At 38.9% G+C, this 144,179-nt stretch overlaps 5 protein-coding genes, 1 long non-coding RNA gene and 4 pseudogenes across 8 annotated transcripts; 1 reads left to right on the plus strand and 9 right to left on the minus strand.

The window, feature by feature from the left end:
• Positions 1 to 1,408: 1,408 nt before the first annotated feature.
• On the minus strand, positions 1,409 to 13,331 carry LOC144630196 (cartilage intermediate layer protein 1-like). The gene is made up of 11 exons (XM_078488519.1): positions 13,189 to 13,331; positions 12,731 to 12,767; positions 11,414 to 11,565; positions 10,206 to 10,389; positions 8,910 to 9,221; positions 8,339 to 8,444; positions 7,908 to 8,062; positions 6,993 to 7,301; positions 5,752 to 6,117; positions 4,282 to 4,487; positions 1,409 to 3,457 (listed from the first exon to the last, which is right to left on the minus strand). Exons 1-11 carry the CDS (start codon positions 13,240 to 13,242, stop codon positions 2,159 to 2,161), a joined length of 3,180 nt encoding a protein of 1,059 aa, XP_078344645.1. The 5' UTR covers positions 13,243 to 13,331; the 3' UTR covers positions 1,409 to 2,158.
• Positions 13,332 to 45,048: 31,717 nt separating this feature from the next.
• On the minus strand, positions 45,049 to 46,932 carry LOC144630135 (uncharacterized). Its single transcript, XR_013566458.1, has 2 exons — positions 46,889 to 46,932; positions 45,049 to 45,433 (listed from the first exon to the last, which is right to left on the minus strand). It is a non-coding gene; the product is annotated as an uncharacterized LOC144630135 (long non-coding RNA).
• Positions 46,933 to 51,746: 4,814 nt separating this feature from the next.
• On the minus strand, positions 51,747 to 61,624 carry LOC144630213 (sialin-like). Its single transcript, XM_078488542.1, has 10 exons — positions 61,190 to 61,624; positions 60,669 to 60,702; positions 60,087 to 60,286; positions 59,505 to 59,592; positions 58,800 to 58,895; positions 57,964 to 58,100; positions 57,019 to 57,168; positions 54,570 to 54,702; positions 53,011 to 53,255; positions 51,747 to 52,147 (listed from the first exon to the last, which is right to left on the minus strand). Exons 1-10 carry the CDS (start codon positions 61,439 to 61,441, stop codon positions 51,905 to 51,907), a joined length of 1,578 nt encoding a protein of 525 aa, XP_078344668.1. The 5' UTR covers positions 61,442 to 61,624; the 3' UTR covers positions 51,747 to 51,904.
• A 27-nt stretch (positions 61,625 to 61,651) lies between these two features.
• LOC144630216 (arylsulfatase B-like) lies at positions 61,652 to 68,212 on the plus strand. Of its 2 annotated transcripts, none has more exons than XM_078488546.1 (7): positions 61,652 to 62,269; positions 63,774 to 63,860; positions 64,463 to 64,674; positions 65,564 to 65,775; positions 66,649 to 66,869; positions 67,150 to 67,412; positions 67,857 to 68,212. In XM_078488546.1, the coding sequence occupies exons 1-7, from the start codon at positions 62,005 to 62,007 to the stop codon at positions 68,079 to 68,081; spliced, it is 1,485 nt and encodes a 494-aa protein (XP_078344672.1). In that variant the 5' UTR covers positions 61,652 to 62,004; the 3' UTR covers positions 68,082 to 68,212. The 2 variants fall into 2 exon arrangements, with proteins under 2 accessions (XP_078344672.1, XP_078344673.1); XM_078488547.1 differs by having other exon boundaries at positions 67,150 to 67,400.
• Positions 68,213 to 71,025: 2,813 nt separating this feature from the next.
• Positions 71,026 to 110,431, minus strand: LOC144630221 (arylsulfatase B-like). 2 transcript variants are annotated; one of them, XM_078488553.1, is made up of 7 exons: positions 109,225 to 110,431; positions 108,736 to 108,822; positions 107,782 to 107,996; positions 106,396 to 106,607; positions 74,106 to 74,326; positions 73,084 to 73,331; positions 71,026 to 71,626 (listed from the first exon to the last, which is right to left on the minus strand). In XM_078488553.1, exons 1-7 carry the CDS (start codon positions 109,331 to 109,333, stop codon positions 71,402 to 71,404), a joined length of 1,317 nt encoding a protein of 438 aa, XP_078344679.1. In that variant the 5' UTR covers positions 109,334 to 110,431; the 3' UTR covers positions 71,026 to 71,401. The 2 variants fall into 2 exon arrangements, with proteins under 2 accessions (XP_078344679.1, XP_078344678.1); XM_078488552.1 differs by lacking the exons at positions 106,396 to 106,607; positions 107,782 to 107,996; positions 108,736 to 108,822; positions 109,225 to 110,431 and adding exons at positions 76,319 to 76,530; positions 79,068 to 79,282; positions 80,219 to 80,305; positions 80,828 to 81,221.
• On the minus strand, positions 83,394 to 84,782 carry LOC144630227 (uncharacterized; annotated as a pseudogene).
• On the minus strand, positions 88,609 to 95,310 carry LOC144630827 (uncharacterized). Its single transcript, XM_078489189.1, has 8 exons — positions 95,275 to 95,310; positions 94,113 to 94,190; positions 92,951 to 93,028; positions 91,789 to 91,866; positions 90,634 to 90,711; positions 90,047 to 90,241; positions 89,282 to 89,352; positions 88,609 to 88,711 (listed from the first exon to the last, which is right to left on the minus strand). Exons 1-8 carry the CDS (start codon positions 95,308 to 95,310, stop codon positions 88,609 to 88,611), a joined length of 717 nt encoding a protein of 238 aa, XP_078345315.1.
• On the minus strand, positions 98,526 to 102,405 carry LOC144630271 (uncharacterized; annotated as a pseudogene).
• A 1,140-nt stretch (positions 110,432 to 111,571) lies between the features above and the next one.
• LOC144630229 (uncharacterized) lies at positions 111,572 to 113,060 on the minus strand (annotated as a pseudogene).
• A 27,682-nt stretch (positions 113,061 to 140,742) lies between these two features.
• On the minus strand, positions 140,743 to 142,585 carry LOC144630228 (uncharacterized; annotated as a pseudogene).
• Positions 142,586 to 144,179: the final 1,594 nt, after the last annotated feature.

Below are 144,179 nucleotides of genomic sequence, written 5' to 3' on the forward strand. Positions count from 1 at the left end.
TTTTTCTGCACTATATTAAGTCATTTCTGCATCGAATTTACTAATAACTGCATTTTTCTAAGCCAATCAGATTTGAGAAATTTTTTCATGTATATTATTAGACGTGTAATGGTTGCCACTATTGTTAGAAAGCAAAGGATCTGTTATGTAAAACAATTGGGCAATCACTACACGTCATACAATCCAAAACGGTAATCTTTTCTACTTTTTGTAACTTTTAAATGATATTTCTCTCAGTCCCATCGTGGTACAAGGAGGGGGGGGGGGGGGTTGGGGTGTGGACGGACATCCCAATGAACGTTTTTTTTTGGGGGGGGGGGGTGGGGTGTGGACGGACATCGCAATGAAGGTGTTTGTTCTATTAAGTAGATGACACAAAATGACATAAATTTTGTTGGTTATGACGTCATATAACGTCATTAAATCCGCCATCCTGGATCCGCTTCCTTTGGTCTCACTCTTATCTTTAAAACTCAGAAAATAACGAAAATTAATACAAAATCAGGAAGACCTGGAAAAACATGGAGAAGGACAGACAGGCCGGATTGGAGGAGTACAATTGGAGGAGTACAATTTCCGTTCCTATTCTTCATTCGGAGAAAAGGGATCGATGAATACAAAATCAAGCCTTCTTCCACCGAGCCGCGCATTCTCTTCTGACGGTTCAAGAATGATCTTAAAACTCAAAGTAAATTGCTTGTATGTTCTTTCATTTGAGGGAGGACGTCCAAATCAGGGATACTACTCGAGCACTTCATAAGTGCATCCGGACGCCATTTTTACCTCGCCAGAGCCCAAGTTGTTTCCGCACGTCTTCAAAAAATCGATATTTATAGCCCTAGCTTGAGTTCTATCCGCAAATTAAGGTTATAGAAAACGCAACTGTAAATGTGTTTATAATATAGATAGGAGTCTTCGCGCGCTCTGATTGGCTGAAAACCTATGTTTTATCAGAGTATAAAACATAGAAAAATCATGTTTTATTGTTTTTCGTCAGCTTTCCTCGAGTGCTTCGCGCGTCGTTGACTGTTCGTTGGCTTTAACCACTCGTAAGCAACAAGGTCGAATGGAATAATTGTTTTATTAAATTCCTTTTTAAGCATAAATCCACTGGACATTTCATTTTGTTGTAAACGAAGTGAAATTATGAGGACTGAGGCGGGAAAAATTGTGGCGCGGTGTTCACTGCTTGAGTTGAATGAAACTCGCAAGGAAAGCGAGCGAGAGAGTTTTTCTTTCGAAGATTTTTTCGACAATCTCCTCCTAAATCGTCTATTCATGCTGGAACTTGATTGTGACAACAATTAAGGTTTACGGGAAGATCCGAAGCAATAGCTTTTCTGGAAAATTGGAAATTACTCGCCTTGTTCAAGTCGAACGAAGTAAGCTTAAGGGATGGATGTCAAAATTGCCCTCAGAGTCGGTGAAGTTTATTGAAGTTCAAAAAGAACTTACCTGAAATGCTTAGCCTTATTTTACGTTGAACACTGAATGAAATTGTGTCAGTTTTCTGGTCTTTCCGTAAACTATTTTCTGCTTTTCATCTTCGCTTACACGCTCTTGTTGTACATATTTTTAATTAAACTTTTCACTCGCGGTGTCTAAAATCTATGTCATAAAGCAAAGAAAGAAACCTAAGCTATGTTTTATTCTGTCATAAAACACTCCGGGCATTTGAGAACACTCGAGAAATGTAGAAACATTCGCCTGCGGCTCATTTTTTTACATTTCCCTCGTGTTCTCAAATGCCCGTCGTGTTTTATGACAGTATAAAACATGGCTTAGGCTTCTTTATTTGTTAAAAATATACTTAACATTTTTATATTTTATTGTATTTTATTTTATCTTTATTTTATTGATTTTTAAGGGTAACTTTGTAGAATAGACATTGTAGATGAAGAAAATCCCTTTGTCTGTTTGGTGGAAATTCTACAATAAACCATTATTATTATTTTATTTTATTATTATATTATTATATAATATCGTCCTTTAAATGTTCAAAGATAATGTTTTTCATGGGTTAAGTAGCCTACATCTAATTTCAGAACAGTTTAGACCAAAATTCGGCGAAATCCTCGTGACGTAGCTCCTTTAAAATATTTCAAAATATTGATCTCGCAGCTCGCCTTTTGCGCTGTCCGTGACCTTACAGACAATCTCAGTTCGGGCCACTGTTACGTTCTTCTATCCAATCAGGCCAAGCGCATTCAACTGCATCAATGGCTAGCACTCCATGGCCATCGCTATTTATTTTCTTGACACCTTCTGCTACATCATGTACTGTCCCGGCCTTGCAACGCTCTTCTGCGATCTTTCCAGGGCCTGAATAGAATCCCAGTTTGCCGTCAGATATCTCAACTGGGGCATAGAAGCTTGCACTTCTGGGAGACATTGCAATGGTAAAATTTCCATACTTTTCCGGCTGAAACTCAGGAATTGCTGGAATTGGCTCTGCATACAAACAATATGCGGTAGTGAGCATAGTGACCACAAGGAATGTCTCTTTGTCTTTTTCGCTGCATCTGTATTCAACACAAGCACCAGCCACCAGATCCACATCCCATCCAACTGTGGGTCGTTCTCCTGTCAGTGTTTGTTCTTTTAAAGAAAATCCGTACCTGGTTTGACGGTCGGGGGTAAAACTTTGCACTGATACCCAAGGGACCGCATCTTGTTGGAGATATTCCGTTTTAATTTTAATGAAACACTTCTTAGGTTCCTGGTTTGGTTTTCTGGCATCAGTTGTGTACCATGACAGTGGGTGTCCGGGTGGCCTGGAACCAAAGTCGTCGAGCTCGTTCAGTTTGACTTCTGCCTCGTCCAAGCGAAACCTAAACGCCAGCAAACTGTCACTGAGATCAAGACATTTGTTCATCTCATCACCACCGAATACGGGCCCTGCCTGCGAAGTTACTTTCGTCGTGAACTGAAAAGACCGCGATTCATTCCCTTCTATAACAGATGCTTCTAATTCAGGAGCAAGCTTCTCCAAAATTGTATCATCGGGATTTAACTGACTGACACTTTCACTCCCATCTGCATTATAGGACAACTTGGTTGACTGCAAAACAACATTAGAGTCGCACCATGCAGGAATACAAGCTATTCCGTTTTTATTAGTAATTTCCTTGGTATATCCATAATACTGTTCCTGATTGGTATTCTCTTTGCCAATCAATGTCACTACAGCCCCCATGACAGGTTGCGTGCCTTTATTAGTCATGGTGTAGGCCTGTGCTCGAACATAACAGCGCTTCCATAGGATGTCGATGTTGATGTATGATATTTTATCAGTTTGAATGTAACCGATGTAAAACCTCCGGCCACCCAATGAGCGTTTGGTTCTTGAGTTATTGACTGGTTTCATTTCTCCCATTTGGCGCCATCTTCCGGTATTTTCATCCAGCCACCACAGCCATGGAGCCATTTCTCCAGTTGCATTACTTGGCAACGCAATCTTTACAGGGTAAAAAAACGTGTAATATAGTTTAAAATCTTCTCTTTGTAAAGTCATCGTCGCTGCTGCAGTCGTTGCAGATATGTTACATTATGTTAGTGCATAATCCTAGGACAACTAGCTAAGGCCTTAATTCATTTTCTTATTTTCTCAGCTAAGCAATGGAATGCCCCGCCAGTCTCTATCCGAACAAGTGATTTTACAGATTTCAAGAGAAACCTGTTTTAATATATTTTCATCTATTTTATTGTATTCTCTTAGTTTTTCTTATGTTATGTTTAAAACGTAGCTGCATCTTGGACGAGGCTACTTGAGCCAAACAAGAGTCGCGCCCTTTTTGTGAATGTCGTGACTTACAAGCGCGTAAAAAAACCTTTCTTTGCCCTCTCTCCCTGCTCAGTTTTGTTTCATGTGGTTTGCAATTCATCCGGTTTTGTTCCCAGAACACAACAAGATTAACAGCATTGAAATGGCGGTGAAGGGCTGAAAAGATGAGCTGTAGTACCCAAATCAGTGAAAATTTGTATCTCAACGGTTTACGCAAGGACTGTAAAATACAATGTACATCAATATGACTAGATAGCATTTCGTAATGTTGAAAATGATGCATAAAATTTTGATTGCAGATATTCCTATAGCCCTTATGTAAGAGCCACCTTTTTCAGTCAAGTATACAATGTGCTTATACTTCACAACATCTATCGGAACTAACAAGTGGATTATTTAAGCATCTAAATGTTTCCCTTCTTTGAACGTTGCAAGTACATTTTTTTCTCTAATTGTTACCACTAAGTTGCTTATTGTAAAAGGTTCTAAGTTTGTACCTTATCAGGTTCAAGATAAATCTTCATATTTCCTGCAAGGTCAAGTTGCTCATTATCCTGGTCCTGAACTTTGATTCTAAGTATCCCGTATGTTTTCAGTGGCTGAACGTCTCCTGATTGGTCAACTGTGGTGAAGTCTCCTGGTGTAGTCAATAAGTCACTGACGTTTCTTGCATCTTTCCAGCTCACCCTTAGCTTTGCTTTACCTTGGAAAGTAAAATGAATACATCTTTAAATCAGCACGCACTCTCTAGCTTTCTTCTTATATCTTTCCCTGAAGTTTGTTTCATTCAGGTGGGGTGGGGGTTAAATTTTGGGCGCGTGGGGTGAATTACAACAGTGCTCATTCTCATCCCCAGAGGCGCACACTTGTCCCTCTTCGGCCGGCTGATTTGGCAAATCAAAACAACCGTTTTAAAATTTCTTCGTTGTAAGGGATTTTACTACGGTTGATTTGATTTGCTAGATTTTAATTCTCTTTGTTAAACATCTAACTAATCAAAACATGTGTCCCCAGAGCCACTTGTTCTTCGTGACCCAGGCTCAGCCAGCTAAGAGGGACAAGCGGATCTGGGTTCTCGCCGAATCGAGAACCTTCGACCTTTACTTTGCAAGACCAAATATCGCTGGGAACTGCGACTGCAAGGGCTGCGACTTTGCATTAAAATTGGAGCTAGAGCCAAGTGTTGATGCTGAAGTTGGCAAACTTCATTCCTTTTTATGCATGAAGTTCTTTGTTCTTGCTATTTTCAGTGAAATGCGAACTCTGAAATTCAATCCTCAATCAACGGTTTACGCTTTTTGCTGCCGTCAATCATCTTAGCGGACCTCTCGGGAAACAGAAGTTCACTTCAACCGGGTCAAAAGGTCACGTCCGTCAGTTGTGATTGGTAGATTTTGATCCATTTTGTTTGTTGCCGTTTTTTATGGTTCGTTAGCTGTCGCCATAATTATGATTTACGGCAGCGAAAAACACAATCGTCGATCGATCGTCAGTTGGATCTTGAATTTCAGAGTTCGCATTTCATTGAAAACCGCAACAAGAATTTGTTTTCTCCTGCAAGGAGGGGACGAGGGGTTTTGGCTGTTTTTTTTTTCGACAACCTAAAATACAATTTTTTAAGTTAAAATCTCCAAAAAAAGGTTTAAACTGATAAGCTCATAACTTTCTAGACTTTCCGAACTTTCCGAAGGTTAGCTGAGCAATGTGTTTAAGTCCACTGTATGTATGCATTATGAAACAGGATTGTAATAGAAAATCTTTTAGGCTTTCAACAACACAACCCAACAACACAGACAATTTCCTCTTATATGACGAGTAACATTCCATAATCCACTGCGACGCCAATAGTTGTACTTAGTGACCTCTTTAAAAAAAGTCAGTATACAATGTTCGTCATGTACCTTCGAGGTTTTTACAAATATGTAACAAAAGGCCTTTGAATTGGCAACCGCCGTCTTGAAACTCACCTTTAAACGGCTTCCCATCTTTATGCAGGAGATTGTCCGCTGGCAATTCTAATTCCGCCATACTGTCCCCAGTGTGCCCCAGTGGCACTCTCAGGTTTTGGCTGCTGTCGAACGTCACTGGCGGGTCCTCCTCAGGTAGGGCTATGCTGATGTGGGACACAGTCTGGCCCTTCAGAATTGGCACGGTTTGAGTAGTGTTAAAGAACTGATCTGTCGGGTCATGGAATGTGACAACCACACGGTCCACATCATCAGAAATAGTGAACGAAAATTTGCCCTCTTCGTTCGTTCTATCAACTACTTTCTTTCTGAATATAACTTTCACGTTCTTGACTGGGACTCGGTCAGGGCCACCAACGACTTCTCCTATAACGCAATGACAGTAGTAATCAGTCCTTTGAACAACGAAAATGATACCATAATGATGAAACTCTATCAACTTCTTTCCTCTGTTTAGAACCCTCTTCTTTTTCAATGACTTTTTTTATAATTAATGCACTTCCTTTCCACAAAGACAAATCTAATGTGCTAAGATAATTTTCGAACAAGAAGACGAAGTAAATTAGAAGTATTCCAGTAACCTGGAATATTTATTATTCAGGATTTAAAATGTTTGGCTGTCAAAATGGGTTACAAGGAAGTTCGTCAACCCTATGACATAAATAAAAAGGTATGGGTAGACAGGCATTAATATCAGTAATGCCAGTAGTTGTCATTAAAATCAGTAATGGGGGTGTCGCAGTGGCCAGGGCCCAGTTGTTCCAAGGGTGGATAACGTTAACCACCAGATAAATCGCTATCCAGTGGATAAGTGTTAACAAAACATACTGCACTATCCACCGGATAGTGATTTATCCTGTGGTTAGCATTATCCACCTTTTTAACAACTGGGGCTAGATGGTTAGTGTACTGGACTCCGGATCGAGCGGTCCGGGTTTGAGCCCTGGCCGGGGTCATTGTGTTGTGTTTATGGACAAGACACTTTACTCACATAGTGCTTTTTCCACCCATTGGCAAGTGTATAAATGGGTGCCGGCGAATTTACTGCTGGGGATAACCCTGCGATGAACTCGCATCCCATCAAGAAGAGAATAGAAATACTCCTTGTCGATCGCTTCATGCTACGGAAACTGGCATAAGTTCCGGCCTGATGGCCCACTATGGTCGACCGCAAACTTTTTTGGGTGAACAATCATAAAAAATCAATAATAACATAATTATTTTTATTTAGAACAGCTCACCTTTTATGACGGTTTCTCTTTTGGCGCATGTGCCGCACCCGCATCCTTTGAGCCGATAAAACACCATGTCATTGTAACTTACACCGCAGTTTACGACGATCCTTTCTTGATGATCCTCGCTCACTGGACCGCAACAGCAATCTTCTTTCGCTCCACAACTGTCTGATAATGATGGACTCTGGGAGCATGGTTCCTCAGAACATTGTCCAATATCCAGGGTGTCCTCGCCTGTGCTTGCTACCTTACATCCTGGTGGTAGTTTTATGACGTGACTTCTTGGTGTTCGGTTGCAGGTATCTAATATTTCCTCTGTGTAAAGAGTACGAGAAGAGTTTTTTCATTGTATTGGAACTAGTCTGGATTCCTTAGTTTATTCCAACTTTTACCTTACCATAGTGAAACCTTGGGTCCACCAAAAAAATGGGTGCTTGCTTTTGCTCTTATTTGTGTGTTTATTTGTTTATTTGTTTTTTGTTTGTTTGTTTGTGCAAAATGCACTTTGTGATGGTTTGTTAGTGAGCTGTCGTTCACTAACCCACTAAACCGATAAATCGCTAAACTCCTTAAGTGCTCTGGTGTAAACTTTAATTGATGGTTAAAAAAATTAATATTAATAAATTGATTATTCTTCTAAAGGCGGTAGGAGTTGAGGAGCACCTGACTGTGTGTAGTAAGGAAAACGTGTAGCACATCTACTTAACTTTTATTCTAAAGGCGGTAGGAGCACCTGACTGTGTGCACTAAGTAAAACGAGTAGCACATGTACTGCACAAGGGTATATGTATGTTTTTGTAAACCCTATGCCCTCTTTGTATATACCCCCTTTTTGGTACTATTCTTTTGAGAATAAAGAATTTTGCAATAAACGCATGTGCAAAAGACGAGTCTACGTTACATAATAGAAAGATATCGTACCTTGGACCTTTAACTCGGCAGGACTTGAAATCTCTGATCCGTAATCGTTTGTGGACTTGCAAGTATAGAAGCCTTGAGCTCCATTTACGTTCGGGATAAACAAGTTAGATTTCGTTCCCATGGTAACCTTCTGTAAACGCCTTCCATTTTGATACCTTTAACAAGAACAAAATTAAATTTATTTAGCGATCTTTAAACACTGGCATCGAAGAGCATTTACGTTCGAGTAATGTCTCGGATAACAAAATTAAGAAGAAGCGCTCACTATCTTGGTACAATGACCTTCCACAGAAAGGTTTTTAGACCTTGCAATTGTAACCTTGGTTAAAAGACTCGCTTTGACTTATTAAAAATATATAATATTACATATTTCGAATTCTGCCTTTCACGTCAAATGTCCATGTGGGAGCAACAACGATTAATTGCTTTACCAGCTTATTTTAATTGGTAGGGTCCCTTCTGCTTCACAGGTGAAATTCGCACTTTGTCCAGCAATGCGCATCTTGCTCTTAGGATTAACGGCGATGTAAGCTGGCTCTAAAAAGGAAAGACATGAAAATGTGTTGGTACGCAAAACAACTTGGAGCCGCGATGGCCTAGTGGCTAGTAAACTTGACTGCGGATGGAGAGGTCTGTCCGTGGTCACTGCGTTGCGTTCTTGGGCAAGACACTTTACTCTCACAGTGCCTCTCTCCACCCAGGTGTATATCCGCGATTTTACTGCTGGGGGAGAGGGGAACCCTGCTATGAACTAGCATCCCATCCATTGGAGGGGAGGGTAGAAATACTCCTAGTCGCTTCTTCTACTGAAACCGAGATAAGCTTCGGCCGGATGTGCCACTTGGCTTGAACGCAGACTATTGCCTTTACCTACTCAAAACAACACAACTGGTTGATTAACTGACAAAATATACAGCTATGTGCATACTTTGCTCTGAAATTGTAAAAAGAAACTGGGAAAAAATGGCAATTGCTTTGCTAGCAAGTGTTATCTCAGTATACCTGCATCTTCAAGACGGATCAAAAGCGGATGGTCATCTCTTTGAATGCCGCCCTGAAGTCGAAGAGGAATGTAGTCGTTCTTCCTCACCGTATAAGACGAATTTTCACACCTGTCAATCATTGAAAAGTGACCACTCTTATTGGTCCTTGCCATTTCTGTAGGAGGGGAGATTCCGAACAAAATGCTGACGTCTTGAAGTGGGGCTCCAGATGACGTCACTACCCGTCCTTGAATTTGAATAACACTTTCAGGACACTGGCACTGACAAAGAGCTTTGTCAAGTTTACCACGGATACAGGTTTTATTGCATTCTAAACAGAACAGATAAACTTGTTATTGTTAGTAAAACTGTCGAGAAACTGTATTTTTTTGTTACTTATCAAGATCAAAATTCATCTGATTTGAGGTTTTTCTGTTACTGACAGGGGCGGACCTAGGGGGGAGGGTGCAGGGGTGCAAACCCCATCCCTGAGATGACCTGCGTCTTTCTAATACAGCTGTTATTCTTTGCAAAAAGTTTTTTTTTGGTTCGTAAGCAATGAATTAAAAAATTAAAAAAAAAAAAAAAGATGGGTAGTGAATGCATCTCACCAATGATTTGGTGCAACTCCTCAGAAAAGGCCTGAACTTCGCCTTAATTAACACCTTACCATGTACCACAAAAGAATATATTTCAGTGACAGATAAACCTCAGACAAAGTGTTTTTGGATCTTGAGCCTTTTCGGATCACCTTAAAACGTATTTTCTCCTGCAAGGAGGGGAAGAGGAGTTTTGGCTGTTTTATCTTACATCAAGGCCATGATTAGTGAAATGTTTTGGATAGATTGTAACAGCCCTTTAGCGATAAAAATCAATTTTCCATCAATATCTAAAGCACTACTCCAAAACACCCTGAACTGTACAAGAAGAGTATCGATCTTAGTGACAATTTGGTTGCATGTTGTTGACTAAGTACTTCTAATAGACTTTTCCGAAGACCGAGTTTTCTTAGTGTTTTACAGAAACTTTCAATGAACCGGTTAAAATTCCTCTTTAGTACATCTTCACGTTCGTTTAGTATTTAATGTTTCGTTGCAAAATAAACTTACTACTTGCTGAAATGGTGAAGATTTAATAGGCGCCCAGCCACAAGAAAGCGCCCACCTCGAATAAGGACCAATAAGCGCCCACTCTAAAGGTCCAAAAATTTAATAAGCGCCCTGAATAGATATGGTAATACCAGTTTACTGCCTGAAAGTGAATCGATTTTGCTAGGAACAATTCAATTTTGGCTTTCCCCTCTGTACATTGTCACCTGAATTGACTTTAAAGCAATTCTGCCATTCCTTCAGCGAGAGACTCCTGCTCTGATCCTCATCACACTCTTGAAGGAAAGCCAACTGGCACACTCTTGGACCGCGCAGGCTCCACCTCCCTCTTGCAGCTTCGTTGTAGTCAACCAGGCCATTTTTGTTTCTGTCCATTCGTTGGAATCCCCACTACAAATAAAGAACAGCTATTTGGCACGATCGAGTTAATGCTTGTGGCGCTTTACAGGACCCCCATGCAGAGGGTCCTGAAGCAGGGTATAAAAATCCTATTTCTCGGCCCAAATTTTGCCCAAATACCATTTCTCAGCATTTTGTTTTCCCAAATTTTCCCAAATTCCATTCCCAGTTCCAATGTTTTTAATTTTTTATCTGTTATTGCCAGTCCCAGTAAGCCAAATCCCACTTTCCCAGTCAAAATTTGCCCAAATCCCATTTTACATTTTAACCCTTCAGACCCCTCCTTACAGCACTTAATTTGACAAAAGTTATTAGTAGTAAAGTGTCACCACTTCGCTACAACCTTGGACAAAACCTGTTGAAACATACTCATTTCGCGCACTGTTTCTCCACAACTTTCCTCTCAAGCGGAGAAAACAAGAAAACAATTGCGGGTCTTTAATTTCGTGATTTTTAAAAAATCGCGAAAATTGCGAAAATTAAGTCCCGCGAAAATAAGTAACAATAAGGTACACTATAATTCAAAGTAAAGAGGATTAGAACGACCACTTTTAAAAAAACTTGGGAAACATTTCTCATAAAAAAATCCCCTTATTGTAAAAACAAGCGAATTATTCAATTTACTCAAAAACAGCCTTTTTAACCGTTAAATTGTTTTTTTTTTTTTGGTGGTACAAATTAATTAGTAGAAAAGCAATTTTTTCACACTGCAGTAGAATTTAGATAAAGATTCCATTTCATTCCACAAGATTGTAAAAAGGTACAAAATTTGGCTTATGCGTATTCGCAAAAGCCAAATTTGGACTTTTTGCTGACCTGTACCGATTTTTTTTATTTGCTCATTTTCTTTTCATTTTCGTTCTAATTCTCTCTACCTTCTACTCTGTACATCCTTTCTACTGTGATTTATCCGAGGTTAAATGTCTAAAGTGGCTCTATCAAGAGTGCGTAAGAGAGGGAGCCTCTTCCATTTTTGCCCTTAATTCCCCGGTCACCGGCGCTAAATCTCACTTACCATAAGAAGCCTTTTTTTAAAGTGTCGTTGATTGGTTAACCAAGATCTGTCGTCGGGCCTTGCGAAGTGAATCATATTTAGAACACGCTTTTGAAGATCTTTTGCATATTTGGTGGGGAATTTGGACAACTGGTCACTTGGGCATCCAGATGCTGTTTTTATACAAAAGAAAGCACGAGCTATAAAAATATCCAATCATCCGAAAAATTAAACAGCGAGCAGTCATTCTTACAATGGAAGGGTTTATGGACAATGGATCAGTTTATGGACTGTAAACTTAACATAGAAATATTTTATGCCAGCGTAATGTGAACCATAATACTAAAGTTAGAACATCCAGCAGTATGTTCCCAGTATGCTATTTTGAGGCATAATAGTACAATTTTACAAAAAAGTGATGTTTTTGCTTTAAATTCATGGTGACCTTTGTCATCTTGTAAGCACTATGTCTATCTTTAAAGCTGGAGACTTTCCAGAGTTTTAAGTGGTTAAGCGGCCATTGGATACCAGCCATTATATCATGCCTGTCAAACATGGTCGACAAGAAATCGCCTTCCGATTTCTTTAGTAAAGAAAGATTTAGCGATAGTTCGTGGTTGTTGTTCACAAAAAAGCTATTTCATGCGGTAACATTGATGAAAGGCAGAATCAGTGATTCAGCGTTTCCGATTATTTCCGATTTTTTAATCATCATTTCGACTGAAACTAAACTGATGAACGTTTTGGTTATATCATAAATTTCCACTCACAGTATTGTTCGAAGATTTTGTGTTAACGTTAAAGCTTTGAATTTAATTTTAAGAGGTTAAAGAAGGGTAGAAGAAGGCAAAATATTTTTTTGGAACACCACCAGATGGTTGACCCCAACGCAAGAGCACCCCAGGTTGTCTGTTCTAACTTTAAAACTACATTAAATCTTCAATATTTCTTATCCCTCTTAATTTTACAAAGCCTTTGTAAAAAAATCTCCTCCAAAACATCCCCAAGAATTTACAAACCATCCCCCGAAACATAGATTTATGAGATGAAGAGATTTTTATAGATTGCTTGAAATGTGAAAAGATATTTCCGATAAAACCATGTAAAGGGACTCAACAATGGCATTCATATTCACTCCCTCTTTAAGCCTCTCTGTCTAATATACCACTTCTGGAAGATAAAATTTTCTAATATCTAGTTTTTCGTTTGCGCTTTTCATAGTTTCAAGCAGCTATTAGGAAGTTACATCTATGCGACTTGAAAGTCCATATTGTATTTCGTGACATAGCTTGACGGCGACTAAAACCCCCATGTATTTTTTTCTCTAGTTTTATATACCTTTATCTCGTCTTTTCTCCGCGGGAGATGAAACAACCTAGGAGAAAAGGATTTCGGTTATTACGTTTACAGGTATACACATTCAGTATATCGGAAAACATCAGTAATTTTTTTTAAGATATTTGTTACGTGGAAGCAGAAAAAGCAAAGGATATCAAGCATGCATAGTTTTGTCTGAGTGAAAATGACACCAGGGTCATGTTAGTGACGAATAGACGTCTTTTTAGCATCGCTCGTGAAATAAATGAACAGTGAAAAGGACAGAGAATACTTCAGAGCCTATTCAATGCAGTATGATTGAAGATTGTATTTTGGCAGCACGATATATCTTTGGTAGATGCGCTTAAGTGGTGCGATGGAGCAAAGTTGTTGTCAAAGGCCTTGAAATGCCGAAGATTAAGAAAAATCAATCTGAAAGATGAAACTGAATGGGTATAAAAACAATAAAATCAACTTACAATCACTGCTAGCAACCAGGCAAGGAACAAAGCCTGAAGTACGAACTTTTCCATTGACGAGGAGCACTTCTGCCGAAACAGCGTCAGCGTAACGAAGCTAAGAGAATGCACGTCTCTCGGTTAGAAAAGCAAACTCTGCAATACAACTCCAGGCTACGACCTTTATAACGAACTATATTTGAAATTGAGCCAAATTGATAAGAAATCTAAGCTTTTAGAGCAGAATCTTCTTGTCAAACAGGGTGTCGACTGCTGATAGCATAATCGTTTATCAACTCTGAAGGGTAATTTAACTCGTCTATGATGATGACCCCCGATGAAGGTAATATACGCCCGTCGTATTTCTAGTCTTTAAGGGGCCGATTACATGGCGAATTTTAGCCCGAAACTGAAACATCATCCAGTTAGTGAATTTTGAACAAAAAACCAAATGGCAAGAACACTTAAGATCGTGAAGTATTTTGCAAAACAATCATTCCGTTCGCGCCAGTTCTTGAATAAATGGATAACAGTTGAACGTACTGTAATAAACTGGATTTCAAAATTGCCTCGATGACAGATCAATAACCTTGGTCGATAAGCAAATTCTGCTCGCTGTCGTGCATGTCTCGACACAAATTATCGATATATAAAGTACACGTCAGTTTGGCACATTCTTTAGTTAATTAAAGGAGCTGTGTCACGGACAAGTTCACGCCTTGAAAAAATTAGCAAGTTTTTTCAAGTTTGTCGTTCGTAATCCGTGTTAATCTTCGTCAGTCGAAACCATCCTTGGTTATTTTCGCGTTTTTGTCTCGTGACGTCATGACGTTGTCATGACGACACGAGAATATACTCCAGGGGGAGAAGGTGCATTCCATGCGTGTTTGCTTTCTGAGGCCGCAGAATTTTCCCGCCATGTCAATATTTTTCGTGCCATGTCAACATTTTGCTTTGTGAGGCCGCCGGATTTTTGGGGTTGTGAGGCCGCCGGATGTTTTGGGTGTTGTCAAAGAACAAATAATTTTTGTTTATAAGTAGAAATTGAAAAGTATTTCTGCATTGAAGATTTTTTGCTTTTGCCCTGTTTCATTGCAATCGTTTGTCGGTTGGGAGTGTTAACTGCAAATGGCTTTTTAGTTGAAGAGAATTGAACTTTAACTTAAAGCAAAATCACGGCGTAGAATGCAAAGCAGTGAAAGAGATTTTTTTTTTAATTTGAGGAGTTTTATTAGATTGAATTTTTGTACATTTTTTAAATGAAACGGTTGGGACAATTAGAAGAGAGGTTTTAGTTTGCTCGGGTAGAATATTTTGCGTAGATGGTATATCCGATTTCACACAACAAGATAAAGCATTAGTAAGAGTTAATTGTTGGCTTAAACGACACTGCTGTGGAGAGGAATAAGAAAGTACATCAGGTTAGTTAAAGCTATGTAATATAATGATTGATAGAGAGAAAAGATTAAATCAGAATATTTTAGTAAGGATGATTTACTTCTAAAATACAGATTAGTTAATGGTTTTGTTTATGTGATTGTCACGTTATTGTATAACGCAGCTTCGATTGAACAAAGGAACTAGAATGCGGTTCTATATTTTTTAGTAGAGGAATGAAGTTTTTAAATTTGTTTTCAGTTTATTTTCTTGTATAGTTAATGTTTCAGCATACAGGGATTGTGCAAAGTATGAGAATAAATAGCTTCGCGATGGCTGTGTACGAAGTTATATTTAGTATCTTTTTTGAATTTGATGTTTGTACTTTGGGAATTAGTTAAAATGAATTATGATTTCTGTTTACAACGCTAACAATAGTTTTAACGGGATATTTTTTTGTTAGACTATGTGAGTGATTTCAGTGCTGGTAATGTAACATATTTATTGTTTACATCTTTGTAAAAATCAAGCAATTTTTCAGTGTCACGAAAGTACTGTTTTTGGAGAAATTCCGAGTTTGAAATAATGCATGGTTCGTTTAAACAAGGAATATAGTTTGGGAAGTTATAAGTTCATCAGGCAAGTTAGAATTGAGTAGTGTAGTTTATAATTGATGGAGAAAAAAAGGGCAAACTAGAACATTTCACCAAGCATGATTGTGTTTTGAAATAAGAAAAGGGTAAAGGTCGGTAAAGGGTTTTGTTTTTGTGATTGTTACGTTACAGACGCAGGTTTGATTGCGAAAAGAAAGCGGTTTTAATTTTGTTTTTTAGGAGATGAATGGGGTTTTGAAATTTGTTTACAGTTTATTTTCTGGTATGTTTTAATAACAGCTATTGTGGAAAGTGTGAAGATCATGAACAGTTGTACTTTATCTATTCTATTGAAACAATAGCTTAGGGTTGGCTGTGTACCAGGTTTATATTAAGTGTCGATTTTGAATTTGGTGTTTTTCCTTTGGAAATAAGTTGAAATGAATTATCACTGTTTACAACTCTTACAATAATGGTTAAGGTTTCAACAGGGTATTTATTGTTGAATTATGCGCGTGATTTAAGTGCTTCGAACGTAACAGATTTTTAACAGATTTTGTAAAAATCAAACAATGTTTTAGTGTCACAAAAGTATGGTTTTTTGGCAGGAGCCATAATCGGGGACGGAAACCGTAAGCGCGTGCCATTTCAGTATTGGGGGGTGTCCCCATGATATGGAACAACTGTGCTATTTTTAGCACAAATTGCGCCATCGCGTGTGGTACGCGCGCGTACTGCTGCAAGGATTTTTGCGTGGACGTCGCGCGGAGAAAAACAAACAAAATGGCGTCCAAAATTACCTCTTCAAGTGAAGCAGATATTGGATTTTTTTCACCTGTTTCTACTCCTCAGTTACATCAAGCCTCCCTTGAGCACTTCCTTGAAAGTGATCGTGAAAGTGAGGGTGATTCTAGTGGTTCGGATGTCTGCAGTAGCATTGTTTCCCGACAAATTCAGTCGTGAACAGCGAGAAAACGCGTCGGAGATGTCGTATATAGGTGCAAGACAATTTACTTACTCGTTTTAGAGCGCAGCGACAAGGAGACGCAAAGCATTAAGATCGACAGGGACAAACAGAGATCATATTTTTACCGAAATACGACTGTATACATCATGCCGTTCTTTCTTCGATGCTTTTACATTGATACCGAGTAATGGAGTAGTTTAGGAATATCTTTACATGTTTCTTAAATATTTTACCCCTGATTCAAGTTCCTTATCTGACTGATGTTGCTCCGAAATACTTCTTTAAGTCTCCTGCATTTTAATTTTCAATGCAGCAATAACTTTTCATCTGGACATATTAATATATGTACTTACTTTGTTAGTTAACATGGAATAATAAAAAACAATTTCTTAAAAGCTGCAGTATATTTTGGCCATGTTTTTGAAAGCAGGGAGCATTCAACTATTTCTATTAATGTTAATTTTTTTTTTTACTCAGGGATGACAAATTTTAAAGGTTAAATTGCAATCAGTGAGCCAAAAAGATAATAATGAAGTCAAAGGAGAAAATGATTAAAAAAAACTCTCCTCTCTTTCACGAAAAACTGTGTATTGAAAATTCAAAATTGCACATTACAGTATCAAATTTCTTGGACTACAGAAATTGAGTGCAGTCTGGTTATGCAACTATTACAGCTATTATGGTTGTTAAACTGGAATTCAACTTCCCATACCATTTAATTAGCCTTGTGTTTTATCTTGGGTATGTAAAATGGCCTCTTTAATTGTTAAATGTCCTGCTTGTAGGGAAAGGACTGATAATAATAACAAAACAGAAGTAGAACAAAGAAACAAAAAAAAAAACACTAAGGGTCAGGTCAAACTAACCTGCGGTTTGAAGCACTAAAAGATGAGCATCTGTTTTATTATTGACATTATTACTAAATATACATATAAAAATGCATCATTATATTTATAGCACCATGAAATAAAAGACTAACTGTATTTCATACGTTAAATGAAATGAAGGCAAAGTGCTTATATTCCGTTCAAAAGAGGAATATATATATATTCAAAGTGAAGCTCAGATTCGTCACACTTAACTGACTCAGTTCCTAATGCCACTCAAACAGTGTTGTTATAGCTATTCTACTTGAAAGAATATACAAGCTAAAAGGTTTGAAGTTTTATAACCTTTTCACTTTTCGCTTTTACTTATGTTATAAACAACAAAAACTGGATGAATTCTTCCTTCTTTATTAGGAGCAGATTCAGAATTCTCCTAGTTGGAAGGGGGGGAAACTGAAGGAAATTGTAAACCAAAAATAAAGAAATCAGTATAGCCATATATACAATAAGGGGGAAGTGACAAAAAACTTACAATCACTCCTAAGATCTAATTTGTGACAAAACTGGACATAGTTCAAAAGATTCAGTACATATCACAGAGCTTTGACAAAGGTTACCAATGAGAAAGATGTCAGAAGAACCATATAGCAAACAATATTGTTTGGTGATGCAAGACATGCAAGACACCTATCAAAAATCATAGATTTATTTTTGGCAAAAATCATGGATTTGCTATCCATAACATCATTTTTAGTGAATTAAACTTAGACCTGCTGCAGTTTGGTGTTCAAGAGTTTAAGTAACACATATTAAATATTTCCTTTTATAGAAATAGCATGTGTCTTTCTCTCCAAATTAAGTTCAGGAAAGGGTGCTTGCCTTCACCTTTTTTACTATCCAATTAAAATTATGATTTTTTTTATTTCTGCAGAACACTTTTTGCATAAATGGCAACCTATAGCATAACTTTGAATGTCCCATCAATGAAAACATAACTACAGAAGATATTCAAATATGCTCCCATCAATGAGTACAGTAAAGTGTTATATCAGACTCCAGAGTAATGAAATTAATTTAAATATTTAAATTATTTAAATATTTTTGGAATCATAAAATACCAAAATTAGTCAGTTCTAAAATAAAAAGGTTTGTGACTTAAATGCAAAACAACTCTTTAATCGTAGATGAAAAAAATATCTTTTGACAAAAAGGTTGAGGTATATACTTCTCTAAATATGATCACATACTCGATCAAATCAAATATTAAGATGTCTGACTTTCAAGACAAACCGAAACCCTGGCCGATAGCAGAGATAAGCACAAAGACACTGTTTTGAGGCCATTTCTTGCAAATCAATTGCCTGTGATACTTCGACACGTAAACAACTAGGGCATATTAATATAAAAAAGTTTTATTAAAACCTAGACTTATAACCGGAATTTATAATTAAGCTCAAGTACATCAATAAGTAAGCTTATTTACAGTCATACCAGGATTGTATTTTGCTCGTTCGTCTCGATCCGCGCTTCAAGCTCTCCCGGCAACCGGCAAATACGAAATTATTTCCACAGAATACACATTTACGCCCTAAGCCGGAAGTAACATGAAAGCGAGGCCTAAGGGCCACCAAAATAAAGATGGCGGACGTTCTGCCAACTACTGTGGGTGGTTTTAAATGCTGTGCGGCAGCACTGTGTAATAATCGGTCGGATAACAGAAAAGGCCTCACGTTTCATACATTTCCGAAAGATGATCACCGTAGAATGCAAATGGGCAGTGAAAATGAAACGATCTGACGGCAAGTTCAAGTGAATACTTCTACTACTTCTTTGTTTTGCTGCTCAGAACATTTTGTTGCTACAGACTAGAAGCGCAGTTTAACTGAGAAAAGGAAAGATCTTTTGCCATCTGCTATTCCATCACGGTTTCAGTGGACCAAGACATGAAGTCTCGAGATCGAGAGGGCAACGCGATGCGAAACAAGAGAGGAGAAATCACAGGTAAACAAAGCGTACTATGAGAGTTTGTATGGATGTACTATGAGCAGTATAAGAGCTTGAATGGATTTGAAATAAAGTTGAGAAAAAAATCTCTTATTATCATTGAAAAGCTTTAATAAAACTTCAAACCTTACCTGGTGTCACTTTTTGTTTTAATTGTGCTTTAGAATGCCATATTTGATCAAGTAATACCACTGACAATGCATGGCTGCATTAATCAGCTATGGACTGTTACATCATTAGTCGTGAATCAGTTTCAAAATCCAATTCTTACAGTGTAATATGGATCGACATTGAATTATATTTATCATCAAGGTGGCCTGATATTTGTTACTTTATATATTTAACAAATAGATTTCATTTTGCCGTGCGTCTGTTCAGTAATAGATCACAGATGACGTCAAAATGTGGTATGAACAGAGAAGTGGCTCACGAGGCGCTAGCCGAGTGGGTCACTGATGTTCATACCACATTTTGACGTCTTCTGTGATCTATTACTGAACAGACCCACGGCAAAATGAAATTTATTTGTTTTATATAATAACACAAGACTTCAGCACACTTCTGTGTGAGCAATGCTGCCGTACCGATGAGCTAAGTTGTTTTGATTTCACTATTAAGTTTTCGTTAACACGAAGCATTGTTAATCCGATTAAATAAACAGAAAAATGGTCAATTGAAAGTCAATGAAAAAACTAACCTTTATTCCGATTTGGAAAGTTGTTCAAATCTGTAAGCATTAACCGAAGCGTTCAACCGCAATTCGTTTGTTTTCCGTGGCGTCGTCCAACTGTACAACACCGGTCAAACTTTCATATAGATTTCGAATAATTTCTCGAATAATTCACTGTCTTCTTCAAGCTTGTTAAATGCTTCGAAAGGTGAACGATGCTTGGCGTATTGTTTCTCACTAAAGATTTGTAATTAAGCTGAACTTTTTTGCTTTGTTGTGGCCCCGCAAGTTTGAAAAACTTTGCCGACAACTCTGATTTGGACTATGAACTCTGATCACGCGCGCGAGTCACACCACCGCGTGACGTCAACTATGTGTCTGTACTCTGATAGATCATAAGTAAGAACCAATCAAAATGCGCGTAGAATTCAGGTTATTATATAAACATATATATGAAAAAATTTCATGTGACTGAAATGTGCAAGGGTATGGCACAGGCATGCATTGTGAATGCACAGAACAAGTGAAGTATAGTATAAGTGAATACTGTACTGTCTGCTCACTGATTTCATTGCAAGTTTCTTGCTGTTGTTTCATTCTTAAATTGTGTTCTGGACTCATTTAACAAGAAAAAAATTCAGAACATGATTGAAAAAGAATGAGTTCAGTTTGGGCATCATAGTTTTGGAGGACCACAAGTCCTTGTCAGGAAAAACCTGTTGCTTGAATATGTCTCCTATACCTGAATGTGCCGCAAAATCAATCCACGAGAGAACAGATAGGCTCAACTGACCCTGAAGTTGATGATAATATGCATGCTTAGTGTTGAGTATAATTTGCCCATCTTTTGAAGCCAAAAAAAATGGTTTGCTCCAAAAGAAGGGTGGCCAAAAACTATTGTGAGACCCCATACAGCCTGCCTTCGGGTTAGTCTTTATCTCTAGTCCTCCAAACTTGTCATTTGACATGGGATCAAAACCAACACGGTCTAGAGATGCCCCTAAATGAGGTAGGGATGGGTTGACACACAGGCCAACTTCTGCCACTCTCAGTCCAGTGTTCCCTTCTTTATGCTTTTTTTTAACATACATATCTGCAACTTTGCCCTCATTTTCTCTGTCATATTTAACAAAGGACAAGTTGCTGATATCAATTGGGTCACAGATTGCTTTGATAAATTCAGGTGTTGGTTCACTCTTTCTTTTCATAATTTTACCAAAACTCGAGGCTGTGATGCAATATTTTCTCTCCTTGTGCCATAGTTTGTTACTTACTTGACCAGTTGTCTTAGCATGAAGCTCCTGTGCTGCTTGAAGAGATACTTGAATCTTGTTCAAGATAGCAGGATTGTTGTGAAATAGTTTTAAGTCTACAGTTTCCTCAGAACATTTGGTCGGTAGTGGGGGAAATGTAGTTAAAGGTAAGCCAGGGGAACTGTTGTTGAGGCGCTGTGGCTCAACAAGTGTATTATTTTCATTCAACTGCCTTGGTTGATTGTCAGTAGATTCTGAATGGTTGACTAACTGACCTTTAGCCACATTTGAAATTGTTTGGATAAGACCATGTTCACCGGGTTTACATCACTCGTGGTCATTACCGGGAAAAAGTTGACATCTCTTTTCCCTCCCTTGCCCCATTGTTGCGGTTTTGAGGTACATATTTTAGTGTCAGACTCTTTTAATTCTCCTTTCCTTGTCATATATGCATGTCTTAGAGATTCCAAATAACTGCCATAACGTGACAACAACATTCGCTTTTATATGCCGGGCACTCACGATCACAAGATGCCGATTTAATTTTATCCGCACTGCCTCCGTGGACAATTAGTTTAATTTTATATTTGCAATCTCTCTTGTATGAACTCGACATTTTAACTCTGTCATAAAAAATATATAAAAATGTAATTTTAAAAGTGAGTACATTCAAAAGCAACAATAAAAATTTTTCGCAGTTGCTTATACATCGCCGAGTACTTACTTTTATTCCTCGCGAAGCGAGGCCGAAGGCCGAGCGTAGCGGGGTGTATAATTTTGTTCCTCAAAGGGCTCAGGCGGGATGAAATCTCGTGTGGAGTTTACGGTCATATATATATATTTATTTGTGAGCTTGGTGTTTGGCGGAAATGACGTCACACGGCCGCCGCGCGCTGGTGGCCTAATGGTAAGGCGTCGGACTTGAAATCAGATCTTCGGTGGTTCGAATCCGGCTAGGTTTTTTTTTTTTTTTTTTTTTTTTTTTCTTTTGTGGGTTCGAATCCTGAGCTTTTCATTTTTATCGTTTTTCTTTTCGGATTAAAATAACACTGATTTCCACATGATACTCCCTCGACGCCTATAATAATTCAGGCTATAAACCTTCGGGCAGGCGGAGGGTTCGAATCCTCCTGCCGTTCGTTCTTCTTCTTTTTTTAATGCCCTCAAATAAATGTCCAAAATGCGACTATCCAATAATTTGTCGATGATTTTGAAAATAGCCTGCGCTTCCCAACGCTTTATACCTCTTTACGAACCAGAAAGAGCCGCCATCTTCAAAGCGGAGTAGACCCTGGGAACGAGGGTGTCGCGGGCATGCCCGTTACTAGGCAACAATAACAAATCACCGGTTAAAACCGGTTATCACTCATTATTTACAACACCCCCACCCCCCCCCCCCCAAACCCAGAGCTTCGCGAGTCCCTGCGAGTCACGTATTACTAGTACTAGCTGTTTTTTTTATTTCCTTGCTTGTTTAGGCTGCATTCATTATGTATCCTACAGGGGGGGGGGGCAGAGGATTTTAGGGGGGGTTCTCAAATTTTTAGAGCAAAAAAAGGGGGGATATGAAAATTGTTAAATATCTACTGGGGGGATGCTTATTTTTTGTAAGATTCTGTCTAGCTTTTGTAATAGTTTTAAAAAAGTGAAAAAAAAGATAAATACAGCAGCTTCTTTCAAGGATTGTAAGCAACAAGGGTACCTCTATTATTCTGAGAGACTATTGTAGCTATTTGAAGTTTTCAAGTAGTGTGCCTGGCCTGTAGATGTAATGTTTCGAGAAAGTAAAACATCAAAAATGGAAACATTTAATGCAACCTCAGTCTAAGCAGTGCAACTTTATTGAATCAATGAATGCAAAAGAAAACAATGTAATTCAGTGCACAGTTTTATGAAATTGAACAACAAATGTGCACTTAAATGTTCAATGAAAGGATATGAACAATATGACTGGAAAACTATCACGTCCACGTTTGAAAATATGAACAAGCTATACGTCGAAGAACTTAACAAATATTTAGACCGTCATAAACTTTCTCTCCTTGGGAAGAAAAATTATAAGATAAGGAGAATAATGGCACATGTCGCACTTGAGAGCTGAACGCCGGAAAATTAGGGTGAAAAGGATGGCAACAGCGGAGATGAATCCGTGGATGAGTGTAATAGTGAGAGTGATGATGATGATGAGGTTGTTGCTTTTGTCAATACTCCTGGTAGTACTCGTACAGGAGCTGGCAGGCTATCTATACCTAATTTGCGCTACTTAGACTGGCTGGCATAGGTATGACATAAACTGTCAAAACTCTCTCGATGTTGTTATTAAACATGTCTCTTGAAATCTCAAACATATATACCTTATTATAGGAAATTAACGATACATGTTATTAACGCGAATTTCAAAAATTCGCATTAATTTTATTGATGTTAACTTTTTTACTATAAGGATTTAACCAGAACCTTTCTTGAATTTGCGTTAATTTTATTACGCGTAAATTTTGTTCGCGTTGTTAAAATGCTTCGTTATATTCCTATAATAAGGTAGTGTACTATTATACAGATATTTATTTGATATTTCTTGTGAGGGAGGAGGGGGAGGGGGGTATTAATTTTTTTGGCTGATTGCATGGGGGGATTATGAAAATTTGTATGGACCTTGGGGGGGATATAAAAAAACGAGCCGCTGAAAAAAAAAAATCTTCTGCCCCCCCCCCCCCCCCCCTGTAGCATACATAATGAATGCAGCCTTAGCCGTCTGCATTTTAACCAAAACTTAAGTTTATCGACAGTCCATTTTCCAATCTCACTTTAACATTCTATAAGAGCGCCAGAAATATCTTGTGGCTTTAATTTTCCAACTCTAAATTGCTATTCGAAACGTTTTCGGCCTCCATGTTTACTCTTTCGAAGTTCGCGGGAAATTTGGTGGCCCTTAGGCCTCGCTTTCATGTTACTTCCGGCTTACGGCGTAAAGGTGTATAAGACACAGCCAAGTTGCCTCTGTTGTCAGTGTATAATTACGATTTTCATTTTTGGCGATGTTTGGAGTGTCGATCAGACCGCGATGGCTTCGAGTAATCCAAATAATAAGCTTATGTTTACATCGCGAATTTCATCTCAGAAAACTTCTTCAGCAGTTGCAACGGTAATTTATCTTGTGCTTTACATCAAGGAGATGAATTAAGATCGGCATGGCAGTTTCACAGCTTGGTATACGATATTGTCCATACAAAATTTGAGGTTTTCACTGAACTTGACTGCCTTCTTTTTTGTTCTCAACTTTTCGTGCAGACTCGAATGGTTTCGCGACTCACGTGACACTGAACACGCAACTCCGGTTACACCGGTTACATCCGAGCGGTTCCACGCGAGAATCCGCGCAATTTTGCGTGTATTCGCGCGGTTTATGACGTTGAAGATGGCGCAATTTGTGCTAAAAATAGCACAATTGTTCCATATCATGGGGACAACCTCAATCGCGCGCTTACGGTCTTCGTCCCCGATTATGGCTCCTGTTTTTTGGAAAATTCTGCGTTTGAAATTATTGTTTTGTTTAAACGAGGAATATAGTTTTGGAAGTTATAAAGTTTGGTTTGTTGAAGTGATAGGTTTATTTTTGAATTTAAATTTATGGTAAGTCGGAAGAAAAGCAGGTACATGCATTTGTGAGTTAATATATGGATATTGTTTGTGGTGCGCGGAATGGATGGTGCTGGGTTTCTTTGATTATTTCGATACAATACATAATAGAGAGAATCTTGATAGCTGGTTAGCATTCTAAACGTTTTTTACGTGTTTTGAAGAGATGCTGCAGTTATATCCTAATACGGAGTGTTGTGAAGGCGAGTGTTGTTCGCAAATGTTATAAGTACTATTTTCAAGGTGAGATCTATTTTTATTAAGTGCTTTTAATTCACGGAAATATGTTAAAATCAATGGATGAGAAAGCTATTTGTCGAATTTGTCAGAACTGTCACAAATGTGTTAATGGAAGTGTTTATGAAAGAAAATTTGCGAGTGTGAGTTTCTGTTGTTGAAAGAATTATTTTGGCTTTGAATTTGGTGAGCTCGATGAGAGTAAATTACTGTTTGCTCTTATAAATGTTGTTTTCATCGGCGAGAAGTCTGTAAGAGAATTCGTAAGAAATGGGACAGAGCTCCATCTCGGTTTTCTTTTAAGAAAGTTAATAGCTTACATCATAAGAGGAGTGGAATTAAATGTGGCATAAGGAATTATATTAAGTATAAAGTTCCTCGTTCTTCAGGTTTGAGGAATTTTCTTTGTGGTAGTTTTCGTACTGAGACATTGAATCGTTACGTATGTTTCGTGTTTGTATTTAAAGTTAAGGTTTAAAATGGTTAATGTATGCCTTTTTTCTTTTGCTCAGTCACACTATGATTTTGGTAGGGTGTGGAAATATAAGAAATTGAAAAAAAAAATACTTTTTGTTTATTTGTTGAGAATGTTTTTGAGCTTTCGAAATTTAGATTTGTTAAGAACTTTTTTGTATTCCATAAAATGTTACTGCTTTGTGGTGACATTGAAACAAATCCTGGTCCTGTTTTCGATTTTGATAAAAATGGTAGGGTAGAAGTTGTAATTCTGCTTTGTTAATGAGAAATAAATTACGGGAACTTGATCTTGCTCCTTTTGATTGTGGGGGAAATGGAGACTGTTTTTTTCGAAGTGTTAGTCATCAGATATTTGGTTCGGCGGCAAATCATTTGGCAGTGCGTTTGGCTGGTGTTGAGTATCTTAGAAATCATCCCGGAGAATTCATTCAGTTTTTGGAAGGAAAGTCTTGGTCAGACTATTTGAATAATATGTGCAGAGAAGGTACTTGGTGTGACGCTCTTATTGTTCAAGCTGTTGCAAATGCTTATAATTTGAGAATAAATGTTGTAGAATCCGCTCTTGGTTTTTCTGAAGAGACTGTTGTAGAATCGCGGTATACATGGGATGAAATGCGTTTTTCTATTGTTATAACTCATATCGATGAACATCATTATGTAACTACTATTCCTTTTCGTTATTCTGTTGGTAATCAGTGCTGCAATAATGAAGTTGAGGATCATGTTAGTTGTTCGATGGAAATAGTTCTGACAAATGGGTTAGTAATGAAGTTGAAGCTATCGCTTGTTTTAAGGAGAATAATAGTGATTCATTGCTTGGTTACAAAAATTGTACAACTTTGTACTGTAATGAAACAATAGAAAATTATAATGAAGGTTGTAATAGTAATAAAGATGAACATAGGAGTTGCTTTAACGGTAGATTGGTTAGTACTAGCAATGATACAAATTTGCAGTGTCATGAAACAATAGAGAATGATAATGAATGTTACCACAGTAATGAAGATGAAAATATGAGTTGTTCTGACGATAGATTGGTTAGTTCTAGAAATTATACAAGTTTGCAATGTGATGAAACAATGGACAATGATAATGAATGTTGTCATAGTAATGAAGATGAAAATATCAGTTGCTCTAACGAAGAGAATAGTGATAGATTGGTTAGTTCTTGTTCCAGAAATGATACAACTTTGCAATGTGATGAAAAAATAGACAATGATAATGAATGTTGTTACAGTTTTGATGTTGAAAGTATGAAACGAGGAGAATACTGAAGAATTGATTAATAACAGAGATAAAAGAACATACAGTAGTAATGGTTTTTATTCCTTTGAAGGTGAATACGGAAATGATTTATTTTGTATGGGAGACTATACAAAAAGAAAACGAAGTGTAAGCAATCTTTATGAAATTAATGAAAAGTGCAGAAAAAGAAATAGAATACAGAACGAGTTGTGTAGTGGCAAAACTGTAACAGGAGAGGAAGAAAGAATAAAAGATGCCGAGAAGCTGATAAAGTGTTTTCATTCAAGCATAGAACGTGGTGCAGAATATATTTGTACATGTTGTGATCAGTTGTGGTACAAGTCATCGGTTAATAAAAAGTGTATTCGGGACGTATACACTCATAATAAAGTTGTTCAGATATCATTGATTTATGCATTACTAACGTACTGAGTGTGCATGGACAGTACTAAATGGATTTGTTTAACATGTCACTCAAGTTTGCTGTTTGGAAGATTACCTTCATGCGCGAAAGCAAATGGAATGAGTTTTCCTGTCAGACCAGAGGTTCTTAATTTAACTTCAATGGAAGAGAGACTAGTGGCGCCTCTATTTGTTTTATGCAATTGCGTGAATTGCCAAGGGGTAGACAACTGAAAATTTGTCGGTGGAGCAGTAGTCAATGTTCCTGCTAATGTGAACTCTAGTGTGAGTTCTCTTCCAAGACTATTTGACGATTCTTTTACAGTGGCTGTAAAACAAGAGACGTCTTGCCTATAAACATTATTGGGTCAAACTAAATGGCGTGGGTGGGTGGGTCGTGGGTCGTGGGTCGTGGGTCGGTCGTGGGTTTTGGGTCGTGGCAAGTTCGCCCCCGATGCAAAGGAGCATTCTCACCGATTTGTTATTTTTGGATACCGTTTTTCTTATAAACAAAAACATGTTTTTCTTTTACGTCTGGCGCACCGTTTCGCTTTTTTCCCTTCATGTCTGCCGGACAGTTTTACGGAAGTGGGTCGAAAATTGCAAGTATTTGCTTGACGTTGGCGTGCAGGCTGTTTACCGAATGAGAATTTTCTGATCGGCAACGTTTTGGTAACAACCAATTTATTAAACGATTTCATGTAGGTAGCTTGGTGGTTCTTCATTCCATATCGATTAAATGATCATTTATTTGTTTTTCCAATTTTATCAATTTTATCAGGGAAGTCGCGCTAGCCAATATATTTTATAATTTTTAAAGATTCGTGGCGTTTCTTGGTCATTTCAAGTGAAAAAGTTACAACTTCTCGAGTCTTTTTTTAACTTTAAGGGATTTCTACAGAACACCTAATGGATTTTTTTTCCTGTGCATGGCCAACTTTTTATTCCTCTGATGAAAAAGAGAGTTTCTTTTCAGTTGATGGCTACCAGTGATCCAATTAGTGGCGTGGGAACGCTCAAGTATGATTGGTTAAAAATAGGTGAAATGTACATGTTTGCTGAAAGCATTTACGGAAGCATTATCAAAACTTGCAACGGTCTGGGACTATAGAGATTTGTTTCACAAGGCCAAATCGATGTTGCTGTTTCAGAATCCGAACTTGCAGGTTCGTCGTCGACCGCGGTCAAACGACAGAAATATGCCAAAAACAAGACAAGTACTTCAAAGATACGGTTTTAATTTTCATAATGTAAAGTTTCATACATTACCGGTATCGTGACAATTTAGAAGCTTTTTGGGGCTTTATTAAAAAATGTTTGAAAATGGTAATATGTGGAATTTTCTGCGCCGTTTTTTCAAAGCACTTTGGTTCAGATGTAAAACATTTAAAAAATAAAAACACTCTTATACCTGGGAAAACGGGAATGTTCAAGAAAGCGTGACTCTCGCGTGACTAGTTATCGTGACGTTGTGTTTTAGGCGTAAATTTAAAATCCAGAGATAGCTGGTAACTCGGCTTATACACGCACGACCCACGTCAAGAACAGACTTCTGCACCCATACTAACAAAAATATGGGATTTTCATGCAATACCATTCTATGGCCAATGTGAATAGCTGCTGGACAGGCTAGGTAAGGGCTCTTTTCACCAAAGGTTTTAATGTTATTAGTGGGTTGTTTTTCTAAAGATGCCTACCGCCATTTTTAATTCTTTTCTTTTTGTCTGTTGTTCTTTCGTCAGTCCTTGAAAAACAATTTACTTGAAAGTTTGCCGAAAAACGCCCACGACCCACGACCCACGCCAATTAGACAATCTCTTTCACTACTGGCTTAATTATTTCCTGGTGATTAAAAATACCGTCTGAATGTTTACTACCCAGTTTGCTTAAGGGAGGTCTGTAAAGGGTACGAATATTGCCTTGCTTATGTTACAGCAAGGCGCCCAAAAGTGTGACCACTTTTAATCCCGGGGTATCCAATCGAACAAAATCGAACCAAAAATCAATCGAACCCAATCGAACACCAATCGTTCGATTGGGTTCGGTAATCGAACAAAATCGAACATCTTTTTTGCTGTGAGTTCGATTTTCGAACCAATCGAACCAATCGAACATAATCGAACATAATCGAACTCAATCGGGTTCGATTTTGTTCGGAATCTTACTCTTGATAAGTAAATCACGCAGGACTAATCAAAATCAACTTTTATTGAATGGAATAAATATAAAAACGTCCATATATCGAACTGAATGTCAATGTTTAGTAAAATATATTTGGTAGAAGAGAACAAAACGACGGTAAAATAACTGGAATGCACTATTGTTTACATTTCTATATTAGAAGGAAGGATATGGTTTCTGCCCTGCTTTTCACCGTTACACTCAGACAGAAGTTGCACCATTTTATTCACTGCAACACAGGCAGTTGTGTTCAATATGTGCAGAATCATTAATTATTAGTGGCCAAAACGCTGCCGCCATCAGTCTGTCCAAGCCATCGAGGGCGGCCAAAAGCGACGTTGACAGGAGAAAAGCAATTTCCAGCATGACAACAATTACATTGGAGGAAATGCTTACTATTAACATGGATGACAAAAATAACAAGTAAACAAGTTAAACAATTTTTTTTTCTTAAGATCAAAACCATCGCAATAAGCAAAAAACTTGCATGCAAAATTGACTTAAGTTTCGGACGAGTACGTTGTTCGACTGCCCCAGCCGTAGCTCTTGAAATCAATCGATGCAGAATTAACGTCGCGTCGCTGGTGTGCCCGTGGCTATTGTGCAGACAATTGACCTATCCCGGGGTATGGTAAATTGCCAAAATAGGATTAGAGGAACGGTGCACCGTACAATATGTACGCAGTATAAACAAACAGGAGTTCGGTAATCGAACGTTCGATTGAGTTCCATTGTTGGTTGTTCGGTAATCGAACGTTCGATTGAGTTCGATTGTTCATTGTTCGGTAATCGAACGTTCGATTGAGTTCGATTGACCAAATTTTATTGTGAGTTCGATTATGTTCGATTACCGAACCCAATCGAACGATTGGTGTTCGATTGAGTTCGATTACCGAACGTTCGATTGGATACCCCGGGTTTTAATTTATTCACATTCTTTCGTGCAGATCTAATCCAATCAGAAGTCAACTGCAAGCTATCCACGGCTTTTGATTGGATTAAATCTGCACGAAAGAATGTGAATAAATTAAAAGTGGTCACACTTTTGGGCGCCTTGCTGTAAGGATTTGTTATGATTAGGCCTTTATTTTAGTCCTCAACACGATTGGCTATCATGATATACTGTAAATGATGAGGATAATATCACTGAAGTTCATCCTAACAAGGTCATTTTTAGTTCTCTTATATACCAACCGCAAATGCATGTATATTTATCTCGTTTAAAATATGCTTGTGCTTATGCCTAATGAAAACCGGTTTTTTTTTCACGTTATTTTTCTAGTGCGACGAGTGGTTCATTTATACTATCGTGCTTTTACCATATCGTGCTTTTTTCCTTTGTTACCAGCAAAAGAAAAACACAAGAAAACGTAAATTTTGTTTTCAGTTGTGCAATCTATAGAAACAAAAGCTGTATTTCTGATATTTTATCAATACACTTTTTTTGAAATAAAAGGGATTTTTATTTGGGGAACAAGGGAACATTCCCCCCAAGGGTTTTCATGTTTTCGTTATTGAGCTAAAGTCACCCCTTCTGGCTCGGTTCATTCCATCTGCACAGCAAATTAATTCCCCCAAGCTCTCGGTATTGCTTTTCCTGTCATATTATGCATGTCTGCATCTCTTTCTCGAACCCTTCAACTCACGAGGGACCATAGGTTGTTCACCAAATGTCTTTATCTGTCTCTATCCCAAGCGATCTATCTAGCCTGCCCCTGGACGAGCCCAGTGCCACTATTTCTGCTTTTGTTGATCTCCCTTTATATTGCGCGTGATTTGCCCCGTTGTTGTTGGTGGTCTGCCACCAAAGGAGGTTCTAGTGGACATTGCTGGTCGGTTCTTAGCTCAGCGTATGACCATTTCAGCCTCACTTGAGTCTCCCGATCTGTTGACGCATTGGATCTTGCCCTAGTTATTTCCACATGGAATGCGTGAATTGTGAGTACGGTTGTCTCACGGATCTCACTGGTACAAGAGAACTGTTTTTACATTGCTGGTAATGATGCGCAACGTAGTTTTAGTTGAGATGTCATGGGATCTTTTAACAGGCCATGCCTTATGTCCGAAAGGCAACAGACGCTTTGCCAATTTTTGTTCAAATGTCTTTTTCAGTGCCACCGTCTTTACAAAACAACCTCCAGCTGAAGTGACTAACATCTTCAGCATCATTGCCATCCAAATGACACCACCGTTGTTTAACTGCTGTGACACAGTCTTGGTTTTTAGCTGCTTGATCTTCTATCCAACCACTGCGTGCACAGCAACTCCTGATAGCTGCTCCTACTTTTGACTGTTCCCATTGTGTATCTTGTGTGTCAAATGCCTTTTCGAAGTCAATCAATATGAAATGCAGTGGCAAATTCCACTCTTAAAACTGTACCACGTGTGATCCATTGATTCAAACTAATTATACAGTAGGGGGTAAGGGGAGGGGGGTGGTATTAGTATTGTTCTTGTTTTTCATTCTTTTTTTTAATGGGTGGGATAATTTTTTTATATTTTTAATAGCATATACTTAAGTCTATTTTAATTTAAGTCCTACGTTTTGTACATGAGCCTCTGGCTCGGACATTGAGGGAGACCTCGTCCCACGTATGGACAATAAAATTACATTGTATTGTGTTGTATTGTATTGTATTGTATTGTATTGTATTGTATTGTATTGTATTGTATTGTATTGTATTGTATTGTATTGTATTGTATTGTATTGTATTGTATTGTATTGTATCCATTATGTGGCAATCTGGTCGATGCAGGATTTCCAGGACGGAGCCACTCTGATGGACATTTTTTCCTTTTGGTTTCCTTATTTCAAGAGGGAATTTTACTGATATCCTTCCCAGGTATGGATAACGGAGTAATCCCCCTACGGTTCTTGTAATCCTGTAAGTTACCCTTTTTGGAATTTTAATGATTGATTACGTTTGCAATTTTGTTTTCTAATTTTTTTTTTCTGTCCAGCTCGTGCGCTGCTTTTGAGACAAGGAATTCTAGGTCAATGCTTTCATCCTACTTCCAAAAGAACGATTTCTTCCGAACGTAAAACCCACAATTGCTGGGTTTGTTTTTCTACTTTTGGCATCGAAATATTTCAAAGACTTTTGATGTTGTTTTGTATTTGACTTATTAAGTTTTATTTTGAGAATTCTAAGCATTGAGTATTCTCATGTTCAGCCAACATTTTTCAGACGCTAAGCCCCTTCCAAATATAATTAAGCGCGACTATTTTTAAAATAGTCTTTCCGAAAATAGGCACGCCGAAAATAAGCAAACAAAAAGAGCCCTTCGAAAACAAGGGTTTATTTCCGGAACAATCCTTTTATCGAATGAGTGTTTTCGGCAAACGAAAGAACAACAGACGAAAAGAAAGGATCACAAATGGCGATAGGCATCTTTGAAAAACAACCCACTGAAAACATTAAAATCTTTGGTGAAAAGAACCCTTACCTAGCCTGTCCAGCAGCTATTCACATTGGCCATAGAATGGTATTGCATGCAAATTCCATATTTTTTTAGTATGGGTGCGGAAGTCTGTTTTAACACTTTGTGATCTCGAGAAACATGGCTGGTGATTGGCTTCTGTTGCATCAGTGGGATATATCGATATTGGGACCAAAGCTATACGATAAGGTCGTTTGTAAAGTGCGGAGGTGGCTGTATGTTTTCATTGAAAGTCAGTGAAATATTCAAAATAGGAAATGTGGAATATTTAAGCCGCCGGGAATCTCCATTTTAGACAGTTAATCAAGCGAAAAACGCGTCCAACTGAAGTCGGAAGCGAGTATTAGAAGAGCAATGTTTGCATGGAGACTGTGGACTAATATTTGGCAGGATATTTTGATTGCTGGCATAAGTGGCCATAAAAATACATTGGGATGTTTCCTTTTTTAAAGGGAGGACGGTACCCATAACCCTAAAGAATATTACCTGACTTAGATTAAAAGATAACGTATCAAGAGTTATGTAAGTTGTCACTTTGAAGGTTAGTTTATTAGGGAGGAAGGGGAAGCACGTTTTGTTTCCACCTCAGTCAGAACGTCAGAATAGACCAGAACTGGCCCACTTTATAATAATATTTTGTTTAAGTTTTTGTTTTTGAAGGGCGTATTAACTTGCAACATGCACGTAAAGCCGACTCATTTGCCCGTTGAAATTTTTTATTGTTTTTGAGCTAAAAAAAAAAACAATAAAAAATGCCAACGGGCAAATGCGACGCGGCTATACGCGTATGTTTAAAGAGCCAGACTCTATTCTCCATACTTTCGTTGAATGCCACTACACTCGAACTGTTTTTGCTAAAGTTGTCGATTGGTTTAATACAAAATTCAACTGCTCTTTTTGTACAACGTCTCATGAAAAGCTATTGGGAACAGATCTAGATACTTCAAGAAATAATGAACTTAAATTTAACTATTGTTTATTATTTGCGAAATACTACCTATACTACCAGAAAATGTACTATAAAGCCTGCAATGTTACTGAATTTGTGTCGAAATTGGAACAAAAACTATTCATTGAGAGTCGTCTTAAAAGAAAACTTCTTGTGTAAAAATGCTAAGAACTGGCCCTTTAACACGTTTTCTAAGTACTTTCGCTTCTGTAATAACGTACAATATTTTATATATTATGGTTTGCTGTTCGACTAGTGTACACTATTTTTTGTATTATCTTAATTTTTCCTTAATTTAATTCTTTTTTCATTGTGATTTCCTTTTTTCTGATATATTATCTTGTGTTATTTCCTTTTCAAAATATAAGCTTTTTCTGTAATTAGCTAAAGAAATGTAAATGTTTAGAATGTATGTAATGTTGTGTCAATAAGATTATTAAAAAAAAATACGCGTCGCGTATGTTGCAAATAAATCTACCCCAAGTTAATGTTTAATAAAACATAATACCCGTCCGCAGTCGGTATAACAGTGTAAAAGCAAAAATAATCAGAAACGTTTTGATAATGTCAATATGAATCTACATTTCTGTAGCGCCACTATTTTGAAAAATTTTCGTCTGGAGCCTTCGCAGTTTGCAGTTTTACGATCACGGAACCTCTGATTGCCTATGGCTAAGGGTTGAAATCGTTTGCCGAAATAAATCGAATCCCTTGTTCTACCGAAAAATCAACAAGGTTTACAATCAGTAACGAAAGCTCCCCAATTTTGTATTTTATATTCGGTTTATCGTGTTTATATCATATGTCTAGACGTGTCTACAACATACTGAACCATGTCGAAGCGACTATAACGTCGCTAGAGTAACCGTCCTTTTTTCTTTCAAAAATCCCTGAAACCATGTTCTAGTTGTGGCCCTCGATACGAAAGAATAACAGTTCTTTAAACTCCTGAAAAGAACAGAGCGTGTATCCTGAAACAAAATAAGAACTAAAGTTGCTCCGTGACCGATGAAAACCCATTTACTGTTTATGGTTTCTGCGGTCTGAAGTTCTCGCACATGACTGGCTGAACACAAACATTCCAGACATATTTTGCAGTGTTCAAGCTCTTCTAAGAAGGGCTGTGAAGGCTTCTCTCTGTATCACGAGGCAAGGGATATTAGTTTAGAACGTTTATCTTAAAAAAGTTTTTTTTTTTTCCGCAAACTGCCAAGTAAATTGTATATTAAAGAAAACAGCAAGAAGAGGTAACGAAAGACTCGCAAACGGCGACCGAAATCTCTATCTAGAAAGAAAGAAAGTCCAGACTCTCAACTTTTGCAGCGCTGAGGAGAGTTTGTTTGTTCAACAACCATATACTTAAACCTTTGAATATGGATGGTGAAGTCTATTCATAAAACTGTGAGATCTACATTGATTTTTTCATATCAGTTCACCTCGATATTGTATGAGACCACAAAGATAAGACCACGATAAGATCTCTTGGATCGTGCGGAGTGCTTGGATTTTATCTTTGAAAACCAGTGAAATATTATAAAAATGCTATAATTGGTGAGTTTCAATTAAAATAGAAAACATAGAATATTTGGGCTGCCTTGTACTTCCCTTACAGACAGCCCGTCGGGCGACAAATAGGCGTCCATTTGACGTCTGAAGCGAGTATCAGAAGGGGATAATACTTGAATGCAACCAACGGACGAATATCAGCTGTGATGTTTTGAATACTGACATAAATTGGTCACAACAACATCTACGTTGGAGAATTTACTTACCGTATTTTCTCGATTAAACGCCGGGCCCCGAATAAACGCCGGGTCTTCAAGGTAGAGTGGTAAGTAAGCCTTTGAGGCATTTATTTGAGGTGTAATATGCTTTAGGTATGATGGCAAGATACATTCATGTCACAAATGATGATTAAAAACTCTTATTTAATAAACATTTTGCTCAAATAAACTGCACCATTCAAATAAACGCCGGATCCACGAAGCCAAGTTTGAAATAAACGCCGGGGGCGTTTAATTGAGAAAATACGGTATATTAAGAAAGGTCGGTATTTCCTGACTAGTGTTAAGCAGGAAGTAATGATTGGTCCAGAATTCGGATACCGAGATATTAGAAGATAAGGAGAACAACATATATAGTTCCATTATATGAAGGTGCAGTACATTTTGGAAGAGAAGAAAGACAGAGAAGCCACATCAAGAAGGAGAGACAGCAGTAAGCGAAGATTAAAAGATTGTTGGAAACATTATCAATTTGCAGGTAAGAAAACCGCAGGGTATACGTTAGACTTTTTTGGTGTCTGTAAGAGAATAAGGTCATATCTTCACATTGAGAGCAGCCCGAATATTCTATTGTGCATATTAAGCTATTTGTCTAGTCGTTTCCTCAGATGCGCTGCCCAAATGCTTCCTCGATTGTTTCTCACAGGTGTTTGCTGGGAACAGATAGTTGACAGCCGGTGAAGTCGAAATGAAGGTCTGTACCATACATTTACGAGGTTGATGATGAGGGTGCTAAAATCTTAGTTATCTTACTATCTTGACCAGGTTTTAGCTATTGCATAAACCCCTACAAGTTGAAGGATTTGGGTTAGGACTAACCTTATAACACCCTTCTGTAACTGCTCAAACAATGGCGAAACTAATTCCCTTCAAGGGAACTTGTTCAATTCCATGTTAAGTTTTCACAAAATTGTAGGGGATCTTTTAATAATAAGAAAAATGGTATTAGTCAAGCTGCACTATAAATTCCAGGATATGTGGATCAAGTCCAAGCCATTGCTAAATCACTCGTCCCGTTGTGTTGCAGCTTTGAGCATTACCATTGGTTTTAAACTCGAAATTGTTTTGCCCGTCTTTTTTCGTCGCCGGGGGGACTATTTATGAGTTTGAGATTACCATTAAATGATGGAAAGGGTTTTTACCGAAATAAACGAACATTAACCAACCAAAAGAGATAGTGCGTAACATTTATAATTCGATTTCTTGCTATTGTTTTCCTTTGAAAGAAGAATGAAACTGGGAAATCGTTAGGGAAATTCCAGTCTGTTCGTTCCAACCGAAATCGCAGGACAACTTTTTTCTTTGGTCCACTTGTTCCAGCCGGAATTCCCAGAAAATTGACCTTATCATTTTCATTCCAACCATTCATGGCTTAATTGTAAGCACCTTTTTGGCCCTGGCCAATCTTGCTGAGTCTCGTTAGGAGAGCTCCTTACTTTTTCGCTGATTCTTTCTTTGATACCATGTCCTGTTCACGCCTTACATTTTAAATTTCAATGTTGATTGCTTGACGATTGAGTTCTTTTTCCATTCGTGAATCACCTTGTTGTTTTTGTCGTTATTAGTCATCGCTTATCGTTCATTCTGCACACAGTTTCCGAATAATATATTACTCTTCCTTTGAATCTTTATCGCAGATTCCTGTTTTTTAGCAAGTGGCACTTATTTCCTTTTTTCTTTTAGCCAGCAGTTATTGTGTGTCTCCTGATGATGGCTGCCTTTCTGACCATGGTCACCGAGTCAAATGGCAAACCTGCAGACGAGTACGAATTCATAGCAGGAGCCAAGCCTGTGTACATGAAGAAATTCCAGCGTGCCTTGCGTTATCCTTTGGATAATGAATCTGAGGACGGATCAGGCATAGGACGCCTGTGGTGTTGTTGTCCCAGATGTAGCCCGACCTGCAAATGTTGTTGTGCATAAAATAAAAGGAACAGCGACCACAAAGTGATACGAAGAAAATCCTGATAATCAATTCAACAGCATTATATTAATATAACGATTAACATAAGAATATTTGTTATAAGCATATTTGCTATATTTGTTACAATTTGTTATAAGCATTTATGTTCAAGACACAATGTAAAGTTTGAATGAGAATCTAATATTCTTAATTAGTTCCAGAAAGTTAGATTTTTGCAATAATAATATTTTTGTGTAATTTAGCTTAAATTAAAATCAGATAAAACTGATGTTTCACTGATCAAATCTTGGAGATAGTCAGTAGCTATACTGAGTAGCGTTCACGGCATGAAATTGAGTTTTTTTTTTTTTTCATAGTGGTAAATTCATTCTCTCGCAAGTTTTCCTGTGGGTTTTTAAGACAAATGTCAAGAAAAACTTAATTTAACTGTACGCTTGCCTGAATTTCGCATCGTAATTGCAGCTCATCCTGAATTTCCGAGAAAGACCTTGAACTGGCCTATTTTACGCTGTACGCTTTCCTTTATTTTCGTGCGTTTCTGTAAAAGCCCTATTTAAGGGACACTGTCACGGGGATTTTAATGCTTTTCGGTAACTGTGGTGGATAGGTCTTCATGCACATGAGATGCACCTAGTACATCAAGATGGAGATATAAAGTAAATTGTTGTTGAAGTAAAATTATGATGAAGTAACTTTTCACATTGCTGTTTTTATGTACAAATTTAAAAACCAACTTCTCCCTTCTAATTTTGATGTTTTTTTCACTTCGGCAAAAGAAACTCATGGTTACAATACAAGATTTTCCTCTAGAATGACTTATGCTTTACCCAAAACCAGAACAAATTATGGAATCTTTAATATTAGATATCAGGGCGCTAAAATCTGGAATGCTATCAGTGATGACATTAAGCTTCTGTCACTTAAACAATTTAAGAAAAAATATAAATTAAGCATTATCACAAGCTATTAACTGAACCTTTACTATAATACGTCATTTTCCATCTTTTTTCCCATTAATTTTTCTTTAAGCCTACTTAGTTTTGTTTTTGTGTGTTTGTGTGTTGTATAGTTTGCTATGTAAATATTAAATATACCTGACCTTTTTATAAATTATTGTAATAAAAACTAAGTATGACTGCCCAATCTTGTTAGCCAATCGTGGTTATTCTGGGCAGCCATGCACTTTACTCTATTTATTTTATTTATTGTATTGCTAATTTTAATTGAATGAAAAGGGTGCAAATAAAGTTGTTGTTGTTGTTGTTGTTGTTAAAAAGGGAGCCATAATAACTTTTAGGCGTTTTTCCAGTCAGCAAGGACAAAAGTTGAAAAAATCAGCCTGACTTTTTTTTAGGTTGAGATCAAAAGTATTTGATGGCATCACAATAATATCATTTGTTTATCGCTTCAGCACACAAGCATGGTAATTTTTAATAAAAAAGGACCACTATTCGTAGTTTCCATGTCTTTAGGCTCTTGAGTGTTTGAAATGAAACTGGTGACAGTGTCTCTTTAAGCCCCCCTCTTTAAACTCCCTCTAAAATGCAAAGGTCTAATTGCCCGAAAGAGGTTAAAATATCTACCCACCGATACCTAGTCCGCTCCTAACCAACCGTTTGGGGTCGTCAGGCAACACAAACCGGCAACCCTCCTCCCCACTAACGGCTCCTAAAATACGAACAGCATTCCTTTCCTTTCAGTTTTAAAGGACACAAGTTCTCATGTTTAACAAGACAAAGGTGTCCATTACGGTAAAATGACCGTTAAATAACTCCAATTTTTTTTAACTGTGGTTATGCCTTTGCGCGTATGGTTTTTCTCAGTTGTGTCAGTCTTGTTTGTGTTTTTTGACATTTCATTATATAAACACGTGAGCACATGGTCAACATTGAAAATGGAAGACTGATAGAAGCCGCAGCTCCGCTACCGGTACAAGCTACCACTTTAGTAATGAAGTTGTTGAACACATCGTGAAAAAATCAAAGGTACATGTAACTATAACTGGTTACAATGGAATTTTCCCTCCCCGCAACGCAGGCAATACTCCTTCACCGCCAATAAAAAAAAATAGCGTTTCAGTAAATTCTCCAGTAGTAAAATGTTTGCATATTATGTTCTGAGTGTTTATATCTGTTTATTTCTAGTACTTCGTGATCTTAAAATATGACTGACGATTAGTTTCTGAGGAAACTGCGCTCTGTGTGTGACCTCAAAGCTAGATCGTACAATAGATCACAATATCGTTAGGAATGTGTGGAGTGCTTGAATTTTTAAAATTAATTTTATTTAAAATCAGTGGAGTATGATTGAAGTTACTTAATGATTCAGGAAGTACTGTAAATGGTAAGTGTGATTTAAAAAAGGAGAAAAAAGTCATTTCATTGCAAGTACTCTCCGAGTCCCGAGTCGGGGGGTTCTGAACTTTAGGCGATATTAAAACCTGATGAAGTCTTTTAGACTGATATTGACTGATAGCTATTTCATTAGCGATTTTGACAAGTGTTGAATAAGGATGACTTGGCATAATTTAGCCATAAAACACATTGCAAAGTGCAAAGTCGATTACTCAGTAGGCAAGATCGATAAGGTGGAGAAACAAAGGTGAAGAAGAAGAAGAAGAAGAAGAAGAAGAAGAAGAAGAAGAAGTAACAGCAAAAGATTCATAGAAACTTGTAATCTAGTAGGTAAATAGAATCATTAAGTTACATTTTGACTTTTCCAGTGTTAGCGAGAGAATAAGCCCGTATCCACGGCACCTGGAACTTATCCATATATTCTAGGCACACACTTTTTCTACCGTGTAAAATATATCCTATTCTGCAATTTCCATGTAGTGCCCTGCCGTAATGATGCTTTCATTTTTTTTTTTCAGAACACGGACAGCTTGCAGCCAGTGGTGAAAAAAATGAAGGTAAAATTAAATTGGCAGACATTTTGGATCGCGCTTAATGGGTTTGTACTTTTACACCTAACCTAGCAACACCCTGTTGGCACTGCCTAGTTGAGAATGTTTAATATAGTCAAGCTGCACGACAACAAGTTCCTAATTCAAAAGCAAGTCAATAAACCCGTTGCTAACTCTTTGGACATTAATTCCGCTCTGTTGCAACCTCTTGAAGCCACTATTACACTTGCCATCTTAAACAATATACTATAATTTTGTTTAGTATTGTTTTAGCTGCACATATTGGCTGTGGTCACATCTAGACTGCTAACTATAGTTAAGACGGCGCCGGTTAACTATAGTTAGCTATTTCGGTAATGTGACCGCTTCTCTGTTCACCCTAACTATAGTTAGAAAATTTACGCCTCGCTGATCCAAAACAATACACACTAACTATAGTTATACCCATGCAAGGTTCATGCGTCAGTCTTAAGTTTACAAACGAAAAACGAATCAGAATGCGACAATTCTTTTCGTACGTGCGAGATGAACATAAATATGCAAAACAAAGCGTAAAGGGAAGGAAAAGAGAAAAACAACATGCCAAGAAATTACATATCGCCAATGTTAGCAAAAATAAAGCCTGAATTCTTCGGCTTCTAGCATCCTTACTTCAATTTATTTTCTTCAACACCGAGATGCCGTGCAAAAATAGATAAAATAGAGGAACAACTAGCTATATATAGACACAGATCAACAACAAGGGCTGTCATGAACTAATTTAAATTATTCAAAAGCTAATCAGAACTAACTATGGTTAACTGCATTGGTGTGACCGCAAAGACGACCGAACTGCACAAACTGTAGTTAGGTCTGACGTCACGTAACTTGAGACTAACTATAGTTAAACTTTAGTTACGTCGTAGATGTGACCGCAACCATTATTTCGATATTGGCATCGACTCAACTTCCCCTTAAGGTGGCTCGATCGGATTTTTGAGTGACGATACCTTTCAACTTTGAGCACCTTGTACGCCACCGTAAACAACCCGACTGAAAATCGATCAGAAAAACTGTACTAAACAAAGTTGAAAGTTTCGAATGAGATACGTTTCATCGAAATCGGAGTAACCATAGCAACATAATGACGTCACCACCCATTTTACACGAGACCGATTTTCTTGTATGCACGGGGCTCGACACAATAGAGACTTATAATGAGGCAGCGATCCGATGTAGGGTGAAAAACAGCGCAATGTTTACCTGAGTTAAGGCTTTAAATTGACTGCCTAAGAATGTTTCAATTATTTTGAAAATCGGACATTTCATCACATACTAAGTTCTTCTTTTTGAGTGCCAAGTTTACAAAAATTCTATCGAGCGCTTTTTATTTTGCGATCATTTTAGTAAGCGAAGGCCCTTTTTCGATAAAAGAGCAAAATAACATTTCGTACCACTTTATGTTCAAGCTGATGTTTCAAGAAAACAAATGAAACGATATCTCTGAGATTTTCTCCCAAGGTAATTAGATAGTACAAGATTCACTTAAGTCCAAAATGTTACTTGATCGGGCCTTGTGATAGGCTCGATTTCCGCCGTATTCTCGGGTCCGGTCTTCGGGATGACCGCGGGCTCATTTTCCCGAAAAAGCGGCTGGAAATCGAGCCTAGCCTTGTGAACGTTTTCTCAATAATGTTTTAAGACTGCTTTGTTTTTGTTGTATTTAAGCACCTGAAAACTTCACCCAAAATTTTCTCGAAACGCTCCCATAGAAATTCTTCAAATTTCTCAGACCTTGAGAAAACTATGTCAAGTCCAAGATCTAGAAGCCTTTTTTCAAAATTATCCCTCTATTACAAAAAAATCGGTCTCGTGTAAAATGGGTGGTGACGTCATTATGTTGCTATGGTTACTCCGATTTCGATCAATCTTGTCTCATTCGAAACTTTCATCTTTCTTTAGTACAGCTGTACTGATCGTTTTTCAGTCGGACTGTTTACGGTGGCGTACAAGTTACTCAAAATTGCAAGGTATCGTCACTCAAAAATCCGATCGAGTCACCTTAATCAACGCCAGTACACAGTGTTGGGTGTCTAGAACAATTTGGCATGAAACATGGTATTTTTCGGGATCAAAATAAACTTGAATTACGCCTGGATTGCTCTGCATTAGAAGTTTAATTCAAATTCTCCGACGAGCATCACCGTTCCTAACATGAGAGTTCTCCGGCAGTTTTCATTGTTATTATTCATGGTTAACCATTTATTTTGCACTGTGTTTCAAAATATTTACAAGCTCTTTCTGAATCTTTTTCCTACTATGAACTCTTCTTTTTCTCATTATCAGTTTCTTGTAACTACTTTTTTGTTTTCCTTTTAGTCCACAGTTATTGTTTGTCTCATGATGATGGCTGCCTTTCTGACTATGATCACCGAGTCAGATGGCAAACCTGCAGATGAGTTCGAGTACGTGGAAGGAGCCAGGCCTATGTATGTTAAAGGGACTACAGTCACGACTAAGTTAATCTTATGTTATTAAATTTTGCCAAATATTCGCTATGAAACTAAATGTTTGCAAAGAAATTAATTCTTTGATACTAAATGACAAAACCATAGCTTCCTTGCAGCTAAATGTGTCTCCCGGGCGTCATAAATTAAAGTTACAAGCAGACAAGATTAACTTTGAAAACTGTTCCGCCGGACCATATTTCAAAAGCCCACATCGCAATCCGTTTCAATCCTCGCCACTTTTGGCCATCCGTACCTTCTTTTGTATTTGGTGTGTTATTTAAAAATTCCTTCACGGTTTTAAGAGGTTATTTTGTACATTTAAACAAATTTGATGGTCATTTCCTATGCCTAAGTTTGGCTAAAATCCGTGACACGGTCCCTTTAAAGTACTCCAACGTATGTCCCGTTCACTGAGTCAGGGTCAGGAGATTGGTGGTCCATGTCCAGTCTGCTGTCCATGTGCCAGAGGTTGCAAATGTTGTTGTGCATAAAAATTAATTAAAAGACAACCACCGTGAAATAAGAGCAAGAAAACAATTAACGATCTGCTGCCAATTACATATAGTTTCCGTTACTTTACATATGTTAAATCATTTTGTGAAATGCAGGGTTTGTAAGGGTTTCAGGGTTTTGTTTGAGATTATTATAACTGTTAATTTAAGTAAATTGGAAATGTGCAATATTTCTGTGTAACATAAAATTATGTTATAATCACGGAGAATTTGGAATAAAAGTTAGCGATAGAAGTTTCGAACGGCGTTTCGATGAGTCACTCATCATTTTCACGTTCGTGCATTTGAAGTCAGATTCTTGTGGGTTCATTATATAAAAATGTAAGTGTAGATGAATATATTATCTGTCCGTCCGCACTAAGGTATAAGTTAAGTCTGCGTTAGAGCCTAGTGGCCCATCATCCTTATCCCCGTTTCAAAGGCATGAAGCGACTAGGAGTATTTCTACTCCCCCTGAATGCGATGCTAGACCGTCGAAGGGTTACCCCAGCATTAAATTCGCCGCTACCCATATATATATACACCTGGGTGGGGAGAGGCACTAAGAGGGTAGAGTGCTTGCTCGAGAACACGACACAATGACCCCGGCCAGGACTCAAACTCGGACCGCTTGATCCGGAGTCCATTGCACAAACCATTAGGTCACCACGCCTCCCCCGCAGTCGGTATAAAAGCAATAAAATCATAAACTTTTTCATGACGTCAATATGAGTCTAGTGTCCACGTTATTTGTGAACATGTCCATTACACATGTACATCAGTGGCCGCTGACTCATACCGTGTTTTCACACCGGAGAGGTTTACTAAAGTTACTCACTGTTAACCGCGGCTTGTTAACTTAACTGCAGTTATTATAGAAGCTGTTTTCATAGAGCTAAATATTTTATAAACCTATGCAACTAATCGCACGCTAAGGCTAAAAATGTATCGCTGAGATGATGAACACAACTACGCGACCAAGCGCGTGAATAAATGCAAAACACTGTGCTTAATTACATCCAAAGCCAATTCAATAAACAGCTCCAAAATACAAGGAAATGCTGACGAATAGGGATTTGTGTTTTGGCTGTTAGCTTTTAGTAGACAATGACTAGAAAACTAGGCTTTTTTAAAGTTACAGTGGTCATCTGTTCGCGAGCGTTTTCAAAAATGCCGCGAAACATGGTTTCCCCCCGATTTCGGGGAGGGGGGGGGGGGGTGAAACTGGCGTATGCGCATGCAAGTTATCCTGGACTATCTGTTCTCGCGCCTGGGTTCATCCCCTGTATAGCGCGAAGAAGGGAGACTTCAGGGACTGGACTAAGTAAAACAACCCTCTGTAACTGCTCAAACAAAGGCCTGAGAACTAATTCTCTTCAAGGGAACAAATCCGTACAAAGGTGTACGCGATCTTCAACAAACCGTCTCGTTGGAACCTTTTGTAGCTTTTGCACTGGTTCTAGACATTACTTATTTGTATTCGCACTGCCTGCTTTCGTTGACCGTTTCTTTGATACCATGTTCTGGTAGCGTTTTTTGCCCATTTGTGAATATTTCCCTGTTGTTTTCGTTGTTATAAGTCATCGTTTAGTTATACGTTATCTCTTTATCGTTCATTCTGCACGCAGCACCAGAATAATGTTCACTTTTTTTTTCATTACATAATCTTGGTTTAGGGGGATGAATATCATTATGCCTTTTAGTCTGCATGAAATGTACGCTATTATTTCTAGTGTAATACTGGTCAGACTAATACTCGTGTAAATATCTGAAAACTAGAACGCACTTATCGTTTTCTACTAGTTGCAAAATTTCCCCATGCCAACGATTTTACAGCTTCGCTAGAGCGCCTGTGTGGGAGAATAATACACACCGCTCGGTTCTGCATCGAGTATTAAATTTTGATCGAGACAAATTTTAGCGAAGACTTAATTTACGATTTTCGCCCAATTTGCTAAAATCGTTAAGATTGGTAGCCGCTAGCAATAATAACCTTAAGTTGTATAATAGCCAGACGAGCAATACAATCTTGTACATTATTTAGTTCATTTTTTTAATCTAATTAACAATGCTTGAACAGTACATTTCAGCAATATATGTGCCTTGTACTTCAAATTGACACTAATATCATGGTACTTTTAGTTTAACTGTATTAATTTTTCTTGCTGTTAATTTTCGGTGCTGGTTTTGGATCGGTGTTATGCGCAGCAGCAGGTGCACCACCTGCGACATCCGGGACAACAGCAGCGCCCAGTCTTCAGACCTGCATCCAATTGCGCGCCATTTTGGATCTTCTTCTTGTACATAGGCTTGGGCTCTGCCTCGTACTCGAACTCATTTGCGGGTTTGCCATCTGACTCGGTGACCATAGTCAGAAAGGCAGCCATCATCAGGAGACACACAATAACTGCGGGCTAAAAGGAAAATGCGGGAAATAGTTGATACTATTAAAAAGGGAAAGTGTCACGGGGACTCTGTGTAATTTCAAAACCTAACAAACAGTTCAGTGTCAAGAGAAACCTTAATATAATGGCTGGTTTGATAAAATTACCTCTGAGTGTACTTAAACTGTTGAAAAGTGTCTCTGGCAAATATGAAAAAAAGTTAAGTGAAGTTTTATTCTTGCATGAATTACACTCGTATTTTAACAACGCGTAAAAATTTGGCGGAGCCTGAGGACGATCTTATTTTAGCCCATTGATTTTCTTAAACTGTGGGGTAAATCTTAGCCTCATGCGTTTTTATTAAAATGGTTCTTATATAAAAAAGGGTGTTTAATTTGAAAAAAAGGTTTGGCTGAGTGCAAGCTCTCGCATTTCGTTTCCAATTAAGCTAGAAATGATCATGATTCATTCAGCTTTGAAGAATTTGGTCGATATTTTTCTTCTGGGCCCGGTTGTTCAAAGCACGATTAAGCTAATCCAGGATTAGCGTGAAATTTGATTTCAATTTTATAACATTTCGCTGAGGTTTTCTGTTAATATTTTCTGTCCCCCAGTTTTGACGTGGACCAATCTCAAACTTCACAAAACATTAGCTATGGAAAACCTTTTAAAACAAGAGCTATTAAAACCTCGATCATCTTTTAATCCTGGGTTAGCATTAATCACCTTTCGAACAACCCGGCCCTGGTGTTTAGAAACCATTTTCTTAACAAGTAGAAATTGAAAGAAATTGACAGTTTAACGCGATGTTACTAGGCTTTTATTGAGTGTATTATTTGGATAAAATTGCTGTTTTCAGATAACTAAGCGCTAAGATTCCGTTTAAACTTCTGCTATTAGCTCATAATAACATTTTATCATGACTCCTCAAGTTTCTGAAAAAATCGTCGGAACAAAAACCCCGATACAATTTGAACATCAAGATATTCTTCTTGGGCAATTTTTGGGGCTTGGAACGCTCCAGCGCTTCCACATTTTGGCGAAAAGTACCATAACTGAAGGAAAAGTAGGTTCAATATATGAGTTTTGTTAGCTCCAAATCACTTTCAGGTTTTCGCAAAGACGAAAAAGTTGGTGCGCTAATATGTAGGAAGGTCGCTAAATTTTCGTTTTTCTGAATTACATGAAAACTAACCGTGCAAATCGAATAGAACAACCGGGACATTAAATTGAATATGTCACACATACTTTGCGCTACTTTACGTTTCTGGAGCTGCCTTGATTTGGATAAAATATTGTTTAAAAGTGAAACACATCTCCAACTCTCTTGTGTACACGGCCATGTTGTTGTTTGGAATATACAGCTGGCGCTATGCAAATTGTCATGAATTTGAGTTACCGTTAAAGAGAGTTGGGGAATAACAAAAGAGGCTACTGGGCTAGGTGTAAGTTTACAAACTCATAAGCGAAGTTCAAAACACCTACCTTCATTTTTTCTTCACCGTAAGACTGTTCTCAGTAGAATGTCTGCAAGAAACAAATGAAGAGAAAAATTTGCCCTATAATTCAGTCAATCTTCGGTGAGTGCTCCAAAAAATTAAACAGAATTTTTCCGCTTAGGTCCACACAGTAACATTCTAAAAGCACCCATTAAACCGTCCTTCAAGGAACCTTAAACCATACTTTTAAATAGAAGAAGTAAGTCTGTGTGTTTTTCTTTCGAAAAAGCTTGTGTTACGTGAAAATGCTTACTCGTATCATTATACATATGTATTTTTGGTTTAATTGATATTTGGCGCTGTGTATAGCCAGAGTAATAACTCAACTGCGAGATAAATTGAATAAAGGAATCACTTCTGTAAAAAGAGTTTTCGAAGGTCTTTCTGTATCTGCTTTTTGGGTGGGTCATTTTGCCGCACTTTTTCATTTTAATCGAATAATTTCTTAGCAGTTCTCAGTGAAAAAGTTGTTGTTGGAGTATATAAAACACTCACCTTTCAAACAATGCAGCGCCTGTATCGAAATAGCGAAAGCAGAAACCTAAACGGTAGGAAAGGGATAAAATCAAAATGTTAGATTTAGCATGCAACTAAAAGTCTCCATAAGCAAATTCTCCAATACTTACTTGTCGCTGTTCAACGGGGAATGAACTTCTCGTTCAAAGGGAATAATGTTATACGTCGTGTTGTTTTTTAATTTGTTTGCCACGTTTTGTTTTCTGAGCATAGCTTACTGGATATAATTACCTTTTGAGTGTGATTCTGCCTGAATAAACAAAAGCAAAGCCAGATTTCTGATCTAATGGGTAGTATTTTTTATACGTTTTCTCCTTCATTAAAAAAAATTCTGGTTAAGTTGTGTTGGTTAAAGATTTGTTAACAATATCTAAATTTCTTTATATTTTTAGACAAATGCAAAGCAGGAATCATGATATTATCAGTATATTAAATTGGAGGAAAAAAATAAAAAAAACACTTTGCCTTTTATTCCTAAAATAAAAAAAAATAAAATTAGCAGTATTTTCATAACGTGGGCAATAAATTAAACTGTCAAAACTTCTGTTTGTGAACTATGGGAACACGGCGCCTGTGTATATAAACCTCAATTAGCTTCAAGTAACCCTTTTAACGATAATTTTGAAAACATTGCATGTTTTCTAAACCTGAATCTACCCCGTAGATTCTCTCAGACCACTGAAACTTGAATTTAATTGTCATAGTTTTTAAAATCCACTTGAAATCAGACTGCAGCAAATGTAATATTGAATGATTGGTTTAGTTGTAGTTGTAGAATAAACTCTTCTAGCATCACTGATATCGTGCATGACTAAAGCCAGCTGGTAGTCGTCCCAACTTATTTATTTGTGATTGTGAATCAACACGTTAAAAAGACTGTGTCACGCGATTTTATCTAAATTTAAGCATGAGAAATGGCCATGGAAATATAAAAATTAATCTCTTAAAACAGTGAAGGAACATTTCAATAACACAGCAAATACAAAAGAAGGTGCAGATGTCCGAAAGTGACGAAGATTGAAATGGATCGATTGCGATATGGGGTTTTTGAAATATTGTTGGGCTGATGAACAGTTTTCAAAGTTTATTTTGTTTGCTTGTAACTTTAAATTATAACGCCCGGGATACACATTTGGTTGCAAGAAAGCTAAAGTTTTGTCATTTAGATCCATAGAAGTAAGTTCTTTGCAAACATTAAGTTTCATAGCGAGTGTGCATGATATTACAGCTAATTTCGTCGACAGTGAAAATGTAAACAATATGATGCATGCAGATTGTAGCAAGAGTTATACCGGTTATTTCTTCCCTAAAAGAATAACATGTTGTTTTAGTTTATACGAGCCAAGCACGGCTTTCGCTGGTGGAAAAACAGAATATAACCGAAAGTTCCGTTTTATACAAGTGATTCCACCATTTCTAGGAATATCGATATACTAAAGCAAGCGATATATACATGCACTGATTTTATAGTCTGGTAAATATAACTTAAAAAGATAACTTAATCACTATTTAGGGCTGAGGAAATATATTTAGAATACGGAAGATAGTGTTTGTGTTGTTTCGGAAACAAAGTATAAAGTACAACTTCATCCACCGGGTCTCCAGCGGGATAGGGGGTTGGGGGGGAGCCGGGGTAACGGGGGTCTCCCAGCCGGGATAACGGGGGTCTCCCAGCCGGGGTAACGGGGGTCTTCCAGCCGGGGTGACGGGGTCTCCGAGCCGGGGTGATGGGGTAGTTGGAGGAGTGGGGGAGGAAGGGCTTTCTCACAAAAGTTACAGACAGGGAGGCTACGCCTTCAGGTCAAACACTCACCTTTTAATATGCCATTTTTGAGAGAAAAGGTTACCTTCCTTAGAAATATAATACAGGCCATTTCCGATATATTAAAATTCTAACTTGGCTCCGAGGCTTGGGGAAATAAAACGAAAGATATCACGGCGAGGATCGTCGGTGAATAAATCATTTCTTTTGTTTTATTCCCCCAAGCCTCGGAGCCAAGTTACTTCAACATGTGAAACAACTTGTAGAAAAGACCCCTTTCTGGCGGAGCATTCTCGTATAGTGTATTATAGGGCGATCTTTGAAGATGTCATTGTTTACATTGTGTCTCATTAGCATACAACTTAGCGAAGAGAACGCATCATGCTTTATACAAAGTGACCCCAGATTTTTAAAGATCTTTTTAAACTTATTTATCGGCGCAATTTTCAGCTCTTGTATGTAATATATCAAGGAGCCATATGTGCGTTCAAAAACTTCTGGGTGGCAAAAGCGCTTATTAGCCCATACATTATTTGTAAAATATCAAGTTTTCAGACTTGCGTCACAGAAAAAGTATTTAATACATAGGGCTCAAATTTATAGCGAAAGTAAATCGTATTATGTTTGTTTCGATATTAAGAATTGATATTTTTGTAGCTCGATCAGAGAGTGAAGTGCTTGTGCTAATGAGGCAAATATTGCGAACAAAGATTCCCCTATAGGAAGTATCTCCAAGGCTGGCATCAAGATGGACAGTTTAATTGTGCCAGGCTTTTACCCGCCAGCTTTGACACTTGATCAATGAGTGGCTAATGCGTTTGTTTGTCAAAACTCTCAGTGATCCTTCATTAAAGGGAACAGAATGCAGAATTTTACATGTCGTTAAATAGATGTCAACTAAAGAGCTGGGTAAATGTGGAACATAGACCCAATTTGAACATGTCAGTCGTATACTTATTTTGTCAAGAGTTAAATAATCTTTCTCGGCGTCTGAACAAGTTAAAATTATAATTAAAAATTACTGAAAGGTAATTCAATAACATCGATGTCATGCCCTAGAAGGATTTGTTTAGTCGTGCCGTGTTCGTCAAATGGGATGAAGTTTAATTTTCAATTCGTGTTTTCTTTGACGTTTCAGTTTGGTTTCCGTAGTGCAGCTCTCTGCCGGGATATCAGTAAGCCTGAGTTTCATTCTGTCTGTAGATTTGAAAAGGAAAACTTCCAAAACACATTTTTTACATCAAAAAGTAATGATATAGTTTTGCGAAAAGTTTCCTTACTAGTGTGCTGAAGTTATTCTAAAAACAGGTTGAGGTGGCCCGCGGGTATTTATCGGTGGGGCAGGTCCCTTTTTAAAACGCGTTTTTGAACAGAAAAATATTGATCTATATCTTAGAAATTTCAGATCCTGACAGAAGAATCCTAAAATAATATAAAATTTTAAATTCTACGGCGATCAAACGTGATTTGAATAATTTACAAGCGGTTTTCTGAAGCCTTCTTTTTCAGTAAACTGCGATAATTTTTCATTATTTTTCTTGGAGTCGCCCACAACCGACACTGACCCGGCCCCAGCCTCTAACATTTTCAAGTTTGCGATCGTCTGTTCAATAGCAAAGCCGTCAAAAATAATATATATGAAGTCACAAAACTCAGAGCTCGTTCCATTCCTTCCATTCCGGTGCGCGGTCATTTTGGGAACGTTTTCGTGTACCCTCGGAAATCTTCGTAGTTTTTGCTGTAGTTCATGCTTTAAGGCTCACATACAATGTACGTTTACTAAGTACTAACTTAATACAATATGCTGAAAAAAAAACTACAATAACTCAAATACAAAATTTACAGTATAGACAGTTCGTTTCAGGCCCTCCGAATTACATTTTAATATACATTAACAATTATTTAACTTATCTAAAACTAGCTGTCGACGAGAAATGTCACGTTTTGATGGTATTTTAAAAATTGGAAAGAATTTTCAAAAAAGGATGACCTCACCCTTTAATATGCGTTGTGCCACGCGTTTTCTCTGCAATTTATAAATATTAAACTAGCGGCCTTTTTAAAAAAAAAAAATAAAATGAAAAAAGTTTCCCTCTGAAAAGCCTCCAAAAAAAAATTGAGGAAAAAACCCGATGGGGATGTGCCCCTTAAGCTGTAATTTAACTCCACTACCCTCGAAAGCAGGTTTTAAATTTGCAATCCCCTAAAAAACTCCATAAAAAAATCCGAGAAGATATTAGAAACGCTTGCTCCCTCTATAAAGTACAAAATTGCCAATTTTATAGTCCCCATAACTTAAATCTTCATGTCACCTTCCTCTTTGTGAAAATTACGTTTTAGAACTAGAGCATTACTCTCCAGACAGTAAACCCTTTCACTTTTAAGTGTGCCAATTTAAAATTTCAATTCTGAATTGATTCAGAACCAGATAGTACCACAGTTAATTATTGTTTAACAGTTTCACTTGTTTTGCCGCAAACAGTTTAAGAGTGAACACCACCTTGCACAGCATACAACAGCAGGCAACATGAAAGTAATGCTCAATAGCTTTCATTTGAATATGGCCACACACTAGCGTATCAACCACAGAACCATCAGAACCACCTTGTACAGCATAAAAACAGTAAAAACTTTTGAATTGTCTCAATGTGTAGACTGTGGGAGTACTAAGGTTTTATGACTTAAAAATAACTTTATTTAAGAGGGTTTACTGTCTGAATATCATTAACACTCAGCTCCAGAGGGTGACGAATCTATATAATCATTGTCTGCATTGTTAATTGAAAGAATGTCTGCCATGACAGGCCTTCGTGGTTCCCTAGCAATATTAACAGGCACCAGTCGGTCCTCATATGGTGTGTTCCACGGCTGCTCTCTTCCACTTCCAAAGAGCAGATAGACAAACCAACCAATTACATACACGCCAGCTGCTATGTAAAATACTTTTTGCCACTCTGCCCTTGTTGGCTGAAAAGAAAAAAAAGGACAACAGGGTCAAAATACTATCTAATCTTTAAAGGAGCTACGTCACAGGGATTTCGCAGATTTTTGGTCTAAACTGTTCTGAAATTAGTGGTAGGCAACTTAACCCATGGAAAACATTATCTTTGAACATTTAAAGGATAGATATAGACCTTTTAGCGAATAGAATTATTGAGAGGCCACTGGTTAAAATAGTGTTAGTGTTTTAATTATGCGATTTGCATCCGAGCCATCCACAGCCAAATGACGGTCTCTTAGGTAACAGTTTCAGTGCTTTAATACAGCAATTTCTAATTTGAAAAAACGGACTTTATTTTTTAGGTTTCCTGCGACATAAAGGGTATAAATCTGTTTCGCGGCTCAAAACTCTGGCCCATACAGCACGAGCTGACTTGTTTCCATAGCATGAGCAACTAGGAGTATTTCTTTTTCCCTCTGAACGGGATGCTAGTCCATCGCAGCCCCCCCCCCCCCCCCCCCCCCCCCCCACCCCAGCATTAAATTCGAGAGGCACTATGAGAGTAACATATCTTGCCCAAGAACGCAACACAGTGACCCCAGCCAGGGCTGAAACCCGGACCACTCGATCTGGGGTGCAGCGTACTAGCATTAGGCCACCGCGTCTCCCAATACTGTTCATGTACCCTAAAAATATAACAACAGCATTCAAATCCTATCCTGTACTTTTTTCATCTAATGGTTCACATTCTCTCTCATTTCTTTAAGTTTTTGTCTTCAATATGACAGCTAAGAAATGTAGTAACCACAGTATAATAACAGGTCAATAACCAATAACCGGGATTTTTAAACAAACCAGTTCAAAACATAATATAAAATAGGCAAATTACCTGATTGTCTGTTAACAGGCCAACCACATAGGGGGCAATAATCCCAGGGATTGTTCCTACTGAATTAGATATCCCCATAAGAATACCCGCAAATCGAGGGGCAATATCCAAATGATTGACAGAATAACAAGACGTGTTGAGAGCTTGTATCCCGATAGCCAGTGAAAAAAGAACAACAGCTAGGCTAGTTTGGTTACACCCGACATAGCTTGTTGACACCAAGAGACATGCGGGGACAAGGTAACCTATGACAGAAAAAAAAAACGTTAGCTTTCAGATTGAAGGTAACATCAAATGAATGCTTGTAAAATAAAAAAATGGGAAATAACAATACTAAAATTATCTCCTGGCTTGCCTCTGATGTTTTATTAATACAGTCGAAGCTCTCGTAAGCGGACACCCTCGGAACGCGAAAAAACTGTACGTAACTGGAGCTGGCCGCTTACGAGAATGGTTCTCGTAAGCGGCCACTAGAGGTGCAGGGAAAAAATGGCCGCTTACGGGAGCTTGCCCAGCTAACAATAACCCGACGGACGTGGATGACGACAAAACAAACACTGAAATATGGTTCTGTTATTAATGTTAAATCATTGTGACGAACTGCGATGTGAAGCTGATTGATAAAAACAAGATACAGAGGTTATTAATAGGATTTTATTTGGGGTGTCCGCATACGGGAGCTTAAAAACAAAAAAAGATCTAATTCGTAATCTCTAAAAGTGTCCGCGGCCGCTTACGGGAATGTCCGCTTACGAGAATGTAAAATACAGAGTTTGTATGGGAGTTAAAACGGGGTTTAAAACACGGCGGCCGTAAGTAGAGCTGTCCGCCTAAGAGAGTGTCCGTTAAGAGAGCTTCCACTGTATAAAGGGTTACAGCTAAATAGTTCTCGGCACACACTGCATGCCTATAATGCTAATATGATAGGTCTGCAAGGTCATTGTGTACAAAGGGCTACAGCTACATAGCTCTCTTCACACACTGTATGCCTTACAATACTAGTATGATAGGCCTGCAATATGTGCAAAGGCTTACAGCTTCATAGCTTTCTGGGTGAATTGCATACCATGCCTATAATACTAGTATAATAGGTCTACAATGTGTGCAAAGAGCTACAGCTACATAGCTCTCTCCACACATACATGCCTATAATAAGAGTACGATAGGCCTGCAATGTGTGCAAAGGCCTACAGCTTTATAGCTTTCTGGGTGAATTGCATACCATGCCTATAATACTAGTATAATAGGTCTACAATGTGTGCAAAGGGCTACAGCTTCATAACGCCCCACAGATATTGCATGCCTATAAAGGAAGTATAATCGGCCTACAATGTGTGCAAAGGACTATAGCGCTACATCGCCTTCTGCATGCATTGTGTGCCTATAATGCTAGAATGATAGGCCTGCAAGGTGTGCAAAGGGATTTAGTAACATGGCTTACTGCATGCATTGTGTTCCCATAAGGTGAGAATGATAGGCCTGCAATGCGTGCATAGTTATATGAAAAGAAATACACGCACCACTGCAAGTATGGACATTATTGAATACTTCACACTCACCTGCAGTACCAGAAACTTTTCTGACTTCTCCAGTTGTTAATATGTTGTTGTAACGTAGCCAGTCTGCCAACTGACCACCACCAATACCAACTATATAACTCACTATAAATGGAATGGCAGAGACAATACCATTCTAAAAGAGAAAAAAGTTTTCTACTGTGAAATGGTTCATTCCACTTCACAGGCTTTAATTGGATCTTGCAACGATTGAGAGATTCAATTGAGAAAATTAAAATGAATGCTGAGTCTCTGATTTATTCATTGACACCTGAACATGTAGTTATGTCTTTGAATTTAGGGAATTACAAATCACTTAGGCCCTGGCCAAATGTCAAACTTTACATGGGACGAACCAAACTGAGCAAATTAAGTTCATGATAAGTTCGACATTTTACGGCCTTATGCCCCTACTGGCACGAGGTACGAGGCAGTGACTGAGCTGTGGTTGTCCGACTGAATTAAGATTGACTAGTTGACATGTTCTATCCATCTGCTTCAGAAGATCGACTGAGGGTCAAACGTCGATCTTTTCATGGAACGATAAATTTAAAATTTGTACGACAATGAAGCTTTGGGAGAGCTTCGATCCCTAATTCACCAGAATAAAGTTCTGAAGACTGGGTGTTCTATTGCATGTCTACATCCTGACACCCAAACGAACTAAGATGATCTGGATTAGTAAATGTAAAATATACTTGAAGGACCGAGAGCAAAAACAACACATCGAGTTTTGGGCAAATTGAAAATTGTCACAAACAACTCCAAATTTCGCACGCAAGTTCGTTTACATGTGCTAAACATTGATCTGTATTCAAATTCGCTGGATTTAGCTTCGTTGTTCAGAAATTACGTATGCAAAGAACATTAAGGCGTTTTGCAAAGCTTACGTTCTCCACAGTCAGCCAGCAGTATGAGTTTTTCGACACATCGCGTGTAAATCTTTCCTTCTAGCGTTATTTAACTGTCCGGGGAGGTTGAAAAACGTGTCAGAGCCATGCTTTTAGTTTCTAGTCGCCATGTTGAGGATTGGCTTTAAGAAAAGGACTGGATATCACATTGTGACGCGATGTCACCTGATAGGTGTCACGTGAGAGGAAAGAGAAAAAAAATGGCCGTTTGTTCCTGAAAATCAAAGCCTTTGGTTAGTTTTAGCGTAAGTGCGGCTGCCAGGTGGTTGAAGGACATCATTAAGTCTGAATACCCGTAAGTTAAAAGCATCGCTCGAAGAACTGAGGGATGTTCCTGCCTTTGTTTTGTACAACAGCGCTGTTTAGCGCTCCAGAACAACGTTGCATAAACCAAGGTAGTTTTGAACCTGGCAGAATAAAAGCCTAAAACGAGAGTTTCTTGCCAGGAACTTTGTCAACGCGAGTTTTGCAGTGTCCGCTTGGATGCTGCCGCGACAAAGTTGCCGAGAAGTGACCTGGTTTTAGACTTATAAGATACTTGTGAGTGCCCGGAGCGCTACCTCCCATCGCAAATTTGTTTTCGCTACCTCATTAAATACGCACGTATGGATCGGTCAAAAAGTGTGTGTGATCTTGTCTTGATTACGCGCGCAGGGTCTTGTAGATTGTGTGATGTAATAATGTAAGGATTGGAGATGGGAGAGCAAACAGCACTTTACTGAATGCAAAAGCAAGATGTAATTGGAAAACCAGCAGAATGTGATTTTGCTGAGCACCCTCGCCATGCCATTTACTTGGCCTTCCTTAAATCGGATCAACGGTGCGTGTGTCACAGAAGTTGAGTGTTGTGCAGGCGCTTTATCGAGAAAACTTATCAAAATAGTGCTGCCCCAAAGAACAAAAAACAGCTAACCACAAGCAGACTGCAGTGAAAACTAACCGCAAGCAAACTGGAGTGAAAGCTTACGGCCAGAAAAGCGCGATAAGGCGGACTCGGATCTTAACCCTAACTTGATTTTGTAACCCTAACTTGAAACGCTAAACCCAACCCTGAGCCTCGGGGTTCGCTTTTTCCTTAGGGTTTAAACCCTAACTTGGAACGTTAACCCTAACCTTAGGGTTAGAGTTGTTTGAGTTATAAGTTTGACTGGTTTCATTGTTTTAAGGAACAAAAGGGTTCCTTTGTTTATCGTTTGTCAAAGAAAATTCCTTAATATGCCGCCAACAAAAACCTTGTCTTTTTGCATGCGTTATTTTTCGAAAACGACAGGGCAGTGTTGAGCACACGTAAACGAGCTTGCGTGCGAAATTTGGAGTTGTTTGTGAAATTGTTCAATTTGGCCAAAACAATTTCAGGGGTCTTGTCATCTTGAATTTTTCTTTGACACCTTCATGGAGTTTGATTAGCAAGGCTAGAAAGGACTCGGACTCGCAGAAAAGATATAAGTCTAGCCGTCTCCCAATGTACATACATACATACATACATGTCTTGCATTTACCATTTGACACCCCTAGATTTACGCAGTTCCTAGAATACACACCTCAGAAATTGAAAAATTGAGGACTTCTTTAAAATAAGATGGCAAACAAGTGAGAAAAGTGTAGAACCCCCAGTTGTCGCAGAAGTTGGCTGCAATTATTGCCCAAACGGGCGGAGATGTCCAAATCTTAAGCCAAGGAGTATTATATTTCTGAAACAACAACAACAGACCAGCAGTTTGCTCAACCTTGTACATAAAAAAACTCTATATAAATTGGTTAATCCTCAAAGTGGTAAGGTTAGTATTTAATGTGGCTCTACTTAAGTCCTTCCAGAGAAGTCCAATCAGATCATCAGGGCATTATTAATGTTAGAATTGTTGTCAGGCAAGTAACGTTTCATTATCACTTGCTCAGTAACCTGCACAGGTCCTCAGGCAAGTTGTCTGCCCAACACTAAAATAATAGACCGTATTCATATTCTCGATATTGGACTGGAAATAGCTTGCAATGTAGGCTAATTTGGGTAATCTTTTCAAATGCAAATGACATGAAGCTGTTTTTAATGATATTCTCCCGCATCAGCCTCCATTGCAAGCTTGTTCCAGTCCCGCAGTACCGAGAAAACGAATATCTAATGGTCTATTAAACTTGTAAGATTCGAGAGCTCCTTTTCCAAAGCTCAAGTTCGAATTCAAGTTTAATTTTCAAGCCCTTAACATGATGATCATTATTCAATCTTGAAAAAGATGTTGAAGCTATCTGGGCTCACTTTTGAGTTATAAACTAAGATAGGATGCTTATATTTAAATGAGGCTGTATTTGACAAGTTATAATATTAATACATGAACTGTTACTATATGGTATCCTGTTATTTATGTAAAAATTACGATCATAGCTTGTCCATCAATGATTGTGCACCCATTTGGTCGATACAACCATGTAGCATCAACACATTAGTGCAGTTAACTGCATGTTACATGCTGCATCAAATAACTGTGACTTACTCTTGTTATTACATCCTGTCCAGATCCTATACTTGACTGAATGTACTCTTTCTCCTTGATGGATATTCTGGGATGATTTGCTGGTTTGTCATAAGTTAACATCATCCACACAACAGTCCAGACAATACCAACAGCACCTGAGAATTTAATTATAATTATGAGAATATTTTTATTTTCAATTACGGGAACACTGACTTTATCCCTGCTCCTCTGGTTTCTAGTCAGGCAAGCAGGGATGGCACAGTGCTAGTGGTGACAGCCTTGCCTCCCATGAATGTGGCCTGGTTCGATTCCCAGAACCGGCATCATATAAACCTCCCAAGGCAAGACAAATTGTAGACAACGGGTAAAATTACACAGCGACACTACACAAATGAGTTTGTTGCAATTGTTGGCTCTCGTCTTGTTGCTCCAAGGGTTTTTTCCAGGTTCTTGGGTTTTCCTTACTCCATAAAAATCAACATAATTTTTTAAATTCCAATTCTATCAGGAACAGTGGATGAAGATAAAGCACTGTGTTAAGGAAATGTCAAGTGCTGCAAATTCCGGCTACAGTGTATAATAATATAACATATTATCAATACAGTTGAACCCTGTTATTTTGAACCACCAGGAGAAAAAAATAGTTTGAAATGACTGAACGAAAAATCCAAGGGAAACTGGCTCTAGTTCAAAATAACAGGGAATTTGAAATAACTGAGTTCGAATCAGTGGGGTTCAAGTGTATTTCTATAGTTAACTAAACTAAAAAGTATGGGCTTACAACTGTATGCACGATGGCTTCTCGACAGAGCAGTCCTGATCATTGCTCAGCTTGATTGATATAATGCACTTACCAAAGATGTAAAATACAGATGGCCACCCTCCCCAAATGTCTGATGCACACAGCAAACCAGCAAATGGCATGCCAAGTATTGTACCTATAGTTAGGCCTGAGAAAAAAATGTAGTTTTTAAAAATTAGACTTTGATCTGGGAGATAACATGGACATAAAAAAAAAAAACAAATAAAGTAATTTAACATTTGACATATTACGACATTTGACATAAAAAATATCATTCTCTGTCCTGATGTTGTTATGCTTGTCATTATGTTTAGACTATGTTGTCGTGTTGTAATGGATAATGTTCACACTGGTGATATAAAACATCAGTGCAAGTCGTTTTTTTGCATTTGAATGACCTTGCTCTTATATGTCTGGGTTATGTTGCTCCTAGTCCATTCTAGGAAGATGAAGCCCTCAGGCCCATTAATCAAGCTTTTGATGGAAAAAGGGTAATGTCTGCATTTTTGGCCTAGTAGCCCAATACGATGTGCAGAGCTTATCCCAGTTTCTGTAGCATGAAGCAACTACCAGTATTTCTACTCCACCATGAATGGGATGATAGTCCATCAGTTATTAAAGTGTCCTTCCAAGAACACAATGTCATGACTCCAGTAATTTTTTTTTTTTTTTTTGGGGGGGGGGGGGAGGCAGACTGACCAACCATTTAGAAAACTGATTCGCAATCCAATTGAACAAACTGCATGAGATACAATACCTGAATAAGACAGGGTGCAAAGTTTGCTTCTCTCTAAAGGTGGGGCCCAGCTACTCCACATTGCATGCATGGCTGGGAATGCAACTCCCTAAACAGAATGTGATAAATATTATATTGTGTGGTTCCAGAAAATATCCATACCCCCACCACGGAGGATCACGGAAATTCCGAGGAGTAGGGGGGTCTGAAAACAATAAATTTCTGAAGGAGAGGGGGGTAACACAAACGGTTTTCTTTCCAGGGGGGTTGAAATCGTGTTGAAAATATGCAAAACAGAATACCGGTAATTACAGTCTAACGCGATAAAATAAACATAAATGACCTGATTCTTGTTTTTGTTTTGTATTTATGGACTTTCCAAGGGGTAGGGGGGACCAAAAAGCAAAACATGGAATTTCCGTGGGGGGGGGGGGGGTGGGGGGAGTACGGCGAGACCCTCTGGAACGGAAAATCCTGGGGGTGGGGGGGGGGTATGGATATTTTCTGGAACCACACATTCTGAAAAAAAAAAAACATTGAGCTCAAGAGGAAAGATATCTGTCTGGATGCTGTGAACTAAAAGAAGAAAAGCTGATTTAATACCTGGCCAAGACCCTCCACTACTCTAACCAAAATTAACATTCCAACACTGTGGTGTGCAGCAGCTGGTGTAAACATTGTCATCACTGATGTCAGAAGTACTCCACAACCAAACAGGTACTTTCCACCAAACCGTGCCGCTAACCATCCAGCCGGTACTTGCGTGACGATGTAACCATAGAAGAATGAACCCAAGATAAGCCCTGTGTAGAAAGGGACTCCATGAGAACTGGTGGAAATTAGTCACCTACAATGTAAGTTAGAGTGCCTTTTACAGTTGAATTTGGATTACTTGAACCCTCAATAACTTGAACTTCCCACTAACTCGAACCCCTTTTTGATTCCCCTTCAGGACATTTCCTTACTAATGTTACCCTTCATAACTTGAATTCCCGATACCTCAAACCATTTTTAAAATTCCCTTGAAGGTTCCTGTTACAGGGAGTTCAAGTTATCGTGGGTAAAATTAGTAAGGAAATGTAAATACATTATGTAAATTATACTTAATCATAACTTATTTTGTGTCATGAAAAGTAACCTACATCTAATTACATAAAAAAATATAAAAAAAATAATATATGCAACCTTGAGTGTCTTGATCCCAATTGAACTCTCCATCCTGCATGAAGAAGAAAAACACATTGGCAATGATGGTACAACTTCGCAGCCGGTTGTACAAAATTATATTGCCAATACCAAAAAAAAAAACATCTTTGTTTGTCTGATCTATGGCCCCATTTTCATTGCAGGAAGTTAAATGCACAAAAAAAATAGATTACGCACAGTCTCTTTGCAAAAACATGAGACTGAGTGAGCAGTAAGCCACAAGATGTGCAGGCATCTCGCCCCCATAATTCTCCTCCTTTTTTGCAAGGATTAAGGGAACTTTTACCCCCTGCCCCTATAAACTTGGGTGGCCCACATTTATCAACTTGGGTGGCCCACATTTATCACCATCCAAAATACCACCAATTTCATACACTTCTCAGAGTCCTCCCCCCCCCCCCCCCTCCCACCCCATGGTGAGGGGCTTCTGTCTAGAAACACAAAGGAAGTCTCAATGAGAAATCGCCTTTTTTCAACAAAGCCAGCAAACGGAAGCTCACCTTCACTTTGCTCGTTTTCGCTGTATGTCTTTGGCATTCAGGATTGTTTGCAGAAGCCTTTGCATCAGCGTAAGTTGAGTTCACCATCGCCACCAAAGCCACACTCAAATTCACTCTCGACAGATACAAAACACAGAAGCCCGAACAAGACAAAATGGCAAGTGCATAGCGGCAAGACAAGTAACATCCTTCAGATTCCCGGCGAGAAGGTTCAGAACTGCTTTTGTCGACAACATGCGAGTTCTCCTCCATCGAAAATCTGAGTTTCGTGTATGAAATTTAATTCCTGGAGGTTTTCATTTCAATAGCCGGTCACGAGTTTTTGTTTTTTTATCGAATACGCGGAAAGACCTGGAAACTAGTTGATCTGTCAACAGGATATTTCATGCTTGCGTACATAAAGTGAACATAGAAGTTTTGAAGTTGATCTTGAGCTGTCTTGCTAGATCTTGCTTCGTCTGCTTATGAGGGCCACATAATTTCTCCAATCGAAGTCGTCGACTATGTGGGGATATTTTGCTACTAACGATTTGCACGGCGGCTTAGAGAGAACAGACAACACAAGGGAAAACACACGCCCGCCGGCTTTTTCTAGGCTTTGAGGCAACTACCTAGCTGCGAATTCGATCGAATGTCACGTGCCTTTGTTTTGAAAACCTAAACCATGTGTTTAGTTATTGTTTGACAGATTTATTTTGACCTTTTATGATTGGCCGGGCAGTTAATAATGGTCACATGAAACGATTGTGACCTGCAGTGAGTCTGCTGTCTTTCCCGGATACATAACGAATCTTGCAGCTTGCGAAGTGTGAAGGATGCGTTTCCAACATTCGCCCATCTTCGTGACACTGTTTGTGTTTACATTTGTATTCCAAGTTAGTGGTCGCCCTTTGCACATTCTGTTAGTAGTTGTGGATGATTTTGGCTGGAGCGATGTGGGATTTCATGGCTCCAAAATTAACACACCAAACATGGACAAGCTAGCGTCCGAAGGAGTCATTCTGGATAATTATTATGTACAACCGATTTGTTCACCGACAAGAAGTGCTCTTCTGTCCGGCAGATACCCAATACACACAGGTGTGCTTACAGTCTTTTGTTATATTTACAAGCTTTTTGATAAAAGTTCAATGTTTTTATATTTGCATGAAATAAGCAGACTTTTACAGCACTCAAACCTTTCATGTAGTGCTTAAAATTCTACTGAATAATTAAATTCTCACATTTCTTGAAAATGTATTCATCTGCAAAGAATACATATCTTTTAATTTAACTTTTTAAGTTATATACATGTAGATGTGTAATATTTAAAAATTATTCCAGGGTGCGTTGGATATGAGATGCGGTAGATAGCCAACGCGGTGTGTACATAGCACCAGGTTCTCTATAACTATCTTATATCCAAAAAGCATTATTAAAAACTACCCAAAGAATTGCAATATTTGAGCTCCCCGGGTGCTCTCGTCAACACGTATACCTTAGCTACCTCATTTGTGGTCAGTGGTATATGAGCTCATATACCATTGCCTGTTAACCGATCAAAACTCAGGAATTGCAATATACCATTGCCTAATATTTTAATAAATACATGGTTATTATGAGGGACGTTTATACTTGGCTGGTTGGCAAAATATAGTATTAACTGTCTAAGCATTGTGATGGTGGAACTGGGGGTTTAAGAGCCATATCAGTAATGAACTTCTTATTACATGTACTGGGGCAACTATATCACCCTGGGGCTTTTGTGTGGTCTGTACCAGTCTTGTAAAAGGTTGTGGGGGGGGGGGAGTGTAGAGAAAGATGGAAACTTTCTTGCTCAAATAGTACATTTTTCTCTGCTCTAGAGGGACTAGCTGAGAAAGCTAAGAGCTGCAGGGGGGAGTGATGGGTAGGGTGTATTGTCTATCCCTCTTAAATATAGCCTTTATTTACATACCATCTTAACTAACTTACATCAGATAATCCTTCACAAACTTACTATCCTTGACCACCATTTGCAAAAACCTACCATTCAAATTACTTCTATCACATTTTAGCATAACCCAGCTGCCGATCTATTAAACACAAATTAGAGCTAGAGTTGATTATTTGACTGTTTTGTTGATAAAATTTGGCAAAAAAAATGAGCTTGTGCACCAAGAGCCGTCTAACGATCGATGGAAGGCACCTGTGTAGCCAACCAGATCGTGCGTTTTGCCAATAGACGGCAGCTGGGTTATGCTAAATGACATTTATTTAACTGTTTAGTGTAAATCAAACCTACAACTTGCTTATGACTGTCGAGTATGACACACACAAAAAATAATGTGGGATATTGAAACATGTTAAGAAACCCCACAACAATCATAGTATATGCATAGAAAACTGTTCACATATGGTGTAGGTCATTTTTGCATGACACGAACAACACATGCTACAAAATTTGCATGCAACAAACTTGTACATATACATATGAACATGTACAGTGTACTATCAAATCTGCCCTTTGATGATCACATAATGAGTCACAGAAGCATCACTGTTGATACCATAGAAATACCAGCACAGTTAACTAAATTGATCTCTGTAATTGTGTTCTGGACAGGTTTACAGCATGGAGTAATACGCCCTGATGAGCCTTATGGACTGCCGCTTGACTTCGCAACCTTACAACAGGCACTGAAGAAGGCTGGTAATAACATCATTTTAATTTAGTGGGTCATCACAAAGTGCAAGGCAGTGAGGCATGCGATCCATTCAGGTTAGATAGCCTACATACAATGTAGCACTTTGGTTAGCCTAAATGGCACTACAGTTAGCTTCATTAGCACTCCAGTTACCCTTCAGTTAGCTTAGGTAGCTTGCGGTTGTTGTTTTTTATTTGGAGTAGGGATTTCTGCCTCACATGCTTCGCTGCCTTGCCTCGCATGCCTCTCGCTGCCTCGCACTTTTTCATGACTCTAAATTAGTTTGGGTTAACTCCTTTAGGGGAGTCATGGAGGTTTATCTAGTAGGTTAATTACACTGTGTAATAGCTGTGAGTTACAGCAAGTATCAGCCCAAAAGTGTGATCACTACTTTTAATTGGTTCACATTTTTTGTGCTGATTTAGTCCTTGGTTTTGGATTGGTTTTTAATTAGAAGTGGTCAAACCTTTGGGCTCCTTGCTCTAACAGTAGGGTAACTCAATGCTTCATTTTTGGAAGAATTGTATGTACTTGAGCTGAATCCAGCAACCCTTTTGAACCACCACTGTCACTAAATAAATCATTTCTTTGTTATTATTTTTGGCAGGGTACGCAACACATATGGTTGGAAAGTGGCATCTTGGTTTTTACGAATGGCCTTACACCCCAACATACCGTGGCTTTGATTCATTTTATGGCTTTTACACAGGAGCTGAAGACCACTTTAAACACGACAGAAATGGCATACTTGATCTGCATGATAACAAAGAACCAGTCAAAGATCAGGGAGGGGTTTATTCAGCCAGACTTTATGCTAAGGTTAAATATTTAGCAATTTTTTTGCAAATTCCCATTTTAAAATGAAGCTACATGTATGTAGTGCATGATAATGTATTTTTCTTGGAAATTGGCTGCTAATTTCCATCAAACCAAGGGTTTGAGAAGGTTTGATCCAAGCCAGAGAAAGAGTGGAGTGAGTGAAGTTACATGATTGTACTTCATGCAAACAGAGTCAATGCAAATCATGCAAATGATTTTTCTAAGGGGATGACCTCTACCACACTGAAAGGGGGTACATCTGACTGAAGGGTTTTTGGAGAATTAGAGGAGCTGGCTTGTTTTCTATATCTCTTTGGTAGATTTGTATGTGTATATTACATTAGTGCGTGGGATATGGGGAAGAATGTCGATTAACATAGTAAGTGGTGCTTGGTCTGCTTTAGTCTAATAATGTTCTAAATAGCATTTTGCAAGTTTGTTCAAGCCGTTTAATTCAGTAAATGGAAAATACCTATTATCAGCAAATTACCAAGTATTGGACATCCTTGAGAAAAATGAGAATGTATTTTGCTGTTGTCAGCATGATTTACTGGTATCTTACAGGAGTCGACCAGTGACTGTATTTTTGTTTGATACAATGTATGTTTTCAAGTGAACTATAATTTCTTGACTACCTGCGTGTGTGATGTTAGTTGTAGTTTGTGGTTGGGTTGCTAACTCTTTGTGATGATGGAAATTTCTGGTTAAAATAGTTTGCGTGTCAGGCTGTGATACAAAATTCCTGTGGTTGCGGATGGGTTCGCTCTGTTTAAAAACTGTTCAATTTAATCGTTTATATTGCCTGCGATTTCTTTAGATTTTGAATTATGGATAACCTTCCAAAAAAATTAATACATTTCACATTTTGCCTAACGGCTTTTATCTTCAGCAAGCACAGAGTGTCATCTCTTCTCACAATGCCTCATCACCCTTGTTTCTGTATCTGCCATTTCAAAATGTGCATGGACCAACACAAGCTCCTGAGGAATATATCAACAAGTACCATTTCATTGATAACACAAGAAGACGAGAGTATGCAGCAATGGTCGACATAGTAGATGAAGCAATAGGGAATGTAACCCAAGCTATGCAGCAAGCTGGGTGAGTGAATTGACTACATGTGACGTGCACAGTGGTTTCACTTCTGGTGTCAACACCTTTGCCCAACGAAGGCATCACGTACATGTACCCAAACTCTACAAAAGGAAAAAGGTCTTCCCATTGATACCAACAGGAGAGTGATAGGGTTAATTGAGCTCAAAATACACACGGAAATGTGTAGAAATTTTAGTGAAAAAATCAGAGATTCTCTGGCATTTTTGAACTGAAAGCAGGCCCAGTAGAAGGCCAACAAGTGCAGCAAAAAGATAACAAAAGGGGAAAAGTTATCAGCAAAAAAATAAAAGAAAGTCATCAGAGGTCGTTCACTTTCTCTCAAAATTTTTTTGTGCACATGCCCAAGCAAAAATATCATATAGCGCGATGCTAGCTAGTAAAAAGCAAGTTATTGTGACACACTTTCATCCTGTAAATCTGTATTGAGTAGTTGGATCAGAAATAGCTCGTAACTGAACCGAAAATGTCAAAAGTGTCTTTAAAATGCTTTTTTTGTTTAGTTTGGCATCTCTGGAACTTTAACCATTCATTACCAATAAGCCATGGCAGTTAAACTTATTGTTTGGTGAGGAAATTATTCAACATGACACGAGCGTGGGACAAAGAAAAAATCTGAGTCCCCGACGGGAATCGAACCCATGGCCTCCCAGATACCGGTTGGGCGCTCTAACCAACTGAGCTACGAGAGACTCGTTGTGAGCTGGGCCATTTACTAGGTTGATATATGACACGCGTCCTGCATACTGCTAGGATCAGCAATGTCGAAATCATCAAATGTGTAGTAAATAATAAAGATGGTAAATTTCCAGCTCAGTGATGAAAAATATTGTTTGTTTGATACTTGGTCTTTTCTTGTAGTTTATGGGAAGACACGTTGATGATTGTTACCACAGATAATGGTGGTATTCCTCATTCTGGTGGATATAACTGGCCCCTTCGTGGACACAAAGGCAGCCTTTGGGAGGGAGGGGTCAGAGGAGTAGGCTTTGTTCACGGTAAAATGCTGCAGAAGACTGGAGTCAAGTGCACAGAGCTACTTCATGTAACGGACTGGTACCCAACTCTTCTCTACCTAACAGGTTAGCCTTCACCCTGTGCACATCTGGTGCCTGTTTAAATAACCAAATACCAAACTCAGTTAAAGTTTGTGAGAAGTTAAGTGTACAAGATGTGTAGCCACTGGCCTGCCACTCAGGTTCACACTGAGTTCTCTCGCACTCATTCCCTCCTTCAGTTACTGTAAACGTGGTTGAAGAGTGGCAAATTTTCCAATTGTCTCTTCCAAATTTCTCTTAAACGTTTAAATGCATTATCTTGGGAGTGAAATGTTTAACATTAAAACACTTTCTCCTTTTAAAGGAATTACAGAGAAGGATGCTTCTCTTCCCCCATTGGACGGTTTCAACATATGGCACACCATATCTGAAGGTGCCCCGTCACCCAGAACAGAGATTCTGCACAACATTGATGTAGCACCAAGCTCTAATGACTTCGACAATTACGAGGGGATTGCAATTCGTGTTGATGACATGAAGCTTTTGATGAGGGTACCCAATCTAACGTGGTATAAGCCACCGGAATTATCCCCTGAGTTCCAGCAGTTGGATCAGGTATCGTTTCAGGTTCTTTTCATGGTTGAACGCTACTTTGTTTTCGTTTTTTTCTATTGTTTTGTTATATTCTATGTATTACAAGTAAAGAAATAACCAAAGGGATTATAATACAGGGCCACTTTGGTCCACCTCACAAGTGTTTGATGAGATGCAAATAAGTGTTCTTGTATTGTGTAGTTGTAGCCAACTGACCTGCCATCTCTCGTGCATGCGGACCCTGACCTCCTATCTGATGTACATCAGACCCCTCACACATGTATATGGAGTTGGGACATAAAATCACAACAGAAATATGTATCTGTGTACTTTTTTGGCCGATGTCGACTTGTATTTATTTATCTCTCTATAACCCGCTCCAAAATTAACAATTCCTTGGCATGTATATAGTACCATCAGCAGTAACAGTGCTGCAGTGTTTTTCATTAACCGCGTTTTATGCAATTTTATTGACAGAATTTGGGTGAAGACTCCAGAATAAAAGTTGCGCTTTACAACATAACCGCTAACCCAAATGAGCACATTGATCTCAGTGTGAAGCTCCCGGATGTGGTGAAGAAATTGCAAGATAGAGTGCAGTATTACATGAAGGGACTGGTGCCACCATTGAAGAAACCCGCGGATCCGGAGGCAAATAAAACGGCACAAGAGAGAGGGTACTGGGGCCCATGGCGAAGCTAAAAAGTGTAAATACTGCACTGTGACACTGTAGAGAACTTTGGATTATTTTGATCACATTTCATCGGAAGTACAGCTGTAGTTCAGGAATGCTCTCAAGATCTGAAAAAAAAAGCGTGCTGCGATGTCACGTTGCAACAAGATAAAGGAAAGAGGAGGAAAATACATGTAACTGACCGAAACTTGCATTTTGTTTTAATGATCTGTCATATGCAAAGACTCTATGGAAATCAAGTAAATAGTGACGGAAAAATAGACTGCAGGAAATTTTACCGGGATTAAGGTGTGAGTGAGGTGTGTGTGTTTTCGTCGAAATATATTTTTGGGTCAGATGAAAAAGTCAACACCCCTTGATTGGAACATCTTACTTAGAATGTTTAGAACGTTTAATTTAGAGTCTTCATTTCTTGTAAGATCTCTTTTAGTTTTCGCTACTTGCGAATTCTAACTTTTTATCTTCACTTTCTTGTAACGTTAGCTGGCTGCTGATATATCTTTATTATTAAAGAATATCGGAAAACCCAAACTCTTCCTTTAGACTGGAGACACCCCTGAAGGTACACAGTTGCCTTTAAAGGTTAGGCTTTTGGACACTATTTTGTTAACAAACAGATTTCTTATGTAAAGTTACATCGTCGTCTCCGCTCTCATTTTGTTTGTGAGTCTGTTTTATTTTGACATTATAACACAAGTAATCCACTTCGAACTCGGTGTGTGATTTATATTTCCTTGGACACTTGTTTTCCAAACCGTGTAAACTTGTACTTTTTCTAGTCTTTTGACTTCTGCGGTCAAAAGACTTTTTAAAGGCAAAAGTTAAAAACTAAGGAAGGAGGCTTCGCCCTCCTGGCGAAACAGTCAGTCTTAGCCATTTCAGGTGTTCTTTATCGACTATAAAACAACCACGTCCTCTAGAACTCAGCAAGGGCGAATTGTGTAAGCCTTTGAAAGGTTCCTGGGCGGCCATTGAAGGGACCAAAAGGGATAACCTGGGACTCTGAGAGACTACGAGGAGACGTATAAATGCTGTCTTTTCGCGTTAACGGTGTGCCTTGCTCGACTTGCCAATAGCCGCTAGACCTTGGATTGTGAGGACATTGGCAACTGACAAAGCATGAAGAGTTTCATCAATATATACAACAAGGGCTTGCTTCTTTTCTGGTCACAATGTTTAGCTTTTGATAGCCCAACTAACACACACACACTCCCGGTAAGTCGAACCTTCAAGGAAAATTGAAAAAACGTTCGAGTTATCGGGAGATGGCATCAAACGACCGAAAAAACTGATAAGGAATAAAACGTGTTTACATGCTTCATTATTGATCACTCAAACAATGTGTGTTTAATCAGCAAGAGAGGAGACGAACACGTTTCGAGTAATCGAGGGTAGAATTATAAAGAAACTGACCTGAAGGGGAAACTAAATGACTTCGACTGAGTTAGCGGGAGGTTCGAGTTATTGAGGGTTCAAATGATGACCGAGGGTAAAATTACAGTACATATAAGAAAGAAATCCAGGCCTAAAATCAATTTTTGGTTCAAGTTATCGCGGGACTCGAGTTGCCAAGGATTCGAGTAACCGAGAGTCGACTGTATGCCTGACTTGGTCGGCATTATCATTTTCGACTGAAATAAACTGAAACAAACACCGGATTCTTGTAGACTAGGGACAACATTAGTTTCTGTCATTTTAATCTTAAAACATTGGACATTATTATTACCCTCTAGTCCCATAACATCTTTGCTAATGTTAGCCGCCTTCCTTTCGAAATTAATTTTGCAACTACGCTCGCAGAAGGACTCGATCCCAAGCAAATAATCTTGCGTTAGATATGCGGCCACAAAAACTAGATGAATGACATCCATCCCATTAAGAAAAAAGTTTTAACTCACATTTTCCTTGCGCTTCAGAAAGCTTCAGGTCAGCTCTCACACATTTACCTTTTACGTTTGTTTTAATGAGATGCCATTGTACGTTGTAAACAACTTCATTAAATTTGTAGAATTCATGATTCAAACAAAATATAGGCTTCTTGGTTCAAAAAGACATCAAATAGTAATTTACGTCAACTTAGCTAAGATTAGCTCTCGATCACAGCTCCCTACAAAAAAATGGCTTCGGAACTGTAGTGCCATGTCAAATTCGTTAGACATGTTTTATTAAACTAAGACAGACATACATCAAGTTCATCAATAAAGCCTGGTTTTCACTAGCGACGCAAGCACAAGCGCAAAAATAACAGCTCTTATTTCACCGTGAAAACGGCTTCGACTCAAGCACAAGCGCATTGCAGTTTTACGCTTGTGCTTGAGCTTGCGGCAAGCACAAGAACAAGGATCAAAATTTGCCTTTTTGCGTGATTGCGCTTATGCTTGCACTTGTGCTTGCGTCGCTAGTGAAAACCAGGCTTAAACTAACGCTTTCCCATATCACTCAGTGACTGAACTTCATACAACTAGACCGTGTGTTAATTTTTTTTTGCGCCTCAATGTCTTGAAATGCGATCACAAAGCAGTGTTTTACCCCCCCTGCACAGGGAACCCAAACGCTGTATTAGTTATTTATAATCTTAAAATAAAAATGTCCTTATTTACCTGCGTTCCTGTGTTTTTTTTTAACCGGTTTTGGGGGCGATTTGAATCAGAGCGAAGGTGGTTTATGTTGCGAGTTTTAAACGGTAATCGATCTGTCGCAATGTCAATACGACGCGCCTCAATTATGTCTCAAGTTTTACTTTAACTTGAAATACGAAACTCCCCGCGAGGAGAGTTAATAGTTAATGGTGTAAGTAACTTGAGTTAATAACAATTGAAACTTGAGGCGCGTCGTATTAACATTGTGACAGATCGATTACCGTTTAAAACTCGCAACGTAAACCGTCTAAACCGCTTTCGCTCTGATTCAAATCGCCCCCAAAACCGGTAAAAAAAAACACAGGAACGCAGGTTAATAAGAACATTTTTATTTTAAGATTATGAATAACTAATACAGCGTTTGGGTTCCCTGTGCCCCCTGGGGAGGATTAAACGTGAATGGGACTGGAAGGTTCGTCGGAAAATTTGAATTAGACCCTAAAGTAGACAAATCTTGGCGTTGCTCAAGATTTTTTTCGCTTCTAAGGCATACAGTTTTCATGCCTTATCGGTCTACACAGTGTACGCCGTTTTTTTATTTCTTCACATATTTTAGCGTTCTGTTCTGATCATCCAAAGTGGAGGCAAAATCATTACTTTACATCCCTAAGCGAGACGACAAGCATCCCCTTCCTTTTAATATGAAGTCCCCACGGGTATGAAGTGACACTTTTAACTGCTCCAGTGCTTCAGCTCCTCCATGGACCCCAGTAGCCTCTCTCTTTCGCCACTTTCATTGCCTTCGGATCTGAGGGTTTATTCAAAGGCGGCACCATCCCCTTCATGTAATACTGCACTCTGTCTTGCAATTTCTTCACCACATCCGGGAGCTTTGTACTTAGGTCTACGTGCTCATTTGGGTCAGCAGTAATGTTGTAAAGGGCAACTTTTATTGTGGAGTGATCATTCAAATCCTGTCAATAAAATATTAAACAGATAATCAAAGTCTCTTCGAGATACCGACTTTTTTGCATGAAGTATGAGTCGAAGGTTTATCCTGTGCATTGTTCTTCGAACTTATCATTACAGTTGCTTTGTAGTTTAGTTTAACAATTTCCTATCTTCGCGGAGGAAATGCAGCCATATAATTTTTTCAAAAATTGCTCGTCCGCGCCGGGTATTTTTACACATATTCCTCAACATTACACAAATAAACAGTGCAAATTTCACCGAGATCTGACAATTCTATACTTTAAAATTGCAAGGACCTTTCGAGGCAGTCGATTACGGCAGCGAAATTAGCAAATGAAACAGCAAAATATGTGTTCGACGCTTTGTTTTTGCGACGCCATATTTGAATTGTTATAGGTAGAGTACCGCTGTTCAATGTGTTCAAGGCAGTATCGTTACGATTGCTCCACGAAAAAGCACGAAAAAAATACGGATATTTCCGACTACTGTCGGAGAGAACATTGCGTGATAATTGCGGCATAAACTGTAAACAAATCGATACACTCAAGCTGCGTTTTGTTTTGTCTGGCCTCTGCGAGGGTCGGATATCAAGACAGCTTCTTCGTGGGCTTAAGAAGGATTAAACAAAAGCCATATATACAGTGAATGCTTTCGAATTATATTTGACGATGAAATACGAAAGAATTTTGCTGTCTTTGACTGAAATTCCAGTCGAACTGCGTGGATACGATCGCATGTTGTAAAGCCGATTCATGCAACATTGCTGTCAACGCGAGGTCAGGTCCCTAACGACCTAGGCTGATGACGAAATAGAATGGCGCTTGTAGCGACCAAATTTGGCCTAATTTTTAACCGCTCCTAAGCTAAAAGAAGCCCCCATCTCTTGCATTTGTTTTAACTTCAATAATATCTTTGAAAAGAGCGAGTTTTTGGTATGGTTTATTTTTGACGTTTGTAATTTTTAAACGATGTAAGTGCTAGTGATTATTTATTCGTGTTTTAGTGTTAGTTACGCAATCCATTGTTTGTGCGACGCTTTTTATAGATCGCCTTTCAGACACACGTGCGTTGAGATAAGAAAGCTGACATTATGTCACTTTTAAAATTGTTATATAACGTTTGTAAATGTGACAAGTCACGTTTTTTCCACGAGATCGCAAGTGATCACCCACAGCGGAAAGTAATCCCTAACCCTTGAGAAATTAAAATATTCCCTTGAGAAATTAAAACAGTCCCTTGAGAGTTAACAAGAATGTGGTTCCACATTTTCCCCAACATAACTGCTATTCTCCTTCATTTTGCTTGTAAACAAGCAAAAAAGTCGAAAAAAGTGGTTGACCAAACTAGAGGAGGACAGTTGGCAGGTCAGTTCAGAACATGTAATATTTAAAGTATACAATTAAGAATATCAAAGAGAATAACTGATTGGAGTTTTAAGTATAAAAATAACACATTGTACCTGATCAGACTGCTGGTACATAGGGTATAATTCCGGTGGCTTATACCACGTTAGATTAGGTACCATCATCAAAAGCTTCATGTCATCAACACGAATTGCAATCCCCTTGTAATTGTCGTCATTAGAGCTTGATGCTACATCAATGTTGTGCAGAATCTCTGTTCTGGGTGACGGGGCACCTTCAGATATGGTGTGCCATATGTTGAAACCGTCCAATGGGGGAACAGAAGAATCGTTCTTTGTAATTCCTTTAAAATAAAGAAGTGTTGCAATACAATTTAATGCAATTCAATTCAATACAATGTTGAAAGTGGTCATTAGACTTAGCTATGGTCTCGATGTGCACCACAGATATGACTAGCAAAATCTTCGGCAACGCACCAGCTAGTTTACAGGTAAGCCACAATGAAAAGCAAGCAAGCAAGTTCGTTCTTCAAAACTTTTAATATATGCGACGCATGAATGAAAAACCGGGAAGTATATTAATTACTATGAGTGAAAGGTTTATAAATGTTAAGATTTCTTGATAAAAGTTTATTTAAAAAATGAGCAAAGCACCATATACCACTGATGAAGGGCTAAGCCCGAAACATATGGTTTATTATGAACTTAACTTGGCACTATAAATAACGTTTATTCTCAATTAAGCTATCTGCCGGAGTGCTATTTAGGCTAAAAAAATTATGCTATTTTAGGGCAATTCATAAAAATCCTTTTACACATGCGGTCATTCCAATTAACTAAAACAAATATAACAGTTTTAAAGGGGCTTCCGTTCTTTCATCCTTCTTCTCTTAACGGACACTCTTATAAGCGGACAGCTCTACTTACGGCCGACTTGTTTGAAACCCCGTTTTAACTCCCATACAAACTCTGTATTTTTACATTCTCGCCTAGCGCGGTGAATTAATATGGCGCCAAAGTCCGAGCTTCTCAACCAATCAGAATTGAATTCACCTCTGGAAATTATACGAACAGCTGATGTTTACTGACACAATGTATGTATATAGTTAATAGTTTACCTGTTAGGTAGAGGAGAGTTGGGTACCAGTCTGTTACATGAAGTAGCTCAGTACACTTGATTCCAGTCTTCTGCAGCATTTTTCCATGAACAAAGCCTACCCCTCTGACCCCTCCCTCCCAAAGGCTGCCTTTGTGTCCACGGAGGGGCCAGTTATATCCACCATGAGCAGGAATACCACCATTATCTGTGGTAACAATCATCAACGTGTCTTCCCATAAACTACGAGGAAGGATCAAATACAAGCAATATATGAGTAAACTCCTTCAGCCAAATTCCGCTTGAGGGGAAAAATCTGTGTTGTTTGGTGGGGCTATACCACTAGGATTCTGAGACCCTTACCCTATATACCAGAGTTGCTATTTTCCAGAATCTCTATCAGTCAGTTGCTATTATGCTGTTAATAATTTGTATTTCTACCTATGTGAAGTCCTTCCCGTTCCGAATGTCAATTGGTAGTCCAGGCTAAATTCTTCACTGATCTGTTTTCCGGTTTCAAGGTACAGCACACCAAAACGCTTTGTTATCTATACCATAACCTAAGCTAGACTACTTGAAATCTATACCCTTAACAGTGATACATAACTATATAGCTTATACCGTAAAATTCCGGTTATAAGCCCCCCCCCCCCCCCGCTTATAAGCCCCCCCAGTTATAGGCCAATCTACTTGGAAACAAAAAAATACATCCGATTATAAGCCCCCCCCCCCCGGATATAAGCCCCCCTCTACCGGATGACAGTACTGAATAGGGCTAAATGTTGCTTTATTATGCGTTTTTAACTTAAAAACGTATTTTGATCAACACTGCCGTGGCTCTTTTCGAAACGTTTTTTTCATTCCGCTTATAAGCCCTCCCGGATATAAGCCCCTCCGTTTATAAGCCCACCCAAAACCCCTTACGAAGTTGTATAAGCCCAGGGCTTATAACCGGAATTCTACGGTATATGGGCGTAGCCCTCTCGGACAAAAAGGGGCGGGGAAGGGTTCAAGACTGGTAACGGTTACAGGTGAGAGGAGGGAAAATTGCAAAATTCAAGTGAATGTTAAACGGATACTGCTCAATCAAGTAAGTCTGATCTCTTCAGCAAACCATGCATAGACGCATGATCAGTGCATGGTGAAGAAGAGTAAAACTCGGGCTAAACGTGGCCAGTCTGCTAGAACTTATTGCGGGCCCAAGAGAGGCCCGCAACCCTAATCTTGACAGTGACCAGCGGATTGCGTATTACGCGTGTGCGCCACGTTCATAAAGGCTATCTGCAAACCGGAAGTTTAAAATTTTGTTCTTCCACTAAGAACGATCGGAATGCAAACAATGTGTCAATCACGACAGTTTGTCGTAACACCGGAAGAGAAAAATCTTGTCTCCAAGAGCGATAAGAATGCGAAAAATCAACAGCTTGTCACATTAGATCGAGGCTTCTGTCGGAAGATTGCAAACATTACGTTTTGCAGACGTTGTTTTATAGGTGTTGCTTTTGAGAAGATCTGCTGTGATTGTATCACAGATAAACTACGGCAAAGCGAATGATTCCAACAACGGTTATTCTCGAGAAATTCCTTATAACACTGACAACAAAGCGAGTTTGCCGACGGAGGAAAATCACATCTCAATTCACACCGCGTGCTCGACTACACTTCGCAAAACCGTCAATCAAAAAAACAACTCTGATTGGTTCGCGGCAATAGGAAACGATAAAAAACATTTGTGACTTAAGCGTGACGCGTTACTCGACCTTACTCGAAATAATTTTCTTTTGTTCAGTGATTTATCGACACTGTTCGACTTGAAGTAATTTTCCAAACTAACAAAAAACACTTCCCTCCCAGTACCTTCTCTTAACTGCATCGAGGCCTGCACTTTCTAACCTGTGGTTACCACTAGTTTTAGTTTCGGTAAACAAAGCAAGTACGGGTAAAGTAGAAATTGTACTTCTTCTCAGTGTTTTATCACAGGTTACTACAAAGGATTTTGTCAGGTTGCCTTAACAGTTCATTAGTACCCATTGATACTCTTGGGCGGAGAGAGGAACTGTGAGGGTCACTGACGTCTTGCTCTGTGAAGAACACAGCACATGAACCTATCTAGCACTTGAATGGCTGCTTGATCTGAGTCCAGCACGCCAATTATTACGCCACTGGACTGACAGACATCCAACCACAACAACTTTGAGCCCGGTTGTCAGTGAGCTTTGCAGTAAGCTTACTCACCCCGCTTGCTGCATTGCTTGGGTTACATTCCCTATTGCTTCATCTACTATGTCAACCATTGCTGCATACTTGCGCCTCGTCATGTCATCAATAAAATGGTACTTGTCCACGTACTCCTCAGGAGCTTCCATTGGGCCATGCACATTTTGAAATGGTAGATAAAGAAACAAGGGAAGGGAGGCATTATGGGATAAGATGACACTCTGGGCTTGCTAAAGAGAGAAAAAGAAAAAAATGTCAAGTTGGATGGAAATCCACAATCACAGGAAATTACAAACAACAGTGGAACCCAACCACAATCATACAAAAGTTTTATGATCACAGAACATCCAATCACTCTCACAAGAATTCTACAACCTTAGCTCACCAAGACAAAGCCACAATCACAAGAGATTACAACATGCCATGCAAAACGAGAGACAAAACTACAGTCTCTCAGGTCCTCTTAAGAAATGGAAAGGAGTAAAGGACCTCGGCCGATTGGGTAATCATTTTGCCAAGGACATCAAATGAGTCAGATGAGTCCCGTTGGATAAACTTCTACAACACAGGACAACATTGTTTAACTAAAGCAGACCAATAACTGAATGTTTCTGGCCATTTTGCATCCGTTCCTTTAAATTTTCTTGGCAATATTGTACAAATCTACTAGTAAAAAAGAATGGGCCGACTTGGGTCGACTTACGGCCGACTTGTTTGAAACCCCGTTTTAACTCCCATAAAAACTCTGTATTTTTACGTTACATTCTCATAAGCGGACATTCCCTTAAGCGGCCGAGGACACTTTAAGAGATTACGAATTAGACTTGTTTTTATCAATCAACTTCACATCGCCGTTGGTCACACGGGTTTTACAGTAGCTACAGTACAATTTTTCAGTGTTTGTTTTGTTGTCATCCACGTCCGCCCGTTTATTATTAGACGGGTAAGCTATCTGTACCCTACACCTCTAGTGGCCGCTTATGAGAAGGGTCATTCCACAGTATTATGGACAAAAAATTTGAAAAATCAAATTTGTTTAACTTACCCAAATTCCAGACAAATTGATAGCATATTAGCTGGAATTTATGAAAATGATAAATATTTTTTGTCATCACTTGTTGTTTGTGCATAAATTATCATTAATTATCATTGATAGTGATAATTGCTGTTGCAGAGGGGAAAGTAATATGTTTTACTGGTAAAAAATAGAAAACAGGAATTTTGCTGAGATGGTATGGGACACAAACTACTTAGGTAAGACAAAGTAACTTTAATATTACCCAAAATTGATATTTCTCTTAGTGTGTCAGCAGCAGACAACAATCTGTATGCTGTTTTCCCCTCTGCAACATTTTAAGGCCTAAAAGTTTTGTTTGTCAGCTAGTAATTAACAAAATCAACTTCATGTTTTCACATCTTCTAATTTTTGGCTAAGGTTAAGTTTTATTACTGTCAAAGAGATTTTATGTTTTAAGCTGTAGTTGAGAGGAATGATGAAATACTGTTGCGGAGGGGAAATACTGTTGCGGAGGGGAAATTTTGTTGCGGAGGGGAATTCTGTTGTGGGAACAAAATCTCTTTTGAGAGAGATTTAACTAACTGAAAAATGGTGTTCATATTGACAAGAGAAAGCATTTTCTCACCAAAGTTTACAACTTACAGTATCTTACAGGTACATATGCACTAACAGGCATTGCATTGTTACGTGCATTCAACATGTAAGTTGTATTTTATGGGCCAGTTTAGTTAAAAGGCAATTGCCCTTTTACAGTACGTACAACTTTGGAATTATCATGAGTAGCAACATACCAGGCTCACATCTGTTTTTTTGTTTTCCAGAAGCATTCAATTATCTATGGGTGTTTGCTGTTAAACATTGACACTGCATGCTTTGTTACACATATGAATCAGTTGTATTTTCATACCTGTTTTTTGACTTTACTTAGTAAAATTCATAGAAAGTACATGTTAACCCATAACTGCCAAAAGGCTAACTGAAAGATATTTAAATGTCATTAAAAATGGAATTGTAATAATAATTATCAAAATGTGAGGGTTATCACCATATTTTAACTGCTCATTTATTGTGAATACTGAAAAGGACAAATTTTCCCCTTTCCCTCCGCAACAGCGAACAATGTTCTTAAATTCTGCCTCACTGGAAAAACACTAAACATAATTTGAGTTTCGTTTGTGATCTTTCTAATAAACGTACAATGGGGAAAATCAAAAACCTATTAGGCACAGAAAAGAATTTCAGAATTCAGAGAATTTTTAGAATGAAATTTAAAAACAAAAAACGCCATTTTCTCTGTTCCCCTCTGCAACAGCCCTCTTTTGAGGCTCCGTGATAGAAATAATGTATTTTGGAAAAAAGCAGGGCAGCAGCAAAGAAAGCTTTCTTGAAGACTTAAACCCTGAATAGATGATCAAGTAAAAGATAAATACCTATTAAACCACAACAATAAAAGTGTCTCTAAATTTCCCCTCCGTAACAGACGGAATACTGTGGAATGACTTGACCCATAACCATTCTCATAAGCGGCCAGCTCTAGTTACGGGCACTTTTTTCGTGTGCCGAGGGTGCCCGCTTATATTACAAAAGCTTCGACTGTAATATAAGTATGGTTAACTCAAATGGTAAAAGCCACTTGCATGAAATATTTTCTGGAATTGTTGGTTAAATGGAAAGAAGCAGCCAGTTTGTAAGGAAATAGATTGTCGTTTACTTTGAATTCGTAAATTCCAAAATGCATTTTTATCTAACCTTGGCATAAAGTCTGGATGAATAAACTCCTCCCTTATCTTTGACTGGCTCCTTGTTATCATGCAGATCAAGAATGCCATTATGATCATCATGATAATATTTGTCTTCAGCCCCTGTATAATAACCATAAAATGAATCAAAGCCACGGTACGTTGGGGTGTACGGCCATTTGAAAAAACCAAGATGCCACTTCCCAACCATATGAGTTGCATAACCTGCCAAGAAATCATAACAAAGAAATGATTTAAGTGACAATGAATATGATGATGAGCAAACAGAATCAAGATAAGGCTGTCGTTTTTTTTTTTCGTTTACCGTCGAGTGGGTTTCCTAACTTTGGGTCAGTTGGTCAGATTAAAAAAAAGTTATAAAAAAATAAAGAGCCAGCATCCCCGGGGGGGGGACTCCCATATGAAACGGACGGGGATGCTCGTCAGAAATTTTGAAAAGAACCCCTAAAAGAGACCAATCTGGGTGTGGCTCAAGTCTTTCTTGACCCCTAAAAGATACCAAAAAACTAAGAATGGAGTTTATATTTGTATATTTCTTCGTGTGTAACCCTAAACGAGACCATTATGGCTAAAAATATTGGCGTATTGGGCGTTTTTTCCTGGAACACCCTAAGCGAGACCAAAAGTCCGAAATTTACACCCCTAAGCGAGACGACGAGCATCCCCGTCACTTTCATATGCGAGTCCCCCCCCCCCCCCCCGGGCCAGCATCATTGCCATGGAGCCTAGAAACAACGAGACTGGGTCACAAAATCAACATGGCGGCAATGGAGGAAGAAAAGATCGATCTCATACTGCGCGTGCAAAGTTAAACTTTTTGACACTGAATATCTGTACGTACAAAAAGAAATGTTTATATTTCAGATTAACAGTGAAAAAATGTTGTACTAGGTTGTTACCTTCCCCTTAACCTTTTTTGAAAATGCACAAATATGAGTCAGTCGGATGACAGTAAAAAAGGGGGACGACCTAAGACACTTTTTGGGAGATGAGTGAAATATCAGAGTTTTAACAGTCTAATCTTTTTTGATACAAACTTTCCAATTGGAGTAGGACTAACATAAGCATTGTGTTAAATCAATCTAGGAGTTGTCCCAAACTAGATATTTTCTATTTACATACAGGAAAGAAAGTTATTACCAGCATTCTTGAGTGCCTGTGGTAAGGTTGTGATGTTAAGTGGCAGTCCATAAGGCTCGTCAGTTTCTATGTTGTGATGCTGTAAACCTGATAATGTCCAAGAAATGAGAAAAAGAAGAGATAAAAAATGGATTTAACACAGCACAGTACAGCACCGTATCGCAGCGTACAGTAACGGTACGGTATGAACCGCAATGTACCGGACAGGACAGCTGGACAGCACGGCACAGCATAGCACAGCACAGCACAGCACAGCACCGTATCGCAGCGTACAGTAACGGTACGGTATGTACCGTAATGTACCGGACAGGACAGCTGGACAGCACGGCACAGCATAGCACAGCACAGCACAGCACCGTATCGCAGCGTACAGTAACGGTACGGTATGTACCGTAATGTACCGGACAGGACACAGCACAGCATAGCATAGCATAGCGTAGCCTAGCACAGCACAGCACAGCACAGCACAGCACAGCACAGCACAAATAGTCTGCGTTGCAGACGAACTAAACCCTGGTATAGTCCTATACCGAGGTTTTGTGACACGTCCGGCTGCGACGCGGGCTATATCTAAAATGCTGCCTTAAAAAACGTGCAAGCACACCACACCTGTGTGTATTGGATATCTGCCGGACAGAAGAGCACTTCTGGTCGGTGTACAAATCGGTTGTACATAATAATTGTCCAGAATGACTCCTTCGGCCGCTAGCTTGTCCATGTTTGGTGTGTTAATTTTTGAGCCGTGAAATCCAACATCGCTCCAGCCAAAATCATCAACAACTACTAACAGAATATGCAAAGGACGACCACAAACTTGGAATACAAATGTAAACACAAACAGTGTCGAGAAAATGGACGATTGTTGGAAACGCATTCTTCACACTTCACAAGATTTTTTTTGTACAAACACGGTAAAGAGAACAGACAAAATAAAGGTAGACTGTTCACAGTCCCCTATTTTTTCCGTGAAGTCGTAGAGATCGATCGTTCAGTCCGACGGGCCGCCATCTTGGTTTACAAACGCGAGCGAAATCTGGGGAGAGTGCAAATGCTCATTGCGTGGGGATGGGAGAGCGGACTGAACGATCGATCTCCACGACTGTGAACAGTCTAAAGTAAAGGTTACAGTCTTTTCATGTGACCGTCGTTAATGAGCGTACCAAATTATCGCAGAAATGTCACATTAAATCGGCGTTGTATAAAATATGAGGAATATGGACTGAACTCTGGACTCTGGACTAAAAAAAAAAGGATTCAAAAAATATGGACTAAAAAAAATATGGACTCCACTACAAAACAATTAAAAAATAACGAAAACATGAATGAAGATAAAAATTAAAAAAATTCGAACTAATAAGTTGACACTGGCTAAAAATATTGTTTTTGGACGTTTCGGCGACTACTGTTGCCTTCTTCAGCGACTTCAGCAATATAAAAATGCAAATGTTTAACGGCGTCCTGTTAAAATATGTAACGAATGTGTGATAAAAACTAAGTGAACTTTCCGAGTGCAACAAAAGTCTCTAGAGCATTCTTAATGAGTCTATGAATTCTTAATGCTATTGTAAACGTTTGGTAGCGCTATGTGTTCGTTTATAGTTCCTATCTCGCACAGAATGCCAAGCTTCAAGAATTAGTCGTTGTTTCCACACCGTTGACCTGTTGACAATTTTGACGCTCTCCAAATCTATTTGATGGTCGTTAAGCATATGGTGTTTTGCCAACAAAGAGTTTTTATCCAATGTTGCGATGGCCTTCGCGTGTTCTTTCATACGTGTTTTAAGCGCGCGTGATGTCTGACCAACATAAACACAGTCACAATCGTTACACTTGATCTTATATACAATTCCTCTAGTATCCTCTTTCTCGATCCTGTCTTTTGTTTTTTTCAGTATGTTCGAGATGGTATGTATAGGTTTATGGACGACCTTGATGTTGAAGCCACGAAGAACGTTTGCAATTCTTTCGGAAAAACCTTTGGCGTAAGGGAGGATAACAAAACCACGATGGTCGATATCATTTGTTTCTTGTTGTCTACTCCGTACTCGGTTGGCGCAGACTGTGAAGACATCTCGCGCGCGTGGTCAGACATTTCAGACATTACGCGCGCTTAAAACACGTATGAAAGAACACGCGAAGGCCAAAACTATTGAACTTAGCGGAGAACGTCAGTTCGGCGAAAGTCGATGGATAAAAAACCTAACAGCTTATAATTAACACTATTGAATTAGCTTGAGTAGTGAACGCGATGATTCAGCAAATATAAGATTCCTATTGAACTTTACGGAGAACATACTGAAAGCTAATTACTTTTACCAAGCAGCAAGAAACAAGCAGTGGGAATATCGTCACATGTTCCGAACTGCAATGTTCTGACGAGAAGATGACGATTATGAAGTCATTACGTTACGTTACGCATTGTTAAAATGGATTCATTACAACGAGTGAAAGCAGACGTCAGTACGGTAGTTGTTTCTCTCATGAAAACAGTTGCTTTTCCCACTCGCTTACATCTGCAATGACCCAAGAGCAAGCCCTGTAAGGCGAGTTTTCTTCCTTTCAACCTGACATTGAAATGCAAAGTATTCAGCTAACTCTAAAAATCAACTTCTTTGGTCGAATACAAAAGCTCACGAACTATAAAGGAACCTTTCATTATTTCCAGCACGCGTCTTTGTGAAGTGGGATAACAGTACATGTACTTAAGTAAACTGATTGTATTCAGCTAATAAGCTGCTGTTGGCTTTTTAAAAGTGTTTTTTAAATACTAAAAAAGGTTCAACATAGAAATGACAGAAATCACTAAAATACGGCAAATCCTCCGTAACACATCAATAAGTCGTCCATAGTAACATAGAAATCTCTAAAGAAATTTCGTGTGACTGTGTATCGCATATAACTAGTGAATTGAAAACGATAATGGAAATGAAAAAGAAAAATGCACCTGATGGTAGTATAATGTTTCCATACGTTTCGGGGCTACTGCCCCTTCTTCAGTGGAAAATGTGAAATGCCATCTAACGGAAATCCGGAAGATAAGTGGTCCATCCTACCAAAATGATAAATTAAATATTTACCCATGTATTCACCTAATTTTCTAAAAGACTCAGATTTCCGTAGTATTATCACTACTACAGGTAATTTCACTACAAATCCATTCATATGGATTCTGATATCAGTTGTTTATGCTGTGCAAGAGAGTTTGCACCATTTCTGGTGTCTTGGCAAAAATAGACAAGAAAGATTCGCATCCTTCGTCCTCGTCAGTGGCAGAAAGTACAATGACTTTTCCTTCTCCATCGTTGTTGATGATATTTGCCTTTTCAACCAACATCTTAGCTGTTATTTTGTGCTTGTTGGAGCAAAAAAAAGTTGAATGCTTCAAGCCAAAATCTAAAGCCATGTAACGAACCAGAAACATGTGTGTGGTTTCACCAGCAAGTCGCGGGTTTACATCGACCAGGTAATTTCCGTGATCTGTGATCAGGACCTCAAAATTGACCAAACCAAAGTAGCCTCGCTCTTGAAGATAGTTTTTAATTGGCACAGTAAACTGCTCATACAGAAGGGATTCATACTCTCCATGCTTGTCCCAGTCCACGTCTACGGCGCTAACGCGATACAAATTAAACCTATTAATCCCAGTACCTATCCAGAAGATCTCCCCCGAGTTGTGCAGATAAAAATGACAGCTTGGCACTTCTTTGACTCCAGGAATAAATTCTTGTATCACAATCCCTTCCTTCCAGCCGCGCACGTCTCTGATTTGTCGCAAAGTGGCAAACAACTCGCCCTCATTCTTAGCAAGACTGTTTCCATGTCCACCAAAGCTCATGTCGACTTTAACCATGCAGGGATAAGAAATGGGTGTTTTGGCATTTTCGTCCATGTGTCTTGGCGTTGGCACTTTAATGTCAAGTATATATGGAGCTCTTGAGTTGTACTTCAAACAAAACATCGGGATCTACGCTGTGCTTGTGCTTCGGGATGCCTTGGAATGCCGCCTGTGTCACAAAAGGAATATCATCCTGCAGTCCTTCGTCCAGTGGCTTGATAACTATGGGAGGAAAAGCGGAAAGCCATTGTTTCCAGTGTTGTTGCAAGTACGATTCTGGTTTGTACTCCATGATAATGGGAATTTCATTCCCGGCTGCAGGCAAATGTTTAAATGCCGACACAGTTTGACTCACCCTCGGTGAACACGGTGGATAATCGAATAGTCGGTATTTTTCATCGTTCAAGAATGTCCATCCTTTGCCATACGAGGTCGGATATTGTGGAAAAAAATAGGCCTCTTTCACGTCCTTTTCTATGAGACCAGTTCCAATGGTGACAGCGTTCTTGGAAGACATCACGATGTTTAGACCAACTGTTATCCCAGTTCAAGTGGCGCGGGTTGTGGCTTTTACGGCGGTGGAAAAAAATTAAAAAAAAAAAAAAACGACACAACAGTTTGTTGGTGTGATGCTCAAGATATTCGGTTATTGTTCATCATTACTTTCAGTCGGCTTTGTCCAGATATTCTGTAAGACCAAAAAAAGGATATTTCCTTGTTGCACCTAACGGTTCGTCTGTCGCATAAATTTTCATTAAATTTGAATATTCCAAAACAATTGAAAAATCTGAAGTGCCTAGTCACCCTTTACTGCTATGTGACCTGAAAATAAAGCAAGAACAAAAATTTGATACGCCTTCCATGTTCCCGCCGCAACAGTATGTATCAGTAATTTAAACGCCAGAAAGAACACTATTTCGTATTCGTGAATTCTACATGAAGTTCGCAACAACAGATGGATGTTCGGAAAGATTTCTGGATCACGAGCATGTAGATAGACAGAAAGTTGTCATTTGTTAACCTAAGGGAAAATTTGAACAAAAACAAATTGAGTTTCTTCGAAGCTGTAAGGCAGGTTGAAGCGCGTCTGGTTTGTCCGTCTCTGATTGCCATTTTCGCAACAACAGATGGATGTTCGGAAAGATTTCTGGATCACGAGCATGTAGATAGACAGAAAGTTGTCATTTGTTAACCTAAGGGAAAATTTGAACAAAAACAAATTGAGTTTCTTCGAAGCTGTAAGGCAGGTTGAAGCGCGGCTGGTTTGACCGTCTCTGATTGCCATTTTCTCATCCAACGTTCATATTCAATGTCGAGAGTCTGTGGGCTTGGGATATCTGACATATACATCTCGGAGACTACAGCAATGTCTACATTTGTGCCTGCATCAATGGAAGGACGCGCTTATATAAAACAAATTTTAGACTGGCATTTTGTTTCGTTCACTTATGTTTTTTCGTCAGAAACCGCTCATGTTAGAATTTTTTTTTTCTTTCAGTTTAGGGCGCTGCAGTCTCACGCGATCTAGAAGAAGGCCTGGTCGTAGGTTAAAAACCTAAGGAAACTTAAAGCCAAAACACTTCAACAATAAGTTATTCAGAGTTTTTAATATATTGACGAAATTTAATGTTATCTTCCTGGAAAACTGCTTGCATTTAACGAAACTTTGATAATTTATCTACGTAAAGACGAAAAGGACATGTAACATTGATGATTTACAAGAATACGGTAGAACTCACATTGAGGCTAGAGTGTATAACGATTACGTTATTTTAAAATAACAGTGCTAAATTCACTAACCCAGAGCCCTTTCAATTTTTTCTTGCCGGATGAAATAAGCCCTGAATGCATGGTAACGAGTTATAAAGCAGATCAATTAGGTGACAGCCTGCAGAAGAGGTGGCTTAGCGCGGTGCACTCTTGTATTGCATTGCACGCTCAAAACGGATCTATCTTAAAATTCCGCGTTAAACGGCCCGTCTTGCAGGCTACTTTTTAGGTCTAGTTACAGTTTACAATTTATATTCCTATAAGTGCGTAGCGCAGAAAACGACAACAAGAATACTATTTTTTACTAGAGTTTTTTTACTAGGCTAAGCTCTTTTTACGTTTTCCTAACGTATTAGTCCGGGAGCTAGGAGCACAGAAATTATGTTTTGCACTTTAAGAGTACTGAAAAGTTTGACAACGGATTACAATAAATTAAAACCTCCTCTTTCACGCTAGGTAGTTTGTGGTTTCAAATTGTGGTATACGTTTTGAGTTATAGCTATGTATTTGTCAGCCGGTACAGGTTACAAAAGGTCTCACACGAGGACGAGGCTGACATTGCTACTCAATTTATTCATAGAAACTTATTCGATAAGAAAACAAATGTTATCCAGATAACTGATGGGACTCTATGAAAGTCGATTTTATGGAAAGCACCATGGCTTGCAAAGAAATCACATGATATTTGTCTTCGTTTTGTGTGACGTGTCGATCACAGCATTCTCATTCTCTGTTACAAAGGAACAGAAATTTTTCGCTCACGATCATCTGCAGACAGTTTGCCCTTTCAATTTGCTCTTTTCGCACTAAAGAAAGGCAATATATTTTTGTGATAATAGGTTTTTTTGGCTGTCTTGACTATTTCTGTAATAACTCTGTAGCACTCTCAACTCTGGGGGAACACACGCTAGCCGCGGAAGTCCAGGATCTGTTACAGGAATATTATCATCGAAGACCAATTAGAACAGGCAGACTTGGGTCCAACATTTAGTTTAATCCAACAAACATAACCAAAGTGCTTTTTGGCTTCCCCTCCCAGCACGACTCCATAAGCGGCTGAGTAGTCCAGCAGTTTACTGATCCGGAGATCTCGTCGATTGAACAGTTCTTTCTTACTACCAACTGTGAAAGCATCGATAAGCATTCCTTTCACTTCCCGGTTAGTGAGCGCGTCGTAAACCTCTTGGAGATTGGTGTATTCCTTTCCTGTAAAAAGAGAAAACTAACTTCTAAAAAACGAAGAAAAAACTTCTCGACACGAGACATCTCAATCTCGTCCGTACAGCTTACTGTAATTTTGCTCAGCATTAAGAACGTGGACTCTTGCCAAGTCTGATTTTTTGCGCATGCACAGTGTACTAATTTTTCGAATGTCATCCAATCAGCTTTGAGCGGAATTATACTCTGAGCCTGCGCACAACGAGCGCAAACCGCGGACTTTAAATTGGACTTGGCTAGTGTCCGCGTTCTTGGAGATGACCAAAAAGCTGTAAAATTAAGACGCTGTCTATTCACGGCAAAAAACTGCTTGTAGTTGCCCACCACACTATAGAAGGAGATATCCAAGTCAAGACATATTTAAATCAATGGAAAGATTACTATGCTAGTGTATGTACCTATAAACGGGTGTTATCATAAGTTAAGCTTTTTCTAATTGAAAAAGTTTAGCAGACTATTTCAAATTCTGTCCTCGTGGTTTAGAAAAATAGCTAAAAACTAATTTCAGTTTGTTGTCCCTTCAACAATTCCGTAAAAAAATATTTATCTTGGTGTTCAAAATTGATGAACAAAGCACTTCCATTTACAGGGAAAAACGGGATTACATTATATAATTTAAAAGTCTTAACTAACATTAAATCATGCGTTTTAGAAAGCACGATTGGCCTAAGTGGAATTTAACTTTTACAACATTAATCACTTTCAAAACAAGGCAGATAGATAACAGTTATACAAAAGGCAAGTGCGGGTTCCGTTACACTTGAACGCTAATTACAGTTATGATCTTCAACAAAAAAACAGGTGACTGCTACGGTTAATGAACTGGAATATTTACCTGCGTTGGGTGATGTTTCGTTCTACAACAACGACAAGGCGCTCCCAATTTTCAACACAGGAAAGAAAGCGAGATATACTATTCCCGAAGCAGCCAAGATATTGCTAAAGAGCGAGACCACACAAAAGTGTACAAAGACCCCTCTAAGAGTGAGGAAAAAAATGTCTTTTCTCGTGAATACTGGAAATTACCAAAGGTGTGAAGACGTCAAAAGCGACATGAACGGAACATATACCCACCCTCTACGCACGGGAACTTGGACAATTGATGTCAGCGATGATATGGAGATAAAAAATAATAGAGAAACGAAAGATAGAACTGAAAACGGAAGGCCAAATGCATTTGCACATTAACTCAAGAAGAAACGCATAGGCCAAATGCATTTGCACATTAACTCAAGAAGAAACGCATTTGGTTTGTGCCGGTCCATCTTTTTTTCTTTCCAAGCGCGAAGGAGAAATTCTTCATAACACTTGTCTCTTGCAATACCACATAGACAAAGAAAATTGCGATGAAGTAGTTTTTGACGAGGCACCCCATGCTCTCTTAAAAGGCAGCAGGAGAATCATCGTCAGTGCCATATAGGGACTGGCCCCTCCCCCATGCGTAAGACTGTTCATTCACCTGCATGTGCACTCTCCCCGTTCGGAAAGAAAGGAGCCCACTTCCAAGTGCGGAAGGCTGTCAAGCTAAAAAAGGAGTGAACGTAACATATGTAACAACCTAACTTGCCTATATTTCATCCTTTTTTTTGGAGAGCTCCAGCTTTTGATCTATTGCCGCAAAAAGAAGACGTTCTGTCTCCTCTGTTTCCTTAGTCTTCTTATCTAAACGTCTGCCCATGAAAAAAAAATTCAGTTGCTTTTTTGTTACTCAAAGAGTAGCAGGGCAACAAAAGACGAGAATTACTCCTGAACCATTAACTTAGTATTAACTTAGTAACAAATTTAAGGGCAAACCTTTACTGAAGGTGTACAAATTAAATTGACTCCATTTTCACTTAGCCTCCCAAGCAGTCCTTTTTAGGGGCGATCGTGTTTCACTCACAGAACGTCTGCGTGGGAGGCTATATAATTTTCACTCTGATTGAAGCGTTTCTTTCACTCTTAGCCTATAAGACGGTTTTCAATTGACTTCGAAAGAACTTGTGAATCTGCTTTAGCTTTGAGTTTTCTAATCTCTATAATTGTTTCAAAGAGAAAATACTCGTGAAAAGTGCTTAACCAATCAGAGCAAACTGCGCTTTGCACGGGTTGCACGTTTCTGTTTCAAATTGTGATTAGTCCGTTACGTAGCTAACATTTGCTGTGATTGGCTGGAAATGCCTCCTTAGATTTTTGCTTTCGGTTGTTAAAACTCTGCTGACAAGAAGATCTACAGTCCACACATTTTTAGAGCTCCTGACCTTTTCAAAGTTTTGACTTCACTTCTCAAAAGCTTGACTTCTCTTCGCCAAGACTTCACCTCCTCAAAATTCTAAAATGGAAAATTAAGTTATCAAAAACAAATATTCTAAGGCGTGTATTTATCTGGCAAAATAATCTTAAAATTTAATAACCCCATTATTTTTCCACTCTATTCTTGTGTAAGCTTTAGCTGAATCTAAAAACACAACGTTTTACTGAATTTTAACTTATTTGTACAGTGGAACCTCGACTTAACGAAGTGCCAAGGGACTGATGAAATTTGTTCGTTATATGGAGGGTTCGTTATCTCGAAAACCTAACAGAGACGCTTGCCTCAAGAGGGGTTTCAAAGAGAGAAAGACATCGTTGACGTTCACCACATAGTGGTTAAGACCCGGCGGGGAGGGGACTCCTATATGAAACGGACGGGGATGCTCGTCGGAAATTTTGAAAAGAACCCCTAAAAGAGACCAATCTGGGTGTGGCTCAAGCTTTTCTTGACCCCTATTTCCAGTTTCCTTGCAATATAAAAATAGTAACGTACTTTCTTGTGGTACTTTCATGTGGTACAGTTTATTATGCTGTACTTTTAAGTCTATGGATGAAGCCCTAGTGTGTGACCTGATTCCGACCGACCGACCCACCATCACAAGAGACGGGGTGACGGGAAACGAAACATTTTATTGGGATGGCCTAAGTATCTTAAGCGTTAGATGCTGTACTGGTTATGCTCCTAGCTATGTCTTCATTCTGTTACAACTCACCCTTGTTCTCGTAATGTTACCTATATCCAAAACTTGTCCAAAATTCTCTACAAGTGTTGTGAGGCACCCTGGCTTGAAATCAGAGCTGAGCTCCAACTTATTCACCTCGAACGAGCCTGAACTCGCGTGAGAACTTAGCAGCTCTTCGTAACGTGCTCGTAGTTTATCGTGAGCTTCGCAAATCTCTTTCTTCAGCTAAAAAAATATGGAAAGAAAGCACGTTACTCCTATGCATAAAGAGCGATTTTCAAGTAATTAACGTTTGGGGGATGTTCTCTTGTTCCCAACAAAATATTTCTCATGTTCCCGTGTTCCCTAAAAGTATTTCTTCGATTTCGGTGTTCCCTGCTGTTCCCTAAAATATGCCTGTGTTGCCAGTTTTATTTTCCTTTCGTTCCCATGTTCCCAGAAATTGAATGGCCATGTTCCCTTGCCCCCTAAAAACCCTTGAAGATGCCTCCGAATCAAATAACGACTAAGGAGTAGGGAAAGTTTACAACGATCCGATCTGTTACTTTGGGTGTCATGTAACATTGCATGACCACTATAGTAACAAACTGAACATGAGACGTGTAACTTTCACTCACCGCCAGATCTGTATCATCAGCTGTAGAATCAGAGGTGTCCAGGCTGCTTAAGGTGTAGGATGATAATTCATCTCTTTCCTATGAATACACGCCAGAGAAAAAAACGTATGTTTAAAAAAACAGACGTGCAAGTTTTCCACCAACATCTTAACCCTTAATATGCTGAAAGTATTCCTAAAAACGCGTTTTTTTAACCGTTAATCGATTTTCTTGGCTCGACGGTCAAAAAGTTCTCTAATTTTGCTAAAGGAAGATTTTGATGAAATTGCCATGTAAAAATGTACAATGTTTTACTTTGGCGCATGCGCATAAGCCAAAATTTGATTTTTTTTGGCTGAACCGTTCCGATTTTTTTCCTTGCTCCTTTCCTTATCGTGTTTCTCTGCTTTTTTATTCTCTCTATCTTTTACTCTGTGCACCCCTTCTACTGGCCTGAAAAGTTTTGATCTGAATCAATGGAAAACCCTGGAAAGGAGATCAAGTACGGGTTTTTTGGCCTGTTTTAGCACCAATTTTACACCAAAAACTGATCGTGTTTTTTCGATTAGCTCTGTCGGAATGCAGCCAATATTAAAGATGGACAGTCCTGTGGAAAGATCTATCCAAGCTCTAGAAGATGCAAATCACAAAAATCTGCTGACGTGTAAATTGGTGACGTCATAAGTGGGAGAATGGCCATTCCTCCAAATCCCGGAATAATGCGCGCTTAGCATGTTAAGGGTTAACTCTATTGACAGCAACATCCAGTTTACAATAGAGCGCGCAAGACAAACGGACAAGGGTCGGCGTATTTCCTTGTTGGATACGCAAATGAGTTAAGTAATTAACGTTTGGGGGATGTTCTCTTGTTCCCAACAAAATTTTTCTAATGTTCCCGTATTCCCTAAAAGTATTTCTTCGATTTCGGTGTTCCCTGCTGTTCCCTAAAATATGCCTGTGTTGCCAGTTTTATTTTCCTTTCGTTCCCATGTTCCCAGAAATTGAATGGCCATGTTCCCTTGCCCCCTAAAAACCCTTGAAGATGCCTCCGAATCAAATAACGACTAAGGGGTAGGGAAAGTTTACAACGATCCGATCTGTTACTTGGGGTGTCATGTAACATTGCATGACCACTATAGTAACAAACTGAACATGAGACGTGTAACTTTCACTCACCGTCAGATCTGCATCATCAGCTGTAGCATCAGAGGTGTCAAAGCGGCTAATAGTATATGATGATAATTCATCTGTTTCCTATGAATACACGCCAGAGAAAAAAAACGTATGTTTAAAAAAAAAACAGACGTGCAAGTTTTCCACCAACATCTTAACCCTTAATATGCTGGAAGTATTCCTAAAAACGCGTTTTTTTTAACCGTTAATCGATTTTCTTGGCTCGACGGTCCAAAAGTTCTCTAATTTTGCTAAAGGAAGATTTTGATGAAATTGCCATGTAAAAATGTACAATGTTTTACTTTGGCGCATGCGCATAAGCCAAAATTTGATTTTTTTTTTGGCTGAACCGTTCCGATTTTTTTCCTTGCTCCTTTCCTTATCGTGTTTCTCTGCTTTCTTATTCTCTCTATCTTTTACTCTGTGCACCCCTTCTACTGGCCTGTAAAGTTTTGATCTGAATCAATGGAAAACCCTGGAAAGGAGATCAAGTACGGGTTTTTTGGCCTGTTTTAGCACCAATTTTACACCAAAAACTGATCGTGTTTTTTCGATTAGCTCTGTCGGAATGCAGCCAATATTAAAGATGGACAGTCCTGTGGAAAGATCTATCCAAGCTCTAGAAGATGCAAATCACAAAAATCTGCTGACGTGTAAATTGGTGACGTCATAAGTGGGAGAATGGCCATTCCTCCAAATCCCGGAATAATGCGCGCTTAGCATGTTAAGGGTTAACTCTATTGACAGCAACATCCAGTTTACAATAGAGCGCGCAAGACAAACGGACAAGGGTCGGCGTATTTCCTTGTTGGATACGCAAATGAGTTAAGTAATTAACGTTTGGGGGATGTTCTCTTGTTCCCAACAAAATTTTTCTAATGTTCCCGTATTCCCTAAAAGTATTTCTTCGATTTCGGTGTTCCCTGCTGTTCCCTAAAATATGCCTGTGTTGCCAGTTTTATTTTCCTTTCGTTCCCATGTTCCCAGAAATTGAATGGCCATGTTCCCTTGCCCCCTAAAAACCCTTGAAGATGCCTCCGAATCAAATAACGACTAAGGGGTAGGGAAAGTTTACAACGATCCGATCTGTTACTTGGGGTGTCATGTAACATTGCATGACCACTATAGTAACAAACTGAACATGAGACGTGTAACTTTCACTCACCGTCAGATCTGCATCATCAGCTGTAGCATCAGAGGTGTCAAAGCGGCTAATAGTATATGATGATAATTCATCTGTTTCCTATGAATACACGCCAGAGAAAAAAAACGTATGTTTAAAAAAAAAACAGACGTGCAAGTTTTCCACCAACATCTTAACCCTTAATATGCTGGAAGTATTCCTAAAAACGCGTTTTTTTTAACCGTTAATCGATTTTCTTGGCTCGACGGTCCAAAAGTTCTCTAATTTTGCTAAAGGAAGATTTTGATGAAATTGCCATGTAAAAATGTACAATGTTTTACTTTGGCGCATGCGCATAAGCCAAAATTTGATTTTTTTTTTGGCTGAACCGTTCCGATTTTTTTCCTTGCTCCTTTTCTTATCGTGTTTCTCTGCTTTCTTATTCTCTCTATCTTTTACTCTGTGCACCCCTTCTACTGGCCTGTAAAGTTTTGATCTGAATCAATGGAAAACCCTGGAAAGGAGATCAAGTACGGGTTTTTTGGCCTGTTTTAGCACCAATTTTACACCAAAAACTGATCGTGTTTTTTCGATTAGCTCTGTCGGAATGCAGCCAATATTAAAGATGGACAGTCCTGTGGAAAGATCTATCCAAGCTCTAGAAGATGCAAATCACAAAAATCTGCTGACGTGTAAATTGGTGACGTCATAAGTGGGAGAATGGCCATTCCTCCAAATCCCGGAATAATGCGCGCTTAGCATGTTAAGGGTTAACTCTATTGACAGCAACATCCAGTTTACAATAGAGCGCGCAAGACAAACGGACAAGGGTCGGCGTATTTCCTTGTTGGATACGCAAATGAGTTAAGTAATTAACGTTTGGGGGATGTTCTCTTGTTCCCAACAAAATTTTTCTAATGTTCCCGTATTCCCTAAAAGTATTTCTTCGATTTCGGTGTTCCCTGCTGTTCCCTAAAATATGCCTGTGTTGCCAGTTTTATTTTCCTTTCGTTCCCATGTTCCCAGAAATTGAATGGCCATGTTCCCTTGCCCCCTAAAAACCCTTGAAGATGCCTCCGAATCAAATAACGACTAAGGGGTAGGGAAAGTTTACAACGATCCGATCTGTTACTTGGGGTGTCATGTAACATTGCATGACCACTATAGTAACAAACTGAACATGAGACGTGTAACTTTCACTCACCGTCAGATCTGCATCATCAGCTGTAGCATCAGAGGTGTCAAAGCGGCTAATAGTATATGATGATAATTCATCTGTTTCCTATGAATACACGCCAGAGAAAAAAAACGTATGTTTAAAAAAAAAACAGACGTGCAAGTTTTCCACCAACATCTTAACCCTTAATATGCTGGAAGTATTCCTAAAAACGCGTTTTTTTTAACCGTTAATCGATTTTCTTGGCTCGACGGTCCAAAAGTTCTCTAATTTTGCTAAAGGAAGATTTTGATGAAATTGCCATGTAAAAATGTACAATGTTTTACTTTGGCGCATGCGCATAAGCCAAAATTTGATTTTTTTTTTGGCTGAACCGTTCCGATTTTTTTCCTTGCTCCTTTTCTTATCGTGTTTCTCTGCTTTCTTATTCTCTCTATCTTTTACTCTGTGCACCCCTTCTACTGGCCTGTAAAGTTTTGATCTGAATCAATGGAAAACCCTGGAAAGGAGATCAAGTACGGGTTTTTTGGCCTGTTTTAGTACCAATTTTACACCAAAAACTGATCGTGTTTTTTCGATTAGCTCTGTCGGAATGCAGCCAATATTAAAGATGGACAGTCCTGTGGAAAGATCTATCCAAGCTCTAGAAGATGCAAATCACAAAAATCTGCTGACGTGTAAATTGGTGACGTCATAAGTGGGAGAATGGCCATTCCTCCAAATCCCGGAATAATGCGCGCTTAGCATGTTAAGGGTTAACTCTATTGACAGCAACATCCAGTTTACAATAGAGCGCGCAAGACAAACGGACAAGGGTCGGCGTATTTCCTTGTTGGATACGCAAATGAGTTAAGTAATTAACGTTTGGGGGATGTTCTCTTGTTCCCAACAAAATTTTTCTAATGTTCCCGTATTCCCTAAAAGTATTTCTTCGATTTCGGTGTTCCCTGCTGTTCCCTAAAATATGCCTGTGTTGCCAGTTTTATTTTCCTTTCGTTCCCATGTTCCCAGAAATTGAATGGCCATGTTCCCTTGCCCCCTAAAAACCCTTGAGGGAGCCTCCGAATCAAATAACGACTAAGGGGTAGGGAAAGTTTACAACGATCCGATCTGTTACTTTGGGTGTCATGTAACATTGCATGACCACTATAGTAACAAACTGAACATGAGACGTGTAACTTTCACTTACCGCCAGATCTGCATCATCAGCTGTAGAATCAGACATGTCCAGTCGGCTAATGCTATACGATGATAATTCATCTCTTTCCTATGAAAACACGCCAGAGAAAAAAACGTATGTTTAAAAAAACAGACGTGCAAGTTTTCCACCAACATCTTAACCCTTTATATGCTGAAAGTATTCCTAAAAACGCGTTTTTTTTTAACCGTTAATCGATTTTCTTGGCTCGACGGTCCAAAAGTTCTCTAATTTTGCTAAAGGAAGATTTTGATGAAATTGCCATGTAAAAATGTACAATGTTTTACTTTGGCGCATGCGCATAAGCCAAAATTTGATTTTTTTTTTGGCTGAGCCGTTCCGATTTTTTTCCTTGCTCCTTTCCTTATCGTGTTTCTCTGCTTTCTTATTCTCTCTATCTTTTACTCTGTGCACCCCTTCTACTGGCCTGAAAAGTTTTGATCTGAATCAATGGAAAACCCTGGAAAGGAGATCAAGTACGGGTTTTTTGGCCTGTTTTAGCACCAATTTTACACCAAAAACTGATCGTGTTTTTTCGATTAGCTCTGTCGGAATGCAGCCAATATTAAAGATGGACAGTCCTGTGGAAAGATCTATCCAAGCTCTAGAAGATGCAAATCACAAAAATCTGCTGACGTGTAAATTGGTGACGTCATAAGTGGGAGAATGGCCATTCCTCCAAATCCCGGAATAATCCGCGCTTAGCATGTAAGGGTTAACTCTATTGACAGCAACATCCAGTTTACAATAGAGCGCGCAAGACAAACGGACAAGGGTCGGCGTATTTCCTTCTTGGATACGCAAATGACAGTGTTGAGCGATGGCTCTATAGAAATCGACGTCTTCAGGAAAGAAACCCACACGAACAAATATCTCGATTTCGCTTCTCTCAACCCAATGCAGCACAAAAAGGCCGTGGTCAAGACACTCCAAAACAAGCCAACTTGCTACCGTCACACCCTGAACTGAGAACCAATGAACAAGATCGAGTCCTACACGACCTGAGAGCAAATGGATACCCTGACATCCTGTTGAAATGCATTCGGGACAGAACAAAGGAGAGGCCAACGCAAGAAAGACCATTAGGACTTGCAGTCGTGCCATACGTAAGGGGTGCATCGGATCGAGTGGGCCGTGTACTCAAGAAATTCCGCGTTCGGACGGCATTCAAGCCTGTAAGAACATTAGGTCACGTATTCAGAAAGCCGAAGGATAGACCAGTGGTTAACCGAATGGCAGGAATTGTTTACAAAGTGAAGTGCCACGACTGCTCGTTTACGTACATCGGGGAAAGCAAGCGCTTGTGGTCCTCGCGCGGAGCTGAACATGATCCAGGCCGCGCGAGCAATAGCGAATCAGCAATTAAACAGCATGCTGAGTCAACGGATCTTCGAGCGTGGTGTTATCAATTACAGCAAGAGGCTTTTCTTGGAGTCGTGGCACTCCACTTTGGACAGCAGTGCTATCAACGAAAGCAAAGCTTTTCCTCGCGCTTTTGTGCCGTTAATTCAAAATTAAAATGTCACACTAACGCACAGTTTGGAAGCGCGAGCACCAACAAACTTTCACTAACTTTGATGAAGGTGAACAGATGTCACCGAAAATTTTGAAAAGAAAAACAGATCGGCTAAAAATATCTTCTTTTAAGGGTAATACCCTTTGACTACGCAGGATAAAGAAAAGCTTCACAGACATGGCGCCATTGCTGTGTTTGCAAACACGTTAAATCTACATTTTGTAACTGGGTTTTAACTGTTACACAATCGGCTAATGATTATCAATAGAAATCAATGAAAATCAATATAATTATGACAAATCAGTGAGCGTTTTTCGATTTTCATTGATTATGCAAATTAATCAATTGATTAATTAATATTGATTTTTATTGATTTTATTGATTACAATCAATGATTGTTTTTCATTCATTGATTAGATCGAAAATTTGACCGCGTTTGACGCATTTGTCGAGGCCAATATCGCGATTTACCAGGCAAAAACTACTGAAACTAAAGGAGAAAAGACTTGATCAGTCCACCTCAGGACGAGATTTACAATAATTTTGGATATGCGACATCAAGAAAAGAATTTCAAGAGATCTCGAGTTGTGATTATTTAAAACACGCGGCAGGTGTTTGCATTAATAGAGGTGAGGAATTCTTTCAGCATTCTTTTCTTTCTAAAGGTTGATTATTTTTATGTCATTCTTCATGCTTGAGTTCTCAGCCCATATATTTAGAAAACAATTGGACCGGCTCAAATGGTCATTTTAAAACGTTTTGCTGTTTCTAAAGTTTATCTTCGCTGAGATCAAGACTTGCCACAGTGCTCGAGTCTAGCAGAGATCACTTGCCACAGCAAAACATAACAAAAATGATATCAAGATTCTGCTGTCGCGTTCTTGTAATTAAATTTACCGTATCATAAATTTTTCTGAATTTTTGCTTTATTTCGTGTTGTTTTGTTTATTCACTTGACTTTAACAAAAACGTATGTCCTCTTTCCATCTTGATGAAGAAAAGGCCAGAAACCATTAGAAAACACAAGCCAACAGGATGCATTTTCTTTATAAACATCCCAAACAGAAAATTAATTTCCAATCAAATGTCTGAAATGAAGAAAAGGATGAACAGAAAAACTGATTAACACCGGGGGCAACCTAGTGTCAGTTATCTCTAGTCTAATTTGCCTGTGTGACATGCCTGTGCGGTGAAATGTTTATTTAATATTGCCTGTGTGGTATGCCTGTGGGCGAAATTTTTATTAATATCACCTGTGTGACATGGCTCTGCGGTGAAGTGTTTATCTGATATTGCCTTTGTGGTGGAATGTTTTTCTTTTATTGCCTGTGGGGCTTTCCTGTGCAGTGGAATGTTTGTCCAATATTTCTTGGTCGGGCATGCCTGTACGGTAAAATGTTTATCTACTATTGCTTGTGTGGCTCGCAACGCGGCGATATGTTATCTAATATTGCCTGTGTGGCTTTGCTGTTCGGTGAACTGGCTTTGATATTTTGCTTTTGAAGTCGGCCTGCGTAGCGAAAGTCGTTTTTTTTTTCTCTGTCAATGCATGTGAGCTTATTTCCGTATGCCTTTGAGGCGCCGGCGTGTCGAATTGTCTTGGTGATTTTGTGCCTGTGTAGCTAGCTTGTGCGGTGGAATCTTTTATTTTTTCTGATAATGCCAGTGAGGTCTGCCAGCGCATTTAGTTTCTGCACTAACTAGAACGTCAACAAAACACAGCAATTCACTGAGAATATTGGATTATGGGTAGTGTGCAACGCCATAACACCACTTTATTGAAGCAATACTTTAACAATAAACTCCTACAAAATGAGAAAACTAACGAGAATACAAACTAGAGTAAGCCGTGCCAGGGTGGCCAGAAAAAACCTAACCTAAAAAACCCTGTGGGAAAAAATGGATAGGAAATCTGGAGCGGGCCAGGCACGACTTAAGTCCCCCGCCAAGACTACTAACTAACAAATATATTGCAAATATATTGCAAAACTATTTCGCAAATATATTGCGAAACTAAAGAGCAATAGATTTAGAAACTTTCAAGCGATCACTAACAGTGTGTTTAATATATCGGCTTTTAGTGGAAGCACATTTCCAGCCGGCATGCATGTCCAAAAGATCACCAGAAACACTCCTACACGCAGGATTCGAAGCGGCACCAGACTTGATACTATGCGTGCCATAATTAGTAATGTCATCAACAAAAGGACTAACATATTTCCTAAACTCCTGCCTAAGAGTTGTGTACGAAACTCCTTTAGATGCATGAAAATACTCCTTAGACTTAGATTTAACAATACGTCTAACAAGGGGAGCAGATGACTCACTGGACGAAGGAAGAAGCTTGAGTAACCTCTCGGTAATAGCTACTGGGCAAGTAGCCTTATAAGACCTGGCTAATAAGGACGTATGCCCTTCCCTATACTGATCATTTTTGCGTTTCGGAATGAAAACCGACATGTATTCGCTGCAAATAGAGACATCCTTGACTGACAAATTACGAATCTCATCCATACGAAAAAACCCGGCGAAGCCAACTAAAAGGATGAAAAGAAAACAAATAACAGCGAGTGAACTACTACAAATATAATGACCAGCGATCCTCAGGACCGTGTCAACAGATAAAGGCTCTTTGGGCTGAACGGGGCGAGCAAGTTTCCTTCTAGCACCCTCTAAGGATGACTTAACAAGGGGGTGACTAGTAGGGCATTTTTCAATCCCAGCTAGATTATGACCCCATCTAATACTGTAAACTACCTACTCTATTGGAGATATCCCCGTATTATTCTTAACTGAATTATTTGTAAGCTCACTAATAAAGAGCGCAATATGTAGAGGCTTTGCGGGAATAACTTGAACCCCGATCTTAGAAGCTGCCCAGTCACGCCACTTCAGCCAGCCTGATCTGTATTTCTGCAAGGTGGAGGGAGCCTTGGACTCTAACTGCAAGTCGAGAAGGCCTGGAACAATCCTACGCAAAGATGGGTCGGACAAAGAATTTGCTTCAAGCCAAATCCCGGATTGTAGAACATCTAAAAAAGAAAATATAAGTAAGCAAGAAAGACGTATAACAACGTAATATACAGAAAATAAAAATAGCAAGAAGCATAAAACACAGCCAATTATCCTTCGAAAACACAACTTGTACTAAAAAATATCAATACGGAGGCCGAGCTTCGCACCCAAGTGATGCTGCCAAATCAGGCAAAACACAAACAAATGGCAAACATGGCATAAAACAATCGGAGAACAAACTACGCGCCAAAATGACGCTGCCAAATCAGGCAAAAAACACAAATCAAAACAACGCGATCAGCGTAGCGCTTAGAGATAAGCTACCTAGTGGAAAATAAATATGCAAGACAGAGCTCACCTAAAATCTACCCACAAAGCTAACATTTTGAATTTGGGGCAACCGCTGAAGGCCGAGGGATGCGACCTGTAAATTTGTTTCTGGCCAGGACCTTCCAACAAGAGGTCTTCTATACATGGAAGCTCAAACACATCCCTAACGAAAGACTTGAACTGGGAAGGGCTGTCGTGCAAAAAAGGCCAGAAATAGGCTGAAGGCCATTGCGGAACGATCAAAGTACCGTAACCAGAGCAGGAAGAGAGAGCTCTAACAGAAGGCACAATGGCGCTCACTGGAGGGCAGATCCAGTTGTTCTCGTTTCGCCAATCTTGAGCGAAAGCATCAACGCCGCTGCAGCCAGGGGAGGCAAATTTAGAGTTGAACCTTGGAAGCTGGGCGTTGTAGTAGGAAGCAAAGCGATCAATCGTGTGCGGGCCCCATTTGGCGTCAATAACTTGGAATACAGAAGGATTGACGGACCAGTCATCCTTGTCGACATATCGACTGAGAAGATCTGCTTTTTCATTAAGCGACCTTGGGATCCACTGCGCTTCTAGGACGATGCTGTTGGAAAGACAGAGGTTAAAAATGTCCATAGCAATTGCCTGAAGATAAATTTTGGAGCTTCCAATAGCAACTATTCTGGCGGCGCCTTGATTATCGGTAAATATCTTGACTCTCTTGTGTTTCAATTGAGCAACGTAAGAAAGCAGCACATAATAAATGGCTTTCAGTTCGCGGAACGTCGAGCTCTGGCCGATATCCTCAGTTTCCCACATGCCCCTTACAACGGTGCCGTCTAGAGTTGCTGAATATCCCCCAAAAGCTACGTCACTTGCGTCGGAAAACACAACAGTATGTGTTGCTAATGGCGGTCTTATAGAATAACCGTTCAGGCAATCGATGTTGCAGTACCAAAATTTTAGCTCTTGCTGTAGACTGGGAGGAAAATGAATTACGCTGTCCCACGCAGACCTGGTTTCTATGGCGAAGTACATCTGCCTAGTCAGAAGACGAGCAATTGGGCCGACTGCTAATGCAACTGATATGATAGAACCCGCTATTCTGGCCAACTCGCGGAATGAAGAATACCCGGCCTGAATTGCAGAATCTAGCAAGCCCTTAAGCTTGGAGACTTTCTTTTCGGGAATTTGGAAAGACATTGAAATAGTATCGATGACGAAACCAAGCCATTCGCCAATTTGCATAGGGGACCAATGTGACTTTTCCTCATTACAAAGAAGACCGGAAGAAGAAAGCTCTTTGCGTTGAATTAAGCTAGCTGCTGAGGCGGAACAATTGTCAGGTAGACTTCCAAAACCATCGTCTAGATAAATGAAACTGTTGTGCCCCATAGAACGCCAACGCTTAACTAACGGGCGCATTAACTTAGTAAAACAAAAGCAGGCACTACTAAGGCCAAAAGGAAGAACTTTAAAAGTAAAATATCTGACAACGCCGGAAAAAGGCCAAGCAAACCCGAGATACTTTTGGTGGTCAAGACAAATGTCAACATGATGGTAGCCTGACTTGAGGTCCCAAGTGAAAAACCAGTGCCCTTCGTCTAGAACTTGAGAAAGCGAGCGGAGGTCTTCGTATTTGAATTTAGGTTTAACTAAATAGTTGTTGACATGCCTAAGATCAATAACCAAGCGCAACTTCTTTCCTTCGGCTACTGTTAAAGGGTTCACGCAGAACGGAGGAACTTCATGCTCAACAATACAACCATTACTAAGAAGCTCACTTATTGCTTCGGCCACAAATTCCGGATGCTGAAGAGCCGATCTATTGTTCTTTAAGCAACACTGTGCAGGGTACTCCGCAAATGGTAACCTGTAACCGCGCCTAATCATGTCAAGCACAAAATCTGGTGCGTCTAAAGTTTCAACCCAGAAGTTAAGTGAGGACTTCAAGCGACCCTTAACGCCATTGCTACCACCCTTAACACTGAATTCATCGCTACTACAAGACAATAAATGCATTAAATCACACTCAACTTGAGCTTCAGCATCATCTGTAATCAATGAACCGCCATCTAGTCAATCACGGCGAGCGTTGCTTTTTGAAGTGTCCGCGGTTTTCGTGCAGGAGGCACTCAAATGACCATAATCCCCACACTGAAAACAAAAAAGGCAATAAAGAACGAACATTAAAATAATATCCGCAACATAAAAATAAAAAGTAGTGGTGTATCGTGTGGCGTCTTTAGACCCGAAGGAAGAACACAAACTGACAACGGCGTATTTATATGAAACGCAATTAACAGCTTTGACGTAACCTGAAACACCTCATTGTGAAAAACACAATGAGAATATGAAATACAGATCGTGCAGAAAGCAAATATCTGCTAAACTACGTACCGCAGATATTTTTATATTGTCTTGGTATTGTTTGTCTAGCGAAAGATTTTTTGTTCTGTTTATACATGGGTGAAAATTTTTTTTTCCTATTAATGCCTTAGAGACCTCCCGGCGTGATAACATTTTTTGCATTGGCAGGTGCTCGTGAGATTTGTTGGCGTGGCAAATTTGCCCAAGAGATTAGACCTTTTTCGCTTGATGTTCTCTAGAGAATTATCCTTTTATCCACATAAAATTTATTCTTTCATATACACGCGACTATTTGACAATTTGAAAGCAAGAATTCTCAAGAGTATGATCACATGGTCTGTAATGGGGCAACAAAACGCCCAAGCGAAAAAGGTCTATTTATGCCTATGTGGTACTATTGTATTACACCGCCTCGGATGTTTGCTTAAGGTCGCGCAGGACCCTTGAAATCATTATGTATGTATTTATTTAAAGAGTATGCACGAAGTGCGACGACTGAAGCCGACAACAAACGAAATATTCACGACAATGTTTTTCTTAAAGTTCTTTGTACAAGTAATTAGACGGTATTGTTCTCAGCTTTGCGTACCGTGCGCTGAAACAAAGCGAATTATCATAATTAGATTCACAGCTGCACAAGTCGGTTGTAAAAATTGTCTCGGAAGGTCTTCGGAAGCGGAAAATCCTGCAATTTTGTGTCCAAGTTTTCTTCGCCTATATAGAATTTCAGGAGTTGATTCGCGAGGAACGTGAACTTGGTGCACTCTATTGTGTTATGACAAGAGCGAATTTTGAAATTTCGTTCTCAAAATGAAGATAGCACGTTTCAAAGTTTAGATTTCACATTTTTACTCTCTTAGAAGCTATTAACTTCTAGCAGTTTTTGAAATCGAAAATTTCGTTCTTGTCATAACACAAAAGACGTTATGATTCATCTCTAGGTTATACAATCATTTAATTCGGTGCGCTGTTGTAGCCGAAAACTTGGACACAAAATTGCATTATCTGCAGTAAAACTTTTAAGAGCCTGTAGCATTACAATAAACGGTCATCTCTTAGTAGAAGGACAATCATGATGTAATTCCATCATCCCTTAATATCCTTGATAAATTTTAGAGGAATCGATGTTCAAAATGTAGCGAATTAAAGCTTTACAAGATAGTACCCCGTCAAGAAATTTGGCTAATGAATTTATTAATGAGCAAGGGTCCTGCGCGACCTTAAGGTCGCGGGGGACACCTTAGGCTCATCATTATACATTTATTTAAAGCGTATGCACGTAGTGCAACGACTGACATCGACAATTTTACGAGATATTCATGACTGGATAAAAATATGGGTGCGTGCGCGTGATTTAAAAAAAATCCTGTTTCTTTGATATTTTGACCGATTTAAAACAACACTTAGCTTTATACGTTGATATAGATTGTAGGAAGTCTGTGAGCTTGTTTTTATTCAAATTTGAAAATTTCTGCAGCTCTATTAACTATGCTCAGAGTAATCACAATAATATTCGGCATAAACAATCGTGTCCTTTTTAAAAACGCATTGTTCTCACCATAAAAGCGTGAAATATAATTATCATAATTACATCTCTCCTTTGGAAACTGATCGTGTTTTGGTCGGGACACCTTCGGAAATCTCAAAGTTTGGACTTTTCCGACAATTTTGTGGCAGAGAATACAGCGCGGATACATAACTTCATGACTTGCCACTGCAGATAGGTAAACTATGAATACTGTAGTGTGTCATAACAGAAGCGGAATTTTAAAAGAGCGCTTTTAGAAAGAGGTAGAAGGCATTCAATTAAAATTTGCGCATTTAAACCGCCATTACTTGCTGGCAAATCTTAAATTAAAAAATCCGCTTCTGTTATGACACTCTAGAGATATTGACTGATTAGTTTTTGACAAGATCAGAGTGTGCTGTCTCCTACTCGTTCCGCAAACTCTGCCACAAAATCATGTTCTTCCTAATTTGGCACTAACAAGGCTATAACATCGCCGTTAAGTCCAATTCACCAAATAAAAGATGACATACATAATCATTCATCATTTCTTTATGTCTCTGTAAAATTTGAGCTTAATCGCACCCCTAACAGCGGAGAAATAAGCGTTTTAAAACATGCAGGTCTAGCGAAATTTCGCTTCATGAATTTATTCATGCTGTAGGTATCCCCCGTGACCTTAAAGTGAAATTTTATCTGTTGTTGTTGCCTGTGACACGTGTCTCTGAGCGAATTGGTTAGCCTGTGAGGTTCGCTGACATTTTTACGTTTTTACGGATAATGCCTTTGTGCCTTTGGTGAGGTTTTGAACAAAAGACTCATAGCTTGTTTCTTAGTGAAGGAAAACAAATCGAAACAGAAAATGGCACTTATATTTGTTAGATTATCTGTGCAATCTGTTTTTGTTTTATTTGATGCTCGTATGGTGTAATTATGTAGCGGAATGTATTTGGCCTCATTAATTATGTGTTAGCACGTTTGTGTTATTAATTTTTTAATGACAACTGCATGTAATAACAATAATGACAATATAATCAGTAACAATAATAATAATAATAATAATAATAATAATAATAATAACAATTAATAATAATGATTAATAATAATAAATAATGCTTTTCTGTGGTCATATAATGATGAAATGATGTTAATGTTCGTTGTTGTTCAGAATGTACAACGTACGAAAGGGAAAACGTTTGAAAAATAAGATTGATAATTATTTAGGAGAAGAATGATATGTTGTGAGTCATGTGGAGGCTGGAGGCTTTAGAAAACTGTTACACCACAAAATGTAATAATTGACGCAAAATGTAATAGTAACCCAAAATGTAATAGACTTAAGTAACACAAAATGTAATAACTTCAGTTTGACAAATGCCACCTATCAATCATCTACAATGAGTGCCAAAAGTTCGAGACAGTTGGTTGAAATGAATTCTAATTCTAACTTTTCCATCTTTCTACTTGAAATCCGGTGCAGCTTTTGAACCACTCCCCCTCCTTGTACACAAACGAGGCAAGTCTTGCAGATAGCAAATCCAACATTAGTTCGGGGGAAGGGGGTAATATCGACAGGGTGTGGGGGTGAAAATGGTCTAAGATACTCAAAAAGTGTCGAGTGTCTCAACACTTTTGGCGCCCATTGTAGATCGAAGATCGCTCATATTTCTGTTTCAATTATAGAAGTCGACGTATACGCATTAACCAGATATACTTGGCAACCATTTTCAAGAGAGTAAGAAGCCCCTTCCAGCAAAGTATAAGTCGGATATCGAGCTTTTGCTGAGCGATGGAGATAAACGTGGAAGGAATGAAAGCTATATCAAAATGACCCCAAAAGGATTCAAAACGGCAATCAGAAATAACATCACACACAATAACGTTAACGTTCTCTCCTATGCCTATAGAAACGACCAAGAAATCGAAATCTCTGAGCTTTCCTCTCCCAAGAAAGGGGGTGAATCGGTCCACGGATCAGAGGATTGCGGAATCGTGCACAGCTTTTTTTAAGCGGATTTTAGGGTCATGTCCTGAAAATGCAGCAGATTTATCCGTTTTGGGGGCCCGGAATTTGGTTTTTGCTAATTATAAAGTCTATTAAGTGATAAATGTATAGATTTAGATTTCAACCCTATTTTAATCCATCTATCTTATTTTAACGATTTCTAAAGGGGAACCATACCTATGTGTTCAAACCAATAACAATCAAAGTTTGTAAATAAACTAATTTTTGGATGCTCTTTCAAATGTCAGGGTTCAGTTTTTAATTTAATCAATTTTTAAAATCGTACCCAGTCCCCTGCTCATTTAGAACATGGCTAATTATTACGCCACTGGACTGACAGACATCCAACCACAACAACTTTGAGCCTGGTTGTCAGCGAGCTTTGCAATGAGCTTACTCACCCCGCTTGCTGCATAGCTTGGGTTACATTCCCTATTGCTTCATCTACTATGTCAACCATTGCTGCATACGTGCGCCTCCTCATGTCAACAATAAAATGGTACTTGTCCACGTACTCCTCAGGGGCTTCCATTGGTCCATGCACATTTTGAAATGGTAGATAAAGAAACAAGGGAAGGGAGGCATTATGGGATAAGATGACATTCTGGGCTTGCTGAAGAGAAAAAGTAAAAATGTCAAGTTGGATGGAAATCCACAATCACAGAAAATTACAAAAACAGTGGAACCCAACCACAATCATAACAAAAAGTTTTATGATCACAGAAAACCCAATCACTCTCACAAGAATTCTACAACCTTAGCTCACCAAGACAACGCCACAATCACAAGAGATTACAGCATGTCATGCAAAACGAGAGACAAAACTACAGTCTCTCAGCTCCTCTTAAGAAATGAAAAGGACCTCGGCCGATTGGGTAATCATTTTGCCAAGGACATCAAATGAGTCAGATGAGTCCCGTTGGATAAACTTCTACAACTCAGGTCAACATTGTTTAACTAAAAGCAGACCAATAACTGAATGTTTCTGGCCATAATTTTTGCACCCGTTCCTTTAAATTTCGTTGGCAATATTGTACAAATCTCAGTGCTAGTAAAAAGAATGGGCTATAAAACTTTCCAGTAGATTGAGAATTTTCTACCAGAAAGATTAGGAAGATCCCCATGAAAGATAAAAGGTGACTCTACAACAGTTGAAACTCTCTTAACGGACACTCTCATGCTCTGCTTATGGCTGACTTGTTTGAAACCCTGTTTAAACTCCCATAAAAACTCTGTATTTTTACATTCTCGTAAGCGGCCATTCCCGTAAGCGGCTGCGGACACTTTAAGAGATTACAACTTAGACTTTCTCTTTGTTTTTAAGTTCCCGTAAGCAGACACCCCAAAGAAAATCCTGTTAACAGCCTCTGTACCTTGTTTTTATCAATCAATTTTACATCGCCGTTGGTCACAATGGTTTTACAGTAACTACAGTGCAATTTTTCAGGGTTTGTTTTGTTGTCATCCACGTCTATCCAGTTATTGTTAGCCGGGTAAGCGCCCATAAGCGGCCATCTGTACCCTATACCGCTAGTGGCCGCTTACGAGAACCATTCTTGTAAGTGGCCAACTCCAGTTACGGGCACTTTTTCGCATCCTGAGGGTGCCTGCTTAAGAGAGCTTCGACTGTAATATAAGTATGGTTAACTCAAATGGTAAAAGTTTCTTTCCACTTGCATGAAATATTTTCTGGAATTGTTGGTTATGGAAAAAAGCAGCCAGTTTGTAAGGAAACAGTTTGCCGTGTACTTTGAATTCGTAAATTCCAAAATGCATGTTCACCTGACCTTGGCATAAAGTCTGGATGAATAAACTCCTCCCTTATCTTTGACTGGCTCCTTGTTATCATGCAGATCAAGAATGCCATTATGATCATCATGATAATATTTGTCTTCAGCCCCTGTATAATAACCATAAAATGAATCAAAGCCACGGTATATTGGGGTGTACGGCCATTTGAAAAAACCAAGATGCCACTTCCCAACCATATGAGTTGCATAGCCTGCCAAGAAATCATAACAAAGAAATGATTTAAGTGACAATGAATATGATAATGAGTAAACAGAATCAAGATAAGGCTGTCCCTTTTCTTTTCGTTTACCATCAAGTGGGTTTTACTAACTTTGGGTCAGTCGGTTGGATTAAAAAAAAAAGTTATAAAAAAATTAGGAGCCTGCATCATTGCTGTGGAGCCTAGAAACAACAAGACTGGGTCACAAAACCAACATGGCGGCAATGGAGGAAGTAAAGATCCATCTCGTACTGCGCGTGCAAAGTTAAACTTTTTGACACTGAATATCTGTACGTACAAAAGAAATGTTTATATTTCGGATTGAAAGTGAAAAAATGTTGTACTAGGTCGTTACCTTCCCCTGAACCTTTTTTGAAAATGCACACATATAAGTCAGTTGGATGACAGTAAAAAAGGGGGACGGCCTAATTAGACACTTTTTGGGAGATGAGTGAAATATTAGAGTTTTAACAGTCTAATCTTTTTTGATACGAACCTTCCAATTGTATATATAATTTTATCCATTTTGTATTCAATTTTTTATTCGTCGAAGGCTGTAGAGTGACAGCCGAAAGCTCATTGTTTTTAATATTTTTAGCCAGTGAACGTTTGTTTTTATTACTTCCAATTGAAGTTGGACTAACATAAGCATGTTAAATCAATCTCTGAGTTGTCCCAAACTAGACATTTGTTAGTAACATATACACATTACAGGAAAGAAAGTTATTACCAGCATTCTTGAGTGCCTGTGGTAAGGTTGTGATGTTAAGTGGCAGTCCATAAGGCTCGTCAGTTTCTATGTTGTGATGCTGTAAGCCTGATAATGTCCAAGAAATAAAAAAAAAAAGTGAGATAAAAAATGGATTTAACAGCACAACACAGCACCGTATCGCAGCGTACAGTACGGTAACGGTACGGTATTCCACTTGGAAGTTCTGTATGGCGCAGATTGCCGGTCAAGGTCTTCAAAACATCTTGCATGCGAAGTTTTTAGATTGGCTGCATTGGATTTACACTGAAGAATTAAGAAAAAATTGCTGGTCAATTTTGCCGGTCATTTAGCGATTTAATAAATAAGTATTGCACGATATCTAAATATCTTGCGTTGCAGACGAACTAAACCCCGGTATAGTCCTATACCGAGGTTTTGTGAGACGTCCGGCTGCGACGCAGGCTATATCTAAAATGCTGCCTTAAAAAACGTGCAAGCACACCACACCTGTATGTATTGGATATCTGCCGGACAGAAGAGCACTTCTGGTCGGTGTACAAATCGGTTGTACATAATAATTATCCAGAATTACTCCTTCTGCCGCTAGCTTGTCCATGTTCGGTGTGTTGATTTTTGAGCCGTGAAATCCAACATCGCTCCAGCCAAAATCATCCACAACTACTAACAGAATATGCAAAGGGCGACCACCAACTTGGAATATACAAATGTGAACACAAACAGCGTCGAGAAAATGGACGAATGTTGGAAACGCATTCTTCACACTTCACAAGATTTGTTTTGTACAAAAACGGTAAAGAGAACAGACAAAATAAAGGTAGACTGTTCACAGTCCCCTATTTTTTCCGTGAAGTCGTAGAGATCGATCGTTCAGTCCGACGGGCCGCCATCTTGGTTTACAAACGCGAGCGAAAACTGGGGAGAGTGCAAATGGTCATTGCGTGGGGATGGGAGAGCGGACTGAACGATCGATCTCCACGACTTCACGGAAAAATAGGGAACTGTGAACAGTCTAAAGTAAAGGTCACAGTCTTTTCATGTGACCGTCGTTAATGAGCGTACCAAATTATCGCAGAAATGTCACAATAAATCGGCGTTGTATAAAATATGAGGAATATGGACTGAACTCTGGACTAAGAAAAAAGGACTCAAAAAATCTGGACTAAAAAAAATTTTGGACTCCACTACAAAACAATTAAAAAATAACGAAAACATGAATAAAGATAAAAATTAAAAAAATTCGAACTAATAAGTTGACACTGGCTAAAAATATTGTTTTTGGACGTTTCGGCCACTACTGTTGCCTTCTTCAGTGACTTCAGCAATATAAAAATGCAAATGTTTAACGGCGTCCTGTTAAAATATGTAACGAACGTGTGATAAAAACTAAATGAACTTTCCGAGTGCAACAAAAGTCTCTAGAGCATTCTTAATGAGTCTATGAATTCTTAATGCTATTGTAAACGTTTGGTAGCGCTATGTGTTCGTTTATAGTTCCTATCTCGCACAGAATGCCAAGCTTCAAGAATTAGTCGTTGTTTTCACACCGTTGACCTGTTAACAATTTTGACGCTCTCCAAATCTATTTGATGGTCGTTAAGCATATGGTGTTTTGCCAACAAAGAGTTTTTATCCAATGTTGCGATGGCCTTCGCGTGTTCTTTCATACGTGTTTTAAGCGCGCGTGATGTCTGACCAACATAAACACAGTCACAATCGTTACACTTGATCGTTTATACAATTCCTCTGGTATCCTCTTTCTCGATCCTGTCTTTTGTTTTTTTCAGTATGTTCGAGATGGTACGTATAGGTTTATGGACGACCTTGATGTTGAAGCCACGAAGAACGTTTGCAATTCTTTCGGAAAAACCTTTGGCGTAAGGGAGGATAACAAAACCACGATGGTCGATATCATGTGTTTCTTGTTGTCTACTCCGTACTCGGTTGGCGCAGACTGTGAAGACATCTCGCGCGCGTGGTCAGACATCACGCGCGCTTAAAACACGTATGAAAGAACACGCGAAGGCCAAAACTATTGAACTTAGCGGAGAACGTCAGTTCGGCGAAAGTCGATGGATAAAAAACCTAACAGCTTATAATTAACACTATTGAATTAGCTTGAGTAGTGAACGCGATGATTCAGCAAATATAAGATTCCTATTGAACTGAACGGAGAACGTGAGGTCGGCAAGTAACTTATTAAGCCAGGTAAACATACTGAAAGCTAATTACTTTTACCAAGCAGCAAGAAACAAGCAGTGGGAATATCGTCACATGTTCCGAACTGCAATGTTCTGACGAGAAGATGACGATTATGAAGTCATTACGTTACGCATTGTTAAAATGGATTCATTACAACGAGTGAAAGCAGACGTCAGTACGGTAGTTGTTTCTCTCATGAAAACAGTTGCTTTTCCCACTCCCTTACATCTGCAATGACCCAAGAGCAAGCCCTGTAAGGCGAGTTTCCTTCCTTTCAACCTGACATTGAAATGCAAAGTATTCAGCTAACTCTAAAAATCAACTTCTTTGGTCGAATACAAAAGCTCACGAACTATAAAGGAACCTTTCATTATTTCCAGCATGCGTCTTTGTGAAGTGGGATAACAGTACATGTACTTAAGTAAACTGATTGTATTCAGCTAATAAGCTGCTGTTGGCTTTTTAAAAGTGTTTTTTTAAATACTAAAAAAGGTTCAACATAGAAATGACAGAAATCACTGAAATACGGCAAATCCTCCGTAACACATCAATAAGTGATCCATAGTAACATAGAAATCTCTAAAGAAATTTCGTGTGACTGTGTAGCGCATATAACTAGCCGAGTGAATTGAAAACGATAATGAAAATGAAAAAGAAAAATGCACCTGATGGTAGTATAATGTTTCCATACGTTTCGGGGCTACTGCCCCTTCTTCAGTGGAAAATGTGAAATGCCATCTAACGGAAATCCGGAAGATAAGTGGTCCATCCTACCAAAATGATAAATTAAATATTTACCCATGTATTCACCTAATTTTCTAAAAGACTCAGATTTCCGTAGTATTATCACTACTAGGTAATTTCACTACTTTTTAAAACAAATCCATTCATAGGGATTCTGATATCAGTTGTTTATGCTGTGCAAGAGAGTTTGCACCATTTCTGGTGTCTTGGCAAAAATAGACAAGAAAGATTCGCATCCTTCGTCCTCGTCAGTGGCAGAAAGTACAATGACTTTTCCTTCTCCATTGTTGTTGATGATATTTGCCTTTTCAACCAACATCTTAGCTGTTATTTTGTGCTTGTTGGAGCAAAAAAAGTTGAATGCTTCAAGCCAAAATCTAAAGCCATGTAACGAACCAGAAACATGTGTGTGGTTTCACCAGCAAGTCGCGGGTTTACATCGACCAGGTAATTTCCGTGATCTGTGATCAGGACCTCAAAATTGACCAAACCAAAGTAGCCTCGCTCTTGAAGATAGTTTTTAATTGGTACAGTAAACTGCTCATACAGAAGGGATTCATACTCTCCATGCTTGTCCCAGTCCACGTCTATGGCGCTAACGCGATACAAATTAAACCTATTAATCCCAGTACCTATCCAGAAGATCTCCCCCGAGTTGTGCAGATAAAAATGACAGCTTGGCACTTCTTTGACTCCAGGAATAAATTCTTGTATCACAATCCCTTCCTTCCAGCCGCGCACGTCTCTGATTTGTCGCAAAGTGGCAAAAAACTCGCCCTCATTCTTAGCAAGACTGTTTCCATGTCCACCAAAGCTCATGTCGACTTTAACCATGCAGGGATAAGAAATGGGTGTTTTGGCATTTTCGTCCATGTGTCTTGCCGTTGGCGCTTTAATGTCAAGTATGGAGCTCTTGAGTTGTACTTCAAACAAAACATCGGGATCTACGCTGTGCTTGTGCTTCGGGATGCCTTGGAATGCCGCCTGTGTCACAAAAGGAATATCATCCTGCAGTCCTTCGTCCAGTGGCTTGATAACTATGGGAGGAAAAGCGGGAAGCCATTGTTTCCAGTGTTGTTGCAAGTACGATTCTGGTTTGTATTCCATGATAATGGGAATTTCATTCCCGGCTGCAGGCAAATGTTTAAATGCCGACAGAGTTTGACTCACCCTCGGTGAACACGGTGGATAATCGAATAGTCGGTATTTTTCATCGTTCAAGAATGTCCATCCTTTGCCATACGAGGTCGGATACTGTGGAAAAAAATAGGCCTCTTTCACGTCCTTTTCTATGAGACTTCCAATGGTGACAGCGTTCTTGGAAGACATCACGATGTTTAGACCAACTGTTATCCCAGTTTAAGTGGCGCGGGTTGTGGCTTTTACGGCGGTGGAAAAAATTTTTAAAAAAAACGACACAACAGTTTGTTGGTGTGATGCTCAAGATATTCGGTTATTGTTCATCATTACTTTCAGTCGGCTTTGTCCAGATATTCTGTGAGACCAAAAAAAGGATATTTCCTTGTTGCACCTAACGGTTCGTCTGTCGCATAAATTTTCATTAAATTTGAATATTCCAAAACAATTGAAAAATCTGAAGTGCCTAGTCACCCTTTACTGCTATGTGACCTGAAAATAAAGCAAGAACAAAAATTTGATACGCCTTCCATGTTCCCGCCGCAACAGTATGTATCAGTAATTTAAACGCCAAAAAGAACACTATTTCGTATTCGTGAATTCTACAAGTACAGTTATACAAATGTGTATACGAGTTCGCGCGAGCTCGGAATGTTTGACAATTAAGTGTCATTGTCAGAGAAAACCAGGCAATGCCAAAAAATGGGGTTCAGCCGATTCCCCTAATATTTTCAGCATTTGAAACCTATCAGATAAGATTAAGATTGGTGGCATTTAAATGATTTTCTGCCTTTTCAATCCTGAGATTGACCACCCCCCTAGTTTTTGGCACAGAAAGTGCCAAAATTCTACATAAAAAAGGCCAACTTCTCGGTACTGGAAACAGATCTTCCTTTTGCATTTCGTGCACAATTTTTTTCTCAAGGTAAATTAACTAGTTGTTAATGTTTTGCATGCTTAAAAACAAATTTTCAGTTTAACTGTAATTTTTACCATATTTTCTAAACTAGGTAGGTAGCTTGTGCCTTGCCACAGAGTGAATTTCGTGGGTTTTCAAATTTATTTTTTTCAAAAGTGCGGTGGTTTATTTTTTATTAAAAGCCATTTTATAACAGTCCATACCCTTCTCAATCAAAAACAAGAATTTATTGATTGGCACAAGAAACTCTTTTTCCACGAATTTAGTTCAAAAATGCCTCTGATCGCTCTTATGGCCATTTTCCCGCCAAAATTAAATCACCAGATTATCACATAACATCGACAAAATTACATTTCAAAATGAAATACTTGTATTGTAATTGATTTGAAAAGAGTAGAAACTTCAGCAAATGTGTTAGAAATTGATTTCGAAATAATTATGTTAATTAAAGTTAATAGATACCGCAGGCCATGCATGAAATCATTGTGTATTTCCCGCGAAATTTAGTCGTATTATGTAAGTATTACTTGGATTTTCATAGCCTATATCTAGATTAGTTTGGTTTGTCTGAAAAGCGAGAATATAAATCTTATATATAAGGCGCTCTTAGTAGTAATGTTCCAAGGTATTAAAATAAGAAACCAGGTGACGTTATTTCTCCCGGTCGACATAACTTTTGTCAGTTTCAGTTCATGTTATCACGTTTCATACGGGACAAACACTCTTATAAATATGAATTGTTCGTTTACTTCACAAGAATCACCTTGTATTCTTCTCGGATATAGTACAACTATTCTCCCGTTATAGATGCTTGTAAACAAGACGTTACAGTTCACTTACTAGGACCTGTTGTGAGTGACTAGCGAGGATGCCGATCTCGAAGTTCAGCAAGAGTAGCAGGTATGAGTATCTGTCGAAAACACTATAAGAGAAGTAGGAGCCGACTGCATGCGACTGGCGACCTTGACAAATTACTTGTTGCTATCATTGCACAAGGATAAATGTAAACAGGTTAATGACCCACGCCGTGTTTGTATGACCTTTGTAATGTATGCATTACTGTCACGCTGGTTGTAATTTGAGCTCTTCTCTTTTCAGGTTCGTCTCGAATGCTTGTCATCCGAAAAGATACAGAAACACTCACACAAGACCCAAGTAGACACAGGTAGAAGTTCAGCTGAGCAGTTTTTAATCTCGAATCAATAGTGATAGGAAGCATTTTTTTGGCTTATACAATCTGGCAATAGCGCAACTGTCATCGTGACACTCTTGATGAAATAAACGCACACAAATCTCTGTTTTGGATCTATGTTGTTGAGGACTGTATTATCGTTTTTATCACTGTAGATTACTGAAATATGCCCCATCACCCATCTGAATTTGCACAGAAGTACAACGTTTAGCAAATATGGGCCATGAAGTTCATAAAACTGAGCTTTCATTTCCTATAATATAATAACAATCATAGATCTTGGGACACCTATGAGGATAACGATGATGATGATGATGATGATGATGATGATGATGATGATTGCATTTTGACTGCAATGACTGTAATCAGGACATGCATGAAAATAAAACCCAGTTCCTCCAGACAACCGTTGGTACTAACCAGGTTTCCCCATATTTCCATTAATTTCTCCAGTTAAGTCATTTCTTTTTTATATTTCAACTTTCAGTCAGCTGTTTTTGTGAATTGTTGCACAGAGCATTATAGGCTATGTAGGACAGAGGGCTGTTACATGGCAAGAGGCATTCAGAGGTTGCATACTGCGTCTTAATTCTAACTACACTATGCATTTTTAGTAGAAACTCAGCCATACTTTATTGGAAATCCGCAAGAAGGATTGGTTTTCCCATTGTGTTCTACTCGCTGTTAGCATAACCACACTGACCTACTATTGGTAATCGCGCAATCTGATTGGCTACACAGGTGCCTACTATTGATCCGTAGAAGGCTCTCGGAGCGCGCGCTTAGTTTTCGCTTAATTTTATCAATCAAAACCTTCAATAAATCAATTCTTGCGATATTCTGAGTTGAATAGATCGGTCAGTGGGTTATGCTAACACAATTAGACGGCTCGCTCTCGGTTTCTACCGGCTTTTGATAGTTGACTCGGGGCTTCGCCCCTCGCCAACTATCAGCCGGTAGAAACCTCGAGCTTGCCGTCTTATTGTTAATTATAGTTCACCACTAAATTTTCTCCGATTCTGATTGGTTTAAATTGAACACGTGACGCGATAGTGCCCGTCCGCCGGAGGGCACTATCAGCCCATAGTGCCCTCCCGTGAAAAATGCCCGGATCGATAGTGCCCGCCCGCGACTGTTTTTTGTAAACAAGCTGCCTGCGGATAAAAAACCCAACTAAATTCACTGCATTTAGTGGGTTTCTCGTCTGGTTTTGTTTCGTTTGTTAAATTTCGGCTTTCAATTGAGTTTTTTATCCTCAAAAGTAAAAATAATTCACAATGCTTGTTTTTGTATGTGCGCGCGGAAGAAAATTTAGTGGTGAACAATAAAGACAATAGAGTGTTTCTGTCTCGGAACTATCGGTCTGATAGTTGCCCCTTGAAAATTTGATGTTCTTAAAACTAGCACATTTGCCCTCGAAGCTACGCTTCTCGGGCTAATATTTGTTTTAAGAACATCAAATTTCCGCGGGGCAACTATCAGACGATAGTTCCTCGACAGAAACACTCTATTGTTAAAATAGAACATGATTGTGAGTTGGCTTAAAAGTACTTAAAGTTGTAGGTTTTGGATAGCGATAGTCCACTGTATGTTTTTGGATAGCGATAGTCGACTCGGCTGAGCCTCGTTGATTAATTTAACTCATAAAAAACTCGGGCTTGTTGTCTAATTGTTAAATATAAAACAGTAATACACAGTTTTTTAATGGCCACACCCAGCTCCTGGGAATCGATTGGTAGCGCGATTGGTAGTTAAAAAGCCGGGAAATAAGTGGGCTAAGTATTTCATTCGCACGATTTTTTCTAAGGGTTTCTATAGTACAAATCTTTTTACAGAACAAATGAAATCTGTTTCCATGTTTATACGTCCACACAGAAATTTACTTTGTCTGAAAGGTACACAACATGAAACAAGTTGTTTTGCCACCGTCACGATCTTTCTCAGGATTGACCAGGCGTTTGTGCTACAAAAAGTACAATTTTATATCTTACTTTAATTCACAAATATTTTGGAACTAGAAAGGAAACCAGAGCTAGTTAAATAAGTTTTCTCATAGTGGCGAATCATGAACAAAAGTGCGCGCATCTAAGCATCCTATAACGGATAACGATTAGCTTGACCCCCACTTTTGGTAAAATAACAGAAAACAGACAAATATTAATTATCGTGACCTGAAACGAAGATTTTGTTTATCTCTTTTATCGGTAAAAAACTATGCCCATGTTAATTGATGAACATTGTGCTTCCATGCAAATTCACACACGAGTTGGGACATATTTCAGTTTTATCCAGTGATCAAAACGAAAATGCAGTCCTCGTCAAAGATCAAACCAGAGATGTTTTGTATTTTTTTGTACCTCTCAAATCGAGACTTCAACATCCCCCCCCCCCCCCCGAGCATACCCCGGGCATTTATCTCATCAGTTTGCCCAGGGGGGAATTTGACCTCAATAGTTGTTATTGAGGTGGGGAAATTTGAAATTATATGAGGGGGATAATGGGGATTTGAGCAAATTGCCTCAATCTTGTGTTTATAATTCCTTGCGGTTTTTCCGGCTTCGTTAGCGGCTCATGGCAGAGTTCGAGAAGGAAGAGGACTCAATGGATCAACTGTTTTCTTTTGTACATCGTGGCCAGTGTTCTGCGTTTGAAGTCGAATATATTATTTAGTTATGAATATTTTGCATGTAAAATCACACTCTGAAAAGAAATACAGTTTCGCTCATTGCTTATTTTTCCATTTACTTCCCGGGGGTAGGAGAATTTGATCGACAAATGTGACCATTAGGTGGGGCATTTGAACACGATTTTTGGCCCTTTGGGATGCTAATTTAAACCACCAAAACCTCAAAAGTTCAAATGCCCGGGGCATGACGGTGGGTGGATGTTGAAGTTTGGATTTCATCGGTACATTATTGGTCAAATTAGAGTACATTAAATAAATAGCAAAAAACTGCTAACATCGGGTGCGTCACGATGACACTTGCGTTATATCAAAATTACATAAGGAAAAAATACGCTTCCTATCACTATTGATTCTGGAATAAAAATTGCTCAGCTGAACTTCTACCTGTGCTTACTTGGGTCTTGTGTGCGTGTTTGTGTATCTTTTTGGATGAGAGGAATTCGAGACGAACCTGAAAAGAGAGGAGCCCAACTTACAACCAGCGTGACAGTAATGCATACATTACAATGGTCATACAAACACGGCGTGGGTTATTAACCTGTTTGCATTCATCCTTGTGCAATGATAACAACAAGTAATTTGTCAGGGTCACCAGTCACATGCAGTCGGCTGTTCCTTCTCTTATAGTGTTTTGGGCAGATCCTCATACCTGCTACTCTATCTGCTGATAAGACAAAGTGCCCTGAACTGCATAAAATGGGCTCCATCTCAGTGATTGCTGAACTTCGAGATCGGCATCCTCGCTAGTCCTCACACCAAGACCTAGTAAGTGAACTGTAACGTCTTGTTTACAAGCATCTATAATGGTAGAATAGTTGTACTATATCCGAGAAGAATACAAGATGATTCTTGTGAAGTAAACGAACAATTCATATTTATAAGAGTGTTTGTCCCGTATGAAACGTGATAACATGAACTGAAACTGACAAAAGTTATGTCGACCGGGAGAAATAACGTCACCTGGTTTCTTATTTTAATACCTTGGAACATTACTACTAAGAGCGCCTTATATATAAGATTTATATTCTCGCTTTTTCAGACAAACCAAACTAATCTAGATATAGGCTATGAAAATCCAAGTAATACTTACATAATACGACTAAATTTCGCGGGAAATACACAATGATTTCATGCATGGCCTGCGGTATCTATTAACTTTAATTAACATAATTATTTCGAAATCAATTTCTAACACATTTGCTGAAGTTTCTACTCTTTTCAAATCAATTACAATACAAGTATTTCATTTTGAAATGTAATTTTGTCGATGTTATGTGATAATCTGGTGATTTAATTTTGGCGGGAAAATGGCCATAAGAGCGATCAGAGGCATTTTTGAACTAAATTCGTGGAAAAAGAGTTTCTTGTGCCAATCAATAAATTCTTGTTTTTGATTGAGAAGGGTATGGACTGTTATAAAATGGCTTTTAATAAAAAATAAACCACCGCACTTTTGAAAAAAATAAATTTGAAAACCCACGAAATTCACTCTGTGGCAAGGCACAAGCTACCTACCTAGTTTAGAAAATATGGTAAAAATTACAGTTAAACTGAAAATTTGTTTTTAAGCATGCAAAACATTAACAACTAGTTAATTTACCTTGAGAAAAAAATTGTGCACGAAATGCAAAAGGAAGATCTGTTTCCAGTACCGAGAAGTTGGCCTTTTTTATGTAGAATTTTGGCACTTTCTGTGCCAAAAACTAGGGGGGTGGTCAATCTCAGGATTGAAAAGGCAGAAAATCATTTAAATGCCACCAATCTTAATCTTATCTGATAGGTTTCAAATGCTGAAAATATTAGGGGAATCGGCTGACCCCCATCTTTTGGCATTGCCTGGTTTTCTCTGACAATGACACTTAAAGTGCTGTTTGAGCTGAATTATACACGAAGTTCGCAACAACAGATGGATGTTCGGAAAGATTTCTGGATCACGAGCATGTAGATAGACAGAAAGTTGTCATTTGTTAACCTAAGGGAAAATTTGAACAAAAACAAATTGAGTTTCTTCGAAGCTGTAAGGCAGGTTGAAGCGCGTCTGGTTTGTCCGTCTCTGATTGCCATTTTCTCATCCAAAGTTCATATTCAATGTCGAGAGTCTGTGGGCTTGGGATATCTGACATATACATCTCGGAGACTACAGCAATGTCTACATTTGTGCCTGCATCAATGGAAGGACGCGCTTATATAAAACAAATTTAAGACTGGCATTTTGTTTCGTTCACTTATGTTTTTTCGTCAGAAACCGCTCATGTTAGAATGTTTTTTTCTTTCAGTTTAGGGGGTTCGACCGAACCACCCGAACCACCTCTGGATCCGCCCCAGACGCTGCAGTCTCACGCGATCTAGAAGAAGGCCTGGTCGTAGGTTAAAAACGTAAGGAAACTTAAAGCGAAAACACTTCAACAATAAGTTATTCAGAGTTTTTAATATATTGACGAAATTTAATGTTATCTTCCTGGAAAACTGCTTGCATTTAACGAAACTTTGATAATTTATCTACGTAAAGACGAAAAGGACATGTAACATTGATGATTTACAAGAATACGGTAGAACTCACATTGAGGCTAGAGTGTATAACGATTACGTTATTTTAAAATAACAGTGCTAAATTCACTAACCCAGAGCCCTTTCAATTTTTTCTTGCCGGATGAAATGGGCCCTGCATGCATGGTAACGAGTTATAAAGCAGATCAATTAGGTAACAGCCTGCAGAAGAGGTGGCTTAGCGCGGTGCACTCTTGTATTGCATTGCACGCTCAAAACGGATCTATCTTAAAATTCCGCGTTAAACGGTCCGTGTTGCAGGCTACTTTTTAGGTCTAGTTACAGTTTACAATTTATATTCCTATAAGTGCGTAGCGCAGAAAACGACAACAAGAATACTATTTTTTACTAGAGTTTTTTTACTAGGCTAAGCTCTTTTTACGTTTTCCTAACGTATTAGTCCGGGAGCTAGGAGCACAGAAATTATGTTTTGCACTTTAAGAGTACTGAAAAGGTTTGACAACGGATTACAATAAATTAAAACCTCCTCTTTCACGCTAGGTAGTTTGTGGTTTCAAATTGTGGTATACGTTTTGAGTTATAGCTATGTTTTTGTCAGCCGGTACAGGTTACAAAAGGTCTCACACGAGGACGAGGCTGACATTGCTACTCAATTTATTCATAGAAACTTATTCGATAAGAAAACAAATGTTATCCAGATAACTGATGGGACTCTATGAAAGTCGATTTTATGGAAAGCACCATGGCTTGCAAAGAAATCACATGATATTTGTCTTCGTTTTGTGTGACGTGTCGATCACAGCATTCTCATTCTCTGTTACAAAGGAACAGAAATTTTTCGCTCACGATCATCTGCAGACAGTTTGCCCTTTCAATTTGCTCTTTTCGCACTAAAGAAAGGCAATATATTTTTGTGATAATAGGTTTTTTTGGCTGTCTTGACTATTTCTGTAATAACTCTGTAGCACTCTCAACTCTGGGGGAACACACGCTAGCCGCGGAAGTCCAGGATCTGTTACAGGAATATTATCATCGAAGACCAACTAGAACAGGCAGACTTGGGTCCAACATTTAGTTTAATCCAACAAACATAACCAAAGTGCTTTTTGGCTTCCCCTCCCAGCACGACTCCTTAAGCGGCTGAGTAGTCCAGCAGTTTACTGATCTGGAGATCTCGTCGATTGAACAGTTCTTTCTTACTACCAACTGTGAAAGCATCGATAAGCATTCCTTTCACTTCCCGGTTAGTGAGCGCGTCGTAAACCTCTTGGAGATTGGTGTATTCCTTTCCTGTAAAAAGAGAAAACTAACTTCTAAAAAACGAAGAAAAAACTTCTCGACACGAGACATCTCAATCTCGTCCGTACAGCTTACTGTAATTTTGCTCAGCATTAAGAACCGCGTGGACTCTTGCCAAGTCTGATTTTTTGCGCATGCACAGTGTACTAATTTTTCGAATGTCATCCAATCAGCTTTGAGCGGAATTATACTCTGAGCCTGCGCACAACGAGCGCAAACCGCGGACTTTAAATTGGACTTGGCTAGTGTCCGCGTTCTTGGAGATGACCAAAAAGCTGTAAAATTAAGACGCTGTCTATTCACGGCAAAAAAACTGCTTGTAGTTGCCCACCACACTATAGAAGGAGATATCCAAGTCAAGACATATTTAAATCAATGGAAAGATTACTATGCTAGTGTATGTACCTATAAACGGGTCTTATCATAAGTTAAGCTTTTTCTAATTGAAAAAGTTTAGCAGACTATTTCAAATTCTGTCCTCGTGGTTTAGAAAAATAGCTAAAAACTAATTTCAGTTTGTTGTCCCTTCAACAATTCCGTAAAAAATATTTATCTTGGTGTTCAAAATTGATGAACAAAGCACTTCCATTTACAGGGAAAAACGGGATTACATTATATAATTTAAAAGTCTTAACTAACATTAAATCATGCGTTTTAGAAAGCACGATTGGCCTAAGTGGAATTTAAGTTTTACAACATTAATCACTTTCAAAACAAGGCAGGTAGATAACAGTTATACAAAAGGCAAGTGCGGGTTCCGTTACACTTGAACGCTAATTACAGTTATGATCTTCAACAAAAAAACAGGTGACTGCTACGGTTAATGAACTGGAACATTTACCTGCTATTTCAAAACCAAAACAAAAAACCTTCTATGTTGGAATTTTCTATGTTTTTATCAGCGAATGTGAATAAATAAAATCAAACTAAATCAACGTAATTTCTCTCCTCGCATTCCTCCAACCTTAGCTTGAAATTCTCCCGGGTCAAGCAATAATTAAAAAAACTTCCACATCAAACCATTCCTAAATAGCGATGCAATACTTATTGACATATGTGTGTTATTGAATTTTAAATTTTTGTATTTAATTTTTGTGCCTGGACCGCGGCATTAACCGAGCTACCTAATATAATGGTCTCGGGGTCCATCAACTGATACTTTATCATTAAATCCTCTCTCGTCTTAGTAATTACTTTTGATTAATTCTCCGTAATTTACAACTCGTCTTTCTTTTGGGAAGTAATGCAAAACAAATTCTCGGTAGCTTTCTCTAAAATTACTTTCATAGATCCTTTTTTCTGATTTGTCTTGACTTTCTTATGACCTCATGAACTTCTCATGTTCATTAATTTTGTCACAATTTAACAACAAGCTGCCTTTAAATATATTTTGAATATCTTGGAGGGCCAACTTTTTTCCTTTTGTTGCTCAAATCTTCGTTTACATGGTCCTCGCCACTTTTTCAAATATGCTTGTCTGTATTCCTCACTTGTGAGCAAATGTCTTGGGAAACCACTGGCTAGTTCTTCAGAAGAGAATATAGACTAGGTAAGTTACAATTTTCATCGGACGCTCGTTGCCAACGTTTTTCTGATACTCAATTTAGTTTTTGTTAACTGCCAGGGTAACCAAGATGAACATATAAAGAAATCCGTGGACAGTCAGTCAGTTTTAGAAGATTTGAATTCGGTAAGCAATGATAGCGTATTCACTTTTCGTAATCTAAGTCAAGAGAGTGTACAGTACATTGGATTCTGTCAAGGTCGTCTTTTTGGGGGTATCATGATGTATTTCAAGAGAATCCCATGAACGGCGCGGGTATAGGTTGTTCTCAAGGAGAAGATGCGAATTCGGTAAGTGAAAGAACTCATGATTTAAACAGCAGCCTGTTAACATATGTATTTACAACTTGAATGACAACGAAAGGTAGCGTTTTCTCAGATACCGCCCGTCTCCACCTCCGGATAACTCCCCTCAAAAACTTAAGGTGTTTATTAATACAGTAGAACTTCTTGAAATTTTCAAAATTAAACCAATCAGTTACAACAATAACATTTTCTCTCTCAACATATTTGAAAATAAACAGATTGACCTGCTTTCAACCGGCGCGTTGGGTGATGTTTCGTTCTACAACAACGACAAGGCGCTCCCAATTTTCAACACAGGAAAGAAAGCGAGATATACTATTCCCGAAGCAGCCAAGATATTGCTAAAGAGCGAGACCACACAAAAGTGTACAAAGACCCCTCTAAGAGTGAGGAAAAACATGTCTTTTCTCGTGAATACTGGAAATTACCAAAGGTGGGAAGACGTCAAAAGCGACATGAACGGAACATATACCCACCCTCTACGCACAGGAACTTGGACAATTGATGTCAGCGATGATATGGAGATAAAAAATAATAGAGAAACGAAAGATAGAACTGAAAACGGAAGGCCAAATGCATTTGCACATTAACTCAAGAAGAAACGCATTTGGTTTGTGCCGGTCCATTTTTTTTTTCTTTCCAAGCGCGAAGGAGAAATTCTTCATAACACTTGTCTCTTGCAATACCACATAGACAAAGAAAATTGCGATGAAGTAGTTTTTGACGAGGCACCCCATGCTCTCTTAAAAGGCAGCAGGAGAATCATCGTCAGTGCCATATAGGGACTGGCCCCTCCCCCATGCGTAAGACTGTTCATTCACCTGCATGTGCACTCTCCCCGTTCGGAAAGAAAGGAGCCCACCTCCAAGTGCGGAAGGCTGTCAAGCTAAAAAAGGAGTGAACGTAACATATGTAACAACCTAACTTGCCTGCATTTCATCCCTTTCTTTGGAGATGTCCAGCTTTTGTTGTATTGCCGTATGCAGATAACGTTCTGACTCCTCTAGTTCTTTAGTCTTCTTATCTAAACGTCTGCCCATGAAAAAAAATTTCAGTTGCTTTTTTGTTACTCAAAGAGTAGCAGGGCAACAAAAGACGAGAATTACTCCTGAACCATTAACTTAGTATTAACTTAGTAACAAATTTAAGGGCAAACCTTTACTGAAGGTGTACAAATTAAATTGACTCCATTTTCACTTAGCCTCCCAAGCAGTCCTTTTTAGGGGCGATCGTGTTTCACTCACAGAACGTCTGCGTGGGAGGCTATATAATTTTCACTCTGATTGAAGCGTTTCTTTCACTCTTAGCCTATAAGACGGTTTTCAATTGACTTCGAAAGAACTTGTGAATCTGCTTTAGCTTTGAGTTTTCTAATCTCTATAATTGTTTCAAAGAGAAAATACTCGTGAAAAGTGCTTAACCAATCAGAGCAAACTGCGCTTTGCACGGGTTGCACGTTTCTGTTTCAAATTGTGATTAGTCCGTTACGTAGCTAACATTTGCTGTGATTGGCTGGAAATGCCTCCTTAGATTTTTGCTTTCGGTTGTTAAAACTCTGCTGACAAGAAGATCTACAGTCCACACATTTTTAGAGCTCCTGACCTTTTTAAAGTTTTGACTTCACTTCTCAACAGCTTGACTTCTCTTCGCCAAGACTTCACCTCCTCGAAATTCTAAAATGAAAAATTAAGTTATCAAAAACAAATATTCTAAGGCGTGTATTTATCTGGCAAAATAATCTTAAAATTTAATAACCCCATTATTTTTCCACTCTATTCTTGTGTTAGCTTTAGCTGAATCTAAAAACACAACGTTTTACTGAATTTTAACTTATTCGTACAGTGGAACCTCGACTTAACGAAGTGCCAAGGGACTGATGAAATTTGTTCGTTATATCGAGGGTTCGTTATCTCGAAAACCTAACAGAGACGCTTGTCTCAAGAGGGGTTTCAAAGAGAGAAAGACATCGTTGACGTTCACCACATAGTGGTTAAGACCCGGGGGGAGGGGACTCCTATATGAAACGGACGGGGATGCTCGTCGAAAATTTTGAAAAGAACCCCTAAAAGAGACCAATCTGGGTGTGGCTCAAGCTTTTCTTGACCCCTATTTCCAGTTTCCTTGCAATATAAAAATAGTAACGTACTTTCTTGTGGTACTTTCATGTGGTACAGTTTATTATGCTGTACTTTTAAGTCTATGGATGAAGCCCTAGTGTGTGACCTGATTCCGACCGACCGACCCACCATCACAAGAGACGGGGTGACGGGAAACGAAACATTTTATTGGGATGGCCTAAGTATGTTAAGCGTTAGATGCTGTACTGGTTATGCTCCTAGCTATGTCTTCATTCTGTTACAACTCACCCTTGTTCTCGTAATGTTATCTATTGATAGCAACATCCAGTTTACAATAGAGCGCGCAAGACAAACGGACAAGGGTCGGCATATTTCCTTCTTGGATACGCAAATGAGTTAAGTAATTAACGTTTGGGGGATGTTCTCTTGTTCCCAACAAAATTTTTCTCATGTTCCGTGTTCCCTAAAAGTATTTCTTCGATTTCGGTGTTCCCTGCTGTTCCCTAAAATATGCCTGTGTTGCCAGTTTTATTTTCCTTTCGTTCCCATGTTCCCAGAAATTGAATGGCCATGTTCCCTTCCCCCTAAAAACCCTTGAAGATGCCTCCGAATCAAATAACGACTAAGGGGTAGGGAAAGTTTACAACGATCCGATCTGTTACTTGGGGTGTCATGTAACATTGCATGACCACTATAGTAACAAACTGAACATGAGACGTGTAATTTTCACTTACCGCCAGATCTGCATCATCAGCTGTAGAACCAGAGGTGTCCAGGCGGCTTATGGTGTAGGATGATAATTCATCTCTTTCCTATGAATACACGCCAGAGAAAAAAACGTATGTTTAAAAAAACAGACGTGCAAGTTTTCCACCAACATCTTAACCCTTAATATGCTGAAAGTTTTCCTAAAAACGCGTTTTTTTTTAACCGTTAATCGATTTTCTTGGCTCGACGGTCAAAAAGTTCTCTAATTTTGCTAAAGGAAGATTTTGATGAAATTGCCATGTAAAAATGTACAATGTTTTACTTTGGCGCATGCGCATAAGCCAAAATTTGATTTTTTTTTTGGCTGAACCGTTCCGATTTTTTTCCTTGCTCCTTTCCTTATCGTGTTTCTCTGCTTTCTTATTCTCTCTATCTTTTACTCTGTGCACCCCTTCTACTGGCCTGAAAAGTTTTGATCTGAATCAATGGAAAACCCTGGAAAGGAGATCAAGTACGGGTTTTTTGGCCTGTTTTAGCACCAATTTTACACCAAAAACTGATCGTGTTTTTTCGATTAGCTCTGTCGGAATGCAGCCAATATTAAAGATGGACAGTCCTGTGGAAAGATCTATCCAAGCTCTAGAAGATGCAAATCACAAAAACCTGCTGACGTGTAAATTGGTGACGTCATAAGTGGGAGAATGGCCATTCCTCCAAATCCCGGAATAATCCGCGCTTAGCATGTAAGGGTTAACTCTATTGACAGCAACATCCAGTTTACAATAGAGCGCGCAAGACAAACGGACAAGGGTCGGCGTATTTCCTTCTTGGATACGCAAATGACAGTGTTGAGCGATGGCTCTATAGAAATCGACGTCTTCAGGAAAGAAACCCACACGAACAAATATCTCGATTTCGCTTCTCACAACCCAATGCAGCACAGAGGCCGTGGTCAAGACACTCCAAAACAAGCCAACTTGCTACCGTCACACCCTGAACTGAGAACCAATGAACAAGATCGAGTCCTACACGACCTGAGAGCAAATGGATACCCTGACATCCTGTTGAAATGCATTCGGGACAGAACAAAGGAGAGGCCAACGCAAGAAAGACCATTAGGACTTGCAGTCGTGCCATACGTAAGGGGTGCATCGGATCGAGTGGGCCGTGTACTCAAGAAATTCCGCGTTCGGACGGCATTCAAGCCTGTAAGAACATTAGGTCACGTATTCAGAAAGCCGAAGGATAGACCAGTGGTTAACCGAATGGCAGGAATTGTTTACAAAGTGAAGTGCCACGACTGCTCGTTTACGTACATCGGGGAAAGCAAGCGCTTGTGGTCCTCGCGCGGAGCTGAACATGATCCAGGCCGCGCGAGCAATAGCGAATCAGCAATTAAACAGCATGCTGAGTCAACGGATCTTCGAGCGTGGTGTTATCAATTACAGCAAGAGGCTTTTCTTGGAGTCGTGGCACTCCACTTTGGACAGCAGTGCTATCAACGAAAGCAAAGCTTTTCCTCGCGCTTTTGTGCCGTTAATTCAAAATTAAAATGTCACACTAACGCACAGTTTGGAAGCGCGAGCACCAACAAACTTTCACTAACTTTGATGAAGGTGAACAGATGTCACCGAAAATTTTGAAAAGAAAAACAGATCGGCTAAAAATATCTTCTTTTAAGGGTAATACCATTTGACTACGCAGGATAAAGAAAAGCTTCACAGACATGGCGCCATTGCTGTGTTTGCAAACACGTTAAATCTACATTTTGTAACTGGGTTTTAACTGTTACACAATCGGCTAATGATTATCAATAGAAATCAATGAAAATCAATATAATTATGACAAATCAGTGAGCGTTTTTCGATTTTTATTGATTATGCAAATTAATCAATTGATTAATTAATATTGATTTTTTTGATTTTATTGATTACAATCAATGATTGTTTTTCATTCATTGATTAGATCGAAAATTTGACCGCGTTTGACGCATTTGTCGAGGCCAATATCGCGATTTACCAGGCAAAAACTACTGAAACTAAAGGAGAAAAGACTTCATCAGTCCACCTCAGGACGAGATTTACTATGGCGTACGATCCCCGCCAAAATTCATTGTTTGGATTTTAACTTCATCATTTAAATTTTCAACTTCAACAATTGAATTTTATATCTAAATTCAAAATTTTACACCCTTCTTTCAGATTTCACATTATTGGAGATGTGTTGTACACTTATCTTTCCTTTTTCTAACTCAACGTTTGTACTTGACCTTGCTCGCTGTACATTTTTAACTCACGTAGAAAATTTTCAACTCGACTTTTTAATTTTTGTTTACGCTTCAGTGATCATTTGTCAAGACAATAATCCTTTGTCGGGGAGGGAGGGGAGGGGGATAGACCTCCTCCCCAGGCTCTTTCGGCTAGATTCCTGCCAGGACGGTGATTATAGTAGAATGTTGCTTCGATTGGAGTATTTTAATCGTAATCTTATAAATTTTGGGGAATTGCCATAATCGCCCTAGCATGTTTATCGAGTGCACAGCAATCGAGCGTTCCTACATACAGGACAGACCGTTCATTCACTGGTCGATCGCAAAGGTCGCCCTCCTTTTATTGTATCGGATCGAGGATCAACTGATTTTCCTGGTAGATAATGGGTTTACAGTACCTAAACTCTGTGAGCTATTGGAAATTTCAAAAAGGACGGTGGAAAGGGGGATATCTACGTTTGGAATCAGGATATCAAGTGAGCTATTAGGTTCTTGGTCTTGTCACGGTTTTCACTAGGTTGTGATAGAAAAAAAATGGTTTTTACTGATATTTATAGCCTCCAAAGCCTTAAATACTACTACAACATCTTGCACCATGGATGTTTATCACATATACATGTACCTTATAGTATTTTTTTTGGATTCAATTGTTTCCGATGGGATTTTTACTACATTTTAAACTACATTTCAGACTTTGATGTCCGCCATGCTGGTCTTGCAAAGGTACGACAGCAACGTATACAAAATGGCCGCTGCAAACATATTTAACAAACTAATCGCTAGTTGGGCAACAACAACAAAACAACTGAGGAGCGGAAACGTAGACTTACGGAATCAACCTAGTAAATAACAGTAAAAGTGAGTCCGCTATGCGAACATGTGTGGACTTTAATTTGAATAAAAGTTGACAATTATGAATTAATCAATGAGTTACTTTAGCAGTCAACAACTTCAAGTTTCGAATCGAGTAATTCGAGATACAAGGCGAAAAAACAAAGAACTAATCAATCAATTTATTTTTTACAAGACTGTTGGAAGAACAATGTGTACTATTACTTGTCTTATGTACTGCGCTTCAAGAAACACACGTTACCATTGCCGCTTGGGATGTCACGCAATGTGAAGGAGCGTGGTATGACCCTTTGCCACGTCGTTCACGACAAATGCCTTTTTTTCATTCAAATAAAAACCTAGAATCCTACAAGAACAGCAGTTATTAGACCAAAAGCCGTTCCTTACCGCTAGCAAGATAGGATGCTATTTTCATTAAAAAAAAAAGGAATGTTGCGTGGAGCACGTGAACTGTCTCGCATCGCTTGTTTACACAACCCTTACTTTTTGTCTATAGACCCAATGCAAATATGGCGGCCGTTAATTTTCGGATCCCAGAAAAATCATTTGTCAACAAAATTAAATTACTTTAACTTAAAGATAAAGTCAAAGTAAATCAGTGTATGAAGTTTAAAGGCTATACTTCCATCTAATGGGAAGTTACAGGGGTATTTATATTGCCAAAAACATGAAAACGAGGCTAGGCAGGCCAGGGTGACTTTTTCCATACAAATCTCTTAAATTTTAATGAGTCATAACTTTGCAGCCATTTAACCCAAAACACTTAAACTTCTCAAAATAGCATAATATTTAATATATATTTAAGTGCCACCATCAGCGTTTTAAGAAACTTGACCAAAAAACAGAAATGAATGACAACCATTTTTGCATAAGGTCTATAGCTTGTGTAAACAACTCATCGAAAAACTTATTTTCTTTCAATGAGTTCTTTTTTAGCCTTTTTGAAATAAGAACGTTTCAATAAGCTTTCACAAATAATTTCTTAATAGCTTGCGTAGAAAGGTGAAGAAATATATTTTTCTGTTCACGAAATATTCACTTGGAGTCGGTGTTTTGAGAGGCGGCGAAGGACGTTATTTGAACCGACAATTAAATTATTTTGTCGCACGGTTTGGATATATGCATATTCTACGGTTTGATGTTATTTTTATTCTTTTCATGACAATGTTTTAGTTCAGTTCTGAATTCGACATCGGTCTTTTGTTAAATATACTACTTGAGCGAAATGGAGCAGGTGAACCCGGAGTCCAAGACAAGTAAAACAACACGATCAGCGAACTTGTTTTGATACAACTCGTTGTGCATTCATTGTGTGTGGCAAAGCTGAAATAAATAAATAACCAGACATTTGATTCGTTCTAATATGCGAATCAAAAATGCTCAAGCTGCACAGAAAAACAAACACTGCGGAAAGTGAGTCAAAAGTGTGAAAAAAAAAGAAACGTGACCTACTACCGCAGTTGTTCAGCTCATTAGATATGCAGATTTCAGCCGTCGCGATTGTTATTTCACTTTTCATCTACGCCACCGCTGCCTTTGAAGTTGTTCCTTGATGGTATATTTTCCAGCCACCGCACGCTCTTCGAAAGATGTGTCAAAAAAGGCTTCTAGATTGCTGATTCAAGAATATAGTGCGACTTACTCGATACTGATCGAATTTCTGGGTTTACTGCCTTGGCTGCCCATCTCACCGAAACTTCGGATTCTCCGATCACTTTCGAAAACTTCCGAACGCACTAACCCGAGTTATCACGGAAAGTGACCCCCCAATCGGAAAAAACTGCATCACAACAATGTGTAGACTTTAAAAGTCCACACAAAAGAGTGAATTCGTGTAACCCGTTTTTTATATGCAAATGCGCCGTGTAATATTGAAATGAGCTGTACAGGAAAACAGAAAATTGCGGACAGATCATAAGTATTATTTGCATGTGGAAGTCAGGTTAAAATTCAAGCATTTACCAATATGTAAAAACCAAAACAGATAACGGGGCTTAAAATTTATCATGCCTTGAATTGTCTTGCGATTTTAGACAAACATTTTATATTCAACATCCCGTAAAGAAAAACAAACTAATTTTCGATTTAGTTTGAACATGTTCTTGAAGTGCTTAAAGAAAGACACGTCCTGTTTATACTTATTTTCTGTTTAACTATTAAAGTGATTTCTTTGAGGTTTTCTGACCACTCGTGTATTGTTTTAGTGTACACAAACATTAGAATATTATACGACTCATTACCATATAAAAAACGGGTTACACGAATTCACTCTAAAAACCGTGACAAGACCAAGAACCTAATAGCTCACTTGATATTCTGATTCCAAACATAGATATTCTCCTTTCCACCGTCCTTTTTGAAATTCCCAATAGCTCACTGAGTTTAGGTACTGTAAACCCATTAATTATCTACGAGGAAAATCAGTTGATCCTCGATCCGTTATATTAAAAGGAGGGCGACCTTTGCGATCGACCAGTGAATGAACGGTCTGTCCTGTATGTAGGAACGCTCGATTGCTGTGCACTCGATAAACATGCTAGGGCGATTATGGCAATTCCCCAAAATTTATAAGATTACGATTAAACTAGTAGTAATTGGCAATTAGGGGAGTGCGTTCGGTAGCGTGGGGTGATAGGGGAGGGGGGGCAGGGAAAGCTGGAGGCAAGGGGTGGGAAGTAGAATATTATATTTTCATATTTTCTTAATATTTAAGGTCTCTTTGTCATGTGCAAACTACAATGAAAAGTCCATGCAGAAAAGGTGACATTGCCAAGCTGATGAAAACTGATCTGCTTGTACCAACCCATCTTTCTAAACCATAAGAGAAGAATTTAAAGCCTTCTGATATTTGTGCCAAGCGAAGTCGCTAAAGGTCTTTAATGAATCCAAATAAAGTACAATGTATATTACCCTGGAAAATGTTCGTATAGTTTAATGTTTGTAATATATACTAACAGTAACAAAAGGCTACTGAACTGAAATGTAGACATTCCAAACATTTTCGGATACCAGTCCATTAGTAACAACTTTTTGTTTCCTTACAATCATAAAATACAATAGAGTTTAAATATAAAATGGCTCAACAACTTCGAACAGTCTGCATTCAGCTTGTCAATGCTTTAATAGTGGCCGAAGGGAATATATTGGTATATTATAGAGTCTCACAAGTCTGTACACAAGGAGAAGTTGAATCGGTTGAGGTAAGCAGCTGAGTTGACACATCACAACTCGGTGTTATCACCGGGGGCGAATCGCAGCGTCTGTTTCCAAGAAAGATTTGCCGCTGATGCTCTGAATAATATTGATACAACTCCCGCGGGTACAACTTCACGCCTACGTTGGAGAAAACTGCGAAAAATATTCGAAATATGCGAAGGAAAGAACGAAGAAAGCACGCACGAAAGCACATTCGAAAGTACAAGGATTGCCAGCTCTGAGCCTGTTATCCTTTCATCGCTGTTGTTGCGTTTTTGCGAGAAACAAAAATAAACTTACCATTTCCCGTCGCGTCGCTGCGAAGATCTGCGAAGAAACTCATATAATTTTTCACGAACGGCCACTATTTTAACGACGTTTGGTGGCGGAATAAAACTATACTTCTCTGGATAAAACTCTGTTATGCTTTCCATGTCATTTTCGGTATTATTTTAACTTCGGATACACGTTTCGAGCAAAACAGGTTTGTGCGAATCCAAAATGGACGCCATATTGAAAGCACATGGCACATGGCATGGAGATGACGTCATTCGCCCCTGAAAAAATTTCTGGGGCGGCCAAATTGATGACCATACAAAGATAGCCCAAAAAACTCGAATAAAAACGGAATTAGGCAGCGTTCTCCTTCGTCGAACGCAAATACTCCAATCGAAGCAACATTCTACTATAATCACCGTCCTGGCAGGAATCTAGCCGAAAGAGCCTGGGGAGTAGGTCTATCCCTCTCCCCTCCCTCCCCGACAAAGGCTTATTGTCTCGGCAAATGATCACTGAAGCGTAAACAAAAATTAAAAAGTCGAGTTGAAAATTTTCTACGTGAGTTAAAAATGTACAGCGAGCAAGGTCAAGTACAAACGTTGAGTTAGAAAAAGGAAAGATAAGTGTACAACACATCTCCAATAATGTGAAATCTGAAAGAAGGGTGTAAAATTTTGAATTTAGATATAAAATTCAATTGTTGAAGTTGAAAATTTAAATGATGAGGTTAAAATCCAAACAATGAATTTTGGCGGAGATCGTACGCCACAATTAACAATAATTTTGGATATGCGACATCAAGAAAAGAATTTCAAGAGATCTCGAGTTGTGATTATTTAAAACACGCGGCAGGTGTTTGCATTAATAGAGGTGAGGAATTCTTTCAGCATTCTTTTCTTTCTAAAGGTTGATTATTTTTATGTCATTCTTCATGCTTGAGCTCTCAGCCCATATATTTAGAAAACAATTGGACCGGCTCAAATGGTCATTTTAAAACGTTTTGCTGTTTCTAAAGTTTATCTTCGCTGAGATCAAGACTTGCCACAGTGCTCGAGTCTAGCAGAGATCACTTGCCACAGCAAAACATAACAAAAATGATATCAAGATTCTGCTGTCGCGTTCTTGTAATTAAATTTACCGTATCATAAATTTTTCTGAATTTTTGCTTTATTTCGTGTTGTTTTGTTTATTCACTTGACTTTAACAAAAACGTATGTCCTCTTTCCATCTTGATGAAGAAAAGGCCAGAAACCATTAGAAAACACAAGCCAACAGGATGCATTTTCTTTATAAACATCCCAAACAGAAAATTAATTTCCAATCAAATGTCTGAAATGAAGAAAAGGATGAACAGAAAAGAAAAACTTATTAACACCGGGGGCAACCTAGTGTCAGTTATCTCTAGTCTAATTTGCCTGTGTGACATGTCTGTGACGTGAAATGTTTATTTAATATTGCCTGTGTGGTATGCCTGTGTGCGAAATTTTTATTAATATCACCTGTGTGACATGGCTCTGCGGTGAAGTGTTTATCTGATATTGCCTTTGTGGTGAAATGTTTTTCTTTTATTGCCTGTGGGGCTTTCCTGTGCAGTGGAATGTTTGTCCAATATTTCTTGGTCGGGCTTGCCTGTACGGTAAAATGTTTATCTACTATTGCTTGTGTGGGTCGCAACGCGGCGATATGTTATCTAATATTGCCTGTGTGGCTTTGCTGTTCGGTGAACTGGCTTTGATATTTTGCTTTTGAAGTCGGCCTGCGTAGCGAAAGTCGTGGCATTTGTCAAACAGCATGTGAGCTTATTTCCGTATGCCTTTGAGGCGCCGGCGTGTCGAATTGTCTTGGTGATTTTGTGCCTGTGTAGCTAGCTTGTGCGGTGGAATCTTTTATTTTTTTCTGATAATGCCTGTGAGGTCTGCCTGCGCATTTAGTTTGTCTTGGTATTGTTTGTCTAGCGAAAGACTTTTTGTTCTGTTTATACATGGGTGAAAATGTTTTTTCCTATTAATGCCTTAGAGACCTCCCGGCGTGATAACATTTTTTGCATTGGCAGGTGCTCGTGAGATTTGTTGGCGTGGCAAATTTGCCTAAGAGATTAGACCTTTTTCGCTTGATGTTCTCTAGAGAATTATCCTTTTATCCACATAAAATTTATTCTTTCATATACACGCGACTATTTGACAATTTGAAAGCAAGAATTCTCAAGAGTATGATCACATGGTCTGTAATGGGGCAACAAAACGCCCAAGCGAAAAAGGTCTATTTATGCCTATGTGGTACTATTGTATTACACCGCCTCGGATGTTTGCTTAAGGAGGCTCGATGTAGTTTTTTTAGACTAAGGGTGGTTGTTTTGAAAATTAAAATTACCTAGGAAGCCAATGTTCGATTTTTGCCAAAATACACCATAATGATCAAATGTGACCAAATTTTAATTTTTTACCCGTGACTTAGTCACAACGGTTACCATAGCAACGATTGACGTTTTCTTTTGTTCTCAAACAAGCTTGATTTTCTCGAAATCTAGACTGACACTTGGTGTTTATTTTTTGATATGTTAAAGTTTAGTAGATTGACTAACTGTTGACGACATTTTAGAAAAATCTGTAAGAGCGTTTTCAAGTAAATCAAGAATGAAGTTAATCTCTTCATCTCTTTTCTTTTTTTCTATTTTTTTCTTTTCCTCTTTTCTTTTTCTTACTTCTTCTTTCTCGTATCTTTTTTATCTTTTCATCTCTTTTCTCTTTTCTTTTCTTTTTCTTCTCTCCTTTTCTTTTTCTGACTTCTTCTTTTTCTCATTTTTTTTAACTCTTCATCTCTTTTCTTTTTCCTTTTTTAACTTCTTCTTTTCCATCTCTTAATTTCCATTTTTTTCCTTTTTTGTACTTTTCTCCCATGTTTAAGCTTCTCCTCCTTCCTCCTCTTCCCGTTTTACGCTTTTTATTTTGTCTGTTCCCTAAATAATGTAATTAAACAATAACACAAGAAAAGACAAAAAATACCGACAGCTAACGAAGGGACAATAGGAAAGTAGAACAAAAGGTGAGATCGCAACGCAACCAAAAAGGTGTGACAAACTAGTTGAAGAGGTAAACAACAAGCAATGAAATATAAAATACGAGAAACCACGCCAGAAATAAACTAAATACTAAAATACCATGCAAAAATACCGATAAATAATAATAATAAAAAAAAAATGTAGAACAAATACCAAAGAAAACACTAAGGGGGGATGAATGAAAACACGTGGCGTGAGACAACGCGACGAAATCTAAAGGCCATGAAACGAAATATAGGGACAAAAAACCGAGTTATGAATAAAACCTTAAAAAAAAAAAAACAGACAATAAAACCAGATAGGATAAGTAAAACCCAACTAAAAATACAGAAAACAGGTAAAGGGAAGAAACGAGGGAAGGGCCGCGAATGAGACAAATACACCATAACTCGGGACGCGAAGGTAGCTTCACAAACACCGCAAACAACACAATGCAAAAATAAGTAGAATAGGCTAAAACCGTATAACAAACTAAACCTGGTTGAGGAACGGAAGACTAACATGCGAGCGAAGACCCAGATAACAGACCTCGGACTCTTCCCTGTATGAATTGCTAGAGCGCTAGCGGGTGGTGTATTTGCAGTTGGCACGCTTGAAATAGAGAAGCAGCGGCGAAGTGAGGATAAACATGTTGAACGTATAAACGAGTCAGACGAGTAGTAGCCAAAACTCCAGGATAAGAGCACCAGGACTTGTGTAATGGGCAGACGGAGGGTGCAGCGATGACGCTAGAGTAAACGAGGAGCCGATGCAAAAGTACGCCAGCACTTCACAAAAAGACAGAATACACGTGTACTGAGAAGCTATATATATACGTGTACACAGTCAGCGGCATGGCTTGCAGTTGCCAAAGTAACTCGGCACGTGGAATGGGAAATTAGGGTATTTGTTCGCGCGGGCTCCGGTGAGAATAGTCTTATATTAAAGGTCACAGTCTTTTCATGTGACCGTCGTTAATGAGCGTACCAAATTATCGCAGAAATGTCACAATAAATCGGCGTAGTTTAAAATATGAAAAAAATATGGACTGGACTCTGGACTAAAAAAAAGGACTCAAAAAGTCTGGACTAAAAAAAATATGGACTCCACTACAAAACAATTAAAAAAACCCCGAAAACATGAATTAATAAAGATAAGAATTAAAAAATTCGAATTAATAAGTTGACACTGGCTAAACATATTGTTTTTGGACGTTTCGGCCACTACTGTTGCCTTCTTTTTGTCTTTAGCAAGATAAAAATGCAAATGTTTAACGGCGTCCTGTTAAAATATGTAACGAATGTGTGATAAAAACTAAATGAACTTTCCGAGTACAACAAAAGTCTCTAGAGCATCCTTAATGAGTCTATAAATTCTTAATGCTATTGTAAACGTTTGGTAGCGCTATGTGTTCGTTTATAGTTCCTATCTCGCACAGAATGCCAAGCTTCAAGAATTAGTCGTTGTTTCCACACCGTTGACCTGTCAACAATTTCGACGCTCTCCAAATCTATTTGATGGTCGTTAAGCATATGGTGTTTTGCCAACAAAGAGTTTTTATCCAATGTTGCGATGGCATTCGCGTGTTCTTTCATACGTGTTTTAAGCGCGCGTGATGTCTGACCAACATAAACACAGTCGCAATCGTTACACTTGATCTTATATACAATTCCTCTGGTATCCTCTTTCTCGATCCTGTCTTTTGTTTTTTTCAGTATGTTCGAGATGGTACGTATAGGTTGATGGGCGATCTTGATGTTGAAGCCACGAAGAACGTTTGCAATTCTTTCAGAAAAACCTTTGGCGTAAGGGAGGATAACAAAACCACGATGGTCGATATCATTTGTTTCTTGTTGTCTACTCCTTACTCGGTTGGCGCAGACTGTGAAGACATCTCGCGCGCGTGGTCAGACATCACGCGCGCTTAAAACACGTATGAAAGAACACGCGAAGGCCAAAACTATTGAACTTAGCGGCGAACGTCAGTTTGGCGAAAGTCGATGGATAAAAAACCTAACAACTGTCTAAACAGCTTATAATTAACACTATTGAATTAGCTTGAGTAGTGAACGCGATGATTAGGCAAATAGAAGATTCCTGTTGAACTGAACGGAGAACGTGAGGTCGGCAAGTAACTTATTAAGCCAGGTAAACATTTTGAAAGCTAATTACTTTTACCAAACAGCAAGAAACAAGCAGTGGGAATATCATCACATGTTCCGAACTGCAATGTTCTAACGAGAAGATGACGATTATGAAGTCATTACGTTACGCATTGTTAAAATGGATTCATTACAACGAGTGAAAGCAGACGTCAGAAAACGCGGGGTCCCGGGGTCTGTGGAAAACACGGGGTGTGGAAAACGCGGGGTGTGGAAAACACGGGGTGTGGAAAAAACGGGGTCCCGGGGTCTAAAAATAAGACGAAGGTAAAAAAATAATGCTGGCTAAAAAGACAAGTTTAATAATTTATCACCACCAAACTTAGGATCTTCGTGAAACGTCTTTCCTTGCGTTGAAAAGCTTAATAGACATGTCGTAAAAAAGCAATCCAAGTTTGTGATCTTGTGATCTTTTGGGAATATCCGTTTTTTCCATTTTATAAAATTAACAAATTACCAGGAATCCGAAAATTAAGACAAACTACACGCCAACTTCGCCCATATCTGGCACAGGTGCTGACTTCATTCACCTAGTTTCATTCATGAATCGTCGTGCGGTGCCGTGGTTTCAGCACTAAAAAGAAATGGTGTGTTTTATTAAGCTGCCGACCGTGAAAACACGGCCAAAAAAGTTAAGTGTGGACGGAATTGCGTAGTTTTAGTAGAAAGAAATAAGCGAGAAAGAAGAAATCAGGAGGGTCTCATTTGGATCCACCCTTGAAGTTAACTCATCCACCGTACCCTACTGATTATGGTTGTTATATCTAATCTCCGTTTTCTGTGTATTGATTTATGACCGGTAGCATGTCAAAGTTATTCCACGCAAATGCCAATGTTTACTTTTAGCTGCAGCTTGGAGCTACATGAATATGGCAAATCAATGTTGAGTCTTTGCTGGAGTCCGAAATGAGAGCGACAGACTTTATACACGATCGGGTGGTAGTTGATAAAAGAATTATATTTTGACTTTATTCGGCGGACAATGTTTGCAACCTGTACGCAGATGCCGCAAAGGTGATTGGTATAGAAGAAAAAGAGTGGAATAGACTAGTATTAAAAAAATATTTTTCGTAATGAAATTAATTAGAGGCAGGCAGCTATACTACGGTCCTCCAATGATTCGGCAGAACACCAGGTTTGCTTTTTGTACTGGTCTTTTGATAACAAAAACTATATGGGCGAAGTTGGCGCGTAGTTTGTCTGAATATTTATTTTCGGATTCCTGATAAATTGTTAATTTTATAAAATGGAAAAAACGGATATATCCCAAAAGATCACAAGGACAAGTATTTGATTCACAAACTTGAATGGCTTTTTTATGACATGTATATTAGGCTTTTCAACGCAAGGAAAGACGTTTCACGAAGATCCTAAGTTTGGTGATAAATTATTAATCTTGTCTTTTTAGCCAGAAAATTATTTTCAGACCCTGGGACCCCGCGTTTTCTACAGACCCCGGGACCCCGTGTTTTCCACACCCCGTGTTTTCCACACCCCGCGTTTTCCACACCCCGCGTTTTCCACACCCCGCGTTTTCCACACCCCGCGTTTTCCACACCCCGTGTTTTCCACACCCCGGGACCCCGGGACCCCGGCCCCGTGTTTTCCACTAATCCCGTCAGGCCTACTCTGGGACCCAAAATCGCCCAAAGTCGCCCCAAATCGCCTAAAGTCGCCCCAAATCGCCTAAAATCGCTCTAAGTCGCTTTAATTAGTATAGATATTTTCAGCATGATGATTCCCATGTACATGTATACCACAACTGTACTTAGGGGTCGGTCACAATTGCCTAAAGTCGTTCAAAATCGCCCAAAGTCGCCCAAAATCGCCTTAAATCGCCCCAAATTGCCCGTAATTTTGGACACAATAAGCTAAAATTGCCTAAAGTCGCCTTAAGTCGCCCAAAGTTACGGCGACTTTGGGTCCCAGAATAGCAGAATATAGGCATAGACGTCAGTACGGTAGTTGTTTCTCTCATGTAAACAGTTGCTTTTCCCACTCGCTTACATCTCCCAAGAGCAAGCCCTGTAAGGCGAGTTTCCTTTCTTTCAACCTGACATTAAAATGCAAAGTATTCAGCTAACGTTTAAATTAACTTCTTTGGTCTAATACAAAAGCTCACGAACTTCGGGGGTGGAAGAGGAATTATTGGAAGTGACTTATTCATTATTCCTTCACATTTTTCACGACTTATTCATTATTCATTTTCAGACTTTTCTTGTTATTCATTATTCCCTATTGCCTAAATAAAGTAAACCTTCATTTTGTACGGGATGGGGGTGGAATTTGATCGACAGTGCCTGAAAAATTCGTTTGCCCTCCTTCGTTATCAGATATTTTTACTCTGCCCCCCCTTCGTTAATCCTAATTTTTTTATATGACCTCCCTCCCCCCAAAAATGACAACGTATCAAGCTAAATTTCGAATATCAGACAAAATTGCAGTTAAAGTGATAACAAAAATACTGTAGTGTATTGACGGGACGTAATTGTCACTGTGTCGATAACTGTGAGTCAGCTTTAATTGTTTGCAACCAGATAGTTAGTGGTATGGACTTGATGCTGCCTGATAATAACAAAGCAGGGGGGTCCGGGAGCATGCTCCACCGGGAAAATTTTCATTTTTTGAACCCCAGAAACGCTATTTTAGGCATTCTGGTAGAAGTGTTGCACTATCTTAGATGCCCATCATACAATGAATTATTTTGAGTGTCCCACCCTCTCTTTGGCCTGAAGATAAAAGATAATGTTTGAGCACGGTGAATAACCACTATTCATTATTCCTTTACTGGAAATGACTTATTCCCCGACACGAACTATAAAGGAACCTTTCATTATTTCCAGCACGCGTCTTTGTGAAGTGGGATAACAGTACATGTACTTAAGTAAACTGATTGTATTCAGCTAATAAGCTGCTGTTGGCTTTTTAAAAGTGTTTTTTAAATACTAAAAAAGGTTCAACATAGAAATGACAGAAATCACTGAAATACGGCAAATCCTCCGTAACACATCAATAAGTGGTCCATAGTAACACAGAAATCTCTAAAGAAATTTCGTGTGATTGTGTAGCGCATATAACTAGTGAATTGAAAACGATAATGAAAATGAAAAAGAAAAATGCGCCTGATGGTAGTATAATGTTTCCATACGTTTCGGGGCTACTGCCCCTTCTTCAGTGGAAAATGTGAAATGCCATCTAACGGAAATCCGGAAGATAAGTGGTCCATCCTACCAAAATGATAAATTAAATATTTACCCATGTATTTACCTAGCTAATTTTCTAAAAGACTCAGATTTCCGTGGTATTATCACTACTAGGTAATTTCACTACTTTTTAAAACAAATCCATTCATATGGATTCTGATATCAGTTGTTTATGCTGTGCAAGAGAGTTTGCACCATTTCTAATGTCTTGGCAAAAATAGACAAGAAAGATTCGCATCCTTCGTCCTCGTCAGTGGCAGAAAGTACAATGACTTTTCCTTCTCCATTGTTGTTGATGCTATTTGCCTTTTCAACCAACATCTTAGCTGTTATTTTGTGCTTGTTGGAGCAAAAAAAAGTTGAATGCTTCAAGCCAAAATCTAAAGCCATGTAATGAACCAGAAACATGTGTGTGGTTTCACCAGCAAGTCGCGGGTTTACATCGACCAGGTAATTTCCGTGATCTGTGATCAGGACCTCAAAATTGACCAAACCAAAGTAGCCTCGCTCTTGAAGATAGTTTTTAATTGGTACAGTAAACTGCTCATACAGAAGGGATTCATACTCTCCATGCTTGTCCCAGTCCACGTCTACGGCGCTAACGCGATACAAATTAAACCTATTAATCCCAGTACCTATCCAGAAGATCTCCCCCGAGTTGTGCAGATAAAAATGACAGCTTGGCACTTCTTTGACTCCAGGAATAAATTCTTGTATCACAATCCCTTCCTTCCAGCCGCGCACGTCTCTGATTTGTCGCAAAGTGGCAAACAACTCGCCCTCATTCTTAGCAAGACTGTTTCCATGTCCACCAAAGCTCATGTCGACTTTAACCATGCAGGGATAAGAAATGGGTGTTTTGGCATTTTCGACCATGTGTCTTGGCATTGGCGCTTTAATGTCAAGTATATATGGAGCTCTTGAGTTGTACTTCAAACAAAACATCGGGATCTACGCTGTGCTTGTGCTTCGGGATGCCTTGGAATGCCGCCTGTGTCACAAAAGGAATATCATCCTGCAGTCCTTCGTCCAGTGGCTTGATAACTATGGGAGGAAAAGCGGAAAGCCATTGTTTCCAGTGTTGTTGCAAGTACGATTCTGGTTTGTACTCCATGATAATGGGAATTTCATTCCCGGCTGCAGGCAAATGTTAAAATGCCGACAGAGTTTGACTCACCCTTGGTGAACACGGTGGATAATCGAATAGTCGGTATTTTTCATCGTTCAAGAATGTCTATCCTTTGCCATACGAGGTCGGATACTGTGGAAAAAAATAGGCCTCTTTCACGTCCTTTTCTATGAGACTTCCAATGGTGACAGCGTTCGTGGAAGACATCACGATGTTTAGACCAACTGTTATCCCAGTTCAAGTGGCGCGGGTTGTGGCTTTTACGGCGGTGGAAAAAAATTAAAAAAAAAAAACGACACAACAGTTTGTTGGTGTGATGCTCAAGATATTCGGTTATTGTTCATCATTACTTTCAGTCGGCTTTGTCCAGATATTCTGTGAGACCAAAAAAAGGATATTTCCTTGTTGCACCTAACGGTTCGTCTGACGCATAAATTTTCATTAAATTTGAATATTCCAAAACAATTGAAAAATCTGAAGTGCCTAGTCACCCTTTACTGCTATGTGACCTGAAAATAAAGCAAGAACAAAAATTTGATACGCCTTCCATGTTCCCGCCGCAACAGTATGTATCAGTAATTTAAACGCCAGAAAGAACACTATTTCGTATTCGTGAATTCTACAAGTACAGTTATACAAATGTGTATACGAGTTCGCGCGAGCTCGGAATGTTTGACAATTTTAAAAAGTGCTGTTTGAGCTGAATTATACATGAAGTTCGCAACAACAGATGGATGTTCGGAAGATTTCTGGATCACGAGCATGTAGATAGACAGAAAGTTGTCATTTGTTAACCTAAGGGAAAATTTGAACAAAAACAAATTGAGTTTCTTCGAAGCTGTAAGGCAGGTTGAAGCGCGTCTGGTTTGTCCGTCTCTGATTGCCATTTTTCTCATCCAATGTTCATATTCAATGTCGAGAGTCTGTGGGCTTGGGATATCTGACATATACATCTCGGAGACTACAGCAATGTCTACATTTGTGCCTGCATCAATGGAAGGACGCGCTTATATAAAACAAATTTTAGACTGGCATTTTGTTTCGTTCACTTATGTTTTTTCGTCAGAAACCGCTCATGTTAGAATGTTTTTTTCTTTCAGTTTAGCGGGTTCGACCGAACCACCCGAACCACCTCTGGATCCGCCCCAGACGCTGCAGTCTCACGCGATCTAGAAGAAGGCCTGGTCGTAGGTTAAAAACCTTAGGAAACTTAAAGCCAAAACATTTCAACAATAAGTTATTCAAAGTTTTTAATATATTGACGAAATTTAATGTTATCTTCCTGGAAAACTGCTTGCATTTAACGAAACTTTGATAATTTATCTACGTAAAGACGAAAAGGACATGTAACATTGATGATTTACAAGAATACGGTAGAACTCACATTGAGGCTAGAGTGTATAACGATTACGTTATTTTAAAATAACAGTGCTAAATTCACTAACCCAGAGCCCTTTCAATTTTTTCTTGCCGGATGAAATGGGCCCTGCATGCATGGTAACGAGTTATAAAGCAGATCAATTAGGTAACAGCCTGCAGAAGAGGTGGCTTAGCGCGGTGCACTCTTGTATTGCATTGCACGCTCAAAACGGATCTATCTTAAAATTCCGCGTTAAACGGCCCGTGTTGCAGGCTACTTTTTAGGTCTAGTTACAGTTTACAATTTATATTCCTATAAGTGCGTAGCGCAGAAAACGACAACAAGAATACTATTTTTTACTAGAGTTTTTTAACTAGGCTAAGCTCTGTTTACGTTTTCCTAACGTATTAGTCCGGGAGCTAGGAGCACAGAAATTATGTTTTGCACTTTAAGAGTACTGAAAAGGTTTGACAACGGATTACAATAAATTAAAACCTCCTCTTTCACGCTAGATAGTTTGTGGTTTCAAATTGTGGTATACGTTTTGAGTTATAGCTATGTTTTTGTCAGCCGGTACAGGTTACAAAAGGTCTCACACGAGGACGAGGCTGACATT

Source organism: Oculina patagonica, chromosome 11 (genome assembly GCF_052425735.1).
Source record: "Oculina patagonica isolate OP01 chromosome 11, crgOcupat, whole genome shotgun sequence".
Taxonomy (NCBI): Eukaryota; Metazoa; Cnidaria; class Anthozoa; order Scleractinia; family Oculinidae; genus Oculina; species Oculina patagonica.

Bases quoted from the DNA above. Each gene is read 5' to 3' on its own strand.
- LOC144630216 (XM_078488546.1), top strand. From the start codon at position 62,005: ATGCGTTTCCAACATTCGCCCATCTTCGTGACACTGTTTGTGTTTACA. The intron at 65,776-66,648 runs GTGAGTGAATTG...CTTTTCTTGTAG, and splicing joins CAAGCTATGCAGCAAGCTGG to TTTATGGGAAGACACGTTGA. The intron at 66,870-67,149 runs GTTAGCCTTCAC...CTCCTTTTAAAG, and splicing joins AACTCTTCTCTACCTAACAG to GAATTACAGAGAAGGATGCT.
- LOC144630221 (XM_078488552.1), bottom strand. From the start codon at position 81,092: ATGCGTTTCCAACAATCGTCCATTTTCTCGACACTGTTTGTGTTTACA. The intron at 73,332-74,105 runs GTAAACTATTAA...TTTATTTTAAAG, and splicing joins AACTCTCCTCTACCTAACAG to GAATTACAAAGAACGATTCT. The intron at 71,627-73,083 runs GTACAATGTGTT...TTTTATTGACAG, and splicing joins TGTACCAGCAGTCTGATCAG to GATTTGAATGATCACTCCAC.
- LOC144630196 (XM_078488519.1), bottom strand. From the start codon at position 13,242: ATGGAAAAGTTCGTACTTCAGGCTTTGTTCCTTGCCTGGTTGCTAGCA. The intron at 11,566-12,730 runs GTATATAAAACT...GTATAAAAACAG, and splicing joins GGAGAAAAGACGAGATAAAG to CATCTGGATGCCCAAGTGAC. The intron at 6,118-6,992 runs GTGAGCTGTTCT...ATTGCGTTATAG, and splicing joins AAGAGAAACCGTCATAAAAG to GAGAAGTCGTTGGTGGCCCT.
- LOC144630827 (XM_078489189.1), bottom strand. From the start codon at position 95,310: ATGTCTGATTCTACAGCTGATGATGCAGATCTGGCG. The intron at 90,242-90,633 runs GTGAGTGAAAGT...ATATTTTTTTAG, and splicing joins CTGATGATACAGATCTGGCG to CTGAAGAAAGAGATTTGCGA. The intron at 89,353-90,046 runs GTGAGTTGTAAC...TTTCCATTTTAG, and splicing joins GTAACATTACGAGAACAAGG to AATTTTGAGGAGGTGAAGTC.
- LOC144630213 (XM_078488542.1), bottom strand. From the start codon at position 61,441: ATGGAGGAGAACTCGCATGTTGTCGACAAAAGCAGTTCTGAACCTTCT. The intron at 59,593-60,086 runs GTATTAAATCAG...CATTCTGTTTAG, and splicing joins TAGTGGAGGGTCTTGGCCAG to GGAGTTGCATTCCCAGCCAT. The intron at 58,101-58,799 runs GTAAGTGCATTA...TTAAATTCTCAG, and splicing joins ATCTGTATTTTACATCTTTG to GTGCTGTTGGTATTGTCTGG.